Source organism: Uloborus diversus, unplaced genomic scaffold (assembly GCF_026930045.1).
Source record: "Uloborus diversus isolate 005 unplaced genomic scaffold, Udiv.v.3.1 scaffold_35, whole genome shotgun sequence".
Classification (NCBI taxonomy): Eukaryota; Metazoa; Arthropoda; class Arachnida; order Araneae; family Uloboridae; genus Uloborus; species Uloborus diversus.
In genome coordinates this window covers 55,313-199,491 of record NW_026558516.1, presented here as the reverse complement: position 1 = coordinate 199,491, position 144,179 = coordinate 55,313, and the positions used below count along the sequence as shown (strand labels likewise).

The 144,179-nt window shown below is 33.9% G+C and overlaps 2 protein-coding genes across 2 annotated transcripts; both read right to left on the bottom strand.

The window, feature by feature from the left end:
• Positions 1-23,936: 23,936 nt before the first annotated feature.
• LOC129233344 (zinc finger protein 177-like) lies at positions 23,937-84,162 on the bottom strand. Its single transcript, XM_054867384.1, has 6 exons — positions 84,091-84,162; positions 83,866-84,039; positions 81,518-81,595; positions 80,925-81,009; positions 24,505-24,877; positions 23,937-23,946 (listed from the first exon to the last, which is right to left on the bottom strand). Exons 1-6 carry the CDS (start codon positions 84,160-84,162, stop codon positions 23,937-23,939), a joined length of 792 nt encoding a protein of 263 aa, XP_054723359.1.
• Positions 84,163-137,249: 53,087 nt separating this feature from the next.
• Positions 137,250-140,880, bottom strand: LOC129233343 (zinc finger protein 271-like). The gene is made up of 2 exons (XM_054867383.1): positions 140,874-140,880; positions 137,250-138,502 (listed from the first exon to the last, which is right to left on the bottom strand). The coding sequence occupies exons 1-2, from the start codon at positions 140,878-140,880 to the stop codon at positions 137,586-137,588; spliced, it is 924 nt and encodes a 307-aa protein (XP_054723358.1). The 3' UTR covers positions 137,250-137,585.
• Positions 140,881-144,179: the final 3,299 nt, after the last annotated feature.

Below are 144,179 nucleotides of genomic sequence, written 5' to 3'. Positions count from 1 at the left end.
TTTTGCTGTAAGCTTCCCCCTTTTTTTGGGGGGGGGGTGAAGGGGAGGAAATTTCAACTTTGCTATCTAGGAAAGTGAGGTATCATTTGTAGCGTATTTTTTTACGCTGAATCGAATAAAACCATAACCGAAACGATATTACTGATATTTAAAGAGTTTTTTTTTTTTTTTTTGAAAAAAAAAAGCATTTTTTTTAAAAACAGATTAGGAAAAACTTATTTAATTGTAACTGTCGAATTTTTCTTTAAAAAAATTAATAGCTTAGATTTTTCTTCACTTAAAAGTTTGTTCTGTCTTCTTAAATGATAGCTTAAAAAAGACAAGTGTTTTGTTGGACGCATCCCTCTTTTCTTGGGGGGGGAGGGGGGAAGAATTTGAAGTAAAGTATATAAGAAAGTGGCACATCGTTTAAAATGGATTTTCGTATGCTACATCGAATGAAACTACAACCTAGTACATAGTTCAAACATTATATTGCTTAAAACGATCAAATTTTGAAATGCATTATGAGCAAAATGTTTCATTGCAAATGTACACTATTATTGAAATAAAAAGTATTAAAATTGTACATTACGAAGGAATCATTGACTTTATAAAACATCACGTTAAATTCAAAATTAATTTTGCAGCCTAATGATTTTTAATTAGAAAATGTAGCTATGTACCTTTACGTTTGTTGCTAATCATAGAAAGAAAGTTCAATATCTTGCAAACCCGTGTCTTCGTTTAGTTCTGTCTCAGGTACATGATCTTTTTCAGAGATTCTTTCCATTGGAACGGCATTAAGGCACGATTGTCCATGACAGTGTCCACAGGCTTGAGAGCAACGAAGTCGCAACTTTCGACATCCACACGCATTACCACAAGTTTTGTTGCATGTGCCGAAAATAATTTTTAAAATTGAATCTGGAGCGGGGCATTGGGTTGTTCGAACTGGAGTTAGCATATTATCATAATCTAGTTTATCATAATCCAACCCCATTCCTCAGGGTTCATGTCGTTTCCAAGCCATGCCTGTACATGATAATAAACATGAAATGAATGTTATTGAGCTGCATGCACTCGAAGTAGGGGGTAGTGAATTTAAATTTACAGCTTTAATTTTTGTAACTGATTTAGTAAAACCGAAATACCAACAGTTATCTACCGTTCAGCTAGTTTAGACTTGATTGTTTTTGGATGAGGCTTAGTTTGTTTAATTCATCGATTACCTCACTCAGCTCAGAAATGGTGAATTGACAGTCATCATTATTTTCAATGTATCTATAAATTTTTTCCATTGCATCATTTATACCTTAGATAAGGAGACTTAACGCTGATAATTTGCTTGCAAATTTAGTGAAACAAGCACTATCATATCTGGAGTCAATTGCAATCAAATCAATTGCATTAATAATGCGTTTCTTAACAGATTGGGCCCATTTACCAATCCTTGCTTGGATAATGTTCATAACTGCATCTTTAAATTCAAGAGAAGCAACAAATTTTATTTGCTTTCTAAATTTTTAGCTCTTCTTTTCTTTTTCTAGTACAACTTCGTCACCACACAAGAAACAACGGTTTTTAAAATCAAACTGTTCTGATAGTTTTCTTGTTTTTATAGGAGAAACTGACGAAGAAGTCTCGGACACATCACGTTTTTTTTTTTTTTTTAGATGCAGCAATACTTGTGCTACGAATGTAGTCCTTCCAACAGTTCTTGTGAAGTTTAATCGCAGCTCTGTGCTCAAATAATGAAACTTTTCCATCATTTCTCGCTTTACTTGTTGCTATAATACTATCTTATCCTCGTTTAACAATCACTGCTTTTGAATTTACCAAAAGGTTTTTCGCAAATTTCACATGAAACATCCATTTCCGACGAAAAAGAAACGTTTAAATGCGAGAAAAGAAAGCAACTGACTGAAGAAAAAAAAGGAACCTAGAATAGAGTTGATGATAGCGACTGGGGTGCAGACTGGTAACACCCCCTATTCCTCAAGGTCAAGCAATCGAGATCCCTTTCTTTTACACTTTCACTGAAACATTACACATGCACATAAGCACCCTTTTGTTAGCATGTTTCATTCTATCTACATAGAAAAAAACTATTTATTTAGTGAAACCATGCATTATTTTGTCACTGTGCTTTTTTTTTTTTTTTTGAACAAAAAAACAAAAACTGAAACAAAACTAACGAAATGAAATGTAATTTTCCAAATAGTTAAGCCAAGCCATTTAAAGTAAAAAGTCCGCCAAATGAAAATCCCCAGTAATTCGCCAAATAGACTTTAAATGATCCATTAACATATAAAATTATTTGCTAAATGAATAAATCGAGTCATAAATAAATGCAAACGTTCCATTAAAATAGGAATTAGAAAAGACGGAGCAGCCATGACGACGATGTAAGCATATTTTTCAAATTTTCTTACATTTTACGGGGTACGGGATAGAAGATTTCCTTTTCGTAGTAGATGTTCGTTTGAACGTTTTTGTTAAAAAACATTGGATCGCTAATTGGTCGGAGTTCGCTTCGCTCGCTAATTGGGTGGGTTACTGTAGCGCGGTCGCTTGGCGAGTTTGGCGATAAGCAATAGAATTGCAGGATTCTTTTATAATTTAAAAACTACTGTTAATGTAATTTTCATATATATTTTGTTTATTTGGCGAAATATTAAAATTGAAAATAATTGTTTTCAGCTATTTAAAGGCTGTTTACGCATTTTAGTAAAATAAATTGATTATTTTACATCAGAGGAGGGAGGAGGGATCCCTTTTAATCAAGGAACTTTCTTTCTTTGATCATGTTGCTAATCGATCGGAGTTTAATAGGAGTAAAATATGATTAATGAACTTTAAGTTACATTTACAGACTGCCCGGTTACCACATGCAGAGATTGCAGTTTCGTACTTTTTATGGACCTATCAGTCTAGAATAGTCATAATTTTTCAGGAGGCAGATTTCCTCTGATTGAAACTGATATCATCTTCAAGCTGGTAGCTAAAACTTATTCCACCCATCTGTATGTATCTGATTGCAATCGTTTGGTTTAACACGTAAAATGAAGGTAAAAGCTTTGAGAACACTATGTGAGTGACCGCCCTTACGCCCGGACCAATGACCAAAATAATATTAAAAAAAAAAACAGCCTGCTTACAAATCTCAAATTTTATTTTCATCACTATTGCAGCCAGAAATACCTTCTGGAGGGGGTTTTTTGATCAAAAAAACCTTCTGGGGAGGGATTTTTGATCAAAAATACCTTTTGGAGAGCGATTTTTGATCAAAAATACCTTCTGAAGAGGATTTTTTGATCGAAAATACCTTCTGAAGAGGATTTTTTGATCAAAAATGCCTTCTGAAGGGGTTCTTTTTGATCAAAACAACCCTTTTATATGCATAAACTACTGTATTATAATTTGCATTTCTGTCAAAACCAATGGCTCTGGAGGGTGTTTTCAGCCCCCCCCCCCCCCCTTTGCTGCGCCACTGATCTTCACTCTACAAGTTGACTCACATCGTTGCTTACGGACTCGCTGATGTCCTAAATTGATATTAGCAACCAATTTGAAAATAATCGAAGTTTCAGTGAGAGAACATCAACCTGAAGAACGTTTTCGACTATTTCAGGTTGATGAATCCTGTTGTAGTCTCAGGATACCATAATCAGGTTATTGGTACGTGCTGGAAGGAATTTCTTAGCCCCGGCGTGAGAGCAGTATTTTACTGCTTATTACCTAAAAGTTTTACTTTTACTTTACGAGTAGTGTCGTACAATTGCTTGCGGATCTTCAATTACATAATCGAGAGTGTAGTACCTTCGGACACTTTTCATATTTTATTTTTTAACGTCAAATACTTGAATTATATTTAAAATCTAAAAGTCACATTAAAATACCCCAACATATTTCTAAATGCAATATATTTTTTTAAACTCAGACAGTTTGAAAATAAAATATCGCCAGCCATTTGAAGTAAGAGTTCCAAGCTGTCCCAAAGTACAACATCCTATGGGACAAAGTCTTTTGTACCATGGGAAAATCTTCATGATTCAGGAAACAGACATATACTTAAACCAATTTTGACCAAAAAAAAAAAATCGTACAATTGATTGTAGATCTTCAATTGCATATCCCTCTTATGATCCGTCTTCGCTACTTGTGAGATGAACAAATAATTATTTTTTATTTATTCTTAGTTCTATTCTTAGTTATTATTCTTAGTTCTTTTTTTTTTTTTTTGATTGGAAAATAAATATATTAAGATTGCCGGAGGATTCATTTTAATGTTTAGTTATAATTTATGCTCATTAAAAGAGTAAGAAATTAAAAAAAAAATACTGCTTATAACCAAAATGTTTTATCTTTATTTTACGAGAAGAGTCATACAATTGCTTGCGGTTCTTCAATTGCATATCTGACTTATGATCTGTCTTCGCTACTTGTGAGAAGAACAAATAATTGTCTTCGATTTATTATTGATATTTTTTATTGAAAAAGAAAACCTATTGAAGATTGACGGGAGGATTCATTTTAATGTTAGGTTATAATTTACGCTTATTAAAGAGTAAGAAATTTAAAAAAAAAAACTGCTCATAACCTAAATGTTTTACTCTTATTTTACGAGTAGAGTAGTTCAATTGCTTGCAAATCTTCAATTGCATATCGGTTTTATGATTGGTTGTCTTCGCTACTTGAGAGAGGAACAAATAATTGTTTTTGATTTATTAAGTTTTTTTTTTTTAATTTGTTGAAGTTTGACGGAATGATTTATTTTAATGTTCAGTTATACTTAATGTTTTCCCGAGTAAAGATAATAAGAATGATGTTCTTTATTGAAATTTTGTTCCTGTTAATAGACAAAAACTGTTTTAACAGGAAAAAAACCTGAAGCTTTGAAATGAACTGCCTGCCTCTTCTGTGCGATACCATTCCAGAAGACCTCCGATTGAAGCTCAGAAGAGAACTGAACGAAACAGAAGAAAATGTTTCGAAGGGTCTACACAGCCTCAGAGAATTCTTAAAAAGTGAGATCCATCATTTTAACACTAAATCTGATTTTATTCATTATGTCATTGCGAGTATCGTTAACGTGGTAAATATTCTTCATGTTACGTGGTAAATCTTATATCAGTAAAATCTGAGCGTACCTATGTATGTAACAATGTACCTATGACCGAGTTACTTCTCTCAAACGCCAGTGAACTGACCATCGAACCAGGTATCGATAGATTCGTCATTTTCCCGCCATTATGTTTGGCTGTTTAGTATAATCCTCCAAAAATAATTAGCGGAGATATCAATCAAAAACTATTCATTATGACACTTATATTTCTACATAAAACCCCTATTTTTTGAAGGATTTCCTCCATTCAAATTATTATTCAGTGCTTCATCTCAACTTCCCACAACAATGCTTTTATTAAAACTTATTCGCAACTCCAGAGCTCGAATACGCTACCTTGCGGTGATTAATAATACTAAAGAAAAAGGTAAAACATTCCATTCCACGTGTTTTCTTTGGGGTTTCAGACAGGTTGTGGTGTAATGTAATTTCAGAAGAACATAAAAGAAAGATTCCCACAAACACGATGAAAAATTATTGTAATTCACTAAGCGTCAAAGTAAGTTATAAGTTACGGCATTTGTTTGTTTTACCTTTTTCATCCGCCATTAGACCGAGGATGCAGCGCCACCTATAGTATATAGGAGTTGAGAATAGCGTGAAGAATTATTGAGACGAAAGATCTGTTGCCATTTTCGTTTCTCGGATATGAACAAGGAAAATGTTTTAAAGGCTTTTCCTGCAATCGAGGGACGTAAAATATTTACTTTTTGTTTATTTTTCCGCAATCTGCCGCAAAATTTAACTTTTTTTTTTTGTTCAAGCCTGAATGTTGAACACGCGTCACTTGACATAACTTTTATTTTCGAGGTAGACCGTGCAAAGCCGGGCGACGCAGCTAGTGTGATAATAAATGCTGAAATTGGTCTCTCAATGATTACTTCTTGGAACGATTTCTTTAAAAAAAGTGGTATAAAATAGTCTGCTCTTTCAAGGTGAGGAGGAAGTAATTTTCCAGGTTGAACAAGAAAATCTGGAAAATGTATCAAATAAATCACCCACGGCTAGAGCGTTTTCTTTTTTTTTTTTTTTCTGTTTCTTCTCAAAACAATCTTTTTATACTGTCACAGTAATGAAAAATAAAAAACAAAAGCAACTATTCTAAATTGCTTATCCAAGCAATTAACACTCCCTGAAGTGTTTAATAACTCATCGTAACCATCAAAAAAGTGTTTAAAGAAAGCTCCATATACCCAATAGGATATCTACTGAAAGCCCAAGATCTTGCGAGGGGGGGGAGGCATACTTTTGCAGCCTTATTGAATTTCATTTTCCTTTATGATTTTGCATTTAATTACTGTTGTAGTAACTGCTAAAATTACGTGTGCCTATATTTCCATTCTTCGTTTTAACGCAAAAATATTTACCACGTTAACAGGAGAAAATATTCCGTCGAGGACAGACGATGACTTCCTGCTGTGCTTCCTGCGCGCGCAGAAATTCAACACGAAGCGAAGTGAAGAGAAGCTCAAGCGATATTGCCGCATGAGACAGACTCTGCACGACTTCTTCGAGGACATCGACGTTGCCAAGATGGAGGCAGTCTTGGACAGTCAAATAGTCGGGTTCTTGCCCTACAGGGACAAGAAGGGAAGGGCGGTACTCTTCTCGAGGGGATGTAAGTTATGGATTTTGTTAACTGACTTAGAGGAGGTTGTCCGTTCGTAGCTTTTTTACTTCCTTCTACAAAAAAGGAAGTACTGTATTCGCGAAAAAATTTTCACTCAAAAATCGGCCTTCATTTCCATACCCACGAGTTAATTACAACTAATTTTCTTGTGACGTCCGTATGTACGTATGTATGTGCGTATGTGTGTATGTGTGCATGTATCTCGCATAGCTCAAAACGGTATGTCCTAGAAAGTTGAAATTTGGTACGTAGACTCCTAGTGGGGTCTAGTTGTGCACCTTCCTTTTCAGTTGCATTCGGATGTTTCTACCCTTTATACGTCTTCAAAAATGAAACGACTTGAAAATTTTGTGTTCAATCACTGGCTCGATGTGTTCATTCTTTGAGAAGCTATTTTTCATCTAAAGTCCTCAAAAAAAAAAAAAAAGCTAATCAGAATCATAAAATATCAGGGTTGTTTTTTTTTCACTAATTAGGGTGGACTGGATATAGTTATGTTTATACAAGCGCGTTAATTTTCGAGTTTGTATTTTCCCAGAACTGAGAATCTTATGAGGAAGCATCTGACTCATACTGATTTGACCTATGCAGTAAGATCAAATCAGTATGAGTTTGAAACCAGTCTTGTTTCTTTTGAGAATTATTCGTAACCAATCTACATTTGTCCACAAAGGCAAATTTTTACAATAAATTACTCTCAACTGGTGCATATGGGAATCAAATTTTGGATAACTTATACTTTCTTTCAAAACTAAATTTACGCATGTTCTCACTGAAACATAAATTTCAGTTCTAAAAAACTATATGCCCAAATTTATAGTTGTCGCATGCATGAACAGATATTCATTTCTTTTCTGTTAAAAGGTGACTTAAACGAAATTGTTCTTAGCTATGATTTATTTGAGTCAGGGTTTATTATTATTATTATTATTATTTTGCTTAATGTAAGTTTTTGTTATTTAGTACAATCAGCCACGCAAATATATTGCTTAAAAAAAGTTGATATGCTTTAAATAGTTGCAATAACATACTAATAAAACTGAGATGCTATTCAAAAATGATTCATTTTCAAATCCTTTATTTAGACGCTTGGAATAAAGAAGCGTACGACCTCGTGGACTCCACGAAGTGCGCAGTACTCCTGATTCTGTACTCTCTGACCTTCCCCCTGACTACCATGACAGGGATATGCGTCATAACGGACGCCAAAGTGGAAGCGGTCCAAGACTATTACCACAACTTCAGGGCCTTCGGCACTCACACCTCCACTATTGTAAGATTTTTGTTTTTCTCCTCAGATAGATTAATATTGATACATATACAGAGAGGTAAAGGAATATGAGGCGAAGTGAAATGTTGAAATAATTACTCTGCTTTTGGCAATTTTAGCTTTTTCATTTCCTCTTTAATAAACTAATTACTTATTTACACTAATTACTTATTTTATCACGTTATAAAATAAATAATTAGTGTAACTTAATAACGTAGAGTAACTTAATGACGTAGTTAAGATTATTTTGATCTGATTTTTAACACTGATTAAGGAAATTCATTTTGACTTTTTGTTTTTTTCAAGCACACTTTCTAGAAGCTGTCACCCATAAAACTAGGTGTTTATCCAATAAGATTCAATTTCAGTTTTGTTAAACATAGTTTTTCAATTTAACTGAAATTTGAGCTTGTTCACGTTACTTGTTGCCTGGTTACTTTATTAATTACAAGGACCGGTAATCCAGTTTAAGAACATGGCATTCAAACAAACTTTTAATTTTTTCATAGAAAATAATTTAGTGGTGAGATTTAAATGCGCATTTAGGATTAATTAAAATATAAATTATAAGGCTTATTAAAGCATTCACACTGGTTTTTATTAAGTAAGTTGCTTAGAAGCTTCAACCTCGAAAAATATTTTTTTTCTTCTTAACCAGAAGCTTCAATTTCAGTTTTGTTAGATAAAATTCCTTATTTTTTTTAAAAAAAAATTCAATTGAAAATTGTGCTCGTTAACCTTTTCTTAAGCTTATTTCTTTATTAATTACAAGCTACGTTAATTTCTATCATTCTTGGTTTTAGAAAATGTCTTAAAGGGGAAATGTTGTTTATAAGCGGGGAAAATAATGGAAGCAGCCTTAGCTGTTTGTAGGAATGATGATATGTGGCTACGCTTATCGTTAACTTGGCTAACGATAACGGTGTAATAATGCTTCCTCTTCCAGCACACACTGATCATCGTTTACAGCCCTTTGACAAGGCTTTTTCAAACCTCTGTCCACATATTTCAATCGATCCTCTGATACGTGGATGTGAGAACATCCAATGAATATAAAATAAGAGAACTGTTAGGTGACTCTTATGAACAAACTGCAAGCGTGGCCAATATTTTGTGAATGAATTTTCTAGAATAGGAGTTTGACCTGCTAGTATAATTGTGTTTAATGACAGCTACTTTGCAGCAACCGAGTCAGAAGTTCGTAGTTCAGATGAGACTACCAAAGTACACACACTGCATTTTCGCAGTCAGCTGTTCAAGATGAACAAGAACAATGTACGGATAAAATTAACACAAGTTCCGAGGAATCAGTGGTCAGTTCTCAAGTTCTCATCAAGTTATGATTGTCAGTTCTATTGATGATTTTGTTAAGGTGCACACCTTTTGCATAAAAAATGGAAGACAGAAGAAGGAAACCTCTTCGGCAAACGTTTTAACGTTGTGGAAAAAACTTATGTTTTTTAAAATGGCAACAGTATTAGCCAAGCAGTTTGGTGTATATATACTCAGTGAATTCATCTTCAAGTGCTTATGTTGCTTATGTTAGTTCTGTTATGATTTTAATTTATGTTCGTTCATTTAGTTCATAATTTTTCTTCAATAAAATGTTTTAAGTTAATTGGTTTCATGTATCTGTTATAACCGCGTGGCAGAAGAGAGTTAGAAGTTGTTTCGCGATAAACGTCATCGCCACAGAAAAAGGACACAGAACAAAAAAGGCCGCAAAAGAAGGCGCAAAAAACCGCCCAAAACAACTGGACTTGCAATACTTGCCATAGAGATGAAGTGCAAAGCATGATTTAGTGTATGAAATGTCATCAGTGGGTTCATCAACACTGCGCCAAGTTAGCCCAAAGGCAAAGGAAATTCTATTGCAAATCCTGTAAAAACCTATACAGTTCAAATGCAAGTTATTATATTATTTACTGTTATGATCCAATTTAGGAAGCACATGGTTCAATGGGGGGTTGGTTATGGGTCGTTCTCCAGAAAACGTAACTTTTGAACGCAAATATTTTTCAATATCGAAACCTGTTGTTTTCGTTTTTTTTTTTTATTCTTACATGAAAGTGTTTCCTACTAGAAGTAACCATAAACAATAGCCCAGCTAAGTTCTAATTATTTTACTCATAAATAAAAAAATTAAAACTGTCTTATTCACGGAAAAAAAAACTTTTACATTTAAAAATCGAGGCCAATTTAATATCAAAGTAGTAATTTCGTTAATTGCGCAAACAATCAGCTATTTTAACGATTGTTGGAAATATAATATTAAGCTATGTTAATTACAGTACGGCTTAGTTAGTAGTTTTTAATGTATGTTAAAAAACATTGTTTAGCAAATTTGAGGGCATAGAATTATAACTTTGGTAGAAAGCCTATTATTGATGTATTACCCCTCCATCATTTATTTTCACCTCAAAAATAATGACATTGACGAGGTCTGTCACGGAGGTGAGGAAATTTCCATTAATAGATATATTAATGGAATATAGAATATAGCCTAATAGATATATTTTTCAGGAATTTTTCTTCGTTGCTACAATCTGAACATGTTAAGCGTATGAAAATATGTTCACTTCTTTTTTACATTAATTTACATCCCTGAAATTCAAGCTCACGGAGGGGAGAAGTGCAAAAGAACCACACTAAGTTTTTAAAGCAAAATCTATCTTCTTGTTTTTGACAATAATCACACAACTTCAACTATGGCTAAAAATAAACAAGGGAGCTCAATTGTATCATGGGAAATGAAATTTGATGTCATTACTGCCACGTGTTAATGAGGACATTACTGCCACGTGTTAATGAGGAATGGCCTTTTGTGTTTAGGTAACGGAGGTGAGAATTTATTGTGTGACATCACTCCTTGTCCTACTAAAACGAACTACAACACAATATTAAAAATTATATACACTTGAAGAATTAGTATTTGAGACGCTTGTGAAAGGAATAATAAATAAATAAGTATACACTTTTAATTAAACAACTTATTAAGCAACATATACAGTCAAACAAGGTGTGTGACATGCCACAGAGGTGAGAATTCACATGTCGTGAACCGAAAATATACTAAAATAAAAATTATTATTAAAAAATTGTTGGCAGACTTAAATAGATATATTTTTGATGAAATTAAAAATCATTGTTAAATGAATTGTTCCTTAATTTTTTTACTGTAAAAGCCGTGTGACAGTTACACTTTTTGAAGAATGACCCATATATTCCTAAATTGGACTTTTGCAACTTTGTCAAAAATAATTTAAAAAAATATATATATCGTCGTATTTACAGCAAATGTAAGCACTTATATCCGTTCCTAATTCAATTTGGCTTCAGATAGCCTATTTTTATTTTGCTTCACATTTAGCGACACGGGTCTCTTGTTCTTAAGGGGTTCAATATAGGCGGTGTTCCCCTACATAATATGCCCTAATATGAACATTTTTCAAGCTAGAGGATATACGCTATAAGTCTAAAAAATGTTTGAGAGTATACGGCGGAGTATACCCTATGCGCCTATGGGAACACCACTGAAGTGATATAGTAAATGATTGAGAATTGAATGAGAAATAAATTCACTTTGCCTTATCCATGCCCCGCATATACTTGACTAATTGTACAAAGAATTTAAAATACAAATAATCTTAATATTAACTAAATAAATACTGCACCGAATATTAGAAGGTCTCAATTAATATTTTAAATGTTAAAAACAAGAACTTTATCATTTTAAAATTTCAAAAATAATTGTTGACTTACAACAAAATATTACAATACGAGTAACAATTTTTAAAAATCGCCAGTATTATCATATGCTTTAATCTTCGGAAGTATTTTTTTCCTGAATGGAATAGACTACATATGGTACAATATAGTTAAAACAACACCAGATAGGTGGCACTACAATTGGAGTAAATATTTCCCCATTTCAATTTGCCCCACGTTCCCCTACTACTTTGTAATTTTCTCAAATCAATGGTCCCTGAAATTTTCAATTAAGATATGTCATCACTTTTGCAGATGTCACTTCCTTGTCGCTTCCAGAGGATGGACCTGTTCAATGAAAACTTCATGTGTCACTATTTCTACGCAGCTATTCGGCCTCTTTTACCCACCAAGTTCTCAAAAAGGGTGAGAAACTGTTATTAGTGACGAAATTTTACATATATTAATACATTTGACACTCGATTTTACGAACTTTTTGACTACGAACGGTCTCGATTTTACGAGCTAAACTATATCACCAAAAGTATTAGGACACTTTCAGAAATTCACATTTTTACGAATTTCTCGAACAATAAGAGGATGGGTGGCCGGAAAGCCGTTGTATGTAGGTTTTCAACAAAAAAAAATTTATGTGGAAGAACTTGAATATAGTCCAGAGAATGAATCACCTGTGTTTTTAGTTCATTTTCACGTTCAGACAAAGCACTACTGTTTGACCACGGATTGTATGTAATTTGGCAATCGGCCAAGTTAAGACGATTCCATCTGAATGAATCCAGCAGGGAGGAGGAAAAATATTGATGGGGTTTTGATGTACGCGTTTTATAATGTCACTAGTGCCTAATTAATTTATTTTATTCTCTAAGTTGAAAATGAGTGGAAACAAACAGAGTTTCTATGGAAACAACAAACGGAAAATAAAACGTTTTCATTTTTACAGGAAATGTAAAACCAAAATGGTAAGCTCAAAACTATGTTGTAAAAAATATATCAATATGTTTTTAAAAGTAAGAATATAGATCGAATATAGTTTAGATTTAAAAAATAAATGCCGTGTATGAATCGTCATTTGTAAAAAAAAGTGCGTCTAAATAATTAAGAGGTAAAAGCGCACATCTGTGCCGAACAAACTGTCACCCCTGCAATCTAATAGATACGTCGATTTCCGCCTATAAACCGGATATAAGCCTTTCTATACAATTACTGGTCAGACAGTAATTGGCATTGACATTGTAAATTAAGTGTTCATAATTCATGGAAGAACGTTGTATGTCGCCAACCTGCTTCGGGGTTTTCTTGCCAATAGCCTGCTTAATTTATTGCACTGAGGGGCCAATCATTAATTACGTAACGATGATTTTGGCAATTTTTGACCCCCCCTCCCCCATGTAAGGTTACATAAGGTTTTTCACCCTCCCCCCTCCTATTCTTAGGAAAGATTCCATTCCGTTTTTTTACAATAATAAAATAACGTATCTTACGTCACTGGAATCGTTGTTACATTAAACCTCTTTGTGTAAAGAAATATCTACTAAAAAGTTGGAAATTAGATAGAATGCTTTTTCCACTTTTTTTGTATACGAGGGGGGACCCAAAAGGAACCGGACTAATGGTGCGTTGCCAATCCTAGATGTAGTAGAGTGTTCTCCAGCTAGATGGCTCAAGTAGAGACCTTCACAAACCAGCTGTGCAAGTGGCATCAGTGTAGTTGATAACTTCTGATTGTAGTGTTGGTTTTCTCAAGTGTTGTTGCTTTCCGCCTGCGAATTTATTATGGCAAATTTGAAAGAACAAACTGTGAGCTTAAAACTTTGCTTCCAGCTTGAATAGTCGGCAACGGAATAACTTACCAAATGCTTCAACAAGTTTTCAAGGACAATGCTATGAGCCGTACACAAGTTTTCGAGTGGTTGGGCGCTTTAAACGTGGTAGCATGAGTGTTGAAGATCATGCTCGTTCTGAGCGCACTTCAACGTCTCGAAATAATGAAAACGTTGAAAAAATTCGCCAAAAAATCAACGAGAGTCGTAGTTTTACTATTGACCAAACTTTAGAAGAAACAAGAGAGAGTTGGTGCTCGAGCGGACGATCAGAAGAATGGTTCCTTCACCATGACAACGCTCCCGTACACTTAGCGTTCACTATTAACCGCTACTTAGCCACTCAGGAGTGGTCAGTCGTTCCTCGACCCCCGTATTCGCCAGACATAGCCCCCTGTGATCTTTTTCTGTTCCCGAGGATGAAAAAAAAATTCTGAAATCGAAGCGTTTTGATGATGTAGAGACTGTAAAAACTGCTTCGCAACGGGCACTGAACATGGTCAAAGCTAAAGAGTTCCAGGGGAGCTTCTAACAGTGGAAAAAAAGAATTAACAAGTGTATTTCATCTAAGGGTGAACATTTTGAAAGAGACAAAAGAAATTGTGAATAAACTATTATATAAATATTTTAGAGCAACAATCCGGTTACTTTTGGGTCCCCCCTCGTATGATGCGATACTAATTAAAAGTAAAACATATGACATACATAGTGAGATTCTTTTATTATATTTTACACTATTCATTCCGGGCAAACTCGAAGTGCGCACCGAGCAATCATAAAACAGGGTTGGCAAAAGAGAAAAGTCATCGCCAAACATGAACTGCGCTCTTTCCTCCCCCCGAATGTCGAGCGATCTCGATTTCACCGGGGTTGACATATCTCTCGCTTTATCAGTAAAAGTTTTGTTGGCGAAAAGAAATGAAACATAAGTGGAATTTATTTTTAGCTCGTTATCTTGCAATACATGCACATAGGATGTCGTCTTAATTTTGAAAAAAATAAACAAATAAATAAAATACATGCATGTATATTGTTTCTGTAAAAAATAATTAATTGACTTTTATTGCTCTTTTTCCCCATTTTCTTGATTTTGTTCATTTATTTTGACATTTTTGGAAAAATTTAGGAATTTGCAACACTGATGCGTTTTCTTTAACAATTAACAAATTGTATCTCAAGATCAAATTATGTATGGGGGGGGGGTCTGTTCCCTGGACCCTCGAATACCCAGGGCACAAAAGTGACACATTTTGAAAATTAAAAAAAAAAGTATTCTAATCATTCATTAAAATCTAAATTTAATGCTATTTTTTGCCACAAAATTCGCAAAGTGTCTGGTGACGTATAAACGGTATCAGCAGTGACACACTTAAAATTTCGTAGTCTAGGAAAAGACTGTTTGTACTTTAACTATACACCATTAATTTAGACTTAAAAAAAAAAAAAACAGTAATTCGCATATTTCAGTATTTGCGAATAAATCAGTTAAAAGTAGCAATACGTACAACCTTGGTTTTCTCCTAAGCTGATCCCCCCCCTCCCGTCAATTTTGTTTTCGGAAAGCGATATAAGTAAAAGTATGAATGCTTGTGTGCATAACATATAACATTTTTTTCCCCTTGATCTTCACAATATTGAAGGAACATGGGGTTACTAATGCAGTTCTGAATAATAGAGCAAGGGACAAGCAAGTTGAAGTAGAAACAATTATGATGGACCAGGTGGTGCATCCAATTCCCCCAATTCTTGTATGTACATTCATTCTTTAAAAGATTTTTCGAGTAGGAAAAAGATTTGTGCTCGAAAACTATACGTTGCTTCCTGGAAATATTTTTACAAAGAGCTTCATGCATTTTCATCTGTCTTTTAGAAGCATTCCAGCTTAATCTCTAAGTAATACTATTGAATAAAGCTATCTCCCCCTTGGTGGTATTGATAATGCCCCCATGCCCCCACTTACAAAAGAAACACTCTTTCACAAGTCTTAATATTTTTGAATGACATTTAAGAAGATAAGGTTAGTCTGTTAACAACTGAAAATGTGAAAGTATAGGTGACTTTTCTGACCTTTAAATATTTAGAGGTCACAGGTACGTACACTAAAACCACGGCAAATATCATTATCAGTGTCAAGAAAAACAGATGCATTTTTTTATTGTTTTATTTATTTTTTTGTTTAATTTGAGCTTAAAACCTTTCTATCCCCCCCTCAGCTTCAGCCGTCCTGAAGACACAACAGCGCCCGAGCGAAAATTACATGCCGTCCGCTACCAAAAAAAAATGCTTTATGCAAAATATTTAGACAATATATAATTAACCATTGAGTGCTGTTCAACTTAGTTTTTAGCCTACTTTCCCAGTAAAAGTTGAAAAGAAGAAAAAAGGCATGAAAGAAGGCTGGCTTATTTGCATCTGAAAAATATCGCGAAAAACAAAAAAAAAAAAATTCAAAAATAAATAAGATAATTAAATAAATATTAAAAAATTAAAAATTGAAAAGTAGGGTACTGAGATGGGGGGAAATATCTGTCGGTCTGTCCGCCCCCCCCTAATAACTTTTGAAGGAATCTGTCTCCCCTAATAACTTTTGAGGGAGTAGTCCGATTCAAACAAACAGATCTCGGCGAGGACACCTCTTTCCTATGTTTCATTTTGTGATTTGAAGTTTTTCGTTCAATTTTAAACAGTTCAAAAAAAATTAACATTAGCGCCTACGGGGAATTTCAAAGCAAATATAATAAATTCCGAACTTAGAGGCAAATTTGCTTCAAACTTTCAATTTTGAACAGTTCAAATCCTTTTCCATTAGCGCCTACGGCGAAACTAAAAGTTAATATAAATTCCAAACTTAATTGCGGATTTGCTTCAAACAAATTTTGTTGGAAATAGATCTTGATGAACTACTCCCGACTCCGACTCCTAGACTTTTAGGGCTGTCGACTCTGAATCCGACTCCTACACTCGAAAATTAGTCGAGCTCTGACTCCACGACTCCAACTCCGTGACTTTGGCAAAAATTTCTATACGGAGGGAAAATGACTGACTCCTAATTTCGGAAATTTCAAGTCTTCCTCATCGCCTCTTACTCCTTTATAAAAAAAAAAGTCAGACTCCACAAACAATGGCAGAGTTGCGGACTTTAAGGGAGAATGACCGATTCCGAGTCTTTGAATTGAAAACCTTCGACTGCCGAATCTGACTCTTTTACCCCAAAATGAGATTGACTCCGACTCCGCAGCCATGGTTTTTACTTTGAAATAATTATTATCGGTATGATTTGTTTTCATTTTCACGCGAAAGTTAAAAAGTGCTTGGTGGAGAAATTCGGAGTCCTTTATGTTTCTACATAAAAATAGGCACAGACGATTTATTTATTTATTGATTGATTTATTTTTTTGATAATGAAAATTATTTCTTTAAGCTGTCATTTTGTTGTTTTTATTTATTTATTTATTTTAAAAGTACATTTACTCATTTGTTTAAAAAAATTTTTGGTAACAGGGGAAAAACAAACTATTTTTCTTTTTTTTTTTGTTTGACATAATATATTTATTTTAATGTCGGCGTAATAATGCCGTTTTTATGTATTTATATGCATTAACGACAAAAAGAGTAAAAATGTGCGATTGCATATGCATATGCATTAACATATTATCCGTATTTCTAGTTTCGAATTATGACGAAGTAAAAAAAAAAAAAAAAAACGAATATTACAGATGTAGGTTTATGTGTCTAATCTTTTATTGTAGGTAACAATAATGTGTGATTAATTAAAATTTACTCATACAAATAGGGAAAATTTCCAAGTACACCATTGTGTTACTTAATTGCCGTTGCTCACGGAAATGGCAATTTTGCATATAATACGTGCATTTTTCTTCGGAGCATTGTCGTATATTGTAATAATTAGTACCAGATTTTGCTTACTATCAGTACATAATTGGTATCTTAAGTTTAGTTTACAATAATTTGTAAGAGAATGACGAGTACCAGTTATTGTAGTCATTGTCAGGTAAATAATGTTTTGAATATTTGTTTTTCAATCTTTAACGATGTATGTTTATAGAAGAAGACTTTCTCTGTTTTAGAAAATGTCGTACGCAATAGTTATTAATAATAATCCTGACACATATATTCTTTTAGCTTCTATTATCATAAAATTGTTGAAACGAACATTTGTTACATTTTCTTATTCAAAAATGATATGTATGCTTTGTAGTGTCATATCAGTTTTATCTTCCTTTATTTTTTATCTTAATTTACAATTTTATTGATCGTTCTCCGGAAAACAAGAACACCATTAGAATCATTCGTTTTTTCAGCAATTCTAGAATATAAGTGTAGGCATCAATTTAATTTTAAATTTATGACTTTTATCCTTGGAAGTAAAACAAATAAGAAAAACGTAATACACTCCTACGAGATTTTGTCTTTAAAATAGCTCTTTTTTCGAACTGTCTCGCCAAAGTATTTAAATTTAAAAGTAATTTATAAATAAACATAAACAAACATTCTTTTATACTTTAAAGTAGCAAAATTAATTAAACGAGTTTTAAAAATATTGTATTTTGGCTGAACTAATTCTCAATCATATATTGGCAATTTTTTCTTTGTCCAAGTCATTCTGTTAAGAAATCCTCGCCAAAAAGGGAAAGGGTTACAAAAACGTTCCATGCAGATTTAAGCTCCGACGGGGGGAAACCAATTTTCTGCTTCGCTGATCTTGGTTAGGGAAGAGCTTCCTCCCCACTTTCTCCCCCACTGGTGCGCATCTCAGGTGAGCCCTTCATTCCTTGTAAAACAAATCAAAAACACCATATCCTAATACGTTTTTTATCTTCCAGACGCAAATGAAATAGGATCCCTGTCAAACCACGTGACCGCCCGATTTCTGATGTAAAATAGCGACTTGGAAAATATTACGTAAGAATGGGTTTGACCTCCTCCCCCCAAAAGTATGGTTATGTAGAGATTTTTCCAACCCCCCTCCTCCTCGGGACCCTTACGTAATTAATGAATGGTCCCTAAGCAGACTCATTTTTTGGCTGTAGTGAAAAGTTGTTGTTTTCAACACACAACGTTATTCCCGTCACCCAATCAATTGTTTTGTAACTTTTGTCACGTAAAAAATATGCACCAGCTGCCATTTTCCGATAAGAAAAATATCACCCATGCATTTAGTGGATCAGCAACAAATTGAGGAAACAAAAGAAGGTTTTTTGATCGTCCTTCGTCACAAAAAGCTGGGAATAAGCTATACAATTCAGAAATAGGTTTACTTACTATGTAAAGTTTGTTTTTCAATTTTTGGTGAAATTATCACTTATATTCAAAGGGAATTGTTGTCTAAAAATTTGGGAATGTCGTCTAAAATATTTTGTCTAAAAATTAAAATAGTATTTGAAGATTCTTGGCACATAACATGCAAAGTTTTTCGTCACCCCTTACCAAACTTTCAGAATATTTGACAGCATACGAGATAAACATAATATCAAGACGTGAAATTCAGTTATTGAAAATTTGATGGTATCTAAATGTTTAAGCAATTGAATTTTCTCTGCATATGCGCGATAAAGAGCAATTTAAACCTTCATAATTTAAAACCCAAGTAAATCTCCCAACTTGTAATTAAAATTCCAGTTCAATTTCTAAAATATTTAGAAAGATATCGGCGATCTAATGAGTCGAATTTCAGTAATTCTTGGATCGCCTATCCAAGAAGTGTTGAAATTCTGCTCATAAGATAGTCGATATTTTTCTAAATTTAAAGATATTCAGCTGGGGTTTTATTATGAGTTGGAGGATCTACTTGGGTTTTAAATTATGAAACAAAATTGATAGACAAAATTCAAAAGTATCTGACATTTGCAGCTTTTTCATTGTAATGATTCATTCTTCTTAAGATATCTACAGTAGGGTGGTTCAAAAACATCGATTTCTTTATTTCTGAATCGCGTTACCTCTCAAAAGTTGTTGTTTAGTATCCTCAATTGGGGGGAAAAATCTAAGTTGACATTTTTAGCTCGTGCACTAGACTGAAGTTTCACAAAATATGATAAAAATATAATTTTTCGAAAAATAATAAAATTAGTTTTTTTAGATTTTTATCACACAACGGCCATAAATTTTCAGTATATAACAGAGTTTGAACCTAAAAAGATATTTTATAGCTTTTACATGAGATCTTTCTTTTGCGTATGCGCCTTAAATTGGGTTAAAATCTCCTGCCATCATGAAAAAGTACAAAAAAATAATTTTATTATTTTTGAAAATTTCAGTTTTTAACATATTTTTTCTAAATTTCAAGCCTCATGCGCGAGCTGAAGATGGCCCCAAGTTTGAATTTGTTCATTATTTTTCCCAATTGAGGATACCAAATTACAACTTTTGAGAGCTCACGCGATTACGAAATAAAGAATTTTTTTTTTTTGAACCACTATATGATTGATGTTGCTAATGCGTTACAGAAAGGCAAACAATTTATCAAGTAAAAGCATGAACAATAGATATCTAACCCACCCTAATCTACAGTCAATCTTTCCTGAAGAGTTGTTTGAAGAACTAAATGCTGTTGATATTCTTTTTTCCCATTCTAAACTAAAAATACATTTTAATTACCAATTTTTTTTTTTTTTTTCAGATTTTCATGCACGGAGAGAAGATTGAACAGTTGAAAGACTGGTACGACCCTTCCATATTACCCACGGAGTTCGGTGGAACAATGGGACCGCTGAGCAACGAGAGCTACAGGCACACCTTTTTGGACTTCGTGCGCCAAGTGAAATCAGAATGTGCCTATTTCAGCATTTCATGAATCTTCTAGCACGGGAGTGCTGTTAGCCAACTTCAACAGATTCGCCAAATCGTGACCCACCGGTGGGTCACATCGGACTTTCTTGATAGACGACCGTTGGGTCATCTACTATGAAGCACTCCATTGCTGCTGAAAGTCTGTATGTGCACCGGAGGCACTCAATACAGTGACAGCACCTACATGGTAAAGTAACGGCACCAGTAACAGACATGCTTAAGACATCGCTCTCAAGTCAACTCCATTTTCTGAGCTTTTAAATGTATTTAGACTTTTTAAACTATTTTCTCTCATGCAACTACATCTCGTCTAACGTTTGACTGCTTCCGGATCCTCTGAATGGGTTCATTCTATTTTTATTTGCTCCATTTTGAAAAAAGGTCTGACCCCCCAGTAACAGATACTGACCATTCTGATGATACCCAGTAACAGATAAGATGTGGAAAGGATGAGTCATGGACACAATTCCCCTTTTCTCTTCAAAATGTGCACAAAAGATCTTTATTTTTTTTAGATCTAAAACCCTTTCAAATTCAAATGAACATGAAACACCGGCAGACTTCGTGGTAGCTGTTCATAACATTCCACCGCTGCCTACTGCTGCCTCCTCAATACCAAGTGGCTCATGAAATTCACTCTGATAACACTAGATGGTTGCACCGTATTCATAGGCCACAACAACATCCGTTTTACCCGCCTGAAGTTCTTATTTAAATCTAAACTTACGACTGTCTGTAACTGGACCCTTGTCTGTTACTAATGTCGTTACCCTGTTGGTTAAATGGTTTGTTGATCGGTATGAATTTGCTGGGAGGAATATAGATAAAGGTCAATAGCAAACTAATACTACTATAATAATGTAAACACTAAAAATACATAATGTATATAAATACTAAAAATACGTAATGTAACTACTATAATAATGTAAACACTAAAAATACATCGGAGAAAAAAAATCTGTGTTAAACTTTAAAAAACAGAAAGAAAGAGTATTAAAAATAAATTTACATGTTTCGAAATGAAGCAATGGATTTCACGCAGTCCCGAACTTGTTAACCCTTTATGACACAACGGGACTCAAAGTCCCATAAAAAATGAACTCATTTTCAGTAATTAGGACTTTTTAATGTCCTAATAATCTCACCTTAAGTTTATTTCCCACCTCCCATTTTTAATTAAAAAGACTAATGGAAGCGTTCCTAAAACATAAAGATAGGTGAAAAATAAGTTTCAATCTTTTTTTTTTATAATATGAAGGAATTTGGCCCATAAAGTGTTGAAATGCGCTCAAACTGAAGACTGGATCTTCATCTGCATCACAACTCTGGCAAAAATCCCAATGTCGATCAACGCGTTGTCTTTCTTTGAAAATTTTCTCCATGGTGACTTTTTTACGGACATTTCATTTCCTGTTCAGGTTACGGGATTTCCACAAATGATATCGCACTTTTGTTTCAAAATATTTGACCCGTCTTTGTCACAATATGTCACATTACCTCCTTCACTTGTCACATGTCACGCTGCTTTTCGCATATTGTTATAAACGAGCTGATGTGTGCATCACATGACTTCCTTTTACCCCACTTTAATGTCATTTCTCCATTACTGGCAATTTCAATGTGATTCAACAATTTACTCTCTAAGTATCACCAACAGTGGATAAATTAAAATCAGATTTTTAAAAAAAAATCGTCAGTTTACATCAAAATTAACGATGATTTCCCCCCAAAAGGGGCAAAAGACCCCTTTAGAAACACTCGAATGCAACCAAAAGGGGAAGTGCACAACTAGACCCCTCCAGGAGTCTACGTGCGAAATTTCAACTTTCTAGGACATACCGTTCTTGAGTGATGCCACATACATACATATACACGTATATTCAGGCATCACGAGAAAACTCGTTGTCATTAACTCGGGAATCGTCGAAATGGATATTTCGCGTGTCTATACGTTCTTAGGCACTTATCCACGTGTGGTCGAGTCGGAAAAAAAACTCATCAATTCATTCGGGGGTGAGTAAAATGGAAATTAAGGTCGATTTTTGAGTGAAAATTTTTTTGTGAATACAATACTTCCTTTTTTGTAAAACGTAGTAAAAATACGTCATGTCACATTTCTTATGACACCTCCCCTTCCCCGTTGTCACAAACTGTTAAAATTTCAAACCCGACTCAAAACGTGACATTATTTGTGGGCCACCCCTAAGGTCATTTCAAACCCGACATCATTTGTGGGCAACCCCTAAGATCATTGCCTAACTACAGTCCACAACCGACCCCTTGCACAGTTTTTACTTTGTGCGTCAGAAAGGATGTAAGGTAATTCCGGTACAGATGCCCCCCTTAAGGAAAAAGGAGCTCTAATATAAATTGGGTATTAAAAATGACAACGAAAGTTTATGGTAAATACAAAATAGTTATTGTTTATTAATACTAAGTAGTTTTTTTGTACAATATTGTACATTTTTTAAGTGAAAAAATAAAATTGTGACAGTACTACATTTGGCCATCTCTCCCGAAGTTCCGGGTGAGATGCCTCACTCACATGGGAGAGATGCCCTACCCGTAAAAATCAGTTATTTTTTAAACATAAAAAGTTTAAACAATGGTCAATAGTTTATAAAAAAAATCAATCGTTTATAACACATAAAATGAAAGCTATTTCGAAAAAAAAAGAAAAATACAACCTTAGCATTAATTTATAAAATATGAAACTCTCATACACAACATATAAAATTTATAATCAAACTCAAACTATTGCAAAATATTTCATTTTTTTCCCTATATATGAAAATTTCAAATTTACATTTTAGAAAGTATAATGTAAAAATATTACGAAATAAGTGGAATTTTATTCAGACAATATTTTTCTTTTTATTTTCTCTAATTTTTGTTTTTCCGCAAACATTGCAAAGATTACCATACATTGTGCATGATTCATGTAACCATTTTTGGCACTTTACGCACTTTATCCAGTCTACTGTTTCTTTTGTCAAATAATAGTTCTCCTCACATTCGAGGCAGTTGTTTGTATGATCACTTCCGCCGGTTTCAATGGGTGTGTCCATCACCAGCTGTTTTGACGCTTTGCTTAATTTGGCAGCGGATTTTAGCTTTTTTTCTTTGATGTGTTCTTGGGATGTAATAACCATAGCCGACTGTTTCTTTCTTTTTCGGCATCTTTCCTCTAACTTAGGTACAGGTGAAATCTGGTGCAATAACTTTGTCGGGGTGGATGTCAGGCCAGATGATTTAGAACTTTCGGACTGTTCACAGGTCGGTTTCATTTCTTCACTGATGGAAAAGAAGTGGTTTGGAATCTCTGCTTGGTTCAGAGGGAAAATTCCCGTCTTTCGAAAACCATTAATAGCAGTGTGAACAGAAGCTGCCCTTTTCCAGGCTCTACCAATCAGTTCTGCAGCTTGTATTCTCCCAATGGTCCTTCCTGGATGATTAACAATCCAATTCCTTGCTTCCTTTTTAAAGTAGTGTTTTAGTGGCTTAAAAAAAGACCGGTCAAGAGGCTGAAGAGCTTGTGTGGTATGGCTGGGCAGGCAGACAACTATAATATCATTGTTGTCTGCAAATTCCAGCAAGTCATAACAGTTTAAGTGCGATGCGTGACCGTCCAGAATTAGTAAAGTCTTTCCTTGGGGTTTTCTCGGAACAAAGACATCTTTAAGCCATCTGAAAAAAATATCTATGCTGATGTATGAGGATTTTTCGTTCATGAACACCATAGATCCAGGTGGAAGACCATCAGAAAACTCTTTTTTTTTCCCGAACGCCTTTAAAAATAACTGAAGGGGGGAGATATTGTCCTTCTGCATTGCAACAAGCAATAACTGTAATATTTTCTCCTCTTTCTGTAGACGTCAAAACATGAACATCTTTTGCCCCCTTAGTAGCTACGACCTTTCCTGGAACGTTATTTAACTGACAGCCGGTTTCATCCATATTATAAATACTTCCCGGTCTTGTAAAGAATTCATGTTCCTCAAACACTTCCGAGAGAATTTTAAAAAAATGATCAACACTTTCTTTGTTAATACCTTCCCCCCTTGCTAAAGAGAGGCCCTGGGCTTGTCTAATACTTAGTTCTGGGTTTCTTCTAAGAAATGATGAAAGCCAGTCATACCCAGCCATTCTTGATTCTAAATTAAATCGATGATTGAGACCTAGCTTTTCAGCAAACTGAAAAGCAAGTGTTCTAATTGTATCTTTGTCAGGTGCAAATCCACATTTTTCTAAACGTTGGATGTGCTTGACGAGACGTTTTTCGTTTTCAACTCCAAACACTCCTTGTGGTCCTAAAGAGCTTGTTTTGATATTGTTGCCTGTTTTTCTTCGACGACGAAGTGTCCGAGAAGGAATTCCATAGTATCTAGCAGCTTCATTGACACCAATTTCTCCTGCTTCTAGCCTCCTTAGAGCCTCTTTTAAATTGTCTTCTGTCCAGGTCTCACGAGCTGCTCCAGTTTTTTTCCTTTTGTACACTGTAGGCATCTTGCCTAAAACAAATAAGAAGCATTGTACCAATAAATTTCAAATTTAATTAATTTCAAATCAAAAGTTAAATTTTCCTAGTAGTTAACTTGCGATAAATACTTTGTAAGACATATGTCCATTTGTTTAGTTAAATTTAATTTCACCTATTTAACTATTAACCACAGAAAAAATAAATTTGAAAAAGTTCAACAATACATTAGCAAAAAAAAAAAAAAGACATACAAAAACTATTATAATTAATTACCCGTTTCACGCCCAGCAAGCCGTCTGAATAATTATCTGTCTTAGTTTCCAAACGGAAACTTGTGTGCATTTCAAAGTTTAATTTAATTTTTAGAATAAACACTATCAGTTTGAATAATTTAAAAAATAAAACAACTTAGTTTCATTAAAAAGAGTAATATATTTTATTTTAATTTTCTTCATAAACTTAACACTTCGGTTACTTATCTTGCCCCTTAGATAAAGGAAAGTGAATAGTATAAAAAGTGTGAATATTAAATAAATGTATTACTTCGTTAATCAAGCTTAAAACTATATTTTGAATTTTATTGATAAATGTTAATCTAAATTTATAGTTCCAAAAAATATTTTTTCAGTTAAAAAATATACCGATTTACGCACATTACACAATTTGTAAAAACTATATGATTTTAAAAATACTATTTAAAAATTTAAACACTTAAAAGAGTTTTATCGCTGAAACTGTATGTGGGGCATCTCACCCAAATAGAAGCTGGGGCGTCTGTCCTTTTTGTACGGGAGAGATGCCCTGTCAGCAGTCCAAAGTACAAGACGGCAAAAATGGCGTTACATTGCCTGAAGTCGACTAATCAACTTCGCACTACAGATTTTTAGCTTAGATGAATAAAAATTCATTCTTATTAACAAGTGCCAGCCTTAAAATGCAACATCACTCTTATAACACAGTAGAAAAAACATGGTACTTACTTAAAATGTTACTGTAACAGCAGAAAACGAAGAAATAAGTTCACGTAATTTTCACAGCACAGCTTTCAACATCCAACTGAAATAGTGATCGGACTTGGAGATCTATCTAGTGTTGGGTTTCGAAATTACAGCAACTGGGGCATCTCTACCGGTGGGGCAACTCACCCGGAATTACCTTATATGCTGTTTATAAAGTCTTGTACTGATAAGGAAAATTAATAAAATAAAATCTATTCACTACCTTTTAGCACATGCCAAGAGCTATATTACATAAACATATAACTATAAAAAAATTCCATTTCACGCAAAATGCTTGATGCCACTATTCTTTTTACCCTCCCCGCCCCCTTGTTACTAACTGCCTCAAATTTACCATCCCCGCTCCCTCCGCCCCTCAAAGCTTGACATCCTTTGTGGATGACGTCTCAACTGATGAAAAATCCAATTGCAACGAACCGGCTATTATTACGACCAGGGCCCGACTAACTCAAAGTGAGGCCCAAGGCCCACAATAATTTGGAGGCCCCCTTATGACACTGGCTGAATGCAATGGGAGGGGGCATCGAAAGGCATTTTTCGAAGCCCCTTTGTCTGTCATAGAATTACGTTAAATATTTATCATGTATCACGTGCATTTATGAATTCCTTTCGGTGACCCTAGCTGTTGCGATATGGTAAATTTTTAGCTTGCAGAATTTATAAAAATTCCCCTTTAAGATAGTTTTTTTCCCCAATTAATAACACCTTATTTTATGAAAAATTACATGAATGGTAATTTTTTCATGTTAGTTTTAATGCTACGCGTAATTCTTTAAAAACAAAATTGGGGCCCCTTAGGAAGATGGGGGCCCAGGCCTAGTAGGTCTGTGCTATAATCAGGGCCTGATCACACCTCATGGTCTATCACGATACATTTAAATTTTCGTACTTTATAAATACTTTCTCTTACGTTAAACAAATGAGCCAATCAATTCGCTTAGTAAAAGTTTCATGTAAATTATAGTTATGATATCGGTTTGTTTATATATCGCTTGTATAATATAAAACTGTATATCATGTTAATAAATTATTTGTGAATATTTCGTTATGTTTTTCTTTTAAAATCCCGAACGGTATTTTCTTGAGAGACGCTGGAGACTGCTACCACACTATTTAAATACCTTTCCTTTCTAATTTCTTTCCGCTGAATTGTACACATAGTTTTTATGTTTCTTCTTTGTTACGGAAGTTAGTTACGGAAGGTCCTTCTTTGTTACTTTGTTCGGAAGTATGCATCTAGGACTAACGGTTGCAAAAATAAAGGTCTTGCAGGTTAAAACGGAACACCCTGTATATTTCGATTATGAAAACATTCAACAGAAACGCTTTAAACTGATACGTGATAATCACGTTCTAGAAAGACCCAATTTGCCGGATCAATATCACGTGATTATGATTCAGCTATATGATAATGGCGTCAAAACTAAAGACTGCAGTAGAGTCCAAAATATCAATAGCGCTGAGAACATTAATTTCACAAATTGATAATTTAATTTTCATGAACATAAGTTTTCAATGCAGTAAAACCGAAAAAGTTTACCTCCTTTAAAAGCTGACCACCTGACTAAGTTGACCGACTGTGGCTAGCACGGAATTACTATCAATCTATATGATGAAGGGAAACCATTCTCTGATCATGGCCACATGTCTAAATTGACAACCAACATGTACATCAAATTTGGCTATGAGTATTGTAAAAACCACTTGTAAAGGCATTTGGTCAAACGTATCTAAAAATAATAATAATCTTTACTAATAATAAAGCTCAAAGTCTCTCTGTCTGGATGTCTATAGGATGTTTGGATCTCTGTGACGCGCATAGTGGCGGGAAAATTCACCATACATTATTTGTAAATATACAGACGAACCAAAAGACCTTTTAATTTTTCTATTACGGGCAAAGTCGTGCGGGTACCACTAGCTAATAATAAAGCTGAAAGTCTCTCTGTCTGGATGTCTGTGACGCGCATAGCGCCTAGACCGTTCGGCCGATTTTCATGACCTTTGGCACAAAGTTAGTTTGTAACATGGGGGTGTGCACCTCGAAGTGATTTTTCGAAAATTCGATTTTGTTTTTCTTCCATTTCAATTTTAAGAACATTTTCCGGAGCAAACATATCATAAGACGGACGAGTAAATTACGAAATTATCATGACGTGGAATGGGAGAGCGAATGAACAATGCCAATTGGCGAGAAATTCGTCATCCATTATTTGTAAATATACAGGCGAACCGAATGCCCTTTTAATTTTTCAACTACGGGCAAAGCCGTGCGGGTACCACTTGTAATGTAATAAATTTTCAATGATATTTTCTATGCTATCATATAAGATACGTTGAACAAAATGCAATAAACTGCAAAAAAGAATAAGTTGAATATTATTGCCCAATAGCTTATGACAGTAATAATAAACGAGAAAAATAAAAGAAAAATAACATTTTGAATTGATTATGGTTTGTTTACGAATTATTTATATCAAAAAAGATTTTTTTTGAACTAATAAGATATGTATATTTGTTTTCGGCTAGTTACTCCATTTTTAAATGAAATATTTAATTACAATGTTTAAGGAATGTTTAAAGTAAAAACAAATTTAAAATTATTTTAATTGGTAAAAAAAAATGAATGTATGGTGTAAAAAAGATCAATGCATTTTATTTTTAATCATAGCTCGTTATAAGTTGATCACCTTTATAAATTGATCTCTAAAGTGCTGCACTACAAATTGCCAACTTACACAAATACACCGCACTTTTTTAGAACATAGGCAGCTGCACGTTGAGATTTGTTCCGAAAAAATACTTCTTCCATAACTAGCAGAAATAAAATGTCGAGTTTTTCGAAAAACCTTATTTTTATAGCAAAAGTTATTTTATTTCAGAAACAAAACGACGTTTCGGCGGCACTAAAAATTTATTACATCAAGCATGTGCCATTTATACGACACATTTGCATACATTAGCCGGAGGTTTTGATTTTCCAAAAAAAGCTTTTATGCATTATTCTGTTTCAATAGATTTCATTTTATCGCAACGACAAACACGTGTGCTCGTATTAGGATCATGACATTGTATTTGAGAGATCTGAAACATTAAAAATGGTTCAAAGATTTAAAAAAAAAAAGGTCTTATGGTCTTATTTCAGATTTAATTATACGTTTTTCATTGATGAAACAAAAATCCTTTATATAGGGGAATCCCTTCATACCTGGCGTCCAGTACACCGAACATAAACAATAAACAGCTGCAAATAACTGAATAATTGATTAAATTTCTTGATTTTTTTTGTAGTAGACTCTTTACACTCTGCTTATTACTATCTGTAAAATAATTTTTTGTTTGGGGATTAGCAACACTAACATAGGGATTGGGCTATGTTAGTGTGGCTCATTTTTCCAACCATGGATTGTCGTCGCAAATAAAAAGAGGGTTTTTTTTCTGAATTTTTAGAAAAATACATTTTCTATTAATAATTTCAAACGCTTATATTATGTTTTATTATTGTTTGGAGAACATTTTGCAATTAAATTTATTGATTTTTTTTACCGTTTTTTGATCCTAATTTCCTAATTCAGTAATTACTTCCTAATTCAGACTGAAGGGGTTAGGGCTCTCTATTAAGGTGGTTCGAAAAAATCGATTTTTCTTATTTTGGAATCGCATTACTTTTTAAAAGTTTTAGTTTCATACCTTCAATTGGGAGGGGGGGGTCTGAGTTGACTTATTCCATTCGCGCATGTGGCTGAAAGGTTTTAAAAAATGTTAAAAATTTAATTTTACAAAAATTTTAAAATTATTGTTTTTTTAATTTTTATAGTGCAGCATCCATAAATTATCCGTATATAGCATAGTTTTTACCCATAAATTTTTTTTAATATTTTTCACATGTGATCTTTCCCTGAATTGGACTAAAATCACCTAAAATTTGAAGGTTACGTATGCGCGACTATCTTATGTAAAAGCGATAAAATATTTTTTTAGGATCAAACTACGCTATATACTGATAATTTATGGTTGTTGCACTATAAAAATTAGAAAAACAATAATTTTTAATTTTTGCAAAAATTCAATTTTTATCATATTTTTTCAAATTTTCAACCTCATGCGCGAACTAAAGATTTTAACTCAGATTTTTCCTCCTAATTGAGGATATCAAACTACAACTTTTAAGAGTTACTGCGATTCCGAAATAAAAAAATCGATTTTTTTGGAACCACACTACTGTCTATATATGATGGCAGACTTTTCCCAACATTTTTTGCCCCTCCTTCCTTTGACACAAATTGTCACATTTCACCTTACCCCGTTCCTCCCTAAACATGTCATACTATTTTCCATAAACATATGGTCTGCAATTTTTGCCAAGCGGATTGAATCATGCTGAAAATAAAGCAAAGCACGGGAAAGCAACACACAAGTAAAAAATTTTCAAACTAGGGGGCTCTGCTCTGTACGTAAACTATGGCAACGCCAAATTAAGCATCAATAATTTGAATGGAAATGAGATTTTTCGAGCTTGATTAAAACTGCTTGTAACTTTTTTTTCTTTGGAGATAGAAGCTAAGTTTTTCGACCATAGGTCGAGTTACATCTGGAGTAAAAAAAAAAAACCCTCTTTCCACTCTTGCCAAAAAGAAAACTGTGGGTCTATTCCTTCACTTTTTACTGCTAGATTTAATGAAGAAAGTATTGCTTTAATTTTAGCTAAGCCTAAAAAAGTTCGAGCTAAAAACACATATACCTCCCGCCGTATTTGAAACAAATTGCGTAGAGCGCGCAAAATTCTACCCTTTCCAACGATATATAATATTAATATGTGAAAGTAATTTTTCACCCCTTTAATATGCAATAATATGCAATTTACGCGAAATTTGAGCCAAAAAAATATTTACAATAAAACTAAATCGAAATTAAAAAAAAAAAACCCCAGATGCAAACCACCTGGACTCGAAGTAATTTTGTACAAAATTTCAAGGCTGTAGGTGCTAAGGGGATTCCTAGACACAGGCCCGCCACAGACTTCCTTTCAAAATTTTATTTGACCTTTTTTTAAATATAAAGAGTAAAGATAGTTTTGAGTAAAAATTTACAAAATGAAACCCAAATTTCGCTAGATTGCTACACATTACACTTCGAAAAAGCGATCTGAACAAACTCTGTAGCAACATTGAAGTGAATTGCAAGATTATTTTATGCACGTGTCTCAAGGTCTCCAGGAGGCAATGCTTTTCTTTAAAAAAAGTATGAATCCCAATCACTAAGCACAACAAGTGTCACTTTATTGTGACTGTTGCTTTGCACTTTAAGATCAAAACAGTTTTGCAATTAGAAATAGGTTCTTTGTAACACTGAATCGTGTGTGGAAAGCTGTTGCAACTTTAATGAAATTGATTTCATCATTTATTTTTTCTGGAGCACAGTTTAAATATGTTCTACAGAAAAAAAGACATTTTGTTTAGTCCCGGTTCATATTTGAACTGAAAACTGAGTACAATACACAATAGCAATTTTTAAAACAAACAAATTTCCATTCGATACTTTAATTTTTTACTCGTGTTTAGAAATTTGAAAAAGGAAAAGAAAAGTACACTATGCTATAAGTAAAATATTAATTGCTAAAATCTTTTTCATGAAACTCGATTAAGAAATGCGTTACGTACTTTTTCAATTCAACTTCTGTGGTTTTTGAAAAAAAAAAAATTCTTTTTAGTCAATATTGTTTGCTTAAATTATGGTTGAAATATTATCATTAATTTCAGTCTATTTACAAATTATAAAAATTATTGCAAAAGCTAGGATCAATAAAGAGCTTGCATTTTCTGGATTTCTAAAAATGATCTTTTAAAAATCACTTGAATGCGTTTCCGCAAAAAAATAATTAGCGGTTAAAAATTAATCCTAAATAACCGGTAATATTTAATCTTAAATAATCTTATGGTTTTTTTTTTATACAGGAGTCTCTCGTATAACACAGTATTTGTACAACATTGTTTCGATGGGGTACATGATTGTACATGGTACAAAATTTGTGATTATTATAACACGAATTTGATAGTATACGATAGAAACGTTGAATTTAATACTACATTATTTTATATGCATAATTTTTCGTTGTCGCTCAAACGAACTTATGCTGTATTCAAGTATTTTCACGCCCCCCCCCCCTTTATTGTGTTTTTTAAATTTCATGAAAGTAAATGGCTTGTTTTGTACGCTTTATTAAATATTGGAGTGAAGTTTCAGGTATAATAAAATTTTGCACCGCAAGACTTTACTTCAATATAACATGGCACACATTACCCTGTTTTACATTATTTTGAAGTTTAGTATAACACGATTTTTATATAGCAGGAAACACGGTTTCGGTACAGCACGGTACATAATGCACTGATTTATGTTATATGCTTATACTTAATCTAAAAAATAATAAAATAATTGTTGTTAGAAAGTTTCGTATTATTCTGTTTTGATACAGCACGGTACGAATTAACCGTTATTCAAGGCACGCTTGTACTCAAATACACCCAAAACCTTTTTTTTTTTTTTTTTGCGGAGGATAGGGACCGTAATAAAATATTGTATAAAAGAAATTGTTCGAAACTTCACGAGTAGCTTTAAAAAGTTGTAATCGCAACACAGTTTAAAAAATATTTTTTTCATGCGGAAAAAAAGTTTCACATAGAAAATAACCCAAAAACTTACAAAATTGTAATATTTAAACGAAGCCAAAATAAACCAAGTGATGATCATTTTTGCCGAGTAGTCGGACAAAATTTCCCGAATAAGGAAATTTTTGGGAGGTCACCCCATCGGGGTGCCTATGTCTTCACTTGGAAGATATTACCTCGTACTCGTTTTAAAAATAATTTCCTCAATTGAATCGTATCGAAATCTGATCGAAATTTTAACAAACCGCACAAAAAATCGCATAAAAAAAGACCGCACAAGAACAGGTTTGGGTGTAATATGAAAATCAACACTTGGAAAGGCGGTGGTCGCGCCGCAAAACCACCTAATTATTAATTTTCCTTTCCTTTTTTGTTTTCGAGCTTTTTTAATCAAAATAACTTGAGTCCTTTTCTTTTAAGTTTAATGAATGACACTAGATGGCATTTCAACAAAAGTATCTTTTTCTGTAGGCTATTTTTTTTTCTTTTCAAATCATCCCAAGTTATGAGCTCAAAAGTGGAAAAAAAAATCAAATTTTAAAATTTTTAATTAGCGCTAAAATAGTTAACCATTTTTCTTCATTTTCCTTGAGGTACTCAATCATATAGTTCTAAAAGATTCAAAATCAATTTTGCATGTATAAGCACAAACACACTTTTTCCGACGTCAGGCAGGGTGTGTGAACAAATGGGGACACCACCCCTTGCGAAAGAAGGTCATAAAAAATTTTTTTGACTGACAATTCTATGTCTAGATGATCAAATATACCCACTCAGTGTTTTTCATAAGATTTCTTCTAAAAATTTAATAACGCGCCTCAAATAGTTAAAAGCCAAAATTTAAAGTTCCGGGCAATACAACTAAGTATCCGTTTGTACGAAACATATTTTCTTTTCTGATTAAATTTCCAATACATAGCTTAAATTAAATTACAACAAACAAAATTAACAATCTTATGCAGTTCGTTTTAACGGGATTTCCCTGTAAATGCGTAAAAATATCACACCTGAGCAAATGGATTGAGAGAAAAAAAAAATACTACTTTTATACAACAAATCGTAAACAGCCTAAATCTCCTTTGAGAAGTAGCACGTATAGAAATATACAGGGTGCATCGTTTTAACCTGCAAGACTTTTTTTTTTTTTTTGCAACTGTTAGTTCTAGATGCATACTTCCAATTGCAAAATGTTCAAAATCAGATGCAGGGTTAAGATAATGATCATTTGCAGCAAAAATAAAAATGAGTCAAAAAATACGAAGTTTAACTTTTTGACTCATCCCCAAGTCCCCTTATATTTAGGAAAAAATCTCCATTGAAAGATATTACAAACACAAAAACTTTGACACTTGTGCGATCAAAACTCAAGGATATATTGTTAATTTTTTTAAGGGATCATATGGAAGATGATAATGGATCTTATCGCCCTTTTAGAAGAATGACAGGTTGTGGAAGTAAAAAAGCAAAATATTTATATTTTTCATTGCTATTCAAAAATAAATGCAGTCACGCCATGATACGCAAAAACACACTAAAAGACCACGATCACTTTGAAAAACCTTACTCTTTGCACTCATATAATTTTAAATATTTGTTAACTGCCCAAAAGGAGTGAGTGAAAAGTAACAAAACGCTGCGTTTCATTCTCGGTAAACTACTTAATTTCAAACTTTGTTTGAATTATTTTTCAATGGAGATTATTTCCCTAAATATAAGTTTGGTGACCTGGGGCCCGTATAAAAGTCAAATTTTGTATTTTTATTTTCACTTGAAACTGTCAATATCTTAATTCTCCATCTGATTTTGAACATTTTTGAAATTGGAAGTATATATCTAGGACTAACAGTTACGAAGATAAAGGTCTTGCAGGTTAAAACGGAACACACTGTATAACGTAATTTAGCTAACTATAAAATAAGTAATAACGAGTTTTAAACTGCCAGCAAACTCGGAAAAAGAGGAAGGATTTCATTGGTTGCGTTCGATGAACTCAACAGGTCGACCGGTGACTAATCGGTCACTAACCGCAGCGTTCTATGATCAACCGGTTACCGTTTTAAACTGTTGATTGGAGCACATGATTATTAGCTGTCACGTAATCAAACAATCGGTAGCTAACCGGTCGAGGTCGAACGTAAGCATTGTTATTTCGTGATTTTTTAAAAAACTTTCTTCACTTTTTTCTTCTTTTTAATCCAACAGAACGGAAAAGTTGCTGTTGGAGAAATCTTAAATGACGAAAAAAAAAGAAAGAAAACATATCTTTCGGTACGACAATGACCCTGAAAATTCGAAAAAACGAATATTTTATAGTTTTTTTGAGCAATCACGATTGCTTATTTTCATTTGACTGTTTTTGGCGTCCTTTGATTTTATTTTCCCACCGCCACCCTCCGCACCATCACCGTCGACCAGATCCTCACGATGCTGCTCCAATAGCGACAGGCGTCTTCAGGTTGCATACATGTCCTACACACATGCGCACACATACACAACTACACACACACAAACACATACACACACCTACACAAAGACAAACACATATGCCTACACCACACATACACATACCCCCCGCCACCCACATGCATTCATACACACTACTACCCACACAATTATGCCAGCACACAGACACAAACACACATGCCTACACACACATACACATACCCCCTACACACACATACACATACCCCCTACACACAAACACACATACCCCCCCCCACACACACAAACACACACGCCTACATACACACACTCGTGATTGCGAAAAACATAATTTGAATTCAAGATGTCAAAATTCAAATTTTTTTTTTTTTTTGCGATTAACTTTCAAGAGCACGGACGGCGTACTGAGTACGGCACTCAGCGAGCTGTGAATTTCAGAATAGTCACTTGACCAGCACATAGCCACTAACACATTCCCCCCCGCCACCCACATACATTCATACACACTACTACCCACACAATTATGCCAGCACACAGACACAAACACACATGCCTACACGCACATACACATACCCCCTACACACAAACACACACGCCTACACACACACTCGTGATTGCGAAAAACATAATTTGAATTCAAGATGTCAAAATTCAATTTTTTTTTTTTTTTTTGCGATTAACTTTCAAGAGCACGGACGGCGTACTGAGTACGGCACTCAGCGAGCTGTGAATTTCAGAACAGTCACTTGACCAGCACATGGCTACTATTTTTACTTTTTTCCTAAGGTCCTTTGGGTGCAGTATTTGTGTATAAAGTCGAAAGTTGCCTTTTTCACTTCTTTTTGATTATTTTTTATAGAAACCACACGTGAATGTTCAAATTTCGTATGTAAAAAGCATATACAAATAACAAAATACAATGTTCAGTCGGATTGCCTGATATACAGCACTTTCACATAAAGTAATATAAGAAAAAAAACTAGTTTTTGGTGAGGTTAAAATAAAAACAACAAAATGGACTTAAATCACTTTTGCTCTCAACTGCTCAGTTATTAATGCAACATTTTTGTGATAGTTGCTGCGAAAGACTGAGCAAAATAATTAACCGTAGCGAATGGTTTGCTGCTGTGTAAGAGAATCCCATTTTCCCTAGATTTAAATTTGAAGTCACAGTCTCTATATTTACGACTTTTCAAAATTTTGAAGATTTTAGTAATTTTTTTTATAAAACAGTATTTTCGTGATCAGAACATACTTTTTTCCCTAAAACGCACGTATGGAATAGATTCTTCAATTCGGTACGCAAAAAATAATCGCACAAAAAAATTTGCATAAAGAAAAGACCGCACAAAAACAGGTTTGGGTGCAATATGAAAATTAAAAGCCAAAGTTTAAAGTTCCGGGCAATGCAACGAAGTATCCGTTTCAACGAAACAAATTTTCTTCCCGATGTAGTTTCCAATACACATAGCTTGTGTGAATTCCATTACAACAAACAAAATTAACATTCGGCACGCGACCTCAGACCCGATGACAATGCAATATTCTAGAATCAAATTAATTAATTAACTCTTTTAATTATTAGTTTCCTCCAATTTTAATCAATATTTTGGCATAAATCCAACAATGTGAAAAGGAAAAATTAAAAAAAAAATACATTAAAAAATGCTCGCAAAAATTAAAAAATATCTACAAACACCTTTAGTTTTTCTGCATCAGACAAAATTTGTTCCATTGTTCCAAGGTAATTAGAACAAGAAATATAATTGTTTTTAACTAATTTCATGCCAAAATTTAGGTGAGCCTTCAATTGGAAATTCACTGTTGATCAGACCATTGTTGAACAAAACTTTTATTCAAATGCATCTCAAATTTTCAAAGTAATGTAGATATAATTTCCGCACACATACATCGATGACTGAGATAGATTAGTGATTTTTTGGACGAATTTCATGAACATAAAAGATTTTGAACAATGTTGAAATGAATATTTTTTCGTAAAACAAGTTAAACTAAAAAGAAGAAAATAAAATAATAGTTTAAAAAACTAAGAAAACGCGCTTTCGTAGCAAAATGAACTAAAAAGTGAAAAATAATCTTTGGATGATAGTAGTTGACCTATCACTTAATTTTAATGTAATACAAAAAAGCGTGGGGGGCTTCTTATCAGTTGTCTTGAATTTCTTCCATTTGTTGTCCATGCAAAAATGTAAATAGACAGCACCCCACGGTTTTTCGTATTGCATTAAAATTAAGTGATTGGTCAACTATCATTTAAGGATTATTTTTCACTTTTTAGTTCATTTTGCTACGAAAGCGTGTTTTTTTTTAGTTTTTATTCAACTAATTTTCTAAGTTTTTTATGACTTTTAAACGATAATTTATGTGCACACACAATAAAAAGAAATAATTTAATTCATATATAAAATGTACTACTAATGATACGTAAGGATTGTATTTTTCAATCTGCTATTTTCTGTCTGCGTTTCGATATAATACTCGAATTTTTTTAAATGTCACGCAGAAAATACCGGAAAATCGGATTGCCTGATGTACCGCACTTTCACATGAAGTAAAATAAGGGAAAAAAAAGGATTTTGGCGCGGTTAAAATATAAACTATAAAATCGACTTAAATCACTTTTGCTCTCAACTGCTCAGTTATTAATGCATCATATTCGTGATAGTTACTGCTAAAGACTGAGCAAAATAACTAACACTAGCGAATGGTTTGCTGTTGTTGTTGTTGCAAATCTCCGGTGCTTAGCAGCGCTAAACCAGGTCTATGAAATTCGTCACTCTCAAAAATCCAACACCAACATTGGATCAGCCAAAAGATCCAATCTTGAAAGTCCCAGACAATTCAGTATATGTTCGGGGGTGGCCTGATGGTCGGTACACTTCACACAGGTTGGAAAAGTCTTTTTTCCATTGCAATAAGTCAATGTTTTTAGGTGCCCACTAATGAGCCTAGTGATGGTCGTCTGATCTCGCCTACCACACTTGAGAGATAATGCACCTCCCGGGCACTTCGCCTGGTACCAATTATGGGTAGGAGGGACAGTCCAGGAGGACTTTGCATCTCTTTTAGCCTTCGAAAATAGCTCCAAGTAAGTCAAAGAATCAGGTGTATATAATGGTTCACCAGTCCCTTTTTTAGCCAAGATATCGGCCATGTCGTTACCGTGTACATCAACATGAGATAGAATCCACTGAAAATGCACCTCTCGAAAAGAAGAAATATGCTCCAGTTTGTTAATAATAGAAACACCAGTACCATCACCCACTTTATGCCAATTAGAGAGGTACTGGAGGGAACTTCGGCTATCTGACAGAATTCAAACGGCTGAAGAGCCAGGAGCCTGCTGTGTAAGAGAATCCCATTTTCCCTAAATTTAAATTTGAAGACACGATCTCTATATTTACGACTTTTCAAATTTTTTGAAGATTTTATTATTGCTTTTTATACAACAATATTTTCGTGAACAGAAGATACTTTTTTGCGATAAACCGCACGTATAGAATAGATGCTTTAATTTGGTACGCAAAAAAAAAAGTTAGTTCTGGAGAGAATCCTGTTCTAAAACTACTTCATCGTGTTTAGAAGACAGGATTAAAGACTGATCACAAATTCTGTCATGCTTTGAAAGGGGGGGGGATGTACAGGCAACTTTGACAGTTTGAAAAATGCAGGGGTGCCCACTTAGGGAAGGTCATGGTGCAGACTGCACTATTGAAACTTTTAGGGGGTGTTTTGAGGGGTATTTTCACTTTTTGGGGGGCTCTTGCTCTTGGGGGATCTTTTCAATATTCAGGGGGGTGCGCCTTTGCACTTAGGGGGGGCACCTCTGAAAACTGGGAGAAAAGGAGTTACAAAAAGGGAAATATCATTGATTTTTTTTTGAATAAAAATATGTGTGATATAGCGTGACAGGTGACAAGAAGGGAGAGCGGTTAAGGGAAGATGACACTTCGTAATAATGGTGGGGGGGGGAGAGAATAGGATGAAAAAAAGCGTGACTTTTATGAACAGCTCCTTATGCTATTATGTACAATTATACTATTATATACAAAACAGTTAGCCGCATTTTATGAGGATAACAGTTAGTTCAGTTTAAATCAAATAATACTTTGAGGTCATTGCAATTAAATCTAATTTTCTAATTTAAGCACTCATACAGTAGTCAATTCAATATATATATGCAAAGCAAAAATTTATTGGTGGTTTCAGATGCGTTACAAAAAGGCAACCAATTTATCAAATGAGCATAGATCTCTAGCGCACAAAATACAGGAATGCCCATCCCGTCCAAGAGTGATGGTGCACCTCCTGAATGCTGCAGAACCCCCCACCCCGCCGCATTAAAAGATCCCCCCCCCCCCCAAAATAAAACCTTAAAATATCTTTTTAAAATTGAAATAACACAGTATGCGGCAGGACACCACTTGGTGGGCACGGCACACCTCCAAATTAAAAACAGACAAAACTATTCGATGTTATTACAAAGCAAAATTCAGAAAGAGGCAAAAAAATCGCTTACCTCAAACATAACTTCTACTGGCTCCAACAGGTACTAAATCCGTGTTTCAATCCATGGAAGAACGCATAAAATCCGGAATAGTACACTCTAACAAATAAACGTTGTAACACCTACACGTTGCTCCTCAATGATCGCAATGACTTAAACTTTTTAACTGTTGCCATCCTGTGTTCGTTAACAAATAAATGTTTGCAATTATTTTAAGCAATGCTTTAAAAATAATTTTCAATTTTCATTCTTTGCTTTGCTTTTGAGATAAATCGGGAATTGGGATGGTCCTCAAGTTTTAGCGTGTGTAACTTTGTTTTTTGTGAATATTGCTTTCTCGTCAAGCATAGGGAGGGATCAGAATTATAAGAAAGATGTAGAAGAAAGTTTAGTGATGACCACAACACACTAGTCACTTTTCCCCATGAAATAAAAGGGGGCCGTGGTAGCCCGATCTGTAGAGTGTCGGATTTGGGGCCGGAGGGTCCTGAGTTCGAACCTCGATGGTCGAAGACCCACCGTCGTCATTAAAGGGGACTGGGCGACGTTAAATAGGCTCGTGGTCTCAATGTCCTCCAAGTGAAACGATACCTCTAGGGGTGCTAGCACCAGGTAGCTATTAACTCCTGGTCTAGTTCTAAATTCTCATTAACTGTTCGATCCGGTGATGGTGCTGCCATCTATCGGTATAAAAAAATAATGGAGGCAAGGCACTTAGTATGCAGTCCTCGACATAAATACAGTTGTAGTCAGTTGTGACTCGAAATCGTAAATCGGAAAAAAAAGGGAAAATTTTCCACTTTTTTCTAAAGCTAAAAATTGCTGCTAAAAATTAAAAATAAGTTTTCAAGGCAAGTTTTATTTTAAATACAATGTTCATTCATTTGACACTGTAATTTTTAAAGCAAATTTTCAATTTGTTCATTTTAAAAAAACTCATTCATCATAGCCATTTCACTTTGCCCCACATTCCCCTACTGCAGTTTTTGAGCAATCACGATTGCTTATTGTTCTCACTTGACCGTCCTTGATGTTACGGTTCCTTTTTCAGCTTGAACCAGGGGCCTCTGCAGCACCACCGCCCGCCGTCCTCCAGGCGCGGCTGTCCCCCGGTTCTGAGCTATCCGTTTCTCCTGGTCGGAAGCGTCCATGTCCTACACATACGCACGCTCACACACATACAAACACACGACTTCACACACTCCTACACACACTCCTACACACACACATACATACACACACTCAGGCCTGCACGCAGACACAAACACACATACCTACATACACACAAACGCCTACACACACACACACAAACGCCTACACACACACACAAACGCCTACACGCACACGCGCGTACACAACACTCAATAACACACATGCATACATACACTTACACACACACGCACCCACACACATGCGCCTACACAAACACAGACGCGCATACACACGCTCGTGATTGCGAAAAACATAATTTGAATTCAAGATGCCAAAAATTCAAATTAATATCATTTTTTTTTAAAATATATATAGTCTAGAACAAAATGTATTTGTTGATCTTTTGAATTTTCAGGTAGCGCATGTCCAAAGCATTGAATTTCCCTTTTACTAGCAAATTTTATATGCGGTTATGTGTATAATCTTATCGTGTTTTAATCAGTACCAAAGATCATGTTATATAATTAAAAACTGAGCGATGTACCTATCTATATTCCAGTTACTTCTCCCGAACTCCGATGAACGGACCATCGAACCAGGCAATCTATGGATTCGTCATTTTCCCGTCTTCATGTTTGGCTGTTTAACATAATCCTCCGATAATAATTAGCGGAGATACCAATTAAAAACTATTAATAACAGTACTTATATTTCTACATAAAATCCCTATTTTTCGAAGGCTTTCCTCCATTCAAATTATTATTCAGGGCTTCAACTCCACTTTCCATAACAATGCTTTTATTAAAATTTGTAGCGTGAAGAAAATCATTGAAAAGATATCTGTTGCCATTTTTTTCTCGAACATGAAGAAATAAAGTTTGACTTTTGTTTTGAGGCTTTTCCTGTATTCGGGGGATTTAAAATGTTTCCTTTCTGGTTATTTTTCCGCATTCTGCCTCAAAATGTTACGGATTTTTTAAACATTTTTTTTTTGTACATGCCTGATTGTTGAACATGCGTCACTTAACATAAATTTTATTTTCGAGGTAGACCGTGCAAAGCCGGGCGACGCAGCTAGTGTAGATATGAATCCTTGTTCCCGTTTTTGAATTTTTACTATTGAAATTGATCAATTATTAATCTTAAAAATGTCCCTCTAAACAGTTATTAAGTGCTTTTAATCTTGTATTTTAATGCTTTTTTTAATCATGCTTTATGCGTGATTAAAAAAAGCATGTTTATAGTTTTTGTTGTTAACTTATAGTTTGATGTATAGTTTTTATCGTGCTTTCAAGTTTTGTGCACTTCCCTGTCGACGACTGATTCCAAAAATCTCATTTAAGTTACTTTAGCAAGATTTTTGTTTTCCGTTCAGAAACAGGAAAAATAATAACAATAATAATAATAATAATAATAATAATATATATATATATATATATATATATATATATATATATATATATATATATATATATATATATATATATATATATATATATATATATATATATATATATATATATATACACATTAGTTTGAATTTTTGGCATCTTGAATTCAAGTTATGTTTTTCGCAATCACGAGTGTGTTTATGTAGGCGTGTGTGTGGGAAGGGGGTATGTGTGTTTGTGTGTAGGGGTTATGTGTATGTGCGTGTAGGCATGTGTGTTTGTGTCTGTGTGCAGGCTTAAGTGTGTGGGTAGTTGTGTGTATGAATGTGTGTGGGGGGGGTATATGTATGTGTGTGTAGGAATATGTGTTTGTGTCTGTGTGAAGGCATGAATGTGTGGGTAGTTGTGTGTATGTGTGTGTGCATGTATGTGTAGGTGTCTGTATGTATGCGTGTGTGTATGTGTTTGTGTATGCGCGTGTGCGTAGGACATGGATGCAACCTGGAGACGGCTTTCGCTATAGGAGCAGCATCGTGAGAACCCGGTCGACGGTGATGGTGCAGAGGTTGGCGGTGGGAAAATAAAATCAAAGGACGCCAAAAACAGTCAAATGAAAGCAATAAGAAATCGTGATTGCTCAAAAATTAATTTGAATTTTGACATCTTAATTCAAATTATGTTTTTCGCAATCACGAGTGTGTGTAAGTAGGTGTGTTTGTGTGGGGGGGTATGTGTTTGTGTGTAGGGGTTATGTGTATGTAGGCATGTGTGTTTGTGTCTGTGTGCTGGCATAAGTGGGTGAGTAGTTGTGTGTATGAATGTGTGTGCATGTGGGGGGGGGGTATGTGTATGAGTGTGTAGGCATATGTCTTTGTGTCTGTGTGCAGGCATGAATGTGTGGGTAGTTGTGTGTATGTGTGTGTGTATGTTTTTGTGTGTATGTGGGGGTGTCTGCATGTATGCGTGTATGTGTTTGTGTATGTGTGTGCAGGTGTATGTGTGTGTAAATGTATGTGTGTGTATGTGTTTGTGTGTGTGTGCGAGCGTGTGTGTAGCTGTGTATGTATGCGCGTGCGTGTAGGACATGGATGCAACCTGGAGACGCCTTTCGGTATAGTAGCAGCATCGTGAGGAGCCCGGCGACGGTGATGGTGCGGAGGGTGGCGGTGGGAAAAATCAAAGGAACGTCAAAAACAGTCAAGTGAGAACAATAAGCAATCGTGATTGCTCAAAAAAAAAAGACTTTCGAGAGCGAGAAACAATAAAGATTTGGAAATACTATCGGCATTGATTTTTGGTCAAGTAACAAAGTAGAGCTTTGCTTTCCTTTATTGCCCCACGTTCACCTGATATTCAGATAGCTCTGGATGGACTTCATCAGCGTAAAAACACGCCCTCTTAAAACGACAATCATTTAAAGTTTCAGTTTTAAATTTAATTTGTATTGCACTTGGTTTTTATTGCTTTAGTTTGTATTGCCTGCTTTTGCGGATTTCTGGAACTGTTATTAATAGAAATATTAATTGATTTAGTTTCAGTAATGATTCTTTATGCGATTTTATTGTTGAGTCCAATAATTCACAGTAGGTTCTCGCAGTTCGTGAAAAGCTGGTTAAAATATTTATTAATTAACTAGTAACACCCGCACGGCTTTGCCCGTAATAGAAAAATTAAAAGGTCTTTTGGTTCGCCTGTATATTTATAAATAATGTATGATGAATTTCTTGTTACGATTCCACGTTATGATAACTTAGTAATTTACTCGTCCATCTTATGATAATTCTGTTTGGGAAAATTTTCTTAAAACTGGAATAGAAATAGAACAAAATCGAATTTTCGAAAAATCGATTCGAGGTGCACATCCCCATGCTACAAACTAATTTTGTGCCTAATTTCATGAAAATCAGCCGAACAGTCTAGGCGCTATGCGCGTCACAGAGCTCCTTATTGATCCTATCCAGACATCCTGACAGAGAGAGATCCAGACAGAGACAGAGATCCAGACATCCAGACGGAGAGACTTTCAGCTTTATTATTAGTAAAGATAAAATGTCGTCGCATTTGAACATACGTTTTTTGTTTTAAATCATCTACCACATTTTCACAAAGTTTTAAAAAGGTTTACCTTTTCTGGGGTGTGGTTTAACTTGAAAGTTTTGGATCAATGTTTACATGTTTGGATCATGGTTACCTCTTGTGAAATTGAAGTGTTATCCTCCACTTACGAAGAAATAAAACTCAAGAAAACATATTTTCCTGAAACGTTTTTTGGGTAAGCGTTTCAGGTAATTTATGTTTTACTGTAGTGGTGACTTGTACCTTCTAAATCTTTTTGGTTTTCAAAAAAAAAAAAAAGAATGTGCGATTTTTATGGTTTTTATTATTAAAACTTAACGAATGCCGGGTGATTCCTTTATTTTTTTACCTGGCATGCTCCCTTGTGAATTGGCCGAATACCAAATATTCGGCCACAATCTGACCGAATATTCGGTATTCGGCCAAATCACTATGCAGCATACCAAATAAAAATCATGACAAGAAGTTTGCGTGTGAATTTTTAAATTGCCAACTAAATGGAAAGACTTTTTTTTGCCGGTACTGTACACCCTTAAAATCTCTGCATCCTTTAAATAAACTTCATTTACGTGAAATACACCGCCAGCTCAGTCATTTCCAGCCGAGGACTGCAGTTTCGTGCTTATTAGCACTCATCAGCCCGGCATAGGAAAGTGACTGAACTGGAGATGAAAAACCTCTTAAGGAAGCCAAGAGTGCGAAACAAACTGGTAGTTAATATAGAATTAGCAGACCAGACGAGTAACCGAAACAATGGTTCGGTTCAACTCGAAGATTGAACGCGAGGCATGGTATATTCAGTAAATTACCGCCCATTAGCCAGGGCTAAAGCAGAAATTTAGTCTACATATCTACTTCATTTAGTCTACATATCGTCACCTCAGAGCAACATTAGGACATCTAGCCCCAGAAATAACGCCTAAGATATCCTACTGTTGCTCTGAGACTACGATATGTTTTTTTTTTAAACTAATTTTTTAGAAATGTACAACATTCTGTAAGGAACTATGCACATTTCTCAGGGGTCGAGGTGACCCCCGCCGTATTTCTAGGCATACGAAGCCCGCCGTAATTCTGGTGATTAATTGGCAGGAAGTTTGACTACTTCGAAAAACTGCATCTTAATTAGATTTTTCGAAGCGTTCGTTGCGAGAAAAATCTTTAGTAGAAAGTCACATAGAAAAAGCTTCAAATGAGAGTTTTTTTTTTTAAATTTTTCTCCATTCCTACTTGAAGTCTTTTTCATTTCTCTCGGAAAGAAATTTCATAGTTGAGCCAATTTGAAAGGAGCGTTTAAAAATAATTGCCGAGTTGGAACACAGTTCAGAACGTTCCCAGTAAAAATGTCTTTTGCTTACAAATCAAGCGCATCACAAATTAAACATTCTTATTTTTAACCCCCGACACACAAAGGAAGGGGGTTATAAGTTTGACGTGTCTGTGTATCTGTGTGTCTCTCTGTGGCAGTCTAGTGCCTAAACGGATAAACCGATTTTGAAAAGAAAAAAAAAATGTTCGAAATGAGGGTTGATCGAGAATGTTCTTAGCTAGGTTGCATCTTTGGATGACATATTCATTAACGAAGATATTAATTAAAAACCTCTAAAAGGTTTTTTTCGCGATTTTTGCAGTGAAAACATAGTTTAAAATTTCAATATTTAATACCAAAATAAAGAGAATTTTTTTTTCGCGTCTGACGGAATGTGTTTGAAACATCCATGTTTCAGAGAATTCGAATTATAACGTTTTTTTAAAACAGATTTTAATAACGGCTAAGCCTTTATTCACGCGATTGATCACCGCATTCATTGTCGGCCGACAAGGAAATAAAACGCAATGATTTAAAAACTTTATCTGTTGCCAGTTTCTATTTAATAGCGAATAAAATACTGTTTTTTATTTAATACAATTTAAAAAACTCCTCGTGTTCCACACAGTATGCCACGAGGCTTACAAGAGTAAGTATTAAAAAAAACATAAAAAGTTGAAACTTAAAATGTTTAGACTGTTAACAAAATCAGACAAGATGACAAAAGTCTCAGATCTTTTAACAAGATTCGAGAAAACAGGCGGCCAGCATAAGGAAAAATTTGCAAAACCTTTTCTGAAGACAGTCCTAGGTTGGTCTGCCCTTTCTTTGCCGAAATTTCCACTATGAATAAAATACTTGACATTGATTTTGAATAACATAAGGATTTTAAAATTATTTTCAATTTTCCCTCTTGATTCTATAGTTGCGACTCAGTCGGGAATTTTAAAATTTTTAATTTTATCGTAGTTTTTTTAAGTATATGGAACATAATCTTATATGCAATCTTTTAACGAGCTGTTAAGCTTAAATCACGTTCATTGAAAAAACGCAAAATATCGAAAAAAAAAAATAAAAAATTCCCTTCAATATAAATATAAGAAGCTCCAAGTTTGGGTGGGTCAAGTCTATAAAAGTTACAGATCTTCTTTACTGATAATAAAGCTCAATGTTTGTCTGGATCTCTGTCGGTATATGTGTCCGGATCTTTGTTTGGATCTCTGTGACGCGCATAGCGCCTAAACCGTTCGGCCGACATTCATGAAATTTGGTACAAAATTAATTTGTAGCATGAGAGTGTGCACCTCGAAGCGATTTTTCAAAAATTCGATTTTATTCTTTTTCTTTTCCAATTTTAAGAACATTTTACCCATAAAATTATCATAACATGAACGAGTAAATTACCATAATGTGGACGAGCAAACTACCATATGCAACCATGGGCGAGCAAATTAACAGTGCAAATTGGCGAGAAACTTTATCCTCTATTATTTGTAAATGCACAGGCGAACCAAATGACCTTTTAATTTTCTACTACGGGTAAAGCCGCGCGGGTTCCGCTAGTTTAAAATAACAAGGTTCCAGAGAACGCCACTTGAATTTTAAGGAAATTTACAAGATAATTTCTTTTCTGTTAATAATTTTAGTATAGGTCACAATTTGAACGGACAATAAGATTAACCAGCAGTTGTTGACGCAGCAACTAATAGTTGAAATGGCAGTAGTAGTTCACACTTTTAAGAGAACAAGCTAAAATATTGCCAATGGGGTTGTTTCCTTCAGTCAACAGTACTACTTTTAGTCACTGAAATTGATAAAATAAGCCAAAAAAAAATAAATAAATAAATAAATAACATGGACCCGGAAAATACTTTTATTTTCCCAACAGTTATTTCTTAATTAATTTTTTCAAATATCTGATCTTTCAAGAAGGCTTGGTCATGATGACGTCACAAATGATGTACTTTTGCGCATATGTCTACGGCATTTCCACGTTATGATAATCAAGAAGCGAATCAAATAGTGCGCTCTACCCTTGCAATCAACCCTATCGTTGCCAATACACGTGAGTAAAGATGCGAATTAAATATTTTGCTGTGTGAATGGCAACACTGAATGGATTTCATCATCTGTGATGTCATCGGCTGAAGCGTAAACAATGAAAGCGCACCGATTTAAATTTTTTTTTAAGTATTAAACTTAAACAAATTATTTAAAAAATGATCAGATCCTATGTTTTTAAGCATGCTTTTTCAGAAAAAAAATATTTTTAAAGTTTTTTGGAAATGACCCCATTGGCAACACAATTTTATGTTTTCGATTTAAAAGCCATTTATTTCCATTTTATGTCTTTTTAATCAAATCAAGAATCCCAATGTTTACCTTTATGTGTGTTCTATAAAAGCATCAATTACTAGGGCAGTGTCAACTTCTAATTGAAATGTCAATTAATGGTGGTTTTGCTTAAGGTGTCAATTCAATTTTTAAATCGCGTTTTACTGGACTTGATTTACTTTGACCCTGTAGCTAAAACAGTAAATAGCTGTAGTAGCCTTTACTAATAATAAAGCTGAAAATCTCTCTGTCTGTCCGGATCTCTGTCTGTCAGCATTTCTGTGACGCGCCTAGCCCGTTCGGTCGATTTTCATGAAATTTGGCACAGAATTAGTTTGTAGCATGGGAGTGTGCACCTTGAAGCGATTTTTCGAAAATTCAATTTTGTTCTTTTCTATTCCAATTTTAAGAACATTTTTCCCAGCAAATTATCACAACGTGGAAGAGTAAATTACAAATTATCATAACGTGGAACCTCATCATGGGCAAGCATAGCAAATTGGCGAGAAATTTATCATCCATTATTTAAATATATAGGCGAACCAAATGATCTTTTAATTTTCTACTACGGGCAAAGCCGTGCGGGTACCACACTAGTTCTTAACACAGATCCAAACAACAAAAACTATTAACTCGCAGTGTATAAGTTTATTATAACTTTGGACTTGTTTAACGTATGAAAAAAAGTATGAAAAGACATTAAAGTGTAAATTAGATACTAGGTATATAATCATACGTTTCATAGTTATAATTCTTAGTTTCTAAGAGGTTTCATAATACAATTATTAAAAACTATTGATGTAAACTGCCACAACAATGTTCTTGAAAAATGCTTTGTTAATACGTTCGCAGCATAAGAATATGTATTTGTTCCGTGTGAAAAATATGTAGTTAGAATTTTAATGAAAAATTATGGAACGATGGGGGAGTTACAATCACAACTCCCATGGGAATAGTATAATTGATGCTGAATAATTACTTTGCGGGAAAAATTGAAAACAAATTACGCAAGTGGCTAAGAACATATTTGAATTTTCTGTTTAGCGCCCTTGGCTAGTTTTCAAATTAACAAAATGAAATATAGATTCATTAATTTTGCAAAGACAAACTTGTGGCACTTCGACAAGCGAGGGGCAGACGAAATTAAAGCGCGGGAGGATGAATTTCCTGAAAAATGATGCATTTGCGGTAAATTATCTCCAAGAACTTGTGCCCAGCATAATTTGATAAATGTGTTGGATTCATCAAAAATGTAATATTTCCTTTTCGTGTTAAAATGCTGGAAGCGTCATAAATTGCCTGTTAACTCTGCAAAAGTTATAACGTAGTATTAAGGAAGGTGGCCCCTTGATTTTTCGATCTTTTGACGCATGTCTAGCGAAAGTGATAGTAGGGTGGTGATTAATCATCATTTGTTAATGAATTGATTATTTAGCAATTTAATGCAAAAAACTTCGATTCACGAGTTTTCTCGTGATGTCTGTATGTACGTGTGCATGTATGCCGCATAACTCAAGAACGGTATGTCCTAGAAAGTTGAAATTTGGTCCGTAGATTGCTAGTGGGGTTCAGTTGTGCACCTCCCTTTTTGGTTGCATTCGGGTGTTTCTAAAGGGGTCTTTTGCCCCTTTTTTGGGGGCAATCATTGTTAATTTCAATGTAAACTGAAGTGGTGTTATAATTTGGTAGACACTTGGCGATATATGGCCAGTTTTTTGGTCGCTAAGTTTTTTTCGCCAATTTTTTTTTTTTTTTTTTCAAATCCGATTTCCATTTGACCACTGTTGGTGATATTTAGAGAGTAAACTATTGAATATGCCAGCAATGGGGAAAATTAAATTGGGGTAAAAGGAAATCATGTGATGCACACATCATCTTGTTTTCGTATGTGACTTTACTATTATTGCTGCAGAAGTAAATCCTTTTCAACTGTATGCATTTTGTTATTTGTTAGTTCTTTGTTTGAAGTTAATATAGTTTTTTTTTCTTTTTTCCCCTTTTTCCTTTTTTCTTTTTCAATTTTTACTTTTTTTTCATGAAAGGGGATAGCCTGCTTAGTATGTTTTTTGGAACGAATTGTCTGCCATCATCCAAACTTTAAACCTTAAGACTTGACCGCGATATAACACGCAACATATTATCTCGATATTCATTCCTTTGAAATTTTGTATAACACGGTTTCTATACAACATATTGACTTGATTTACTTCTGTATATGATTAATTTAATAAATAAACATAACAATAATTTGAATAAATAAAATCTCGTATAACACGGTTTTTTAATTTAAGATAACGTTTAAAACACCGGAAATAAAGTGGAAGAAAAACCGTTTCATTTGTGTAAATGAACTGAGTAAAAGCATAATGTATAAAATAGCGCATTTTCTGATCGTGCAATTTCTTACAAAACGCCCTTAACTAACGCTTGAGATACAAATATTTGTTGTTTGAAATAAATAAATAAATAAAAAGAAACAATTACAAGTATGTGAAAAGGTTTATAGGGTGCAAAAAAAAATTAAGGCATAATTTAAAAAAGCTTCTTTTTGATCGCAATCATCTAAATTTCTTCCAAGCAACTGTAACTCACGTTAGCGAAAAAAAAAATAAATCCATGAGATAGCTAGCTCCCCCTTAAGAATGCAGAGTTCTCTCATCTTTTGACAGCATCGTAATAGAACGAGCTTTGGGAAAAGTTCTCGTTCCGTCTCGGACAAAGGAATTTTCTCTACTAGGTCACGGTGGCTTTCTTCTGAAAGTGATTCGAACAAATCGAAAAAGTTGCCGAAAAAGGGTCCTTGGAGACTTTTCGAAGAACTTTTGAAGCAAAAAGGAATTTTCAGTTGGGATTTGGAATAGTTCAATTCTCAGTTTGAGAACTTTGTGCGGGAATTTGTCGCGTAGACAAAACAGTAACAGGAACTTGAGGTTGTATCAATAAATGATATCACACTTTTTCCAAAAAAAATGACCCCCTTCCGCCTGTGTCACAAAGTGTCACCTTTCAGCTTGTCATCAAGTGTCCTGTCTCTTTCGCCTTACACCTTCCCTCGTTTGTGATAAAGTCTCTCACTTCACTTTATCTCTTCTCTCCTTTGATATAAAGTGTCACATTTCTCTGTGACAAAGAGTCACACTCATCTCCTCTCTCTTGTGCCACAAAGTGTCACCTTTCAACTTGTCATCAAGTGTCCTGTGTCTTTCGCCTCACACCCTCCCTCGTTTGTGATAAAGTCTCCCACTTCACTTAATCTCTTCTCTCCTTTGACATAAAGTGTCACATTTCTCTGTGACAAAGAGTCACACTCATTTCCTCCCTCTTGTGCCATATAGTGTTACCCTTCTTTATGATAAGTGTCACACTTCTTATATCCTCTCCTAAGTGTCATCAAGTGTCACAACTCTCTGTGAGAAAATGTCACACTTCTTATCTTCTCCGTCCTTTGTCATAAAGTGTCACCCTTCTCTATGACAAGTGTCACGCTTATCTCCTCCCTCAAGTACCATAAAGTGTCACAATACTCTGTGATAAAGTGCCACACTTCCCTCATCTCATCCTCTTGTGTCATAAAGTGTCACACTTCGCCTTTTCCCCTCCCTCCTTTAACACAGTTTATGCTGTTTTTCTTCAGCATTTTTTTTAAATACGTGTCACACTTTTGTTGCCCTCTCCCTCTTGTCACAAAGAGTTGCAATTTCACGAACGAGTAACTTACGAAATTATCATAACGTGGAACCGTAACATGGGCACAAGCCAATTGGCGAGATACGAAATTATCATAACGTGAAATTGTAACATGGGTGCAAGCCAATTGGCGAGAAAATTCACCATGCATTATTTGTAAATGTACAGGCGAACCAAAATACCTTTTAATTTTTTTATTACGGGCAAAGCCTTGCGGGCACCACTAGTAGTTAATAATGTATTGAATGAGATATTTAAGCATGAAAAATGATCCTATTGGGCAGTCAAATATGTAGTCCCAAAAGTACTTCTAGGAAGGGGCACACTGCTATTATTAACGTGTTTTGGTCAATGACGATTTGCTGTTAATCCTCACTTGACCGTTTTTCGTTTTTGATGTTCCTTTGATTTTTACAAAATACGATGACTAAAATAAGTCTAGCTCGATGTTTTTAATATTCCTTTTGAGGTTCATTTTCGTCTTAATGCTTAGAAATTCTCTGCGTTGCGTTCATTCAAGCAGATTGTACTTTGAAAAGCGGTGAGAAGGGGGGGGGGTCATTATCAGTTCTAGAAGTGTAGCGATCCGAAATTACCCCGGATCACCCCACTGAATAATCTTTCCATTGCTTCCTTTACTGAAGCTGTTTACTGAAAATAAAGAAATTCATATTCAAAAGCATTATTCTTGAAAAATAAACAAGAATAATCTAAGTTGAAATCCCATAATTAATTTGCACCTCAATGGATCATTATTTTTGTTCCTGGTTTCATTATACTGCCACCTTTCAAAAATTTAACACACAAAGTTGCAAAACATTTTTCGCTTTGTATCTATTTCCAGCATTTGCGGTGAATTATTTGTAAAACCTAATTTGGTTTTCTAATGTCTGTTTCTGAGAGTCAGGACATGTTGTGTGCCGTGGAATCTTTTGTGTCGGCGTTGAAGCAAAAACCGCCGAATTCACAAAACTTATTTGACGGAATTTGAATTGGAAATTTGTTATTTCACAAAAACTTTCAGTAGGTGTCATTGTTAAGAACTTTTGAGTTGCTGAAAAACAAGTCCAAAATCTAACCATGAGGAATTTTTTTAATGCTTTTATTATAATTGCTGCGTCTGGGGTCGAACACGTTTTTCGCTGTGGTCGAAAATGAAAATGGTAATATCTTTGGGACTAAGGAGCCCCCCCCCCCACCTCCCCTTTCGCTACGTGAATTCCTAAGCTTCAAAGGACCTGTTTGTCGAATTTAGCAAATATCCGACGTAAACTGGATTTGCATATGGTACACACACAATCATTTATTATAGTAGATAGATTATGCCTGCAGAACTTTTTTTCAATGTCAAAACTTGCTAAATCGAATTTTGCTGCAAACACACTGTTAAAACTACTACTCAGCCATCGGCATACTTAATAAGAGAAAAAAGCTATCTGATTAATACGCGATTCTTGTGATATTTTATGGTATCCGACTACATTCGGTGCATTTTTTTTTGAGCAATCACGATTGCTTATTGTTCTCACTTGACTGTTTTTGGCGTTCCTTTGATTTTTCCCACCGCCACCCTCCGCACCATCACCGTCGACGGGCTCCTCACGATGCTGCACCTCCAGCGAAAGCCGTCTCCAGGTTGCATCCATGTCCTACACATATGCGCATACATACACAACTACTCCTACATACACACGCACACACACACAAACACATACACACATACAAACACTTACACACACGCATACATACAGACACCCACACATACACATACCCCCCCCCACACACACATACACAACTACCCACACATTCATGCATGCACACAGACACAAACACATATGCCTACACACACATACACATACCCCCCCCCACACACACATTCATACACACAAATACACATAACCCGTACACACAAACACATAATCCCCCACACAAACACACACGCCTACATACACACACTCGTGATTGCGAAAAACATAATTTGAATCCAAAATGTCAAAATTCAAATTTTTTTTGAGCAATCACGATTGCTTATTGTTCTCACTTAACAGTTCTTGAAGTTGTGGTTCCTTTTTCAGCTTGGAAAAGGGACACCAGCACCACCGCCCACCGTCCTCTGCAGGCGCGGCTCCGAGTAGTGCCTCCTGGAATCCGTTTCTCCTGGTCGGGGGCGTCCATATGTCCTACACACGCGCGCGCTCATACACATACATACACACACACATGCATACACACGCTTATATACATAAGCCTTTACACACATACACACACGCGTATGCACACATACATGCACGCACTCGCGCCTACCCATACACACACGTCTGCACACACACACACAACTATGCACACGTAACCGCCCAAGAGGAGGGGTAGGCTTGGGGGGACAGGAGCTGTTTCTAGAAACAATAGCCCCCAATGAGTAGGGCCTTGTCGCAACTCGTGATTGCAAAAAACATAGTTTGAATTTAAAATTTCAGAGTTCAAATTAATTTTATTTACTTACACTACAGTACAATTTGACAAATGATATTAGGTAAGAAAATCAATTTTGAAATGTGTTTATACAAGTTTTGATAGCAGTTTCCAAGAATTTTCAAAATGAACTGCTCCTTACATTAGTAATGTTCAAATATTAATAATTCTCAGCGGCTTTCGTGAAAGCACCTGATGCATTGGAAACACTTAATCCTGAATTATTTCCCGCTGCTCGAGGTTAAAGTAGATTTGCGGCTCCGTGATTTTATATCTTTTACATAAGATCTTTAGTTCGCGCATACGCCTTAAGTTGGGCTGGAGATTCTAGCCAAATTTAAGGCGTTTTCGCAAGCGAAAGAATAAAGAGTTTTTAAAAACTTTTAGGTTTTAACTATGCTATATACGAACAATTTATGGCTGCTGCCTTATAAAAACATTTAAAAATAAAAATTAATTTGAATTTTGGCATCTTGAATTCAAATTATGTTTTTCGCAATCATGAGTGTGTGTGTGTGTATGGGGGAGGATGTGTGTTTGTGTGTAGGGGGTATGTGTATGTGTGTAGGCATATGTGTTTGCGTCTGTGCGCAGGCATTAGTGTGTGGGTAGTTGTGTGTATGAGTGTTTGTGGGTGGGGGGGATGTGTATGTAGGCATATGTGTTTGCGTCTGTGTGCAGGCATGAGTGTGTGGCTAGTTGTGTGTGTGTGTGTGTGTGTGTAGTGTGTGTGTGTAGTGTGTGTATGTACGCGTGTGTGTGTAGGATATTTACGCAACCTCGATACGGCTTTTGCTAGAGGAGCAGCATCGTGAGGAGCCGGTCGACGGTGATGCTGCATAGGGTGGGGGGAGGAAAATAAAATCATAGGAACATCAAAACAGTCATATGAAAGCAATAAGCAATCATGATTGCTCAAAAAAAATAGTTTTATTATTTTTTGAAAAGTTCAATGTTTAGCTTATTTTTTCAAACATTCAGTCTCATGCGCGAACTAAAGATGTCATTTTAGAATTTTTTCAGTATTTTTCCCCAACTGAGGATATCAAACTACAAGTTTTGGGAGGTAACGCGATTCCAAAATAAAGAAATCGATTTTATTCAAACCACCCTACTCAAGCGCCTCATGTAAATCTTCTAAACATTGTAAAATCTTTTTTATATAAATGACAAATAAATTCCCGTATTAAGAATAAATACCATTTATATAAAATATACTAACACAAAGAAAAAAAGTTTAACTTTTAGAGCAAAACATTTCCACAAAAACATTCTCATATTTTGTCTGAAATGTTACTTTTTACTCAGCAGACGAGTCAACAAATAGTAACGCTATTTGTTTTCATAATGAGAAAATTTTCATGGCCGTCCTCAAAGCAATTTGTTTTGTGTAAACACGGGATGATGAAACATTGTTATTAAAATGGGAGCAAATAAATGTTGGTATCATAGCCCAATTTGAAATGCGAAAAATATTTTCTTTCTTATTAAAAAATGGAAAGAGTCATTTCCTATTTCTGTTTTTAAACTAACATCGTAAATGAAATATTTTTTCACGAAAACCATATTTTATTTGCCTTTTTGAACAAGTATATTGACAGATATCTACCACAGGGCTTTAGGAAACGAATTGCTTTTTATGATTAGAATGTTTTCAGTTAATTAAAATAACAATTATCTAGCTTATACTTTGTCGAAACTTCTAATTTCCTCTTTTAAATATTTATCTTTATCTTTACTAATAATAAAGCTGAAAGTCTCTCTGTCCGGAGGATGTCTGGATGTATGTAGGATGTCTGTGACGCGCATAGCGCCTAGACCGTTCGGCCGATTTTCATGAAATATGGCACAAAGTTAGTTTGTAGCATGGGAGTGTGCACCTCGAAGCGATTTTTCGAAAATTCGATTTGTTCTTTTTCTATTCCAATTAAAAAAAAAATATATCATAAGATGGACGAGTCAATTACGAAATTATCATAACGTGGAACCGTAACATGGACACAAGCTAATTGGCGAGACACGAAATCATCATAACGTGGAACCGTAACATGAGTACAAACCAATCGGCGAGAAAATTCACCATACATTATTTGTAAATATAGAGGAGAACCAAAATACCTTTTAATTTTTCTATTACGGGCAAAGCCGTGCGGGTACCACTAGTTGAAAATAAAACTTGAAAAGAATATCAACTTTTTCGAAACGTTTTGTTTTGGACATTGTTTGCAATATTCTCGCAGATATTTCCCCGCAGCGAAATTACTTTTACAGTTATTTGTCCTCCTTCGATGGCAACACTGTTCTGCCTATCGAATTCCGAACTGTGACAACGGGAATTAAATAATCCCGTTTTTAACAATATTTCGCAGAAACACAAATTGAGAAATGCTTGTTTATTTTTAGCCGATAACTGTGAAAAAAATCCTTTAAAATGAAGACTTACTTCAGAAATTGGAAGCAATAAATAATTCATGTCGCACCGCTACAAAATACCCTCGAGAAACAATGTATTATTTATGACATTTTGCAGAATTTTCAACTCGTTTCAAATATTGCTATTGCTGATCATGATGATGTCGTATCTTATGATAATGTGCATTTATATGGCTTCAAACCTGTCGTAGACAACCTTTGCAACTTCGACAGCCTTCTTTACTAATAATAAAGCTGAAAGTCTCTCTGTCCGGAGGATGTCTGGATGTCTGTGACGCGCATAGCGCCTAGACCGTTCGGCCGATTTTCATGAAATTTGGCTCAAAGTTAGTTTGTAGCATGGGGGTGTGCACCTCGAAGCGATTTTTCGAAAATTCGATGTAGTTCTTTTTTTTATTCCAATTTTAAGAACAAAACTATCATAAATTACGAAATTATCATAATGTGGAACCGTAACATGGGCACAAGCCAACTGGCGAGATACGAAATTATCATAACGTGGAACTGTAACGTCGGTACAAGCCAATTGGCGAGAAAATTCACCATACATTATTTGTAAATATACAGGCGAACCAAAATACCTTTAATTTTTCTATTACAGGCGAAGCCGTGCGGGTGCCACTCGTATCTGTATAAAGTAGGTCTACTGCGTCTTCCAAGCAGATGTTAAAAAGTTTGGCCTGGATTGCTGGATAGCTGAAGATGTGTTGACGAGATAGTGGGATGTCATCTGGGCAATGAGAACAAAAGTTGGTGTAACTAAGCTGTCCCCCCGTCCGCAGAAATCCTCACCCCCCTTTAAGTAATTTGTCCTAAGTGGTTATATTAGTCGACATGGCTCTGTTACAGTTCAAATCCGGAATGGAGTTTCTTTTCGCTTGTTGACCAATTAGATTGTTATTGTTGATCGATCCATTTGCACGAGTTTCCACTTCTTTCGCATATATTTGTACTTCTTCCCAGAACTTTGGCATCTATTTTTACTTCCTTTTTACAAAAAAGGAAGTATTGTATTCGCGAAAAAAAATTTCACTCGAAAATCGGCCTTCATTTTCATTTTGCTCACCCCCGAATGAATGTTGAGTTTTTTTTTCAACCCGACCACACGTGGATATATGTCTAGGAACGTTCAGACACCCCAAATATCCATTTTGACGATCCCCGAGTTAATTACAAAGAGTTTTCTCGTGATGTCTGTAAGTACGTATGTATGTGCGTATGTGTGTATGTATGTCGCATAACTCAAGAACGGAATGTCCTAGAAAGTAGATTTGGTACGTAGACTCCTAGTGGAGTCTAGTTGTGCACCTCCCTTTTTGGTTGCATTCGTATGCTCCAAAGGGGGTCTTTTGCTTCTTTTTGGGGGGAAATCATTGTTCATTTCGATGTAAACTCAAGTGGTGTTATAATTTGTCGGACACTTGGCGATACATCGCCCGTCTTTTGGTCGCCAAGTTCTGTTGCCAACTTGGCGACAAATTTGGCAATTTTTTTTAAAATTTGGTTTCATTTTGGCTACTGCTGGTGATATTTAGAGAGTAAACTATTGAATCACATTAAAACTGCCAATAATGGGGAAATGACATTAAATTGGAGTAAAAGGAAGTCATGTGATGCACACATCAGCTCGTTATATATCCGAACATAAGAAACTATTACTTAACATAATACAAAGTATGAATTTTCTAAAATGTTTTCTTGTATATGAAAAATATGATTTGAGAATGTTGCATGCGTGATGATTTGAGAATGCTGATTGTACGGTAGCGCCCCCTACACGTACAAATCATCATTTTTCAAGTACAGAAGAATGTATTAGAAAGTTGATACTTCATTTTATGTTGCACTAGTGGTACCAGCACGGCTTTGCCCGTAATAAAAAAATTAAAAGATCTTTTGGTTCGCCTGTATATTTACAAATAATGTATGGTGAATTTTGTCGCTAATTGGCTTGTGCCCATGTTACGGTTCCACGTTATGATAATTTCGTAATTTACTCATCCGTCTTATGATAATTTTGTTCTTCAAATTGGAATAGAAAAAGAACCACACCGAGTTTTCGAAAAATTCCTTCGAGGTGCATACCCCGATGCTACAAACTAACTTTGTGCTAAATTTCATGAAAATCGGCCGAACGGTCTAGGCGCTGTGCGCGTCACAGACATCCTGACAGACAGACAGACAGACAGAGGTCCTGACAGACAGACAGAGAGACTTTCAGCTTTATTACTAGTAAAGATAAAGCTCTCTTATAATCGAAAATGTAAAAATTGAAAGCTAAAGATCTCAATTCCGGGAGCAACAAAATGCAGTATTATAGATGCGAAAAAAATTCAGTTGCTGTTGTCGTGGCCGTAGGTAAAAACGCAACGGAAGGATAGGGTGACATAACCTCGGAACTGTGGCGCAGCGAAAGGGGGGAGGGGGGCAAATGTGATTGGGAGGATTCAAATGTATACCTTGAAATGGCTACTACTGGTGTGTTTATCTTATTGTGAATTTTTCTTCAATGTGTAGAAAAGTCATTTTATGACTGAAAAATTCAACTTATTCCTCTTTGAATTGTTCTCGAAATTCCAAAAATTCAGTAATTGTTGTTGATAAACGTAAACATTCAGTTTCGCGGATTTTCTGGCAAAAACCCCCTTATGTGAATTCCAGAGCATTAATCTGTGAAAAAAAATTGTCAAAACTCCGACATACAGTGGCTCCCAAAAGTGTTCGTACACCTTAAAATTTTGTAGTAAAACCAAAATAACGCAAAACTGAATTCGAATATGAAGTCCAATTTTTTTCACACCATTCCTATGCCATTCCGAATAAAAATCCAGTAGTTTTTTTTCAAAATATTGCCAGTTTTTTTTTTTTAAATTTGTCAAAAAACGAAGAGATAGAGAAAAAGATACGCCACAAAAGTCACCGTACACTGAAATATTTTCGAATAAATTCATAATTAAAATTATCATATGTGGTTTTTTTATTATTTTTGCATTGTAATGATACTATAAAGTCATTTGCCTTTAATTTTTTGCGTATTTATTTCCTAATATTCTGCTTATTATTTTAAAATGGCAGGTATGCGTAGAAAACAACAAACACGATTCAAATTTGATTTTTTTCCCTCACAGTAGCCGTAAATTTGTTTGAAATGTCTCTAAATTGGTTATGTTATACCGTTCTATAGTGAAGTGCCTGATAAAATGCTTTAAAGACAAGAATCGGATCGAAAACAAGGTATAAGAAAAGGTCAACTGGCAAAGTTAACAAAGCGTGATCGGAAGTTTACAGTTAAAAAAGACATGAAAAATACACATTTCAGAACTGAAAAAGTTTCTGCAGAATTTAATGAAACATTTTACGTTTAATTTTTACCTAAAATTGTTCGCCAAGGTTTCTGATTAGCTGGATTAAATGGGACCTCTCCCCGCAGAAATTTTCTTGTTCGTGCGAAAAACAGTAAGCTTACGCTTTCCTTCGTAAAATAAATGATAAATAAGCTCAAAACGTTTTGGAACAACGTCTTACTTATAGATGAAAATAAATTCAACATTTTGGGTTAAATTGTTGCATAATTGTAAATGGAAGAAAAAAATGAGGAATTTAATCTTAAGAACTAAGTTGGATCGGTTAATCAGAACGGTGAAGGTGTTCTTGTGTGAGGGTGCATTATAGCATCAGGACTTGGAAATTTGGAATTTTTCGATGAAATAATGAATCATGCTGTTTATTTAAATATTTCAAAAAACAATTTTAAACTATTAGCCCAAAATTTGACAATCAGAAACAACTTTGTTTTTTATCAAAATAACGATAAGAAGTACACGTTTGCGTTGGGTGCCTCAAAAATTGTCCTTAAACTTAGAAATATCTCCTCAATCGCTAGATTTAAACTTAATGGAACATATTTGAAGATATCTGGTGGCTAGATTACGAAAATACACCACTGAAACGAAAAGCGAACTATAAATTGTAAGACTCGAAGTGCGGCTGAACACTTACTCAGAAATTGTATAAAAAAGGAAAGAAAAAACAATGAAATCTATTCCGAGAAGTTTAAAAGCTGTTGTTGATACTGCACGATATTCTACTAAATAATAACTTTGTAAGAAGTTAGATTATTTACTAATTTTTTGACATTTTTTCAAAGTGTATGAAAACTTTTGTGAGATAAAATTTCCGGCACTTTTTGATTTTTTAAAAATTCTGTTTTAATGTTTTATTAAAAATTTTCATGCAGTTTTGTTAAAAACATATCATAGATTCTATAATAAAATACCTATTTCGAACTATTAATTCTAACCAATGGATAATGGCCTATTTCATTGAAAGTCGTAGGTGTACGAACACTTTTGGGAGACACTGTACATACAGGTGAAGCTAATAAGAGCGTGTTAATAAATAAAACAAAAAGCAGCTATTTTGTAGAGCTGCCATCTATGTTCAAAATAAAGAGCTAGAGATCGACCCTAAAGCCATTTTCCGTTCCTGGTGCAAAAGCGGCTTCAGATACGTATTGAAGTTTTTGCCCATTTCTACACAGTTGTTACAAAATAAAAATATAAAAGTAGCCACAAAAATGTTTACAGGAAATGGAAATTCAAAAGTAGAATATGATTTGGAATATCGCACCTCCGACAGAGAAACCATATTCGATAGTGCTGCCATCTTCATTCATGGCATCGAACTAGAAAATAACCCATTAGTATTCTTCAAAGTGGAATGAAAGCAAACTTTTTTTTTTTTAATTTAAACTGCTTTAACTTTCTAAAAAGCTGTAGTGGACATGAAATAAAAAAAATTATTTCCAAACAAATCTGAATGCCTCAGAAAAAAAATAAATAAAAGCATAGAAAAGGAGAATTGGAATTTAAACGATGGGGGAACGATTTTTTTCTGACAATAGGTTATTTTAATGAGCTTATTATTATTTTTTCTTTTTAAAAGCGATTAAAAGATTTTTTTAATGGAAAAAATATATTAGCTGCTTTGTTTAAAGGTTTGTTCGTTTATTTATTTTTACATAACGATAGAGGAGAGTGTTGTACCATGGGACAGTGTGAATTTCTAAGAATCTATTTTTAGCTGCCACGTTTTTGTAATCTCTAATAGTAACCTTCACCACTCAATGGTACCACAGAAAAAATCAGCATTAAATGAGTAAAATTGACGATTTTGTGAGAGAAAAAAAAATTTCACGTCTCAAAAGTTAATATTTTCTTCGTTTTTATTTCATTTTCTGTGTTTGTATTTGTAAAATTAATCAACTGAATTTTATTTTCCTATGAAAGAGAAGAACTTTAAATAGTTTGGTTATGAGAAAGTAATGATAGTGCATCTAGATTGACTACCATTTTGGTTTTTCTTAAACCACGTGGTGATTGTCCCTTGGGACAGACAAACATATTGTACCTTAGGACATGTTTCAAGGAACAACATATGCATGGTTCTTAGTAATTAAGCTATGTTTAGGAACATGCAACAATGGTCTAATCCTTTGTAGTCTTTTAAACACAATTAATGTTTTATAATAATTCATTGTTTATTATTCATGATTATATATTATTCATTACAATGAAAAAAAAATTTTTTTTGTCACTTAGTGCAAAATTGGTTCAAGTAAATGGCTGTTTCCTGAATCATGAAGACTTTCCCATAGTACAACAGGATGTGAACCAAGGTAGAATAGGATGTTGTTCCTCGGGACAGCTTGGAACTCCTACTTTAAATGGCTCTCAATATTTTATTTTCACTGTTTGAATTTTTAAAAATGTATTGCTTAGAAATATGTTGGGGAATTAAAATGTGACTTTCAGATTTTAAATTTGGTTCAAATAATTGACGTTAAAAACTAAAATATAAAGTGTCCCAAGATACAACACTCTCCCCTAGTACCTCTTTTAAGTAGGCTTGCCAGTTCTCTATGGCCAAGCGGGACACCAGGACCCCCCCCCCACGTCGCTAGCATTCAAAAGGAAACCAGGGGGTGATAGTGGACTCAAGTAAAATTTTCTACAGAATTGAATGAAATGAAATTTTCAGAAACTATGAGGAACTCGACCCCCTCCTCCCCCCCATAACAAATTTTGCAACATGCAAACTGAAATTATTGAAAAGAAACATTTTAAAAGTTTTCTTTTTTCTTAAACAATTTTTCAGCTTTATAATGTGTTGTCAGCCCAAAATATTTGGACATTTCGGATCACAAACACCCTTTAAGGGGGGGAACACACCCCTGGCTAGTTCTTAACGTATTTTAGAGGGTAGTTCATTCTCAATGCTATGAATAAATACTAACTATGAGTCTAAACCAGGGGTAATAATAAATGACACAAGCAGATTAATTTAAACATTTTATTTTTTACATGTTAATATTTATTAGTTACTTTAGTAAGAATACTTAGAAAAAAAAAGTTCTTACTAAAGTTACTTTAGTAAGATTACTTTAGTACTTTAAATGAGGAATAAAAACTTGAACAATATTTACATGTATTTTTCATTCGCTAGGACTTTTTTTTTAAGTATTTTTTTGGTTTTAATGTTGTGGTAAAAATCCTCACAAGCTGAATCGAATTAATTTTATAAATCTATGTTTCAAATGACAAAGTAATTACCCAAAATAATCCTTCACAGTTAATATTTTTTAGACTTTTTTGGTCATCTAATCAAATTTATCTTTCTCCGGGACCTGAAGTAAACTGGCCGGGACACCGGGATTTTCCCTGAAAACCGGGACGTCTGGCAAGCCTACTTTTAAGGGACACCTCTGAATAAGAGACACCTCTATTTGAGGGACACTGTCTAAGGGACAGTGACAGAGAAAAATTGCAGTAATTCATGAAAATAAATTCATAAAAAATAAATGCATACAAATTGAATTTATTGAAATAAAGGTTCTTTTTTTTGCCTAAAAAATAACTGGAAAACATGCTAAGAAAAAAATAAGTATTTTCATATTTTTCATCCATGCTTTTTCCTCTCAGCAGATTAATTCATTTGGGTTCAGCACTGCCCCCATGACTAACTTTATATAGAAGACTTGAATGTGGTGTCACTGTTATTTACGTTACATTGAATTGTAAATTACATGACATGAAGCAAATTACTTCAAAATTATTACTATAAATTACATAACTTTGATTCCACTAAATGTTTGAACAAACTTTAATTTTCAAAATAATATATTTTTTTTCAATTGACCAGCTCTAAATTTTCTTTAGCACCATATAAAACATTTTCAATATTTAATCTTAAATGTAAACAGTCTATGCCCAGTGTAATATTATACTACAAGCACACAACATGCATCATTTCAAATATCTCCGAATAAGGGACACCTCTATTTAAGGGACAAAAAGTTCAGTCTTCTTAGTATTTCCTTACTGAGAGGTTCTACAGTATTTTCATAATGGAAGAGACTGGAACTTCAGTACTTAAATACCAGAATTCGGGAGTATAACCAAAACAGAGCCCATTAGCTACTTTTACATGCGAATAAACTTTTTACTTAACACCCGGCATTTCTAATTTCCCCTTAACCCTACATTATTTCTGTTAGTATTTTAGTAATGAATTACATACAATTAAGGAAAAATTAGAAGCTTGAAATATTTCATAGTAATTTTATTTTAATTGTTACCTAATTACTCTTGCAGGAGAAAAATAGAGTAAGTACCAATATGAATATTTGTTTAACTAGGTTTTTACAACTTGCTGTCCAGAACATGATGAAGCATTAATTCTTGCATTTATGAAAAAATTAAAAATAAAAAACAAATGTTTTTAAAAAAATAAAATTGGATACCTGTGCAGGGATATTTTCACAATCAAAAAAAGAAACACATTATTATTCCATGTATTTAGTAACACACTATTCTTCATACCTATTGCTAATGGACAAAGAATTTTTGTGTGATAATATTTAAATAGGGTGGTATAAAGCAGTGATTAGATACATGGAATACACAGTCAAAAAAAAAAGCTCAGTCATTCCAGTCGAGGACTGCAGTTTCGTGCTTATTAGCAGAGTCGTGCGTACGGGTGTCACCAGGGGTACCGCAGTATCCCCATTAGCTCAAAGAAAACAAAAATGACAGAATTAAAAGTACAGAGCACCTTAATGTTTCGCTGAAAAATGTGTCCGTGGAGAACTTTAAGGATGGCGCTTCCCCCCCCCCCCACCCCACCCCTCAAAACCGTTCATTATGAAACATCAGAATCTAATCGAAGAAAAATATTTTCGTAGAAGTCGAGGCATCCGGGGATTTATCTCCTACTAAAAACACGAAGCTGTATTGCTTGTAGTTGTAAATTTATCGATAAGCGTTTGTAGTTTGAAGCTTGTACATTAAGGTGTTTAAAGAATCACTGAAATACAAATGCAAATTCGGTTTTCTTTTGACAAAAATCTTTTCAGTCATTCAACACTTTCTCATAAAAGTATAAAAAAAACAAAAGCTTTTTGTTGCGTGAAAGTTAATTGTATTTTTGATATCATCTTTTTTCTACTAAAATACGATTTTGAGGCGGCAATGTGCTTCGCCTGTTTGCCTAACATTGACAGATGAAAAAAATTGATGAATGACCAATTGTAAGGATTTAGGAAGACGTTCCCAAGAGGCCCTGAGACGCTCCTGCCAAAGGCACCCACAGGGTACTAACTGTACTGCTAAGCATTTAAGATAGGTATCGAGATATGACTCTCATTTGCAGATAGGTATGAGTAGGGACTACCGAAAATCTTAGACCTCCCCCCCCCCTTTCTCTTTAAGATTCGCGGCGGTCCCGGATTACTCATGGAAAGACTGATTATGATTTCGATTACGATTATGGGAATATCACAGACAGACTATGATGATTACACAAAAATGTAATCGATTACTCAGATTACGATTAGTTAATCGGCAATTACTCCAACACTGATTATTTCAAAATAGAAGATAGAGACAAAGCAAAGAAAGAGAATGGAGGGAAGTCTCCGAAACGTATCCTTTTATTTAACGTTACCTAAGTTAACCTAATAAACCGTTTTTGAAACTTTGATTTCAAAAAAATTCCAAGGGAGAGTTCCAAAAGCCCCATCCTTTCACTATCTTCATAGAGATGGCTTACGATTACATATTTAGGACGTCTACTCCTTAAGACCTCTATTTGTAAAATTTTCTGAGAATCCTCGAACCACCCCAACTTAATATCAAAGATCGTCTAAAACTTCTATTTTAAAGCTTTAATTTCGAAAAATTTTCCGGAGATCAACTACAATTGCATATCTGAAATTTAGTTTCGGAAAACACCAAGTAAGGGTCCGTGAACTTTTTTGCCCATTACCAAGAATCCTCTAAAAACTGCGTTTTAGAAGCTGAGCCCTATTGCCAACATTGTTAAAGTTCGTCTTAGACTTCGTTTTAAGTTCATCGACCATTCGGAAGAAGTGGTCCATCCTCAAAGATCGTCTGTAATTGTTAGAGCTGAAGTTTTGAGCAATTTCTGGAAAAGAGCCCCTTAACCCCCTACTTCTCAACCCCCTTTCTTCCCTCCCCTATACCGGATAACTCTGTTTTTAAAAGTATCAATTTCGAAAAATGGAGGAGAGAGAAGTCCCCGAACCATTTGCTTCTAAAATTACCAAAGATAGTCCAAAATGCATGAATAAGACTACAATTTTTAAAAATTCTCGGGGAGAAACCCCGCCCCCTCATTTCTGAATGAATATTATGCTAACAATTAAGGTCATGTTTCTAATTTAAATCTAGTTTCGACAGCCTGACTCACTTTTAAACCAGAAGCTAAGTCCCCTCTCTATATTTAAGTTGTTTTTGGAAAAAAAAATCAGATGTCACTAGTCTCATACTCGCCAAATGTTTTGACTTCGCCAAAGCCCTACCCCCCTTTTCCGGGCGTTATTTAAATCCCCAGGCCTGGTATAATGGTACCCCCTATTACTGAAGCCCTGCGCACGCCCCTGCTTATTAGTACTCATCAGCCCGGCATAGGAAGTGACTAAGCTGGAGGTAAAAAACTTCTTAAGGAAGCCAAGAGTGAAAAACGAACTGGTAGCTAATATAGAATTAGCACTGACCACACGAGTGACCGAAGCAATGGTTCGGTTCAACTCAAAGATTGAAGACGAGGAAAGGTATTTTCAATAAGTTACCGCCCTAAAGCAAGCGCTAAGGCAGAAATACACCGCCAGCTCAGTCATTCCAGCCGAGGACTGCATTTTCGTGCTTGTTAGCACTCATCAGCCTGGCATAGGAAATGCGACAGCTTTGTTGGCTCATTCAGTAATCAGACCTTGATCCTTGCAAAAAGCATAAGGAAGTTACAAGGAAATCAAAACAGTTTTATCATTTTTCGCTAGAAAAAAAAATCCGTTTTGTTTGGGGACCCTTCCCAGCTCGGGAGCCCTCGGCGATCGCCGACTTGTCCAGTCCGGGCCTGGGTTAGGTAAATTCTGAAAACTTGTGACCAGAAGAATGGTTAATGGTAACAAATAGACTGACATTGTGGGGTTTTTTTAATATATAAAAATATGCATTTGAAAAGTAATGTAATGTGTGACAAATTGGAGAGGAGGTAAGGTGAAGTGTGACCCTCTTTGACAAAGAGGTGAGTGAGGTCCAAAGCATTGAGGTAAATGGTGACATTATTTATAAATGGCTCATAAGAAGTTGTTTGCAAATGATGACAAGCTTTGTGTGGGAAGGGTGGGATAGGGGAATTCTGACAGCTTGTGACCATGCAAAGACAGGGGTTATTAAATACAGTTACATTACATTATTTTTATAATATAATGCACAGAAAAAATTAGAGTGGTAAGGTGAAGTATGACCCTCTGGGACAAAACTGGGTTGGAGCAAAAATGGGGAAAAATAGTACATTACTGAAAAAAGACCCTCATAAGCAGTTTGCATATAATGTCGAGCTTTTAGTAGACCTTTTGGTGGGAAGGCTGGGTTAGTAAAATTGTGACATCTTGTGACCAGGAGAAGGAAGGGAATAACAAGAAGACTGAAGTTACATTTATTTAAAACAAAAATATGAATGTAAAAAGTATAAAGTATTGTGGCAAGTGACAATGCATGTGGAGGCTAATGTGAAGTGTGACACTTTGTGTCAAAGGATAGAGTGGGGTCAAAAATATAGATATAAACCACCTTTAAGAAGATGTTTACAAAATGGTGTGAAGAAATGAGTGGGATTGGTGGGTTAAAGAACTTCTGAAGGTTTGTGAACAGACGAAGGAAGGTGGTCGCAAGCAGACTAACTTCAGTTTTATATAAATATGCATGCGAAAAATAGTGTGGTAAGTAACAAAGTATAGAGAGAGTAAGGTTAAGTGAGTACATGTGTGATAGAGGTTAGTAGGGTGTAAAATATGGAGAAAAATGGTGAAATTACTGAAAAACAGATCCTCAGAAGTAGTTCGCAAATAATATCAAGCTGAAGTGTGACCCTTGGGGGGGGGGGGATGGCTGTTAATGGTTGGAAATGTCAAGTGCTACATTTAGGGCATGGAAATAAGTGCACAAGTTATTATTTGCAAGTTTCAATCATTAGTCAGGCAGGTGCTCAGGTTCAGTCATTAGTCAGGCAGGTTCTCAGGTTCAGTCATTAGTCAGACAGAAAAAGTACTCATTTGGGCGCCTTAATAAGTCAGGATTTGAAGTTTAGTCAACAGTGCAGCATAGCTAGTAACAAAGCCAATAACATGCTTTGGTTTATCAATAGATCTATTTCAAACAAATCTAAAGAGGTTGTTCTGCCTTTATATAGAAGTTTGGTAAGACCTCACCTGGAGTATGCTGTTCAGTTTTGGTTTCCTTATCTTAAGAAAAATATCAATGTACTGGAAAGGGTTCAAAGGCGGGCTACAAGGCTAATAAATGGACTTTCTCATTTAGACTATGATTCCAAGCTTAGAAGGCTAAAAGTGTACAGTCTTGAGCAAAGAAGAGACCGAGGGGACATGATTCAGTTGTTTAAATTTATTAGAATGAAAGATGTTACGGGGCTGGAGTTTAGCACTGAAAACAGGACAAGGGGTCATTGTTTTAAGCTATTTGAATCTCAGGCTAACATGGATATTAGGAAAAATTATTTTTTTAGCAGGGTAGTGGAATCTTGGAACAACTTACCGGAAGAGGTGATCATGAGCAAAAGAGTAGATAGTTTTAAGAGGGCCATTGATCTTCACTGGGGATTTTAAATTGACTAGGACCAGTCTAGCTGGGCCCAGAGCCTGTTGCTGGTCATCACTTTTGTATTTGTATAAGTGTGTTGGCACACCTTTTAAAATTAGGGACCCCCTCCCTCTCAAGAAGGATACTTCCTAAAAAAGATTAACGTCCATTAAGAATTTCAAAGGCACGGTCTGCACTATTACCCACCTCCACTGTGAGCACCTCAGCGCAGCCTGTCACCAAATTTTTCTGGGGGAAGGGTTAAGGAGTCTCAATGCATCTTCTTTTCGGAAGACAACAAAAACCATGCACATTCATAAGTAAAATCATTAAGTTTTCAAAGCCCTCTGACCCCTAAATGACGGATCCGCCCCTGCAACTGAATCACTTCAGAAGCAGGGGTGCCCCCTGAGGTCAAGGGCGCACCCCCCTCAATATCACAGAGCCCCTCAAAAAATAAGAAAAATACCCCTTAAACCCCCTTAAAAATGTCAATGGCGCAGTCTGCACCATGATCCCCCCTTTCCTAGGTGGGCACCCCTGTCAGAAGTCAATTATGTTGAGAGGTTCATTCGATTCTCAAATCGATCGAAAAATACACTGCTCAAGTGATTGAGTTTTGAGAACTCAACATCTCGAGAAGTTCAAAGCCAGAACTCGAGCAGTTGATTGCTCGAGCACTTGGAAAGTGACAATGGAGAACTCGAGCAGTTGATCGCTCGAGAACTCGAGAAGTTCATCGCTAGAGAACTCGACAAGTTCATCGCTCGAGAACTCGAGATACGATAATCGAGAACTCATGGTAATCGAGTTCTTGAATGATCTTGAATAATCGAGTGATTCGATTATGAGAACTCTATTATGCCCATCACTAATACATGTTGTATGATTTTAGATTTCTGGCAGAATGTTGCGATCAGTAGGGGATTTGGCTATCAAGAGGACACCCAGGAGGCCATTTGATCCGTCTTTGCAATATCAACGTCAACATCACCTAAAGCTTGGAGCGTAATTTGTCTTGTTTTTCAACAGCTTCATCATTAACGGATTATTCAGCTGACTGTATAATGAAAGTTGGACAGAAACCTTTTTTGGCCGTCGTTTCAATTTTCTAACTGACGTTGATGTCCATATGGTTTATACAGTCGTCTCTTTTTGTAGACTAAGTATCCTCAGTAACAACAGATTTAAATTTAATTAAATCAATGTCGTTATCGATTTCCTTAAACAGTACGTATAGTGCTGACTTTCTGCACGTACTCAGTTCACCAATTCATACTGCGTATACGTAATTTTGCAAGTCTTCGTCCGATTCCTTGGTAAAGGGCTGTCTATAAATAATGTTACCCCCTCCCCCCACCACACCTTAAACATCATTTGTGTTGTAGTAACACACAAATACTTCTTTATTGTCCATCAGGATTGTCGAACTAATTGAAGAAAGAGGAACTGCGCGATCCTTTCGAGTCAGTTTGAAATTTGTGAAATTTGTGCAAGTGTTCCATTTTTTGCCATGAAAAAGGGTGTTTGAAATTTTGTAACTTTTGATTTGTAGAATAAAATATAGCAAAATAGCATATCCAGTTGAAGGAAATTTAAAGCTCTACAACTTTATCATTGACAATTTTCATGAGTACTAATTCTGGGAGGCACTAGGAGCAAATGTTCACAAAAAGAAAGAATTTTTCCGAAAATCATCGATTTTCTATAACATATATCAAGAAAACTATTGGAAATTTGACAAATATGTGCAGAAACAGTTTCATTGTAAGTTTACTTAGCTTGAATTTTTATTTAAAACGCATTTTTCCACTGTTCCCGACATTTTCTCGAAAAACCCAAAATTTTCTTCCCCCCCCCCCTCCATCCCATTTTTAGCTCACCCCCAGGGTCGGGGACTTTTAGTTTATTTACTTACTAACTACCCCTAACAATATTCTGAAGTCAAAAATTATCGCATATTACACGCACGTTACAATGTGTTCATTGATTGGATTACAAGTCTAAATAGATGTTGGGATTCTTTTTTTTTCCGCCAGTGCAAAATAAATGCATCAGAAGTAATTTTTTTTTCAAGTGATTTATTTGTTTTATTTGAAATTACAAATCCTGAAATAAAAGTACGGCATGTTCACTTGCAGAAAAGGAAGAGTAGAGACAAAGACAATAAATTAAATCTGTGATTACATAAAAGAAAAAGCTGAACCAAGTGCAGAAGTTTCCCGTTCTCAGAAATCGAATTTGTGATTTATTTAAGAGCCAGATTGTCCCTTTGTGGCTAATTATGGGAAGGAAACATTCGACGGATCTCAAGAAGAAATTCCTTTTAAACACTATAGAAGCCATCTGTAAATAGAGCCTATACTCATTTCTTAAAATCAAAATTAGATCTTTTAAGAAGTTTTTAAAGAGTCTAAATTTTTTTGAATTGTTCAATAAATGAGAGAGATTTAGTAAATTCTTCAGATTGCAAACTTACTTACAACAATAAACTGTGTATTACAATTATGAATAACGACTGTGTTATAAAAGAAGACTTCCATTTCTGATTTCATCCTGACGGCGCAGCATGCCATTTACGATTTTAATAATTTCTTTTATGAAAGAGGTCGGGATTTGCCGGTTTATCTATGCTCTAAAATGGAATAGATGTTGCCGGGGTAGCAATGCAGAAACGTACTTGTTGCCACCGGCGCATTGGTGTGACAACACAGAATATCCAGAAAACACTTCTGGTGCTTGAGTCTTTAATAAAGTTACAAACCATTCAACATGAAATACCCTACCATCTCAGTCATTTCCAGCCGGGGACTGCAATTTCGTGCTCATTAGCACTCATCAGCCCGGCATAGGAAAGTGACTGAGCTGGAGATGAAAAAACCTCTTAAGGAAGCCATGAGTGCCAAACAAACTGGTAGCTAGTATAGAATTAGCTCAGACCAAACGAGTGACTGAAACAATGGTTTGGTTCGACTCGAACATTGAAGGCAAGGCATGGTGTATTCAGTAAGTTAATGGGCGGTAACTTACTGAATATACCATACAACATATTTTAAAAAACACAAAAAACACTAAACAGTTCAAATAAATTTGAAAAAATAAACAAATAGCTTTTTTAATATTTTTTTTTTAAAAGTGTCTTGTAGTAGTACTAAGAACAAAATTAAACATTCGTTACATCAATGATGTAAATTTAAAAACGTGTTCACTAAATAAAAAAATCACCAATGCAGAGAATAACTACATTAAATATTTTTACAACAATCAAATACAAGGGTAAAAGCATACATAAGCATAACATGCAAAATGTGTTAAAAAGCCAAAGTTTTAGCTCTCTAGCTATTTGAGTTGAGCAGCGATGAAGTCGGAAACCTCCGTTTGCGTCTTGAAAATTCGTCACTTTCCACTTCTGCTTGGTATTTCATTTTTTTTAAAACATGTGATAAAAATATTGGAGCACCAGAGAGGTCGCACTACTGAAAATGCATAGTGCAAAAAACAGTCGATCTACAGTTAGGGCAAATAACAGCCTAAATACCTGACCTTTCAAAAGTCACTAGTTATACCTACCTCTCAACAGGGCCTGATTATCGCACAAGCCAACTAGGCCTTGGGCCCCAAATTGCTTAAAGTTTTTTGCATAGCATTATTACTACAAAATAAAATTACACGTATTTTTAAAATAATGATAAAAAATAATAACTTATTAGTAGGAAAAAAAAGCTACCTTAAAGGAGAACTTCCATTCATTCAGCAAGTAGCGAATTTACCATGTTACAATTATGAGAAGTCCCAAAGGGACATCATATTTATCATAAATGCATATGATAATTCATTTATGTAATTCTGTGATAGATAAAAGGTTCTAAAAATACATTCCGACGGCCCGCAAACCTGTAAATCAACCACTGCAATCCATTACAATGTCTTCAGGGGGCCTAGAAATTATTGTCTACCTCGCTTTTAGTTAGTCGGGCCTCGCCTCTCAACAAATTGCACCACATACAATTTTCAAATCAGATGCAATTTTCACACACACACAAGCCTGAATCTAGTAAAAATTACTTAAAAGCAAACTTCAGGATTATGTGATCGGGCTGCTGAGAGAAACTAAATTAAATTTAACGAAAGAGAAAATATTTGGTGCTTTTACTTTCAAGTGATTGCTGCTGTGATTGAGCAATAACACCTGTGAGGCTAAGAACTTTTGCATTGTGATTTATTATTTTTTAAAAATCAACCTTAATCAACCTTAATTTATAGCTTTTTTATTCTTCACTCTTATGCTTAATTTTTTTCTTTATTGTAGCAATTATGTTCTAAAATTAAGGTGTTAGTATGACCTAGCTGATGTACGTGGACTGAAAATTAAAGAGTGGCAGCATAAACTACAGTTATGGCAAACCTAACCTGGCAGCGAAAATGCCTTACGCTGTGATTAGAATCAGTATAACCTCCCCAATTGTTCCAGCACGTAAGGGGTAAGGTGTACCTCCGAGCCGACTATAGATGCTCGCAGAAGAACGGGATTATGTAAAATAGATATCCAAGTGGTGATGTATCACTATTATCGATGTATAAGAGCCAAAAATAGTCACAATGTACAATCGTGTAAATTAGCGGTCTAAATGAGAAAACTATAACAACGTGTATGCATGTAGAAATAAAAGCATTTAAAAAGAGTTTAAAACAAGTCTGCAAACAGCTGTTTCGGGGTTATACAAACAAACCCCTTCTTCAGTGCATATAAGAACAAAGGAACTCTAAGTCTGACAACGGACAAATGAACCAGAAAAAGTAAGACATGGAAGAGTAAATAGACAGAAAATGGTCAGAACCAGAAACATTACGTCAGCAGAAAACAGCAAGGATAACACCTTGGAAAAACGTCACACACTGAAAAAAATTAATGAAAAGAAACAGTAGGGAAAGGGGGCATGCTCGACAAATCAAATAATAAAATGGAATTTTTCCAGATCCAGTAAGATTGCCAAAAATCTACATCGTAAGTGAAAGTGGATAATTTTAGCAGAAGAAGTCAAAGTTATTGTCGCAGGACCAACAATGTTGGGCGATGGAGGAACGTTTAAAATCCTGTTTTTTGACATAACTTTCATGTTCTTTTGTGTGGAATTAGAGAGCACGTCTAGTTTGTCCTATGTATGCCAATCCACACTGATAAGAAATACTACAGAGCTCAATTCTAACACATTAATGAATAGGGCGTTTAAGTTGCTAATATTTAAGTTTATTAATTAGGGAAAATGACAGAAAATTTTAACTTTTTCAGGATTTTAGCGATTTGATGAATGATTCTTGGGAAAAAGGGTTGAAAGACAGAGTTAAAATAATTGTCAGGAGTATGTGTCAAAAAATTCAATTCTGACGAAAGTAAAACGGAATTAAAACAAATAGGTAAAGCCCGGAAAATAAAAGTCTTAAACGAGGCTAATTTTTGTTGGTTGTCATACACAACTTCATATTTTTCAATAAAACTGTAAAAAATACAAGGTTTCTTCTTTCTGTACAGTAATTTTTAAAATAAATTTCCAATTTATTCATTTTCAAAAACTTCAGGTTGCTTTTTGTGTATAACCAAATAGCGTTTTAAATTTCTACTAGGAGAAAATGACTTTTCACAAGAATGTGGTTTTTCTTTAGTATGTGTCGCTAAAAGGCTTTTTAAACCTCCACATAGAAAAAATGACTTTTTACAAATTTTACAAAAGTATGGTTTTTCTTCAGTATGTATCATCAAATCGATTTTCAAATAACTACTAAGAGAAAACAACTTTTTACAAAACTCACAAGATTATGGTTTTTCTTCAGTATGTCTCGTCGGATGGATCTTTAAATGTCCACTCTGAGAAAACGATGTTTTACCAGTTTCACAAGAATATGGTTTCTTTTTAGAATGTGTCCTCAAATGCTTATTTAAATTTCACAAGAATATGGTTTTTCTTTTGTATGTGTCTTTAAATGATGTTTCAAACTTCCCCTGTGAGAAAATGACTTCTTACAAATTTCACAAGAGTGTGGTTTTTCTTTTGTATGTGTCCTCCAATGGACTTTCAAATCTCCTCTCCGAGAAAATGTCTTTTTACAAATTTCACAAGAATATGGTTTTTCTTTAGTATGTGTCCTCAAATGCCTCTTTAACTTTCCATTCTGAACAAATGACTTCTTACAAATTTCACAAGAGTATGGTTTTTCTTTAGTATGTGTAACCAAATGATATTTTAAACTTTCCCTGTGAGAAAATGACTTCTTACAAACTTCACAAGAGTATGGTTTTTCTTTTGTATGTGTCCTCAAATGGATTTTGAAATGTCCACTCTGAGAAAATGATTGTTTACAAATTTCACAAGAATACGGTTTTTCTTTAGTATGTGTCCTCAAATGCGTTTTTAGATTCCCCCTTTGAGAAAATGACTTTTTACAAATTTCACAAGAATACGGTTTTTCTTTAGTATGTATTCGCAAATGCGTTCTTAGATTCTCCCTTCGAGAACATGACATTTTGCAAATTTCACAAGAGTATTTTTTTTCTTTAGTATGTGCCCTCAAATGGGCTTTTAAGTTTTCCCTCACAGAAAATGTCTTTTCACAAAGATCACACAAATAAGGTTTATCTCCAGTATGTACTTTCAAATGCTCTTTCAATTGTGAAGTCCAACTAAATGTCTATTTACAATATTTGCATGAACATGATTTATCTTTGATGTTCATATGCATTTTTAGCTTTAAATTTGGATTCACAAGATTAGACTATTTAACTGCGGTCTCATACGGGTCCCCTTGATTGAACTCCAATCTAAAAATAAAAATAGAAACTATTTTATTCTAATGGGAAAAAAAACAAAATGCATACAGTTATCAAAACAAAACAGTCTTATAGTGTCTGAAATTTAATTTTTAAAGTCCCGTGAGTAAACAATATTTTAGATATTTAAATTCACTGAGGAGTAAAAAATCCCAACACCAAGAAAAAGTTATTACAATGAAATTTTGACCACACATTTGTCTAGTTAACATGTTTAATTGATTACATTTTCAAGATCACAGGTCAATTTAAGCTCAAGAAACTACAGTTCAAATGTGAAATCTGCCGTCGGCAGGTCAACGGCAGTAACTGCAGAAATAAGTTTTTGAGATATTTGAAGAAATATGTGTTGGATATAATGCTAACAATAAGGAGATGTTGGAACTACTTTTTTTTTTTTTTGCACCCCTTTTTCAGCGGAAACCAAAAGAGCAAGCTTGTGCAATAAAGCTAACGTAAAATAGATGACACATATGCAAAAGAAATGAAAAATTTGCAGTTACTGCCATTAGCTCCCCTGACATGCTGTTTCAATGTCAGTGAAACCTCTACAATTTTGAATGCAAACCTGCATGCATTGCGTAACAAAGGTTCTGAATGTCATTTTGTGATATGGAGCTCCATACTTGTTGAACTTATTATGTCAATTCTGGGATAGTCGGTGCCGGCTATAAATAATGCTGGAGTTCTCGTTCAATGATATCCCACATGTGTTCAATAGGAGACAGATCTGGTGATCTCGCAGAGCAAGGTAACATTTCAACACACTATAGAGCATGTAATTTTGCAACAGTGGTGTGCGAGCGAGCATTATCCTGTTGGAAAACTCTCCCTTGAGTGCAATTCATGAATGGTAATACTAAAAGTTGAGGAACCAGAATGACGTACAACTATGAAGCCAGCGTGTTAGGAATAACCACGAGAGTGATGTCCCAGTCCTAGAAAATTGCTCTTCAGGCCATGACTGCATGCATTGCGTAACAAAGGTTCTGAATGTCATTTTGTGATATGGAGCTCCATACTTGTTGAACTTATTATGTCAATTCTGGTGTAGGTCCAGTTAGTCTAGGCCGCAGACAGTCAGTCTAGTTGCAGGCGTTCCCCTGGCCTCCTTCTGACCAACACAGGTCTTTCACTGGCACCAAAGCAGAATCTGACTTCATCAGAAAACCCAAAAGGGATCTCCACTCTGTCTTCCAATGAGCTCTGGCTTGACACTACTCGCTTCCTAAACAGCAATGTTTTGCAGTCAGTGGCATACATGTTACAGCATGCTTGGCTCAGAACTGTCCATGAAGCTGAAGTATTCGATTTTTCACAGTTTGTTGTGTCACTGTGGTGCAAACTGCAGCCCGAATTTCTCCTGTAGTACCAGTGGGATGCAACACATTCGTGAACCAGGGCACTACTGGGGGAGTCTTTCCCCCTCACAAATGCCACATTGCCGCCCGGAACCTGATTTTCTTGAGGTAGTACAACTTGGTATTAACTTGCATCACAAAGCAATTTTAAAGCGTAAAACTTGATTTGCTTATTATTTCCAATTAACCCTTATAAGACTTCAAAATGCAGAATTTTATATCCATTTTATATAATTTCCTCCGGGGCCACCTAAAATTGCAGATATTCTATATACCACTTAAAAGGGAGCCCGGCGTCACTCTCTTAATACCAGCCCCCTCTTTTTTAAGGTCAATTCAAAAAGGACAGCATGATTACACACAGTAATGAAAACGACACATAAAAAAGTAAATAATGTCCTTATGCATCACAGAAAACAGATAAAAACATAAGAGGGGGGGAGGGCAATTAAAAATGTTGCTTCAAAAAAAAAAAAAAAAATCCTGCCCCCTCAGGAACTCAGTCCTAAATCCGCCTATGCCTGTAGACCCAGTGGGATGCAACACGTTCATGCACCAGGGCACTATTGAAGGGAGGGGGTCTTTCCCCCTCACAAATGCCACATGGTCGCCCGGAACCTGATCTTCTTGAGGTAGTACAACCCTGGACCACTGCTCTTAACAAGCATGCGTAGTGGATACATTACGGCGAAGTCTTTATGCAACATCGCGGAAAGAAAATCCACCATCTTGAAGCCCCAATACACGACCTGAATCAAACTCTGTGAGCTGCTGATAATAGTTTCTTCGTCTTCTTTAAGGCATTCTTAGCTAACATCAACTCAATAAGTTGAATTCCACAGAAAAAGAACGCCCACGAACTATATAGCTCGCAATTAAAGCAACTCGTTTGCAAGTGCTATGTGTGGCATTAGAGCCACAATTATGTGCGAAGCGCGAAATTTGAATCAATATAATTTTTCAGATGAATAAATAGCCCTATGTTATTTTGATTATCTATTACAAGTCTTTCTTGCTGTTGGGATCATTGTTTTTCCACCAGTGCAGAATAAGTGCATCGGAAGGATTTTTTTTTCTGCAAACGATTTATTTACTTTGTTTGAAATTATAAATCCTGAAATCAAAGTATGACATGTATACTTGCAGAAAAAGAAGAGTAAAGATAAAGACAATCTGTGATTGCATAAAAGAAAAAACTGAACCAAGTACAGGAGTTTTCAAAGGGCTAATTTGGGATTTAGTTCAGAGCCAGAGTGTCACTTTTTGGCTAATTATGGGAAGGAAACAATTGTAGAACCTGAAGCAGAAATTCCTTTTAAAAAATATGGAAGCCATCTGTAAACCGAGTCTCAATTCATTTTTTAAAATCAAAATTAGATTTTTAAAGACGTTTTTAAAGAGTTCAAAAAATGTTTAACTTTTCAACAACTGATTTAGTAAATTTTTCAGATTGCAAACTTCCATACAACAGTAAATCGTGTTAACTGAATTTCTTACAGATATGAATAATGACTGTGTTATAAAAGACTTCCATTTCTGATTTCACCCTAATATGGTGGCAGCATGTCATTTCCAATTTTAATAATTACTTCTATGAAAGAGGTCAAATTTGCTGATTTCTCTATGACCTCAAATGGAATAGATGTTGCCGGGGTAGTTATCGCAGCAATTTATTGCTGCAGAAACGTATTTGTTGCCGTCGGTGTATTGGTGTGAAGCCAACGCAAGAATATCCAGAAAACACTTTTGGTGCTTGAGTCTTTAATTAAATTACAAACCGTACAACATATTTTATGAAACATAGATAAATCTGAAAAGTTCAAATAAATTAGAAAAATAAACAAATGGCTTTTTTGATTACGTTTTTAAAAAATGTCTTGTAGTAGTACTTAAAACAAAACTGATCATCGTTACATCAATGATGTAACGGTTCAATTCATAAACATGTTCACTAAATTAAAAAAAAACACCAATACTGGGAATAACTACATTAAACTTTTCCACAAAAATCAAACACAAGGGTAAAAGCAAAACGAATTAAAAAGCCAAAGTTTTAGCTCTCTAGCTAATTTGAGTTCAGCAGCGATGAAGTCGGAAACATCTGTTTGCTTCTTGAAAAGTCGTTACTTTCCACTTCTGCTTGGTATTTCACTTTTTTTTTAAATGAGTGATGAATATTTTGAAGGCACTTTTTTACAACGGTAAAAATATTCGCTTGAGTTGGGTGTTAGTATGACTTAATTACGTACGAGGATTGTCAATAAAATAGTGGTAACTCAACCTATAGTTGGAGCAAAGAAAACCTGGTAAGGCCGTAAGATATGCCAAGTTTTTGCAACCCTGTCTTTTCATTAGGTTTACCGTACCACAACTAAATAGACCTTCATAGAAGAGTGGGATATACTTAGGGGACCTAGGGCCCGTATAAAAAGTTAAATTTTGTATTTTTTGGCTCAATTTTATTTTTGCTTCTAACTTTTAATATCTTAACCCTACATCTGATTTTGAACATTTTTTAATTGGAAGAATACAACTAGAAAATAGAGGTCTTGCAGGTTAAAAATGGAACACCATGTAGACAACTTTGAATTAAAAACGCGAAATTAGTTTTGAACAGACTGAAAAGTTCGAGATAGAGGTATGTTTGGGTAATAAGACTTTGAGTTATTGAGAGTAGACTGTATTCACCTTATACAAGGCACTCGCCAAGAGAATGGAGAAATCTGAAACAAACTCCCCTTATTTTCCAGAAAAGGAGCCGACAATCTCATTTTAATGATGAAGAAAAACTTTGGCAGTGTTTAGAGCAAAAAAAGACTCAATGGATAAAGCAAAAGAAAGTAATTTTTTGTGTAAAATTTAAAGAGAAAGTTGAATCTTTGTCCAACAGTTTGGTTTGTTTTTATTTACATTTTTTTCTTTAAAAAAAAAAAAAATCAGTACACCAGGCACGTCATTTCAAAGTTTCCCAGGGGGGACGGAAGGGAGTAAAGCGCTGCATAGGAGGAAAAAACCAGCATGAACACATGCTAAAATCCATGCCCAATCATCCAAATGAAGGGCCTGATTACTGAATTCATTAAAGTCTCAGTTTAAAAAAATGAAAACATAAACAAATATTATAGCTTCACATAGGCCACCGATATATGTTTCTGTTCTTCTCTATCAGAATATCGTCACGAAAATCGTAGCTAAGCTCAGAAAAAAAGAATGGACTGCCAAAATGTGTTTCAATTAGAAGACAAATTATTATAGAGATATAAAAAAAATTTCAAAGATTGAGATAAAAAGTCACACCAGTAGTTATAATTGTTTGATGGTGAAAAGCAATACTGTATATTTAAAGGACATTTATTAAAAATGAGAAAAGCATCGCTGGGAAGTACCACCTCAGTCTCAAATGTTTCAGTTTTTCTCGGTAATTACACGTTTGTATTTAAACTAATAAATATATTAGGATGAAAGTTGAACTTAGCTTACATAGTTACAGGTTTGGAATGAAAATTCATTTCACCTTCATCATATAAAAATGGTTTTTTTCAAGTGTGTATCCACAAATGGATTTTCAAATGGCTCTCACGTGTGTCCTCAGGACACTGTCCTGGAATGTCTTTTTAAGTCTGAACTATAGAAAACGTCTTTTCAGAATACTCAGAAGTATACACTTTTTTTTTCCCAGAATGTACCTTTTTTGTTTAAATCATAAACTTGAGAAACTGTTTTTCTTCAAAAATCACAAGAATATGCTTTCTCTTTAGCAAGTGTCCTCAAATAAACTTTCAGATCTATACACTGTGAATATGACTGTTTACAAATTGTCCAAGGATATACTTTTTCTTTACTATGCACCCTGAAATGCTTTTTAAACCTCCACTCTGAGGAAATTTTTACGAAATTTAAAAAGAATATGGTTTTTCTTTTGTAGTGTCCTCAAATGGACTTTCAAACCTCTATGCCTAGAAAATAATTTTCTTACAAATCTCACAAGATTATAGTTTTCCTGTGGTATGTGTCTTCAAATGCCTCATTAGATTTCCACTCTCAGAAAATGACTTTTGACAAATTTCACAAGAATACGGTTTTTCTTTAGTATGTGTCCTTAAATGCTTCTTTAAAGATCCACTCACAGAAAATGACTTTTTACAAATTTCACAAGAATAAGGTTTTTCTTTAGTGTGTGTCCTCAAATGTCTCCTTAAAGTTTCACTCTCAGAAAATGACTTGTTACAAATTTCACAAGAATAAGGTTTTTCTTTAGTGTGTGTCCTCAAATGCTTCCTTAGACTTGTATTCTGAGAAAATGACTTTTTACAAATTTCACAAAAATATGGCTTTTCTTTAGTATGTGTCCCCAAATGCCTTTTTAGTTTTCCACTCTCAGAAAATGACATTTTACAAATTTCACAACTATATGGTTTTTCTTTCGTATGTATCCTTAAATGACTATTTAATTTTCCACTATCAGAGAATGACTTTTTACAAATATCACAAGAATGTGGCTTTTCTGTAGTATGTGTCTCCAAATGCTTCCTCAAACTTCCGCTGAGTAAATGACTTGTTACAAATTTCACAAGAATACGGTTTTTCTTTTGTATGTGTCCTTAAATGGCTCTTTAAATGTCCAATCTGAACAAATGACTTTTTACAAATTTCACAAGAATATGGTTTTTCTTTAGTATGTGTCCTCAAATGCCTATTTAAATTTCCATTCTGAACAAATGACTTGTTACAAATTTCACAAGAATATGGTTTTTCTTTTGTATGTGTCCTCAAATGGCTCTCTAAATTTCCATTCTGAACAAATGACTTGTTACAAATTTCACAAGAATACGGATTTTCTTTAGTATGTGTCCTGAAATGCCTCTTTAAATTTCCATTCTGAACAAATGACTTTTTACAAATTTCACACGAATATGGTTTTTCTTTAGTATGTATTCTTAAATGGCTCATCAAATTTCCACTAAGAAAAAACGACGTTTTACAAATTTCACAAGAATACTGTTTTTTTTCAGTGTGTATTTTTAAATGAACTTTTAAGTGCGAAATGTCACTAAATGTCGTTCCACAATATTCGCATGAATATGATTTGTCTTTAAACTTCATATGCATTTTAAGCTTCAAATTTGAAGGATTGATAGTCACAAGATCAGACTACTAAATTGTGGTCTCATACTCGTCCCCTTGAATTAACTCCAATCTAAAAACAGAAAAGTATTTCATTCTACTGGGGGGAAAAGCATTATGTATACAGTTTTCAAAATAAAAGAAAGTCTTTTATTTTTGCACAGCTAATTTTTAAAATGCCAAAAGAAAACTATTTTAGATATTTAAACATTTGTTATCTGCAGTAGAATTTACTTGAGAAATTTTTTTAAATTTTATTAAGGGTAGACCGAGGCACGTTTACGCAGTGCCCTTTTTTCAAAACGAATTATAACTGGAGAGTCAACAGTCATAACATATTGATGCAGCTCCCAAGCAAATATCCTCACCAGTTTTTGAGCATCAGTCGAGCGTTAGTCTAGCATGCAGAAGTATGAAGTATGAAGTGAAAAGGGGGCGCTTGAAACCAGCGCAAGCACTGAGACCACAGGTCTATTGTACTATCATTGCTTAGATTACTAAAGGAGCCCAGTAACAGAAATAAATCTCAGCAGTTGCCTAACCAGGGTTGGCAAGTTTCTGCCGAGGTGGTTAAAACCACTGGTAGAAACCGGTCAAAACCGGCATGGCAAAAACCCCTTTCTGCCACATTTGTGGCAGAAACTGGCAAAAACTCAAAAAATGACATAAAAGAAATCTTTGATACCCAATAGGAATTTAGCACAGGAAAATAATAAAATATTAGCCAAAGCACAATTTATTTACAATATCATTAAAAATCAAAAATTATGTTTTTTGCCCTCTGCAGCTGTCTTTAAGAAAATTTGAATTGAAAATATAAATGATTTCTTAATTTAATATGAATAGAGGAGAAATAACAGAATACTCTCGCAACAGAAGAACTAGATGGCAATGCCATCAAGGATACAGCAAAGATTCATGAAACTTTCATCAATTGGATATATTTTTTAAATAAAATGATCTACTATGTAGTAACTGGGGTGGTGTTAAAATTTGACTGGAAAAATAAGTTTTGGGAAATGGGATCAATTTGTTTTGTAAAACTGTGATATTAGGTATAAAATTGAGGTTCTATCGGCAAGTAAAATTCTGGCATTTTCTTCTTGAGCAAATGATAATTTTAATCCCAAGCATTTTAGATGACACGTATAAGCTAGCAAATAACAACCAGTAACTGCCTGTTTAAATCTGTATGTCACTTCTTTTTCTTAAGTGCCCTTACGATTTTCGTACTTTAGATTAATACAAATGTTACGAGAATCTGCAGTTAAACAGTTCTCTTTCTGATCAAACTAAATCAAGGGCAATGAGTTTTACTTTTTATAATGATGAAATAGAATTACATTTTTTAGTTTACTTAAACAAACATCATTTTGTAATTACTTGAATTAATAGAGATGCTTTTTAGTTTTTGCCAGTTTCTGCCGGTTTTTACCGGTTATAACCAGTTTCTGCCACCGGCAGGGCAGAAACCAATTTCTGCCGGCAGAAAGTCAACCCTGTGCCTAACCGAAATTTTAGGCAGTTCCCGTGATCTACATAGTGGTATCCCAAGTGCTCAAATCTTTGTGCAGAGTAGAAGTCACATTGACATAGCACATGAATTGAGCTTTCATCAGCCATATGACATCCTCTACACGAAGAGTTGTCGGTAACACCCATCAGATTAAGGTGCCTATTAAGAGAGCAGTGTCCAGTTAGTAGCCCAACAGACTTCTTGATCTCATCTCTACTCAAGGTAAGCAGTTCCTTGGACCTGAGCCAGGGTGGCTGCTGGTTCCGAGTCTTGATCTGGCTTTGAGACTCGGACTGAAGCCACTGGCCATACGATTCATCCATAAGAAGGTTCTTTGCAGTAGTTCTTACTGCATTGTAGGGCAGGCAGAGGACAGGCTCGGGTCCCATAAATGGTGCATTGAAGCCCTGCTTAGCTAACTGATCTGCCAATTTGTTACCCTACCCACAATGTTACGGTGACCAGGAACCCAGTAAAGGGAAACCCTATTACTGCCAGCTAGTCTTACCAGTGCATTATGGCACTCCCAAACAGTTTTGGTAGAGAAGCAGTCTCGATGGAGAGCTTTCAACACAGCTTGGCTATCAGAGATGATTCTGATAACCTTCCCGCTTATGCTTCGATCTAGGCAGTTATTTACACAAGCCAATATGGCTAAAGTTTCAGACAGTAGCAAGCTTTTCTAATGAGAAGCACAGATTTGTGTTATTGCTGCTGCAGTATGCACCAGAACCAGTTCCGTATGCAGTCTTGGAACCATCTGTAAACCAGTTTTCGTGTGCATTGCCAATGATATCCTGTACATCCTTCCATTGCTCTCTGGACAGAAACACAATGTTATAATTGGCATTAAAGCTGAATTGTTTTAACATCCAGTCAGAAGGCATCATAAAGTAAGGATGCTTACTAGTCTTTGCACACAGTTTATCATACAGAGACAGGTAACGAGGGGACTTCCAGAGACCCATGAGCTTGAGGCGGTATGCACACAGAATCGCCTCCATTTCCACTTGCTTATGCAACGGAAGAAGGCTAAGAAGAAGCTCAAGGCTATGGGAAGGAGTAGCTCTCATGGCCCTAGTGATTGCAATAGTAGCATGCAGAAAGAATAATCTGTTTTCTAACTAGTCGGGTAAATTTTGAGTTGAACGTTTTGAAGCTTGTTGTGAATAAACATAATACTTAGTTATTAAGAAAGAACAAATATATAAAAATTGCCAGAATTTTATCCTTTTTTGAGAATTGTATTTGTATATATTGAAATGTTAATAAATATTGTTGCAGGCTAAAAATAAATCCAAACATGGCAACGGGGCTAGCTTGCGCATTGACGTTTGAGCACCTTTACGCACATTCTTACTGTAGCTTACTTCTAAACATGCCCTAACACTTTTTTCGCTCCGAACTGTCTCAAAACTTTCTAGCATTTTCAGGCTATTTAGTTTTCAAAATCACCTTAAATTTCTAATAAAGTTACAAATTTGTATCTTATAGTTTACAATCATGTAGTGCTGTCTTCATGCCTGTTCAGCTCTTATTTTATACACAATTCAGTCTGTAATAAGTTTGCTTTATTTTAACGACTGGTAAGACATTACATTCAAAACACAAACAGAACCACATTAGGTGTCAAAATAAATATGCGTAAACATGCCCCGAGTCCTGGGCAAGTTTATGCAACCGACTTGGACTCAAAAATAATTTTTTTATTGGTTGAAAACACAAACTGAGCAACAACTGAATGTACCAATTTTGACTTCAGTAACTACTTCATAAAACCAAAATGTCTAAAACGTCCTACGTTAAAACATAACTAAACTACGTTAAAACATGACATAAAATTTAGAAAATTCATTGAAAAAATTCCGCAAAAACGTACTCTGGAATACCTTATTTATTATTCTCAAATGATTTATTTATTTTCCTTGAAATTACTTATCCTGAAATTAAAATACTGAATATTATACTTGCAAAATAAGAAGAGTAAAGACACAGACAGTCAATTAAATCTGATTGCATTAAAAGAAAAAACTGGACCAAGTGCGAGTACTGGAATTTCTTGTTTTACAAAGCAGAAATTTCATTAAAAAATGTATAAATTATCTTTAGACAAGCTGTCTAATCATTTCTTAACACCAGAATTAAGAAGTTTTTAAAAAGTCTAAAAAAAAAAAGATAAAACCTTAAATTTTTCAGTAGTTAGTTTAGTGAATTTTCTAGATTGTTAACTTACATTCAACACTAAATCATGAAAACTGAATAATAAACCAACATTTTAAAATTGTGTATCATATTAATGGGAGAAAAAAAAACAATAAGAATTCAATGCATAAAAATTCAGTTATAACATTACTTAATTGCTACTATGGGATAAGAAGATATTTTTTTTATTTATTCATTAATAAAGTGAAACCTGTGTAAATTGACCACTTGTGGTGCAGTACTGTGGTGGTCAACTTATAAAGGGTGGAAGTGATTTTTTTTTTGGCATTTCTTGCATCATGTTTTCATTTTTTGACTAATTGACACTTACTCTTTCCGTTTAACTCACTCTTATTGTTTAACATTACTTTGAAACAATAATTAAAAATGTTGTTCAAATATTTTTTTCCCCTTGTATTTACTATATTACACTAATTTAAGAAATTCCATATGTGTCATCTAATTTTCTCTGGCTTTCTCCCTTTTCAATTAGTTTTAATATTTCATACTTTTTATCAATCTCAATTTCAACTAACTTTCTTTTTGAAGCCATTTTATGCAAAACTTATAACACAAATAGTAACAAGCTGGACTCTCCTAGTTCATAAAGGCAGCTGAAAATGACGTACCTCTTAATGCCTTGCACCCGAAATAAGTAACTTTACTCTTTAGCACAATTCCAGTGCTGTCACATAACTTTCCAACTGGAAGAAAAGACTTTGCACTTTTTCACTGACACTTGTTTTCATTGAACAGTAAAGGCTATCTCAAATAAAACAACAAAAGAAAACCAAGTCTGGAGAATAGAGCAGCAAATGCTGCTCTTTTATTTAGTAGGTAAAATGCTGGTCTGGCATCAAAGCATTAAAATTATTCTTGGATAGCTATAAATAATAATAATAATTTGCTTAATTAAGTTTAAAAAAATTAACCAATTGGTCAACTTACAAAGTTTTTTTTACAATACTTCAAACCAAATTTAGTGTACATTAGTAGTCAAGTTACAGAGGTTTTCCGTTATTATATAAGATAGGACTAATTCCATTCCCAACAAAAGTGGTCAACATAGGCAGGTGGTCAACTTACAATGGTGGTCAACTTTACAGGTTTTACTGTATATTCATTTCTGTATGAAGTAAATTTACTGCATTTCTGTGATAAGGTTTTTAGATAACAAAAAGTGTGTGGATGTTGTTTATATTGATTTTTAAAAAGCTTTTGATCAAAGAGTCTCTGAGCTCGTAGCCCTTCATAAAATTCCCAAACCCTTTCCTTCTCTGAACATCAAAAGAGATCGTCAAAATTGCATCTTTAGGGGAACTACAATTTTGAAAACTTCCAGGCTTCAAAATCTTCCATATTGTTGATTATCTTTTTCCGACTATACAACGTAATTCTCTGGATCAGGTGCAGGGCCCAATACAGGCTGATTTTACTACCATATTTCTGCACCTTCACAAAAATCTTGTTTCAAAATCAGTACTTTCACAAAAATTAAGTAATAAAGACAACAGCTCCACAAAACTAATTTTGAAAATCGGCAGTCACAAAAACAATAAATTAAATATTCAGAAGTTTTACAAAAATCAGCATTGTTGTGAAATTTGTAAAATAGTTTAATTTGTTTCTCTGTTTAAAACAAAATTTAAGCATAAAATAAAATGCTAAGCTAATCTATCTGGACAATCGCTTGAGTAATAATCATTTCATAGTGTTTCTACTCATTTTAAGCCATTTCTCGCCAAAGCACATTCAGGCAATTTTATCACAATTTTTTAGCACCTGTTTTCGGGGGCCGTTTTTCTGACAGTTTCCAGAGTCGTACAAAGTACAAAGCCTATTGGGCAGAAATACAATGGTATTTTTCGTACCTCTGAGGTTTTTAGTGTCCCCCCACAGCACCCCCTCCATAAAAAAAACCTGTTAGAAATAATAGTAGATGATTTTTACACTTTTTGAACTATAATTTTAGTTGTTCTAATTTTCTTTTTCAAAAATTAGAATGTTCCTTTGAATGTTGAAAAGAAAAAAGAAATACCTTCACAAAAATATAATGTCGATGCCGTACTTTCAAAAAAGTAGGTAGAGGGGGAAATAATCCTGGATTGGCCCCTGAGATGTTAGTAATGCAGGGCTTAATTTGCATGGGAGTTAAGCTTTTTTTTTCAGTTTAATGTGGATTTCTACGTTTTAGGCTTTTTACGCATTTCAATAAGCTCTGAAAACTATATACAGCTAACCGCTTCTCAAGTTGCAAACTAAACCTAAGCCCAAATGATCCATCCTCCAAATTGAAAGGTGCACTCTCTTTATCTCGATATATGTTTTTCAAAAAGTCTAATAGCACTCTTTCCCACCACCACTCAGTTTTTTGACCCTGAGGCGATCTTGTAAAAATAAATAAATTAATTAATTAAAACTTGATTCACTTGAATGCTTCACTAAGACAATACTGCCGTGTGCAGGTAAAGGGCAGTAACTGCAAATTTTTCATTTTTTTTCTTTTTGTCATCTATTGTATGGTATCTTTATTGTACAAGCTCGCTTATTTGGTTTCCGCTGAAAAAAGGCGCGAAAAAGACGTCTTATTCCAGCGTTTCCCTATCATTAGTATTAAATCCTATACACGTTTCTTCAAATATCTCGAAAACTCATTTCTGCAGATACTGCCGTTTACCTGCACACGGCAGAATACAAAATATTTATGGCCACAGTCCCTCTTCAAGCAAAATCCTGGATTCGCCACTGTTATAGAATAATTGTATACTCTGTAACAGGGTATTTATTGAAAAATCATTACATGAGTTCCTTGACTATGAAAAATCATGACCAGGGTTCGAAAATATCCGATATTTTTGATATATATCGGATATTTTGATATCGGATTTTGTCAATCAGCTTAAACTAAACTATTCCAAATAGTAAATGCATCCTTAAATCACTCTTTATTTCTTATGTTATTATTACAATATGTAGACTTAAAATTAAGGCTCATTTCATTTTTTACATTTAATCATTTTTATTAATATAAATTTATATTAATGATAATGGAGATAATTTAGCATCAGCTGTTTCATTCATTTTCCTTCTGTTCGCTACTTTTCTACAGTTATATGATTCAGAAATAAAAAATATGCATTAGTCCGTGCACAGTCATTAACACATTTTCTTTTTTCCAGAGGATCATCATTTAATATTTAATTAGGGACTTTTAATATGAATTGAAATTGTCACAATGCTAAAGACAAAAATGAATATAATATAAAAAGGAATATTATTTTACTTTGCTGTATTTATAATGTTAATGTATTAATACATCATTCATAACTTTTTGGTTATTTTTAATAAGAAATGAACACTGTTACTATGATAGTATTTTCAAAATAAAAATTTGATATATGTCGTGATATACATCATTTGATATATATCGGCGAACCCAGACCTAATAAAAGTTTTTGAGAAATTTCACTGTACTTTATGAATAAAATATTCTCTGGAATCAACTAAAAAAGCTGCCTTTTAGGTTAAATTTTCCAAAAAAAGGACCCCCTCTGGATACCAGGCACTGTTGCACCCCCAGAATTCAGTCTAAATCCACCTATGCTGTCCACTGACCCATCGAGCAGGACAACTCCTGGGTGGCAGCAGCTATGCCCCTATACCAGTGGCGGTGCTTCGGGGGGTGGGGGGGACAAGGCCCCCCCCCTCCCCACACTTTTTCTATTTCATTTATCTATTTTATTTTCCAGTTTAGGAACCAAACAAAAAATTATTTAAAAAAAGCAGAAGTGTATGGTGTTTCCATGAACTTAACTATTCATTTAGAATAATAACTATGGTAGGATGATAGTTAACTTTATTTACACATAAAGGAAGAGATATTTTAAAAGAGAATAATCTAGCAATGATTTACATGGTTGTTCTATCTACATTCTGAATTACAATTAAAGTTACAGTTACATTATACAATACGGCGGTTACAGTTCCCCTGTCCTAAGAAGGTTAATATACCACAAAATGTCAACTTTTTCAGATCATAATTATTTGTTTTACTTTATTAATCTGTTTACGAAACCTTATTTAGCACAAGCAGTAACGTTTAGTTTATATATTCATTGTTTAGATATTATGGAAACAAATTTTTTGCTTCAACAAGCCATACTTGTTTAATGAAATTATTGCCAAAAGGTTTTTTTTTTGACATCTCAAAATACTTAGGGATAAACAATGTAGGTCTAATTCATGTCTAAGTTTCTCTTCGGGGAAAGTTATTGTGTACATAACTCATCAAAATCTTAAGAAAATTGTGAGTTAAGCTGTTATATTTGCATCAATTACCACTCATTTGCTCTCAAACCTAGCTTTAGGAAAAATTTTTGTTCTTTTATTGTTCTTTATTTTGTTTTTATTTATTTATTTATTTTTTTTTTTGCTGCCACTAAAAATCCTATATATATATATATTTTTGCACTACGCACACCTTACCTTTCTATATGTATATACAGATGAATGAAATGAACTTGCACATTCGCCAAGAAATTACGTGAAATAGCTCCAGCTATAAGGTGGTAATTTGTAGCTTTGTAATCAACTCTTGTTCAAAAAGTCTGCAAAAAGAAAAGAGAAGTACCATTAATTTCATGTGCAATAAACTTTGAATAAAATCAAACGTTAAGTGAATTTAACGGATGAAATATTTCACTACGCAGTCTGAATTCGTCATTGCACTATATTTATCATTATATGAGCTTATAGGATCGTTACCCACATACAACTACAAAATTTAGGTTACTTAAAATTGAAATTTTCTAACATCTTTTGAGTTTTTCACTGACTTATCTTCTTTATTGATAAAATATTGAACAAACAAAAGTTATTTTGCATCAAATACAAACAGGGCCGTCCGAAGAGCTAATGGTTTGATTCTAAACAGTTATATTCTCAAAAATTGTATCTGTTTCAATAATACAGAGGAAACGAATGTTTTGAAGACTGAGAGACAGTAATATTTTTGTGCCATAGGACAAAATAGAGAATCATTGCAATGATGCTCTATTTTGTGTGTCTATGATACCTGAAATGAGGGGGCGCCGCAAAGCGCCCCTAATTTTATACAATCATTTCGTGTGAATGTCGTCGTGTTCTGTCCAAACGAGGGGCACCTTGCGGCACCCGGGGCAATCGCCCCAGGTGCTGCAAGGTACCCCTTTAAGAGTTCACAAAAATCAAATATGAATCAGTAAATTGGAGAAAGTAGTTTTGCCTGTAAGTAGATTATGCCTGAGCAGAGTTCAAAAACTAATCTAACAATAAGTGCAACAAAAATGATTTTTTGATTTGATTTGAAGAAATTCAAAATCCATTTTTAATGGATTCAGTTCCTTGTTGTTTGATTTTGAATGAGGAAACACTTGTAATCCGCTATTTAGGCAATTTAAGTGCATGATGCAACAGAGTCCATAAATATGCCCAAAGGATTGTGAGTATATTTTGTTCAAACAATATTTGAACATGGGGAGCCTTTCTCAAATTCGAATCTTTTGTATCTAAAAATCTAAGGACAACTAAAAAATGGAGAAAATTAGTCTGAACATAATTTTTCGTTTTTGTCTGAAGAAATAGTACCTACATTATTTAGTAAATGTTTAGGGGTTTTATCCTCCTTTCTCTCTCCATTAGAAAGAATGAACTTGAAATGATTAAAAAGTAAAAACCTTTTTTTTTCGTTACTAAAATGTCTAATTTTAATATAAATTTAGGTAAATATTGGCTTAAAATTATGTAACTAGATAAGTTGCTTTTTGAAACATCAAGCAAAAGTCATTAACATATTTTTTTTAAAACAAGATACTTGAAACTAAACAAAAATTTAAACGAGCCATTATTTTCAATTTTAAATAGGTCTTTTAACTGAATGAAATTTTCATTAAATCTTGAATAAAAAGCAACACTTCTTTTAAAATATCTTACTAAATTGACATAATGCCAAACATAATTTTAAAAAAAGGAAATTTTTTAAAACTTTTTAAATTCTCTGAAATGGGGGAAAAATCTGATGAAAAAAAAATTAGAGACGTACCGAGTACTCGGCCAATTTTTGATCAGATATTCAGCCAATGCCGAGCAGTTGTAAAAAATTTAATGTTGTTCAAAAGACAGATCTTACAAATAATAAAAAAGTGCAAACATATAATATATTGCACTTATTTTCAATTCAAATTCACAAGTCAAATTTAAATTTGGAGAATAATGAAGTTTGTTATGCTTCAAAGGAATATTTAATATCCCGAAATTTAATAAAACTTATTTTTGAAAAACGAGACGAAAAAGGTAAGTATAGAAAATATGAAACTTTTAAATTATTAAAGGAATTTTTGTTACAAACAAAACTTAATTTACAGTAAATTTTATAAATACCTTTGTTTAAAAAATAAAAGCAAATAAAACAACGTTAAAAGCACAAATGCACAGGAACACTGCAGACATGTGTTTTGGCGTTACAAGGAATGCCTTTTTCAATGCACAAAATGTGAGCTCTAGGATTTAAAGACATCCGACAAAAGTCGGATTTTTTTATCACATATTCTCTCATTTCATGCACTGAAAAAGACGTTCCATGTAACGAAAAAACACGTAGGGGGAGATGGGGTACGCTGGACTGGTCTCAATTATTTTAATAACATTAATATTTTTTATTTTATTTTATGAAAAAATGATTACCAAAAATCATTTTTCTTTAAAGCATAAAGGGAATTTAAAAATATGCTTTTTAATCTATTTATACAACCTTCACATAATTTTCTAGGGCATCTTTTTTTAATTAATAAAGTCAAATCTACAGTTTAAGGTTACCATTTAGATCACGAAATGTGTATAAAAACATTGATTAATTGAAATACAAAAACCCCCTCCCCCTCCCTTATCATCCTCTTTTTTTTTTATTTTCTATAATCTTATATGTCTGCACCTCGGAGGATTAATACAACACTATGTCCATTTTCATAAATTTACACGAGAGTAGTTTTAACCACAAAGTATTCTGTCCCTCTAAGTGAAAGTGGGCTTGGTGTTCTTTAAAAATACGCCCCCGAAGCAGAATACTACTAAATTTGCGACGTACGTCGCAGAACAGATGCCTGAGCTGCAGAATAATTCTGTTCAAATGTGAGAGGAAAACTGACAAATTTTCTGCAGAAACCGTGGTGCAGAAAATCTGCTGAAACTGCAGTGCAGAAAATCTGCATATTTTCTACAAATATCTTCCAATAGACAGAACTTTACAGAAATTCTGCAGATTTCTTAAAACTAGAAGAAAATCTAAAATTCTCATAAATTACGATAATTTGGCAGAAAGCTGGATGTTGAATTCGATATGTCCTTTGCAGGACTTTCCCAATCAATCTTCATCCACTGCAATTTCCGCCATACAGGTACGTTTTGGAAACATGCCAACATTGAAACACGTCCATCATTGGAAATTGCGTGTCTTGTTTGAGATTTCAATTTCCGCGCATGCAGAAAATATTTAAATTATTTAGAAAGTTTTGAAGTGTTTTAATATATGCAACCCAAACTTGACTCATTTTATTTATTATTTCAGTAATTTTTTTATTAAGTAACGTTATTTTAATTGCTCCTTCATGTCACGTAAAATTAACCAAGAAAACGTAATTTGACACCTAGGTTTGGATTTTTATAAAATTTTGTATCTTCGCTTTTTATGCATTTTAGAAAGCATATAAATTTTTTTTTGGAGAATCTCAATCGGCTTAGGTTTGACACCTTGTTGAAATTTTTTTGATTTTATAGTTTTCATGACCAACTAATTTTCCAAATTCAGTGCTCTTTAATTAGTCATTTGGTTGAAAGTTGTAATGTTTACGGAAATATCTCATTTCCACAGAAATAAATAGCAACAGTTCAATTAAAAACAAACAAAAAAATCTTATATGAAACGAATTTGATTTTTGGCCCCCAATTTGTGGCAAATGTCACGTTTCTTTTCGCAGAACAATTATGGTCAAATGATTTCACGTTGCTGAACATCCTAATGTATTCTGCTTTGGGGAAATACGCTATATCCACTAATTAGTAACTGGTTTTGCACATAGTGCTCTATGCCTCTAGAAAATGTCAAAAGCTGATTTTAACTCTGTAATGTCATTTTGGAAAAAAATGGATATTGTGCTGTTCCTTTCTGAGGTAGATATATAGTAGTCCTCTCACAACGTGCACTGGTCAGTACAGCTGACAACAAATTCGCAAATTGATTCATTACTACTATTGCACTGCTCTATATGACTGTTTATTGGTGGATTGTTTTGAAAAGAATGAGGCACCAAAATCGTAAAAGTCTCAAGTCACGTTGTTTTTTGTGAAAACCTTACATGATGATAAAAAAACAAAAGATTCTTGAAACACATAAAATACTACCGAATAGAAAGAATACCAAATATTCGGTGCATCCTTAACATTATAGAATAAACTAAAGTTTAAAACAGTTCTAATGTTGAGTACAATGAAGAACCAATGAGTCTTAACTACAAAGAATAATCCGCAGACTAACCATAGAAGTTTTTTTTTAAATCTATTTTTCATTCTAAAAATAAGGTTGCATACCTGTTGAGTTAAAGAAACCAAGACCGCTTCTCTATTCCGATCAAACTACTCAGTTGGATGATCAGTGTGGTGATCGATGCTGCACTCGTAAAGCATGTGGGACACTTCAAAGAGCCGGCGAGCAGTTGCTTAAAAAATTGTAAAACAGAGCGACCTCTCAAATGTATTAAAGATGATACGAAAAAAGAAAGAGAAATATGTAAAAAAAACACATGTGATAAGCACGAAAAACCTCAGCTCCCAAAGGCAAAGGCGACCGCGTAAACAATGGCACGTAGTTACAGTTAAGATCTCTCTAACTTCTTCTGGGATACGTTCGCCAATCTTGACCGGTATCTACCAGACGGTTGATCACAAGACAGCTAAAGACGTCAAACGAATAACATAAATGTCACGTGCTTCAATCAACCAATCAGAAGCTGAAATTGTGGTTGACTGGTTGATCATAGAACGTTGCGGTTAGTCATCGGTTGACCAGTCGGGATCATAGACTAGAGTCCCTATATGAAAACGTAGTTTTCAGAGTTGCGACAACGCGGTATCATTTTCCTATTGGTCAAAGACCGCCTGAGGCAGTGTTTCTTCTTCTCCCGTAGGATTAACATGGAGCGTATGACAGTGCTGTGGAAAAACCCAGAATCTGGAAAATTAAAGGTGAGTCCAAGATTTTAATGCTCATATTACTGTTCTACAATGTTCAAATTATACGTGTGTAGCTTTACTTGAGTGAGTCCATTCCTATTTCTTTAACTATCGCGTAATTATATCAAGAACATGTGTTCCGGTGTGCTAAAATTCCCTTCTGACACTTTATTTGGGTCTTTTATAGTTAGTTTTCCTGTTAAATCATTTAATCGAATCACAACATTATTGAAAAACAACACTTTAAGACAAGGCAAAAGTTTAAATTGTGTAAATTAAATTTTTTTAACGATAGATCTCTCTATTCGGTTTGGCGCGATCAATTTCGTGCTTGGCGACGAGTGGAAGTAAACAAAACATACACTTGTGATGTACGTGAGGATGTCTTAACTTGTGATTTGTATTATAAATGCTGTATGTTGCAGAAATTTTTTTTTTATAAATAAATGTGACTTGATATTAAACCCATTTTAACTAATTTTTTAATTTTAGGGTTTTTATTTTTCCTGATCATTGACAAAAATTTTGTATCGTTTTTAATATTCCTTCAAGCTGTAAAACTCCAAGTTAAATCTTCTCTTTACGCAACGTAAGTATTTACAGTGTCAAATTTTTGTTTTTTGAAAGGAGATGCAGAGGAAATAAAATGCTTATAAATTATAGAACTTTCAATGCTTGCTGGCAGTATCTTTTAATAACGTTTAGATTTAAGGAAAAACAATTTGTTATTTTCTGCCAAATATTTATTAGTTAAAAATTGTAAAAAAAATGTCGATTCGATTATGAAATTAATGTCACTACATGAATTTGCCAAAGCGTTTGAAGTGGATAAGAAGTAGAATACTTGCTTGGCACACGGCAGTTTTTATCGATTTTTTGATTTTTTAGGTTGAGCGAGCCAATTTAAAATGTACTATTTTATTAAAAATTTAATGAATTGTCGGCAGTTTTGGTTATTTTGGTAATTTACTCTTTTTTATTCAACAAGCATGTCACTCGCTGTGTGTTCCATCATAAACAGAAAACTGAGATGTTCTAAGTTCGTTTCAAGTAGTGTGTTGGTACTTTTTATTATGCTCTAATTAGGGTTTACTAATTTTTAGGTTGCCTAGTTATTTCCTTTACATGCTACTCTTTCTTTGTCACCTGAAGAATAAAGTACATGCTATCACCCCGCTTCAGGTTAGTAAAAATTTCTATTTTTATTGAGAAAATGATTTTTAAATAATTATCGCCATGATTGATACATAATTAAGTTTTAACAAATGTTGAATTGCCTTTGAGATCAGGACCGTTATCATGGGTTTTTGAGATTGTAAAAGTCCTCCCAGCAACAGCTCTTGTTTGTCAGAAATTGGGTACATTTAAAATTTTGCGGGTTGAAATATCAATACTTTTATGATAAAATGCTGAATCAAAGATTTTTTAAGTGAATCTTTTTGTGCGAGGGCTTTGAAGTTATGATCCTTCCTTTTTGTGTGACGAAATGTGGTGGGGATAAGCAATGTCGGTTAGAAGGAAAGAAGTGGCTTGCTTGCCTTCAGGTCTTGGAGAAAAGTGAGACATTACACTCTTCTCGCTTCCTTTCTCATTTTGTATGGTTGCATGTACTGCGTTCAGGCAGCGCAGAGATCAATATGTACATTTGTTATTACTTACTTTAGTTATCGTAAACAGATCATTTCTCTTCTTAAGAAGGAAGAAGATGATCATTATCAGTGGACACATTTATATAATTTTATGTAAAAATATGAATAAGAAACACAATCTGTTCAAAAGTGTTTGATGAATAGTTAAAATGTTTCACGTCTATCGTGTGTCATTATGACACAACGTGTTTCTTGGTATCAAACTTTTGAAGAATTCTACTCTTCTAGATCAGCAGAAAAATAAAGTACATGAAGCTCTCACCCCACATCAAGTTCGTAAAAATTTCGATATTTGGTGGGAAAATGATTTTTAAATAATCCTATCTCAATTAATGTGGAGTTAAATTTTAACTATTGTGGAATTGCATTTTAAAATAAAGGCTGTCATCGTGGGGTTTTGAGATTATCTGTAAAGATCAGGGTTCAAAAATATCCGATATTTTGATATACAGTTGAGTCCAGACTTATGCGAGGGATGCGTTCCAAGACCCCTCGCGTAAGTCGAAATTTCACATTGTGGAAAAAGGTATGTGTAAAAACTTTTATAAACATAACCAATCATTTTAGACACGTGTAAATACAACCTTAAACAGTTAAAAACCTTTTCTTAACCATACCTTACTGTTTCATACATAAAGAACTGAATTTTTATTTGTATTTTAAAAAAAAGCCGTTTTATTCAACATAAAATACTGCTATGATGCACAGAAACAATGATCAATGGGAAAGAAAGACATAAAATAAACCAGTACTGTATGTACGGCATGTAGTAAGGAGAGCAAATGCCCTATAGTTGTACTGTACAGTTGATTCAATAATGATATTTGTAACTTAAAAAAAGTGAAAATGATCATTTATGCTGTTGTTATTCTAATATATTTTTGAATACAGTTGCTTCATTGGTTCTTTTATAAGTTTCCATCTATGGCATTACCCCTCTTCCTGGTTTCTTTAATTTACAATAAAAAACAGCTTCCATTTTCATAATTTTTGCATTTTGCTTGGGTACTATTACTCGGTGAACTTTTATGGATTTCCTTTTCTTGACTTTAAATTGTACGTATGGAAGATTCACTCATACCATCATACCTAATTGTTGTGCTACCCTTCGAAGCATTTTTTAGTTCAGCTTCAGCTTTTCAAGAAGCTTTACCTTTTCTTTAAATGTCGGAAACGTTCTCTTTTTCTTTCTATCTTCACCAACTTTAGATAAAGCAGCGCTCCTAGGTGTCATTATATTTCGTTAACTTTCGCATTTAGAATGAAAAAAAATAATGGAAAATGAGAAGTAATTATTTATATAAGCGACAAAAGACTAGTACAGTGTGGGTTCTTCTGCTCTCAGTGATTCTAAAGGGATGAAGGTCCATTCACGAAAAACAACTTACTCACTGCGGTTCCTTTCCGAAAATTTTCATTTTGCGGGCAAGGAGTTCGCGCTAGCTCAAAAATTCTTTACTGTTGAAAAAATCGCGTTATTGCCATTTCGCTTAAGTCGGATCACTTTGTAGCGGGAGTCGACTGTATATTGGATATTTTGATATTTATCCGATGTTTTCAACCAATTACAAAATAAAGTGTTTAGTAACTGCTTCCTTAAATCAGAGTTATTTATTTTCTTATATTATTATTATAATGCATCAACTTTGAAAGTAATTTTTCTTTCATTATTTATATTCATTTATTACATGTTCATGATTTTGCCTCACCCACTCAAAAAGTAATTCAATTGCATCCGAGTTCATTTCAGCCACTCATAAAAATAAATATATCTATAAATGAATATTCAATTTATCAGAGCTTATCTTAATTTGTTGAGGTCTTTAGAAAATCAATACTTTTGTCAGGAAATAGAACATTGAAATTAAGGAGAATTCAAATGCTCTAAAACAGTGGTGCCCAACATATGCCTTTCAAAACTGATTCATGTGGCCAGCTAAAATATCAGGTACAGATAAATGAATTTGCTAAAAAATGTGGCTTTATTTTAAAGAATTTAAATTCAAGCATCAGTATATTGCATTCCCTATATTTTTACTTCACTTAAATTTATATATTAAAAACAAACAAAAACAGTTTATGGTTAATTTCTTTAGTATGCACTCACATTTTTTCTAATCACAGTCACAAGTAAGCGCTTTGATGAGGTAGTGGCATTCATGTAAAAGTTGAATTCATTGAAGTTGAAAAATTGAAAAAATTGAACTCATGTAAAGACAGGAGTTCAATTTTTTTTTTTTTTTGCAATCTTGACTAAAACCATTAAAAAAATTAATTCATAGTTTTCTGAAAAGTACTGAGGACTGCTGAAATACCGCTTTCTGGAATAAAATTTGTTCAATATAACTACCATGTGATTTCATTATAGGATTTGTAGGACCATAGGAGCTATTTGTTGGTCAAAAAATAAATTAAAAAATATTAATATTCAAATATTTGGAACCCGTACAACATGCCCCACTGTCCAATGTGCCCCACCTTCCCCTACAATTTTGTTGTGGATATTCCTAAGTAAGGTGCAGAAAAAACAAGCAAGTTTTCTCACGGTACCTAAAAAATTTAGAATCACGAACGTTCATTACTTATTTTAGTCATCATAAACTGATGATTTCTCTTCTTAAGAGCAAAGATGATGCACAGTACAGTAACAAATATGTACATAACTAAATGAAAAACAATCTATGCTAATCAAAAGAGATTGATGAATTAGGTAAAATATTCCCCTGTAATATGTGTTTTACTTTTTCAAGTGTTTTTAAAACACATCCTGTTATTTGAAATTAAATTTTACAACACACTTAATGCAAAGTAGTTGAAATACAGTTCTATTTCTATTAAAGTGTGTTTATTTATTTTCCATTTATAATTTTATGAACTAGTTTAAAAAAACATTCCTACCAATTGTGTTCAGCCGTATTGATGATTTAGCACATTTGAAGAGTTTTACTTCTGCTTTTAAATTTATTTGCCCTTAATGTTTAAGTTTCTTCCAGATATTCTGCAACTTGAAGAAAGCTCAACTACTAGCTGAATGGCCCTGATGCAGATGTTCTAGAAAACTCATGATAGTATTGTACTGTTCACTTAAAGAATTGTATAATAGAATGATCTCCAATATTTAGTTTACAAGGATGTCCAGAAATCATTTTCCAAGTTTTCTTAGCTTGACAGCTTTATCAAAACTAATGAAGTTGTTTAAAAAAATAATAAACTTCCATACATAATATGCCATTCATGTTTGTTATGCTTCTTATTATGCTGATGACTTCAGAAAATTTGTTGCCAAAATGGTCTTTGGACTTTCAACAATGACACACAAACCAACAAAAATTCTGTGTTTAAATGCTAAATAGTGTAATTAAATAAAATTTTGATCTTCTTCATACAAACAGTGCTGTATTTCTGATTTCTCACGCTTATTATCATATTTATTATCATTCGTTTGTATAATAATATTGAAATGTAAAGAGGTAAAACAAACAATTTTGCAACAGAAATTGAGAAATAGCTGGAATTCTGTTTTGATTCTCTAAATTTAGAGTTTTGAATTTATTTTGTAAAACAAATGCTTTAAGGTTTATGCTTGTTTGTCATGTAAAAATATTGTTTTCAATTTAGATTTTTAATTAATTTTTCGGTATTCAATTGAAGTAGTTTAAGGTATACACAAAATTATGAAAAATATATTTAGGTTTGTTTATTTCAGCATTAAATGAACAGTTCATTGATGCTTATTCTCTTTGGGTAGTTATCCAGAAATCCCCCCCCCCTCTCAAGAAGAGATTTTTCTCCCCACTTAAACTACAGGACAGGATTTGAATAACTGCAAATAACTCCAATTTTGAAAGGGATAGGTAGCAACTGTTATCTTAGTCTCTTCCGACTGTCAATGCACCTTCTCTGTTTCTGACTAAATTCTGGAAGCATTTTTCAAGATGTTGGAATATAGGTCATGTTCATCCATCCATGATACAGGGTAATGAATGGAATTGCAATCTATATGAAAAAATCTGAACAAAAAATTCAATTTATTTCAATCAAGGGTTTTTTTTTTTCACAAACATTCACTTCACAAATAGTATGAAAGAAAATAAATTACAAGCATCAGTATATTTTGCCCTGTCTAATCGAAACTCCCTAATTGAGTAGATGGGAGTAAAGCCTATAACAAAATGTATTTTCTTTATGCTTATAAATGACTGAAATTTTTGATTAAACTTGTGTTTTGTCCATAGTTATTAGTTTTAGGAAATGATACTTTGGAGTAAAGAATTGATAAAAATTTGATAATAATAACCACATTTTGAACATGTGAATATTTTAAGTTGCATTCCAGAAAACACAAAGATTAATCTTTGCTTATTTTGTTACTTAAGCAGTTATTGACAATAATAGTTTGCCCAAAATCTATAAAAACTACAAATTCTGTTTTGGTACCCTGAATTTGATTTTAATTGCCTCATTGAGAAAAATGTCTTTGTTTTCCTTTTTTTTTTTTGTGTGTGTGTAAAAATGTTAGAAATTCTATGTTTGAAATAAAGTTTACAGATGTAACAACACCAAAAAAATTAATTGAACACTAGAGACTTTTGTAATCTTTATGTGGTAATGACCTGAACTGTTAGTATGGAACGAATGAGTTTTCTTCATGCTAAGTTGTATTTAAAATTTCTGTCAAAATCAAATGTAAACATTGCTTTTCCACGAACATTGAAAATAAGTACAAGTCCTCTACTGGTGCTGGGAATGATTTTTTTCTTTGCTTCATTAAGAAAGTGTCTACTTTCTTTTCTTTATAATATTGTTTTGATTTGAAAATATTGTTCAAAATGTAAGTAATAGATGCATGATGTGATGCAGAGAAATAAATAACAATAGAAACATTTGTTTCTTATTCATATGAGTTGAAAATAAGTAATGTTTCAAGTTACACCCCTCAACTCCTTAATTTATTTCAGAATATTCCTATCTTCATCAAATTAAAGTAATAATTTTCAACTTTATTCCAATTAATATTTTAACCAAGAGTGCCTACTGAACCACTAAAATATTTAGAGGTTCTTGGTATTCTTTCTTTCTTTTTTTTTGGGGGGGGGGGGAGGGAGGGATTACCTCGTTTTGACCATCTACCTATTTCTAGTATTGAACTTTCAAATTTTCCTTTGCATATTTATCTTTCAAATTTTATATTTTAATGTTTAACTTAATCACATTTAAATCAGAAAATTGTACAGGGTAAACTAAAACATGCAATTTTAATTAGCCTTTTTTTTATAGCAAACCATTTTAATTAGTGATATTGCGTTTCAGATGGTTACAGGAAATATTTTTAGATTTAAAACTCTTTACAACGTTTGCCTTTCCGAAACAAAAACAAGCAATTTCTAATGTGCATTATCTGTCGTTCATTTATTTATTTTCATTTTCTTTCCTTTTTTTTATCTCTTTATTTATTTTGAATCAATTAAATTCTAACCCATGGAGGTGAGAATTCACATGCTGCAAACCAAAAAAAAGAAAAATTATTACAAAAAAAAAAAAAAAAAAACTGTCGGCAGATTTAAATGGATATATTTTTGTTGAAATTAAAAAATAATAAATTATTCCTTAGTTTTAACTGTAAAAGGCATGTGATAGCAAAGTTGCACTTTTTAAAGATTAGCCCATTAGTGACTGAAGTTTTTAATTAAACTAATGTTTTCTTTTTTGGATGAAAATGCTGAAATTTTGTGTTTTAAATAAAGTTTATAGATACAATAACACCAAAAAGTAAATTGAACAACAGAGATCTATGTTGTTTACAACAACAACAAGATTACAACAATAAGATCATGCTATTGATCTGAAAACTTAGCATGAAAGAAATGAGTTTTCCTCATGCTAAATTGTTTTCAATTTTTAGTTTTTGCTTTGTAATAAAAATTCAAAATAAGTACAAGTCCTTTTTTGGTGCTCTGAATTGTTTTAATTTTGTTTCATTAAAAAAATGTCTTACTATCTTACTACCTTTCATTCTAGTTTTGTTTTGGTATAAAAATGTTGTTGAAAATTTTAAATAATAAATAGTGTACTTTCAAGAAATAAATATAAAATAATGGAGACATCTGTTTCTTATGCATATAAGAATGTTGAAAAAAATATAATGTGTCGAAATACACCCCCCCCCTCCTTAACTTCCCAATTTATTTCTGAATATTTCTATCTGCATCTAGTTTCAAATAAAAATGACCTCTGATTAATATAATTTCAGTTTTCAACTTTATACAAATTAATCTATTAACTAGGTATGCCCACTAAACCATTAAAATATTCAGAGGTTCTTAATCTCTTTTTTTTTTTGGGAGTGGGTTGGGGCGAGATGGGATCCCCGCAGTGTGGGGTGCCCCACCTCTTAAGGGGTTCAACGGCCTCTGAAATTAAAGACAAAAATTGACAAACCTAGCACTAAGACTTATTTAACGTTACAAATATACACTGATGGCCTCTGGGGAGGGGCTATACAGATTTTGTTGCAGGGAGGCCTAAAATGTATAGATCCTGGCCTGGATAGGATACCTTGTTTTAAGCTTCTACATATTTCTAGTATTCCTCTTTCAAACTTTCCTTTGCATATACATGGGTGCCACACCCCTAACAGCCCCCCCCCCCCGTAAGTGGGCATCCCAGGCATATATTTCCTTTCAGAATTTTTAAGCTAATGCTAAGCTTTGTTCCATTTAAATCAGAAAATTCTATATTTTTCTTTTTATAGAAAAAAAAATAAATAAGTAATGCTTTTGATATCAATATAAGAAATATTTCTATGTTCAAAAATCTTTATAAAGCTTAATTTAATGTAGCAAAAACAAGCAATTTTTTATGTTCGTTATTTGTTGCTTATTTATTTATTTTCATTTTCTTAATCAGTCTTTATTCTTTCATTCATTTTGAATCAATTAAAATTATAATATAATTTTCGTTGTCTCGGAATCTTTTGATTAATTTAAAATTGATCGCATTAAAGAAAATAAGGTTTAAGAAAAAAATATCTGCTCTTAATTCTGCTAACACAGGGCCATTTTGTCTTTTTTTAATGTTTGAATAAAAATTGAGCGTTTCACTTATTGAACAGCATTCATTTTCGAATCCGCGTGCTTACATCTTTTCAGAACCAGAACCCGTTTCAGCCAGTCTTTCCGCTCCCGTTTGCGACTATTTTTTTTAAATGAAACTCGAAAGCGAGCAAGGAGCCAATCTTGCAACTCGGCGGCAACCCTATCTTCCCCCTGTAACCGGTTGCGCTTTCCGAGCATAGCTGTTGTCGCAACTCTGAAAACTACGTTTTCATATAGGGACTCTATCATAGACTAATAATAAGAGTAGACCGAGCTATGGCAACCCTTTTGCTGCTCATAAACCAAACCATGTGACTGGTGGATATCCTAGCAACAGCGGGCGTTGATCGTAGCTAGAGTCCCTATATGAAAACGTAGTTTTCAGAGTTGCGACAACGCGGCATCATTTTCCTATTGGTCGAAGACCGCCTGAGGCAGTGTTTCTTCTTCTCCCGTAGGATTAACATGGAGCGTATGACAATGCTGTGGAAAAACCCAGAATGTGGAAAATTAAAGGTGAGTCCAAGATTTTAATGCTCATATTACTGTTCTACAATGTTCAAATTATACGTGTGTAGCTTTACTTGAGTGAGTCCATTCCTATTTCTTTAACTATCGCGTAATTATATCAAGAACATGTGTTCCGGTGTGCTAAAATTCCCTTCTGACACTTTATTTGGGTCTTTTATAGTTAGTTTTCCTGTTAAATCAATTATTCCAATCACAACTTTATTGAAAAACAACACTTTAAGACAAGGCAAAAGTTTAAATTGTGTAAATTAAATTTTTTTAACGATAGATCTCTGAATTCGGTTTGGCGCGATCAATTTCGTGCTTGGCGACGAGTGAAAGTAAACAAAACATACACTTGTGATGCGAGGAGATCTTAACTTGTGATTTGTATTATAAATGCTGTATGTTGCCGAAATTTTTATTTTAAATGAATGTGACTTGATATTAAAACCCATTTTAACTTATGTTTTAATGTTAAGGTTTTTATTTTTCCTGATCATTTCTTCGACAATAATTGACTTATGTATCGTTTTTAATGTTCCTTCAAGCTATTAAACTCCAAGTTAAATCTTCTCTTTATGCAACGTAAGTATTTACAGTGTCAAATTTTTGTTTTTTGAAAGGAGATGCTGAGGAAATAAAATGCTTATAAATTATAGAACTATCAATGCCTCTGGCAGTATTTTTTAATACCATTTAAATTTAAGGAAAAACGATTTGTTATGATTTTCTGCCAAATATTTATTACACCGACCTATATAACGCAATTCTCTATAAACCACCGCACAACTTTTCAGAAGTAAACAATAGGTTTTAAAGTTAAAAAAATCCCTCTGTTTTGCTTTGCACACATAAAAATTGTTAGATTTTGAAACAGTTTTTCATCTTCCCATCATAATTCAAAGCATTTAAATGTAAACTATTATTCACAGTAAAAAGAAAATACCAGATGGCTCTTGAAAATGCAGCTGTTATGCAAACCATGAAGCTACAAGAAATGCAAGATAATTCACTTTCTTTTGATTGTGAAACATATTTATTTGTGAATAACTAATTCTATAATTAGTGCCAATATAGATATATTCTGAATATTAGTTCCAAAATTTGTGAAACGACCTATATAACGCCAAAACCTGTATAATCCAAAAGCTTTGGTCCCAAGGTGTGCGTTATAATGGTCTTCTACTGTAGTTGAAATTTGTAAAAGAAATGTCAATTCGATTATGAAATTAATGTAACCACATGAATTTGCCAAAGCGTTTGAGGTGGATATGAAGTGCAACACTTGCTTGACACACGGCACAGTTTTTATAAATTTTTTAGGTTGAGCAAGCCAATTTAAAATGTACTATTTTATTAAAAATTTAATGAACTGTAGGTATTTTTTTTTTTTTTTTGGTAATTTACTCTTTTTTTATTCAACAAGCATGTCATTCGCTGTGTGTTCCATCATAAACAGAAAACTGAGATGTTCTAAGTTCGTTTCAAGTAGCGTGTTGCTACTTTTTATTATGCTCTAATTAGGGTTTACTAATTTTTAGGTTGCCTAGTTATTTCCTTTCTATGCTACTCTTTCTTTATCACCTGAAGAATAAAGTGCATGCTATCACCCCGCTTCAGGTTAGTAAAAATTACTATTTTTATTGAGAAAATGATTTTTAAATAATTATGGCCATGATTGATACATAATTAAGTTTTAACAAGTGTTGAATTACCTTTGAGATCAGGACCGTTATCATGGGTTTTTGAGATTGTAAAAGTCCTCCCAGCCACAGCTCTTGTTTGTCAGAAATTAGGTACATTTAAAGTTTTGCTGGTTGAAATATCAATACTTTTATGATAAAATGCTGAATCAAAGATTTTTTAAGTGAAACTTTTTATGCGAGGGCGTTGAAGTTATGATCCAACCTTTTTGTGTGACGAAAAGTGGTTGGGATAAGCAATGTCGGTTAGAAGGAAAGCAGTGGCTTGGTTGCCTTCAGGTATTGGAGAAAAGTGAGACATTACACTCTTCTCGCTTCCTTTCTCATTTTGTATGGTTGCATGTACTGCATTCAGGCAGCGCGGAGATCAATATGTACATTTGTAGTTACTTACTTTAGTTATCGTAAACAGATCATTTCTCTTCTTAAGAAGGAAGAAGATGATCATTATCAGTGGACACATGTATATAATTTTATGTAAAAATATGAATAAGAAACACAATCTGTTCAAAAGTGTTTGATGAATAGTTAAAATGTTTCACATCTATCGTGTGTCATTATGACACAACCTGTTTCTTGGAATCAAACTTTAGAAGAATTCTACTTTTCTAGATCAGCAGAAGAATAAAGTACATGAAGCTCTCACCCCACGTCAAGTTCGTAAAAATTTCGATATTTGGTGGGAAAATGATTTTTAAATAATCCTATCTCGATTAATGTGGAGTTAAATCTTAACTGGTGTGGAATTGCATTTTAAAATAAAGGCTGTCATCGTGGGGTTTTGAGATTATCTGTAAAGATCAGGGTTCGAAAATATCCGATATTTTGATATACAGTCGAGTCCCGACTTACGCGAGGGATGTGTTCCAAGACCCCCTCGCGTAAGTCGAAATTTCGCCTTGTGGAAAAAGGTATGTGTCAAAACTTTTATAAACATAACCAATCATTTTAGACATGTGTAAACACAACCTTAAACAGTTAAAAATCTTTTCTTAACCATACCTTACTGTTTCTTACATAAAGAACTGAATTTTCATTTGTATTTAAAAAAAGCCGTTTTATTCAACATAAAATACTGCTATGATGCACAAAAACAATGATCAATGGGAAAGAAAGACATAAAATAAACCAGTACTGTACGTATGGCATGTAGTGAGGAGAACAAATGCCCTATAGTTGTACTGTACAGTTGATTCAGTAATGATATTTGTAACTTAAAAAAAGTGAAAATGATGATTTATGCTGCAGTTATTCTGATATATTTTTAAATACAGTTGCTTCATTGGTTCTTTTATCAAGTTTCCATCTATGGCATTATCCCTCTTCCTGGTTTCTTTAATTTACAATAAAAAACAGCTTCCATTTTCATAATTTTTGCATTTTGCGTGGATACTATTACTCGGTGAACTTCTATGGATTTCCTTTTCTTGACTTTTAATTGTACGTATGGAAGATTCACTCATACCGTCATACCTAATTGTTGTGCTACCCTTCGAAGCATTTTTTGGTTCAGTTTCAGCTTTTCAAGAAGCTTTACCTTTTCTTTAATTGTCAGAAACATTCTCTTTTTCTTTCTATCTTCACCAACTTTAGATAAAGCAGCGCTCCTAGGTGTCGTTATATTTTGTTAACGTTCACATTTAGAATGAAAAAAAATAATGGAAAATGATAAGTAGTTATTTATATAAGCGATAAAAGACTAGTAACAGTGTGGATACTTCTGCTCTCAGTGATTCTAAAGGGATGAAGGTCCGTTCGTGAAAACAACTTACTCACTGCGGTTCCTTTCCGAAAATTTTCATGTTGCGGGCGAGGAATTCGCGCTAGCTCAAAAATTCTTTACTGTTGAAAGAATCGAGTTATAGCCATTGCGCATAAGTTGGATCGCTTTGTAACGGGAGTCGACTGTATATTGGATATTTTGATATTTATCCGATGTTTTCAACCAATGCAAAATAAAGTGTTTAGTAACTGCTTCCTTAAATCAGAGTTATTTATTTTCTTTTATTATTATTATAATGCATCAACTTTAAAAGTAATTTTTTTTTTCATTATTTATGTTCATTTATTACATGTTCATGATTTTGCCTCACCCACTCAAAAAGTAATTCAATTGCATCCGAGTTCATTTCAACCACTCATAAAAATAAATATATAAATAAATAAATATTCAATTTATCAGAGCTTATCTTAATTTGTTGAAGTATTTAGAAAATCTATACTTTTGTCAGGAAATAGAACATTGAAATAAAGGGGAATTCAAATGCTCTAAAACAGTGGTGCCCAACATACGGCTTTCAAAACTGATTCAAGTGGCCAGCTGAAATATCAGGTATAGATAAATGAATTTACTAAAAAATGTGGCTTTATTTTAAAGAATTTAAATTCAAGCATCAGTATATTGCATTCTCTATATTTTTACTTCACTTAAATTTATATATTAAAAACAAACAAAAACAGTTTATGATTAATTTCTTTAGTATGCACTCACATTTTTTCAATCACAATCACAAGTAAGCGCTTTGATGAGGTAGTGGCATTCACGTAAAAGTTTAAGATAGGAGCTCAATTTTTTTTCCCGCAATCTTGACTAAAACCATTAAAAAAATTAATTCATAGTTTTTTGAAAAGTACTCAGGACTGCTGAAATAACACTTTCTGGAATAAAATTTGTTCAATATAATACCATGTGATTTCATTCTAGGATTTGTAGGACCATAGGAGCTATTTGTTGGTCAAAAATAAAATAAAAAATATTAATATTATTCAAATAATTGGAACCCGTACAACATGCCCCACTGTCCAATGTGCCCCACCTCCCCCTACAATTTTGTTGTGGATATTCCTAAGTGAGGTGCAGAAAAAACAAGCAAGTTTTCTCACGGTCCCTAAAAAATTTAGAATCACGAACGTTCATTACTTGTTTTAGTCATCATAAACTGATGATTTCTCTTCTTAAGAGAAAAGATGATGCACAGTAACAAACATGTACATAATTTTATGTACATAATTAAATGAAAAACAATCTATGCTAGTCAAAAGAGATTGATGAATTAGGTAAAATTGTGTAAAATGTGTTTTCCTTTTTAAGTGTTTTTAAAACACACCCTGTTATTTGAAATTAAATTTTACAACACACTTAATGCAAAGTAGTTGAAATACAGCTCTATTTCGATTAAAGTGTGTTTATTTATTTTCCATTTATAATTTTATGATCTAGTTTAAAAAAACATTCCTGCCAATTGTGTTCAGCCGTATTGATGATTTAGCACATTTGAAGAGTTTTACTTCTGCTTTTAATTTATTTGCCCTTAATGTTTTTTAAGTTTCTTCCAGATATTCTGCAACTTGAAGAAAGCTCAACTACCAGCTGAATTATAGCCCTGATGCAGATGTTCTAGAAAACTCATGATAGTATTGTACTGTTCGCTTAAAGAATTGTATAATAGAATGATCTCCAATATTTAGTTTACAAGGATGTCCAGAAATCATTTTCCAAGTTTTCTTAGCTTGACAGCTTTATCAAAACTAATGAAGTTGTTTAAAAAAATAATAAGCTTCCATACATAATATGCCATTCATGTTTCTTATGCTTCTTATTATGCTGATGACTTCAGGAAATTTGTTGCTGAAATGGTCTTTGGACTTTCAACAAAGACATACAAACCAACAAAAATTCTGTGTTTAAATGCTAAATAGTGTAATTAAATGAAATTTTGATCTTCTTCATACAAACAGTGCTGTATTTCTGATTTGTCACGCTTAGTATCATATTTATTATCATTCATTTGTATAATAATACTAGCATTCCCGTACCCGGCATTGCTTGGGAATTAGAAAATGTTAACAGTGCTTGGTGCACCTAGTTTCGAAAATCCCCTATAATAATTACTTATTACCTATAACTTTTTCTAATTTGGGGAGGATCCCGGGGCCCCTGGACTCCTTATATATATGCCCTTGTCTTTAACCGATCTTTAACTGTTAATAACGATCCTTTTAAAGTACTGATTATCTTTGCAAACACAGGCCATCCACATTTTATTGTTATACCTATGTTTAAGCAAGAACTTCTTTGTATACAACATTTTTAGTTTTTTTTTCTGGTGCTAAAATTATTAAGCTGCTTGATGAACTGACTTTGGAGCAAGCTACATAACATTGGCCGTGTGAAAAAAAGTCTTCTCTTAAATCGATCCCTGCTACTTTTAATGTCTGTCCTTGTGACTTATTAATGGTTATTGCAAAGCAAACTTTAACAGGAAACTGCACTCTTCTAAATTCAAAAGGATAGTCCGCCTGTGATGATGTTCTTAAAAACTTTGTTTCTAGTTTTGAAAAAACAAAAGCAAAAGACAAACATTATGATTTGACTTGAGAAAAGCCTCGAAGAATCACGTGAGAAACAAAAACAATATCAAATTTATAGTTCGCTACAACCAAAAGCTGAGATGAAGTACTGAATAATGATTTGAATGGAGGAAAGCCTTCGAAAATAAGGGATTTGAATTTCAATGACAGGTTTTAATTTCGCAGAAATTAAGGGGTTTTAATTAATTTCTCCCGAACTAATTGAGATTTCGAAAAATCCTTTCTTAGTGGTTACTTTCGTAATCATGCGGACATGTCTGCCAAATTTCAAGCCTGAAGCTTCAGTGGTTTCGGCTGTGCGTTGATATATATATATATATGTATATATGTTATCTCAGGACATTGATTTTTACTTTCTTCTATATCTAATATATAGAAGAAAGTATTGGATTCGTGCAAATTTTCGAATTTCGAATTTTGACGGATTCGAACGTTTTGAGGTGTGCTGAGTCCATTTCGACCATTTTTGGAAAATGTCTGTCTGTCTGTGTGTGTGTATGTATGTGTGTGTGTGTGTGTGTGTGTGTGTGTATGTATGTGTGTCACGTCTGTGTGTGACCAGTTTTTTGTGGCCGCTCTACAACAAAAACTACCGCATGAAATCGAACGAAATTTAGTACACATATGTGCCCCTATGTGAACTTGTGCCCATTAGTTTTTGGCGCGAATTCCTCCAAGGGGGGTGGAGCAATGGGCGTGCTTGCTATTCCTCAGGAAGTTACTGGCGGAATCAAACAAAATTTGGTCCATATGTTGGTATTAACAGGAACAGGTGCTGATTCAATTTTGGTGTCAATAACTCAAACGGGGGTTGAGCTATAGAACGTTTTTTGTCGTCAATTGTGACTGCTGTATCTCAAGAAATAATGAACGGAATGAAAGAAAAATTTATCGGCAAGTAGCCCTTAGTGGGTATAAGAACTGATTTTATTTTTGTGTCAACAGCTAAAAAGGAGGTAGCGCAATCACCCGTTCTTTTTTTCCATTTTGAGTGCCCTATCTCAAGAAGTAATGCTACGTTCTGGTTGAAATTTGGAATATATGTGAATCCATATGTAAACAGGCTTTGGTTCTATTTTGACGCCGATCGCTCCAAGAGGTGTTGATTTTTTTTTTTTTTTTTTGCGAATAAAAATATTTTTATTAATGCAACAATAAGAAAGATAAATCGTAATAGATTGTCGTCTGCGTATTTCTCGTGATTTTAATTGTATGGAAATGATAGGAAATATTATCTCAATGATTTAAAATTTTTAACTGTTGCCATCTTATGTTTGTTAACAAATAAAATATTTGTAATTCATTCAAGCAAGGCTTTTAAAATAACTTTCAATTTTCGCTCTTTGCTTTGCTTTTGCAATAATTCAGACATTGGGATAGTCGTCAAGTTTTTGCATGTGTCATTTTGTTTTTGTTGGGAATATTGCTTCCTCGTCAAGCATGGGGAGGGATCAGAAAAAAAAAAAAAAAAAAAAGAAAAATATAGAAGAAAGTTTCGTGATGGCCACAACATACTAGTTATATATTAAGATTGAAATGTAAAGAGGTAAAACAAACAATAATTTTGCAACAGAAATTGAGAAATAGCTGGAATTCTGTTTTGATTCTCTAAATTTAGAGTTTTGAATTTGCTTTGTAAAACAAATGCTTGTAAGGTTTATGCTTGTTTGTCATGTAAAAATATTGTTTTCAATTTTGATTCTTAATACATTTTTCGGTATTCAATGCAAGGCTAAAAAATTTAGGTATACATAAAATTATGAAAGATATATTTAGGTTTGTTTATTTCAGCATTAAATGAGCAGTTCATTGACGCTTATTCTCTTTGTGTAGTTATCCAGAAATCCCCCCCCCCTTTCAAGAAGAGATTTTTCTCTCCACTTAAACTACAGGACAGGATTTGAATAACTGCAAATAACTCCAATTTTGGAAGGGATAGGTAGCAACTGTTATCTTAGTCCACTTCCGACTGCAATGCACCTTCTCTGTTTCTGACTAAATTCTGGAAGCATTTTTCAGGATGTTGGATGGTTTCATCCATCCATGATACAGGGTAATGAATGGAATTGCAATCTATATGAAAAAATCTGAACAAAAAATTCAATTTATTTCAATCAAGGGTTTTTTTTTTCACAAACATTCACTTCACAAATAGTATAAAAGAAAATAAATTACAAGCACCAGTATATTTTGCCCTGTCTAATCGAAACTCCCTAATTGAATAGATGGGTGTAAAGCCTATAGCAAAATTTATTTTCTTTATGCTTATAAGTGACTGAAATTTTTGATTAAACTTGTGTTTCGTCCATAGTTATTAGTTTTAGGAAATGATACTTTGGAGTAAAGAATTTTTAAAAATTTGATAATAATAACCACATTTTGAACATGTGAATATTTTAAAGTTATGTTGCATTTCAGAAAACACAAAGATTAATCTTTGCTTATTTTGTTACTTAAGCAGTTATTCACAATAATAGTTTGCCCCAAAATCTATAAAAACTACAAATTCTTTTTTGGTACCCTGAATTTGATTTTAATTGCCTCATTGAGAAAAATGTCTTTGTTTTCTCTCTTTTTTTTTGTGTAAAAATGTTTGAAATTCTATGTTTGAAATAAAGTTTACAGATGTAACAACACCAAAAAATAAATTGAACATTAGAGACTTTTGTTGTAATCTTTATGTGGTAATGACCTGAACTGTTAGTATGGAATGAATGAGTTTTCTTTATGTTAAGTTGTATTTAAATCTCTGTCAAAAATAAATGTAAACATTGCTTTTCCACGAACACTGAAAATAAGTACAAGTCCACTACTGGTGCTAGGAATGAGTTTTTTCTTTGTTTCATTAAGAAAGTGTCTACTTTCTTTTCTTTATAATATTGTTTTGATTTGAAAATATTGTTCAAAATGTAAGTAATAGATGCATGATGTGATGCAAAGAAATAAATAAATAACAATAGATACATTTGCTTCTTATTCATATGAGTTGAAAATAAGTAATGTTTCAAATTACACCCCCTCAACTCCTCAATTTATTTCTGTATATTTCTATCTACATCAAATTAAAGTAATAATATTCAACTTTGTTCAAATTAATATTTTAACCAAGAGTGCCTACTGAACCACTAAAATATTTAGAGGTTCTTGGTATTCTTTCTTTTTTTTTGGGGGGGGGGGGGGGGGTTACCTCGTTTTGACCATCTACCTGTTTCTAGTATTGAACTTTCAAATTTTCCTTTGCATATTTATCTTTCAAATTTTTAATTTAATGTTTAACTTAATCACATTTAAATCAGAAAATTGTACCGGGTAAACTTAAGCATGCAATTTTAATTAGCATTTTTTTTAAATAGAAAACCATTTTAATTAGTGATATTGCTTTTTAGATGGTTACAGGAAATATTTTTAGATTTAAAACTCTTTACAACGTTTGCCTTTCCGTTCATTTATTTATTTTCATTTCCTTACCTTTTTTTATCTCTTTATTTATTTTGAATCAATTAAATTCTAACATATGGAGGTGAGAATTCACATGCTGCTAACCAAAAAAAAAAAGTTATTACAAAAAAAAAAAAATGCCGGCAGATTTATATAGATATATTTTTGCTGAAATTAGAAAATAATAAATTATCACTTAGTTTTAACTGTAAAAGGCATGTGACAGCAAAGTTGCACTTTTTGAAGATTAGCCCATTAGTGACTGAAGTTTTTAATTAAACTAATGTTTTCTTTTTCGGATGAAAATGCTGAAAATTTTGTGTTTTAAATAAAATTTATAGATACAATAACACCAAAAAGTAAATTGAACAACAGAGATATGTGTTGTTTACAACAACAACAACAAGATTACAACAATAAGATCATGCTATTGATCTGAAAACTTAGCATGAAATAAATGAGTTTTCCTCATGCTTAATTGTTTTCAATTTTTAGTTTTTGCTTTTAAGTATAAGTCCTTTTTTGGTGCTCTGAATTGTTTTAATTTTGTTTCATTAAAAAAATGTCTACTATCTAACTACCTTTCATTCTAGTATTGTTTTGGTATAAAAATGTTGTTGAAAATTTTAAATAATAGATAGTGTACTTTCAAGAAATAAATATAAAATAATGGAGACATCTGTTTCTTATTCATATAAGAATGTTGAAAAAATATAATGTGTCAAAATACACCCCCCCCCCTCCTTAACTACTCCTACTCCTACTCCTTAACCCACCCAATTTATTTCTGAATATTTCTATCTGCATCCAGTTTCAAATAAAAATGACCTCTGATTAATATAATTTCAGTTTTCAACTTTATACAAATTAATCTATTAACTAGGTGTACCCACTAAACCATTAAAATATTCAGAGGTTCTTAATCTCTTTTTTTTTTTGGAGTGAGTTGGGGCGAGATTGGATCCCCGCAGTGTGGGGTGCCCCACGTCTTAAGGGGTTCAACGGCCTCTGATATTAAAGAAAAAAATTGAAAAAACCTAGCACTAAGACTTTTTTAACGTTACAAATATACACTGATGGCCTCTGGGGAGGGGCTATACAGATTTTGTTGCAGGAGGCCTAAAATGTATAGATCCTGGCCTGGATAGGATACCTTGTTTTAAGCTTCTACATATTTCTAGTATTACTCTTTCAAACTTTCCTTTGCATATACATGGGTGCCACACCCCTAACAGTACTCCTCCCCCCCCCCCCCCGTATGTGGGCATCCCAAGCATATATTTCCTTTCAGAATTTTTAAGCTAATGCTAAACTTTGTTCCATTTAAATCAGAAAATTGTATATTTTTCGTTGTATAGAAAAAAAAAATAAGTAATGCTTTCTATATCAATATAAGAAATATTTCTATGTTCAAAAATCTTTATAAAGCTTAATTTAATGTTGCAAAAACAAACAATTTTTTTATGTTCGTTATTTGTTGCTTATTTATTTATTTTCATTTTCTTAATCAGTCTTTATTCTTTCATTCCTTTTGAATCAATTAAAGTTATTATATAATTTTCGTCGTCTCGGAATCTTTTGATTAGTTTAAAATTGATCGTATTAAAGAGAATAATATTTTAGAAAAATCTGCTCTTAATTCTGCTAACACAGGGCCATTTTGTCTTTTTTTAATGTTTGAATCGAAATCGAGCGTTTCACTTATTGAACAGCATGCATTTTCGAATCCGCGTGCTTACATCCTTCAGAACCAGAACCCGTTTCAGCCAATCTTGCAGCTCGGCGGCAAACCTATTTTCCCCCTGTAACCGGTAGCGCTTTCCGAGCGTAGCTGTTGTCGAGACTCTGAAAACTACGTTTTCATATAGGGACTCTAGTCGAATTCAAGTGAAACAATTTGGACAATCGCAAGTGAGAAGTCGGAGTAGGAGCTACTGCTCGATGATAATCACTTGTACTTGGAGCGATTAACTGATGTCAACCAATGAGAGAATTAAGTTTGAGCTCCCTGGGTTGGAGATGGTTAAAATCGTGATGCAATATTTGTTTTGATGTTGAATTCATACTCGCTCGCATAATGGATATATTCCGTGCTATTTTTTTTTTTTTTTTCAACTTTCAGCTCTACAGTTGGAAAAGAAAGCAAACTGGATAAAAAATGTTGCCGTTTAAGAAATGCTTTATATGTTCCACATGCATACTGTATTTGTTTTGAATAAAACGCATGATGTTTAAAGAAATATTACGATTTGATAATCATCCGATGAGAATGAATCTAATGAGGGTCAAAGATTTTCAAATAATTTTTTCACAACGACAATTGAATAATACTTAGAGAATTTTGAATTTAAACTGCCTATTGTAATATCTGTTTGATTTGAACATGTTTGTTTCCCTACGTTGAATACATTTGCTCAAGTAGTAAGTAAAAATATGTTTACTTATGAAGCAAAATGAGAGTTTTTGTTAATAGTTTGGGTTATGTGCAAGTTTAAATTCAAAAGTTGGAGCCAATTTCTAGAATAGTTACAAATAATCACATTGATAAGATACATCCAGTTTTGAAATGGTGATACACATTGTGCAGAGATAAGTTCTTTTTACTTCAACTAAACACATTTTTATTTTTTTTTACTTATTTTAGTTCATCTAGATCATAATAGGTCTCTTTGATTTCGTTTAAATAGGTGTGATTGCAGTATGTCTAATTAAGGGAAGTCAGTTGTTTTTTCATCAGTAAAATGCAAACTAATTTCTTGTTACCCTGAAATAAGTGTAGCTTAAAAAAAGAAATTTTATTCAAATACAAAATTATAAAATTAATTACACCTGCATGTACTGTAATACGAATAATGAAAGCACATAGTATGATCAGGGCCAAGCCCGAATCTATCAATTTTGAGGTCCCCTGCCAAAAATCAGCACGACGGCCTACTAAATTTCTATGTCACTGAGGGCCGAGGGGCACTTTCAGTGGCATGCCCCCCCCCCTCCCCACACACACTGCAGGGTCTGCAAGTATTAAGATCCGGGTCTGATCAAGACCGCACAGAGGGTAGGAAAGCAGGGTCAGGGCCGTCCAAAGAGACTGACCATGTTATATTTCCTTTTATTAAAAAAGACAGGAATGTTTTAGTATTTTAAATTAAATCTTTACTAATAATAAAGTTGAAAGTCTCTCTGTCTGGATGTCTGGATCTCTGTGACTCGCATAGCACCTAGATCGTTTGACCGATTTTCATGAAATTTAGCAAAGTTTGTAGCATGAAGGTGGGCACCTCGAAGCGATATTTCAAAAATTCGATTTTGTTCTTTTTCTATTCTAATTTTCAGAAAATTTCTCTGAACAAATTACCACAACGTGGAATAGTAAATTATGAAATCATCATATGCGGAACTGTAACATGGGCAAGCGAATTGGCGAGAAATTCACCATACATTATTTAAATATACAGGCGAACCAAAAGACCTTTTAATTTTCTACTATGGGCAAAGCCGTGTGGGTACCACTAGTACTGAATAAAAGTAAAAAGAATACATTTTAATGCAGATAAAGCTCAGTTTAGGGCTCGCTGTCATGTCTTCACTCCCGCCCGGCGGGGGATGCCCGCCTTCGTCGTCATCAAAAAGCCTGAATGATGAGTAAGCATTTCCAACAAGCTGTTTTGGATTACTAGGCAAAAATGTAGCAAAAGTTATTACAGAAGACAGATGTCAGAACTGTCTGATCTCATTTTACGGTTGGTTTTGTTTCTACGTGATTCACTGTTGTTTATTAGCATAAACAGTTTTTTATTCTTCTTGAAGCCTGATTTGTAGTTGACAAATTCAAAGAGAAAAATGTCCTTGTGCTCCGGCATTTTTTCCTATGATTTAATATCGTAGAAAAGTAGTGACCGAGAAACCTGCTGCAAAATAAAGGAAAAAACCTATCCAGATGAGTGGAGATGAGGAAACCTGAGGCCTGGCATGGCCAAAATGTGATTGTCACAGGCAAATGCACTTCAGTGTTTATCTGAAACACGAGAACCCTCCTCGAAGCAGGGTTGGGTTTTGGACTGTCCAAATCTGGTTTAGGACAGGACAGGTGGTTTTTACCATCCAAACGTGTCCGAAACTGTCTTAAACTGTCCAAAACTATGCTAAAGCTAAAGAGGTGTTATCTAATCAATTCGTATTTACTGCAATATTCGTAATGCATAATTATAAATAATAATGAGGTTTAATTAATGAATATTTGGTAATATTTTTCTCCAAAATGTTAATGAAAAATATTTTACTTAAAAAAATTGCCAATAACTATTACATAAAAACTTTCTTATGTAACAGTTGGTAGAGTTATGAAAGGAAATTCACAACACAACCAAGACAACTAATTTCAGTTCCATTTATAACTCAAAGGAATATTACAAAATGTTCAATATTTAGGAGCCAAAGAAAAAAAAATTTAAATGGTTTTTTCAAATAAGTTTTACATGATGGTTTAACGAAAATTATTTTTTAAATCAAAGATGAAAGAACAAGAAATTGATGATGAAACACTTATTTTATAAAACTAGTGCTATTCTTTTTTTGTTCATATTTTTAATATAATACATTCTATAACTATAAAAAAATTGTAATTTATTGCATTTAAGTCAGTTATAGCACCATATTTTGAACACTTTCTTTTGCATACATGCATAAATGTTGAAAAATTTGGTTTGTGGAAAAAAAAACAAACTCCTGCATGCAAATTGAAATTTTTATTGTAGAATTTAATTTCTATGTAACTAGATTAAAATCAGCTACATAAATAAGTTACACACACACACACACACATATATATATATATATATATATATATATATATATATATATATATATATATATACTTGAATGTTGAATAAATATATTAAATGGTCAAAAATATAATTTTGATACATTTTGTTCTGTTTTTGATATTTTCTCACAAAATCTCAAAAAGTAGTTTTGGACACAATGGTTTTGAACAGGATGATAAAAACCTTGCTTTTATTTGCCCACGTGCATAAACATAGGGAAATTTGGTTACTAATATAAAAAAGCTAAATAAAATCATGCATACAAATTGAAATTTTAATCAAGAATTCAACTTCTATATAACTAGTTTTAAATCAGCTGCATAAATAAGTTGAATGTTCACATTGAATAAATGTTCTATCTAAAACATTCCTTTGATACATTTTATTCTGTTTTTGATGTTTTCTAACAGAATACAATTTTTCTAAAAATATAGTTTTGGACACTTTTGGACAGTTTTGGACACAAGGGTTTTGGACAGGACGGTAAAAACCAGGGTTTTTACCGTAGTGTCCAAAACCTTGCCAACCCAGCCTCGAAGGTGTAAACTTTTGTGATATTGTAGAGTTAAGCTTGCGAGACGTCCTGGTTTGACCGGGACAGTCCCGGTTTTTAGCGAAATCCCAGTGTCCCGACCGGTTTACTTCACGTCCCGGAAAAAGATAAATTTGATTATAAATGACTAAAAAGGTCTTAAAATAATTATTAGTGAAGGATTACTTAAAATAATCACTCTGCCATTTCTGTACCTCAGAGCCAGACTGACGAAAGTTGGAAAATTGCGATTTTCTGTCTATTACTGCATTGTATGTGGAATCTTAGTCCACACCGAGCCATGCAAACGTAGTTCTAAAAACATCCTCTGCAATTATTTAACAGTGTTAAAAGAGCACAAGTCCTATCCTTTGCATGCGCCAGCGTTTTTACTGTCTCCTGTTAAGTAGCGGTTATGTGACTCAGGTCCTAAGTACAGATTTGTAACATTGACCTGTAAAATTAATATCGGATTTGCTTATGAGAATCTTTACAACATGATTAACAATTTAAAAAAGAGTCAATTACACTTTTTAACGAGTAGGAAATAAAATTTTTAAATGTGTCTCTCTGTGTGTGTGTGCGCTTCTGTCATGTATTATTTATTACCCCTGGTTATGGCTTATAATTAGTAACCATTTATTCATAACATTAAGAATGAGCTACCCTCTAAAACACTCAAGAAACCAACCAAGGGTGGGTACCCTTTTGAATACAGTGCCTGCCGCTTATTAAAATCACGTTCGTTCTGATGACATTTGATTTTATAAAGCGGCTGATTTTATAAACCGGCAACCTACACTCACTTAAATATTGAAAGTTTTTGAAGTACAAATATTCTGAAAACGAAATAAATTACTTCAGCTATTTTTGTTTTAGGTGTTTCAAAATATAGTTGACATTTTAAATATACATTAGGTACATTTTTTTTATTCACACAAGGGTCTTAATCAAACAATAATACGCCAATATTTTAACAGAGTTGGAGAGCAATGTTTCAATATAGTTTGTAGTGCTATTTGACATGTTGAAGAGGGCAAATTTGGCTCTGAGATTTCCTCCTCTTCTGAGATCAATTCCTTAACTTCTTGTTGCTTCTTTACCAGTTTTTTACGTATTATGACCAAAAGCTTGATTTTATAAAACGATGACAGTGATTTTATTAAAGGAGAGTTTTAACATGTTTTGATATTGCAACGAGTCTGTTCTTCCAGATTTGATTTTAAAAAGCGGCTGATTTTATAATCCAGTGATTTTATTAGCGGCGGGTACTGTATTCGCTACGCTGGCGCGGGGGGATCAGAAATCTGGGAAGCCTGCAGATAGTGCCCCCTAGGTGTGTACTCTATCTTCAATGTCCCCCTACTATTTGCCCAGTTTGTTAATCGTGTGGAGATGAGCAATATCTTATTGTAACATCGCATATGAATAAATACGTTAGTCTGAAATTCAGGTTTGGCATCTGTTGATGGATTGATTAATTTACCGTCTTAAACCAGTTTTACCAGATGAAAAAACAACCCATTTAAATTGTAATTGATAGAAATAGAACAGTAACTTTTTACTCTGTTTTTGCATGAACAAGGCTTCAAAGTTGCCAAAGTCTAAAAAAGATGCTTCTTGTAGCTTGTTGCAACCCAGCAATTCGTGTGTATCTACATTTTATTTATTTTTTAAATTTTGAACTTGAACTCTGAGAAAGTGCCATTTCACAACAGTCAGAATTAGTGTGTATTCGCACTCCTTTTTTGAGCTTGAAATCTGAGACGGGGTTATCTTACAATAAACACAAGAGTGGTTTTTCATTGCTGTGTTGTCTCCTACGCGCTCTTTTACATGGAGGACCAATGAATGATTTTCCCACTAATCACAAGAGTATGCTTTTTCATTAGTGTGTACTCCCAAATGCCTTTTCAAACTCGAATTATGAGAAAATGATTTGCTACAATAATCACAAGACAATGGTTTTTCTTTGGTGTGATGCCGCAAATGTGCTTGCAAATTTCCACTCTGGGAAAATGTCTTTTCACAATAATCACAAGAGTATGGTTTTTCATCAGTGTGTACCCTCAAATGCGTTTTCAAATGCCAACTGTGAGAAAAAGCCTTTTCCCATTAATCACAAGAGTATGGTTTTTCATCAGTGTGTACCACCAAATGCCTTTTCAAACTCGAATTAAGAGAAAATGACTTGCTACAATAATCACAAGGGAATGGTTTTTCTTTCGTGTGATGCCGCAAATGTGCTTGCAAATTTCCACTCTGGGAAAATGTCTTTTCACAATAATCACAAGAGTATGGTTTTTCATCAGTGTGTACCCTCAAATGCGTTTTCAAATGCCAACTGTGAGAAAAAGCCTTTTCCCATTAATCACAAGAGTATGGTTTTTCATCAGTGTGTACCACCAAATGCCTTTTCAAACTCGAATTAAGAGAAAATGACTTGCTACAATAATCACAAGGGAATGGTTTTTCTTTCGTGTGATGCCGCAAATGTGCTTGCAAATTTCCACTCTGGGAAAATGTCTTTTCACAATAATCACAAGAGTATGGTTTTTCATCAGTGTGTACCCTCAAATGCGTTTTCAAATTCCAACTGTGAGAAAAAGCCTTGTCACAATAATCACAAGAGTACGGTTTTTCATTAGTGTGTATCCTCAAATGTCTTTTCAAAAGGTTACTTTCATGAAATGACTTTTTACAATATTCACAACAGAATGGTTTTTGTTCAGAATGTATTTTCAAATGTTTTTTAAAATAGTATCGACCGGAAAATGATTTTTTACAGAACTCACAACAGAATGGTTTTTCTTCAGTATGTATCCTCAAATGTTTTTTAAAATAGTATCTCTCAGAAAATGCCTCTTCACAATAGTCACAAGAATATGGTTTTTCTTTGGTATGTACCCTCAAATGCGTTTTCAAAACTGAACTATCAGAAAATGCCTTTTTACAATAATCACAAGAATATGGTTTTTCATTTGAGTGAACCCTTAAATGTTTTTTCAGATTTGAAGAATCAGAAAATGCCTTTTTACAGTAATCACAAGAATATGGTTTTTCGTTGGTGTGCATCCTCAAATGCCTTTTCAAACTTGAACTAGCAGAAAATGCCTTTTTACAATAATCACAAGAATATGGTTTTTCATTAGTGTGTATCCTCAAATGTTTTTTCAAATTTGAACTAGTAAAAAAGGTCTTTTCACAATGATCACAAGAATATGGTTTTTCATTTGCGTGAACCCTCAAATGTTCTTTCAGACTTGAAGAATCAGAGAATATCATTTTACAATACTTACAAGAGTATGATTTTTCAATAGGGTGTATCCTCAAATGTCTTGACAAACTTGAACTATGACAAAAGGACTTTTGACAGTACACACAAGAATACGGTTTTTCTTCAGGGTGTACTCTCAAATGTGTTTCCATATCTGAACCCGGTGAAAATCACAACAAGTCAAAAGATTAATTTTTCTAAATGATGCAGTAGCGCAAAAGTAGATTCTAGGAAAATTCAAAATTATTTTCTTTCATTACATAAACATGATTAGTCTCTTTTTCAGTTCGGCGTGTAAACCGACAAATTTTACAACACTTCTGCAATCTGCATTCAGAAAAAGTGCATTAAATTTCTTTTGTGAAGCAGTGAGTGTCTTTAGAGAATAATAAGAATACGGATTTCTCTTCAGAATCTGCTGAAGACGTGTCGTCAAAGACACCTAGATCCCAATGACTCTAAACGAATACCCTTAGTAGCAAGTACAGTAAAACCTGTGAAGTTGACCACCCTTGTAAGTTGACCACCTGTCTAAGTTGACCGCTATTCTCGGGCACAGAATTAGATCTTATATAATTCAACCTCTATAAGTTGACCACCTGTCTAAGTTGACCGCTATTCTCGGGCACAGAATTAGATCTTATCATATAATTCAACCTCTATAAGTTGACCACCCTTGTAAGTTGACCGCTATTCTCAGCACAGAATTAGATCTTATCATATAATTCAACATCTATAAGTTGACCACCCTTGTAAGTTGACCGCTATTCTCAGGCACAGAATTAGATCTTATCATATAATTCAACCTATATAAGTTGACCACCCTTGTAAGTTGACCGCTATTCTCAGGCACAGAATTAGATCTTATCATATAATTCAACATCTATAAGTTGACCGCTATTCTCAGGCACAGAATTAGATCTTATCATATAATTCAACCTATATAAGTTGGCCACCCTTGTAAGTTGACCGCTATTCTCAGGCACAGAATTAGATCTTATCATATAATTCAACATCAATTAGTTGACCACCCTTGTAAGTTGACCGCTATTTTCAGGCACAGAGTTAGATCTTAACATCAACCTCTATAAGTTGACCACCTGTCTAAGTTGACCACTAAAGTAGTGTACCGCAAATGGTCAACTCACACAGGTTTCACTGTATTCATAAAAGCATATGAGTAAAACTTTAGCATCCTGCATTTTAAAGTATTTTGTGCAAGAGGTGTTCACTGTTCATACATATAGGCCGCGTTCTACATGTACTCATAGATTTCGAAGTTTTGAAAAGTGTAGCACGATATTACAAATTATCATTCTACAATATAATGGCGCGCAATGATGAATAGCCTCTTTTAAAAGTATGTCCAGACAGGATACGTATATCAAAAACTGTACGATGTTCGATAACCAGTTGCATCCAAACGGAATCTCCCAAAGATGAGCTGTCCAGTTCCACATAGCTGAACTTGGCATTAACCAGCACCTTCAGACAGAAAAGGCTGAAAATATTTCATATTATTTAATCGTTTTGTTATCAATATAAATACAAATTCTTATAAAATTCTCAAAAAGATTCATGTTCATATCCCACTAATTTTCTCGAACAGAAAAAGGCCTGATTTTATTCAGTAGATTTCTTTTAAACCAGCGATTTATGTAAAACAATTCTTAGGCTGTAAAACTTTCCAGAAGTAAACATTGAAAATAGGTACACTTCTTTGTACTAAATTAAAAACAAATATATTCAGTAAATTACCGCCCATTAGCCAGGGCTAAAGCAGAAATACGTGAAATACACCGCCAGCTCAGTCATTTCCAGCCGAGGACTGCAGTTTCGTGCTTATGAGCACTCATCAGCCCAGCATAGGAAAGTGACCGAGCTGGAGATGGAAAACCTCTTAAGGATGCCAAGAGTGCGAAACAAACTGGTAGCTAATATGGAATTAGCAGAGCTGGCGGTGTATTTCACGTATTTCTGCTTTAGCCCTGGCTAATGGGCGGTAATTTACTGAATATACCTTGCCTCGCGTTCAATCTTCGCGTTGAACCGAACCATTGCTTCGGTCACTCTCTGGTCTGCTAATTTTATATTAGCTACCAGTTTGTTTCGCACGTCTTGGCATCCTTAAAAGGTTTTCCATCTCCAGCTCAGTCACTTTCCTATGCCGGGCTGATGAGTGCTAATAAGCACGAAACTGCAGTTCTCGGCTGGAAATGACTGAGCTGGCGGTGTATTTCACGTAAAAATAAATATGTTCAAAACACTATTTGGGTGTGAAAAGATTAAATAAATAAATATAAAAAAAAACGCCGTAACATACTAACTTCGAATGATTATATTTCCAAAAATAATAGGAGTGACACCGATTATGTTTGTGCAAATGTAAGACAAACATGTTGGTTATCAACCTTATTTAGTATCAGATCTCTGCTATGAGGGCGACTCAGATAAAGCTCAAATTTCGGATTTACATTACATTCATGATAAGGAACAATATATGTGAAAATAAAGAAAATTAAAAATGTTAACAATCACAAATGCCTTAAACTGTCTGATTCTTACAGACAGTGGCTCTTAAGTTGTATCACTATGGAGAACCCTGTTTCTGCATTGGGGAGAAAACAGAACCCTTTGGAAAATTAAATACCAGAGCTATTTCTCATCTTTGCACCTTATTTTAAAGCTGTTAAAAGCAAAACAGTATGGACAGGCTGAATGATGATTTGTTTGGACTCGTTTGGACAGATTTTAGCATTTTAAAGAAAGAAAACTACTGGAAATCATGAAAAACTATTTTTTATAGCAAATATGTTACGTTTATTTTGGTCAAGGGGGATGTGGAGGACTTATTATTTTTGCATATTCAGTTGAATTTGCATGTAAGTTTACTTTATACTGGAAAGCTTAGCCGCCAAGTGCATGGCAACAGCAAAAACATTTATTTATAAAGCGAGTCGCTTATTTGGGCCGTGGTAGCCCGATCGGTAGAGTGTCGGATTCGGGGTCGGAGGGTCCTGGGTTCGAACCTCGATGGTCGAAGACCCACCGTCGTCATTAAAGGGGACTGGGCGACGTTAAATATGCTCGTGGTCTCCATGTCCTCCAAGTGAAACGATACCTCTGGGGGTTAGCTATTAGCTCCGGGACTAGTTCTAAATTCTCATTAACTCTTCGATCCGGTGATGGTGCTGCCATCTATCTGGAGGCAAGGCACTTAGTATGCAGTCCTCGACATAAATACAGTTGTAGTCAGTTGTGACTCTGAATAGGAATAGGAGTCGCTTATTTGCTAGATTTTGTCTCTACTTGCATGCCTGCTGGTGGCAGGATGTACGACGTCTATGTTTTTAAATTGTCAATAAAAGAATTTTATTTTATATTCAAGTATTCTTCATATGTTCTCATGTTCGCGGCCAATTGGACCTCGCGACAGGGAAAATACACATATGGAACAAATTCCACTGACGTCATAATTTTAGTTTGGGGGAGGGGGGGTGAGCAAGAACTGTGACATCACAATTTTGATAAAAATATGTTCACGAAAAAGAGCATGACCTGTGGCAAGGAGGGGATTAAGTGAAGTGTGACACTTTGTGACAGGGGGAATGCTGAAAAACATTGTGACATCACGTATGCACAGCCTGTCACAACAAACTTCAAGAGGCTGCAAGTCTTGTTCGCAGTTATGGAATTCCGGAAACGTAAAGGCTCCACTCATGGGCGCCCATATGCAAAATTGTACGGGAGGGGGCGGGGCCTCAAATATTTTAACCATGGTTTAGCAGGATATTTTCCCTATGGAAACCGATTTCAGGACAGATTGGAGTCATTAAAATTTTACATTTTTAATAACTTATTCATTAACGGCTGGAAAAGAATTTTTTTTTACATCTTTGCAAAGAAAAAAGTACTAAAAGCAAGGAACTTCTAAATTCTAAGGGGGGGGGGGGCTCAAGCCCCCTATATGGGCGCCCTTGGCTCCATTAGCAGTTGAGGCAGTGAGAAGGAAAGGGATGTAAATGGACATTTTCAAGGTTTGAATAAAACGACTTTAAAGATAACATCCTAGGTAGGCTAACACTGATTTTTTCTTCTAAATCCTGCTGTACAGCAGCACCTACCAGTACTATATCTTGCCCCAAGACAGACGAGGGGTTGTCCTACCATGTGTACCGGATATCCATGACCTTACCACTTTAACTTCACAGTGGTTACACCTTACACACAGTGGTGTCACCTTATTTTAAATCAGCAATTTGTTGCATTTAATTTTTAAAGTACAGTCGGACCTCCATATATCGAACTTCCACATATCGAAGTTTTCTATATATCGAAATCCCAGCAAATTTCTATGTTCATTACATAGAAAAATTGTTTCTATATATCGAAAAAGTCTCTATATATCGAAATTTTTTTCGAGACATTCGTAGGTTTTTTTTCCACTTTAGACTTTGTCTTATGAAAAATAAAGGTTAGCGGAGAAAATTACAATCATTAAAGGTTGCTACGAAACTCATAAGGAATATGGGGTTCAGGGTTGTGTAGATAGGGTCGTTGTTCCGTTCTGGAGTTTTTACATTCCCTCAAGTTTATTTCAAATCTTAGTTGCAACCAGTAACACTAAAATCAGTTTCAAGTTATCTCTTTTGTCTGTTAGTTGTCATTCCTAGTCTTTTTAGCTTCAGTAAAAATCAATCAAGTTAAGTAGATTGATTTTTTACTTTTCTCTCGATTACATTGTTAAAACGAAAATCCCCTATTGTGGCGGTTCAAGTTGAATTTCCGAAGAATGAAGGTGTATGAAGGAGCAAAAATGTAATTTCTGTTAAATTTTTAATTATTAACTTTCATTTAAACCGATGCTTGTTTAAATTAGCAGTTGGGTTTCATGCACGAAAATTAGTTTTAATTTTAATGTTTTAGGATATTTTTATGATAAAATAAGATTGTTTCTATATATCGAAATTTCTATATATCGAATTTTTTCCGGCAATTTGCTACTTCGATATATGGAGGTCCGACTGTACTTCCAAATGAAGCCTTTTTAATGGATAAATTAAAATCAACAAAAGCAAATAAATGTAATTGAATATTGTAATACTTTTAGGTATTTGCATGAAAATTCCTTATTGATAATATGTTCCACGACCTGACCTGAAAAATGCCAAGTATCATTCTATAAATTTTGTTTAAAAAATGGATTAGATAACTCATCACGAGAATAAAATTTCCTATAAAATGAGATCAGAACGAAGTTTCTAGGATGAAAAGTTTTTGGTTTTAAAGAAGAAAAACTACGATTTTTTGCTAAAAAATCACTGTTTTTTGTAACTTTAGCCTCTTTGCGGCACCTGTTAATATTATCGGATAGAGCTGAAACTTAGCAAATCATGTTTTCTAGTCCACTAGCACATTTTAGGGGGGTACCGAGGAAGAAATTCGAAAATCGATTTTTTGTGACCACCCTATTCTCACTGCCTCAGTCGCAAGTAACGAAAGGAGGACACATAGTGAGGAGTTTAATGTGCTTTTTCAATTTATGGTAAAGTAGAAAGCAGAGAAGCACCGAATACTCGGTTGGAACTCGGTGCAAGGCCTTTGACAGACAAACGGAATAATTATTTCGGGCGAACACCTTAATACTGTATAGGGCTCCAAATCCGAAACGCCTTTCTAGATTTTTGTATATATATGATTCAAAACATGGTGAAACTCTCCTGTCGTGCGGTTATTGTCATGTTTTTCCTGGTATCACTAATATTTGCACTAAATTTCTTTTCTTCCATTGTTTGATAAATCTGAATGAAATTACACTTCAAACAAAATTGCTAAAACAAAAGCGGAGATAATTTGCAGCGGCATGCAACCCGCGGATGCTGCTTTTTATTATTAAGCAATGTGCCGATCGATGCAATAAATAAATCATATTTTTACTAAAAATAACTTTGTACTTTTGTTCAATGGGCTTTGTATTGCATACTTATGAGAAGAAAAAAAGAATTATTGTAAACCGTTATCGGATGCTAGAAGATTGCTGCTTAGTTACAGCAAAATGCTTATGTATGTGTTATACAGCATCGGAAAAAGGGTTAACAAAAGAAGCTGAGCAGAAAATAGTGTTTTCAACAAGTAATTACCGAAAGTTCACTTTTTTACCTTCAAAACTGAAAAACAAATGATTTTTTATAAAAATTAAAACTTTTTGAAAGTTTTCAATATTGGAGGGGGAAAGTTCCGCATTTCGTGATTCTTAAGGGGACCGTGGACCTTCCAAATAGCTCAAATCGGTCAAAAAAATGATTTTTTTATTCCGTGGAAATAAAAATATATGAAGTGTGCTGAATCGTATAAAAAAACCTCTTGTTGATCTGATGTTTTATCGCGAAGTTATATGCGTTTAAAAAAAAAGTAAACTGAGCGTATTTTCCATTAAAAAGGCTGTAAAACATGTAAACAAAGTCGAAAAACTAAGTAAAACTAAGTATCAAACATGTAAACTAAGTTTCAATAAATTCTTACATTGGTATTAATGTCAAATATTTAGTCATCGTGAAAATATCTTTCGGGAGGTATTAAAATACGAAGAAGATGAAATGTAGGTGAAATTAGACTTTAACGTCATTTATCTCGGACTGGAAAATTCGACGCGACACAGATTGAAAAAAGCTCCATGCGACTTAATTTTTGTTCGATATGCTTCAAATTTCAGAATATGATACTTTGGTAGTAGTTTGATAAAACTGGGTATGCATTAAGGTTTAAGAGAATTTTCTGTTGCTTAAAAAAATTAAAGTTTGGATTTTTATGTAATATTCGCAACAAAAACTATCGCTTTACGCGAAAAAAAAAATACTGTGCAGTTAATAATGGACCAATCCTTAAATGGATACCTAAAGATCTTGGCAATGTTCTGTTCTTTGATAACATGCAAATTGTTTGAGAAAAGAGCAAAAATTGAGTCGCATGGAGCATTTAAAAATTTTTATTTTAAATTCCAAAATTTTTAATTTTAATTAAATTTTTAAATTGTTGCATTTTTTTGGCTTGATATTTTGCATGCTAATAAACTTACTAACTTTTATGCTCAGTTTCATATTTCAAAATTAATAAACAAAAGAAAAAGCTTTCAAGGTCCATGGTCCCCGGGTCCCATACTATATTCGGAGACAGAATATAAAATACTCGACAGTCTCTCAATACACCTATAATTTTTACATAATGACTAAAAGTTCAGGAATTTAAAATTAGTTCAATTTCTAACAAACTAATCTTACGGCATTCATGGAAGTTTTAATGTAAAGAGAATGGAAAAACACTCAGATGTAAAAATGTGAAGCTTTTCAATTTTTCTTAAATCTTATGTCACATTACATTAACTTTACATTACTCTAACTTAGTGTACTCAGCATTAGCCATAGCCACCAAGTAGCCTTGCCCTTTTGCTTATTTAAATACACGGAGTAGGAAGAAAGAGAAAAATGTCCTACGGGTTTGCTAGTGTAAAAGTGGCAACGATTGTTCACTTTTTTAGAGGGCGCTGTCGGCGAACCGCTCCCGTCATCGCAGCAGATCAATGTAAATGATGCTAAGTTTCTCATTTTTTTAGAGGCAGCTATTAAAGCGAAAAAAGAAAAATACTACTGGAAATTGGTTGTAATAAAGGACTAATATAGTGGACGATGTACGGCTTTCGTTCACAGGAAGTTTGCACAGTATTTTGATGAAAAAATTAATTTTATTTTTCATCACCAACTTGCCGAATTCGTCTGCTATTAATATTGCGCTGTGCGATGTTCTTTTTTTACGAGTTGGAATGTTTCTATTCCTGTAAATAATTGACGAAATGAGAATATAGTAGAATTAATTACGTAAATACTTTTTTTTTAAACTAGTTGTAGATTTCGTGACATGTTTCGAGAACTAATTAAAGCGAAATCATTTTTTGCTTTCACGACCTTTAACAGATAAAAATAAATGTTAATGTTCTATTTACTTAACTTCAAGCTGATGTTGATTATTAAAATTTTATTCATGTATTTATTCACTGCTTAGACATAATTATTATCATTGCTTTTTATTATTAATAAAAATTTTTCTGCAACCAAATCGAAAAAAAAAATCAGAAAACCTTTTTCATTTAAAAAATACATGTACAAAAAGAGTAAATTTTAATTTTTGAAAACTTGATTAATTTCAACAGAAAATCCCACAAATATTTCAAAAAAGCGTTAAAAGGTATAATTTTTTTAATGAATAAGGTTTCTCTTTTTTCTTTTTTTCCCATTTGGTTGTCGAAATAAATGCCATAATAATAAAAAATAATGATAACAATTCTGTTTAAGCAGTGAGTAAATACATGAATGAAATTATTATGATCAATATCAGCTTGAAGTTAAGTAAATAGAACATTAACATTTATTTTATCTGTTAAAGATCGTGAAAGTAAAAGTTATTTCGCTTTAATTAGTTCTCGAAACATGTCACGAAATTTACAACTGATTAAAAAAAAAAGTATTTACGTAATTAATTCTACTATGTTCTCATTTCGTCAATTATTTACAGGAATAGAAACATTCCAACTCGTAAAAAAAAAAGAACATCGCACAGCGCAATATTAATAGCAGACGAATTCGGCAAGTTGGCGATGAAAAATAAAATTAATTTTTCCATCAAAATACTGTGCAAAGTTCCTGTGGACGAAAACCGTACATTGTCCACTATATTAGCCCTTTATTACAACCAATTTCCAGTAGTATTTTTCTTTTTTTTGCTTTAATAGCTCCCTCTAAAAAAAATGAGAAACTTAGCATCATTTACATTGATCTGCTGCGATTGACGGGTGCGGTTCGCCGACAGCGCACTCTAAAAAAGTGAACAATCGTTGCCACTTCTAAATAGGAAAGATTTATCTCCTCCCTTCTACCTCCCTGTTTAAATATAAAATTAAAAAGATAGTTTTAAACACTACACGTGTTTGAAGAAAGAATTCACTAATCAGTCTGTTATTTATAACATTCTCCTGTTATTATTTCATAAAAATCAAACTGGAAGTTTCAACTCGCAATTTGAGTTTTTTGACGAAGTCATTTACTCAATTATGACATTAAAATCCAAGAATATTTTGCCAAATTTTCAAAACAAAAAATCACATCCAAATGCGCCGCTCTTCTATGCTACAGTTTCTGCCGCCTGGGGCGGTGCCTCTATTTGCCCCGCCCTTTTATTAAGACATATTTAATACGTTAAACCATCGAAAATTATTGAACTTAAAATTTAAAACTTTATTTAAGGGAGAAACAAAATTGATTTAATCTGTATTCTTCCTACAAAAAAAAGGGGGAGGGGGATGTCCGGCGCCTGTCCCGGAGAAATATTCCAAATTTACATCAACAATCGCAGTTAAAAGTGACGTTTGGGAAAATAGGGTTCTCTCACAAATTTTCATCAAAACTGAAGTCAGTTTTAGCGTTTGGTGAGGTAAGGAAGTGGGGGTCTTTTCCAGAATATTTTCCAAAATTAAGTTTTAAAAATAAAATTTAAGTTCATTTTAAAGGACGTTAAGGGAATGAGGAAGGTTCAGATGCTCACTATGGGAATATTTCAATTTTGAACATTGAGAAGCACAGTTGTATCAATATTAGTGATGTGCAGGATCGTTAAAAAAGTAGATAGCGGATACGGATCCGGATCATTAGTGTCAAGATCCGCGGATACGGACACGGATCTCAAAACTTGTTTTTACCCAATTCAGCTATCCAAGTGTAAAATTTGTTACTGAAGGTATTCCCGTCAGAATAATGGCAGTTTCTTTAAAAAATGTCAACTGCAGCAAAAGTATAATCAAGACTATGGTTTATTCTTTAAAGAAATCTCTGATAAAATCGAGGGAGAGTTGGAAGGAATGGGTCAGCGCTGCATTAATGCTTAGATGGAATGTGAAAAATTATTTCTAGTTTACTCGGTAAATGTAGGATACAGGAGGAAGAAAATAAAGCTGCTACTGGACAGGCTAGAAATAATTTTTCCCATTTTATTTCAGCATAAATGCAACGCTGACCCATTCCACCGAATTTCACCGACCGACGAAATACAGATAGAGGAACACATTTACAAACAGTAAATAGAGAATTTAATCTCACTTTTTTTAAAGGATGCCGAGAAAAACAAAAATGAAGAATAACAGAAACCCCAAAGCAATAACAAAAACTAATATTAATTCAAAATTAAAAATACAAAACATGTCCCAGAGAGCCGACCTCATATTTAGATGAATTTATTACACATTTGTTAACAAATATGAACTGACAGTAGGTAAAAATTTTAAATCATTGAGCTTTTTCTCCTTATTTTCCGACTATGAAATCGCTACCAATCACGCGTATAAAGGCTTAGAATTGCATTTAAAATTTACTTAACAAGATTATAGCTCCTACTGTGTATAAGTTGGAAGTTTCAAATAAATATCAAAAGCAGAAAACTTCGTTCTTTCAAATTAGTGCCAACATTTTTAACGTACGGGTAAATGTTAACTACCATAATTGTGAAAACGTTAAATCGGTTTTTAATTAATATCTCCAGTAATTAAAGTTCTACAAAAACAAGGCCAAGCTAAGAACACTTTCGATCAAGTCACCTTTTGAACGAAAAATGAACTATCAAAATCGGTTCATCTGTTTGGGAGCTACGATGCCACAAAAAGACACACTGATACACACTTTTAAAACTTACTTCCCCTTCCTTTTTGCAATGGGGGGGAGGGGTGAAAATTGGCTTCTGAAATGATACCTTATAATTTAAATAGGGAATAAAACCTAATTTAAACGGAATTTAAGAGTCTTTTATTCAAATATTAAAATTTTTTTAAATAGAAATGATCCGTTTAAGATCCGTCAAAAAAGTAATGGAAACGGATCTTTCTTTTCCCTTGGATATCCGCGGATTTGGATAGGGATATCCGGAACATCACTAATCAATATACTAAAACCTTGCATTTAGAAGGCTTTTTTTTTTTTTTTTGGCCTCCAGAGTACTAGATTTAAAGTATTGTTACAAATTCTGTAAATAGTAATTATTTTTGTGATTAATTTGTCGTAATCTAGCTAAATTAGGCGTTTATTAAATTATCTTTCATCTAAAATAATTGTAGTAACGAAACTTGTAAATAGTTTCTTGTAATGAATATACAGCCCCTATACATTCGGTTTTAGTATACAGTCCCCTATTTTCCATTGATAAGGTTTGTGCGTGAAAAGAAGATACTAGAAGCATTTGGAAAATTGTGGAAACTTTTCGATGTCTATAAAAAGCCGTTACGCATGATAAAAAGTTAAGTTTTGATTGAGAATTTGTACTGAGAGTGTTATTAGCTCTGTTTATTGCGAGGCATTTCGCTGTGTTGTTTTTCGTATTTGGAAGTGAATACGTGTGTAACCGTCGAGTTTACGGTGTTGATAGATATTTGCTTAATTGCTGATGATTCATTTAGCAGTTGTTGACGATCTTGCCTGTACATAGTGTAAAACAATTTCCTGTGTTTCCCTCAAGAACTGTGTCTTCATTTCAAGAAAGTTGAAAGTCTCACCGGATCCGTTACAGTATGATTCCCTTAAGAATTTTTTTCTCATCAAAGGTGCTGAATCTTCGCCCCCTCCACCCCACCCCAGCTGCGCCACTTGATGTACCCAACCCTAGCCCGATCATTCCAAATTTCCCCGGAAGGGGGGGGGTGTCAATTTACCATAGAAAAATCAAATAATCCCCATCGGCAGAGGAGGGCAATGTAACGTGTTACTTAGGTCATTTTTGATTTAAAAGTTTCTCACGATCGTTTTCCTAGGAGGATCAAAATAATGAAATTGTTGAGAAAAGTTCGGTTTGTTACATTCTGCCAACATTGGATGGATAAACTACTTCAATATACTAACTAACGGATGCTTCGTATTTAATAAAAAAGATGGTTTCATAACTTATAACATTTTTTAAAAAAAAGGAGTTTCTCTAATAAACACACAATAGCTCTTAGTAGAAAACATAAGGAGATCAAAAATTCATCGACCAACTAAGAACCACGGTATCAACAATGGCAATCGGTCACAGTTAAGTTTAACTGCTCGAACTGGAGTATGACATGAAGCGGCTCCTCCTCCTCGATCGGCATCATAATGGTCGTGCTCGAATGGACCCACAAGACAAGCTAGGTACTGTAGCAGACGAAAATCCCGTTCTACTACACCAATTCCTATTCAGAGTCACAACTGAATACAACTGTATTTATGTCGAGGACTGCATACTAAGTGCCTTGCCTCCATTATTTTATATACAGATAGATAGCAGCACCATCACCGGATCAAACAGTTAATGAGAATTTAGAACTAGTCCAGAAGCTAATAGCTACCTGGTGCTAGCACCCCCAGAGGTATCGTTTCACTTGGAGGACATTGAGACCACGAGCATATTTAACGTCGCCCAGTCCCCTTTAATGACGACGTTTATAAAAGTTTTTACGTATATCCCTTTCCACAACGCGAAATTTTGACTTACCCGAGGGGTCTTGGAACGCATCCCTCGCGTAAGTCGGGACTCGACTGTACTGATTAAATTTACAAAACTTTTATGGTTTTTATAATGCAAAAAACTTTAAAAATACCTCTTTTTTAAACAGAAGAAAAATTTTATGAGCCGCTCAAAAGCAAGCGTTAATAGGTGTAGTATAGGGCCGTGGTAGCCCGATCGGTAGAGTGTCGGATTCGGGGCCGGAGGGTCCTGAGTTCGAACCTCGATGGTCCAAGACCCACCGTCGTCATTAAAGGGGACTGGGCGATAGCTCTGGGAGTGCTAGCACCAGGTAGCTATCAGCTCCTGGACTAGTGTTAAATTCACATTACGTGTTCGATCCGGTGATGATGCTGCCATCTATCGGTATATAAAATAATGGAGGCAAGGCCCTTAGTATGCTGTCCTCGACATAAATACAGTTGTAGTCAGTTGTGACTCTGAATAGGAATAGGCCGGACATTCAGGGGTAAAAACATTAAAACTATCAATGGTCATCCGCCGCATTCGGCTTGAGCCACAGCAGGTGGCGAGCGAAACGAACAGGGGGTGGTGCCTCCTAGTACAGTCTAAGGAAGTGGGTAAATAACTAAATTTACAGTCACAGATGTTATAAGACAGCGTCGCCTGAATGATTTGAGAAATAATCTAAAAAGCTTTTCAGCTTTGCAGAAACGTCAAAGGAATGCAAACAAATACCTGGGCAGTTCCATTAAAAAGAAAACTTTTACGAAAATATAATTTTTATAATTAGATTGACTATGTATACTTTATATACTAATTATACTTTATCGGAATCAAGTGCTTCAATACATTTCTATTTCATTTAAAATATGGGTGGGGGGGGGGGTCATAGCCCTATATTTTTAATGAAATAATAATTTTAAAATAAGTGAGCCACGATTGTATGGCAGAAAACATTTTTTTAAAAACTTTTGGCTCAATTGTACTTAGGCATCCGACCAAAAAAGGGGGGGAGGGGGTATTTTAGCTCTTAATCTGGGTGTTTTTTTCCCACACTGCTTTCTAAAACCACAAATTTGAAAATTGTACAAATCAGCTTATCCGCCTTAAACATAAAGGAGTAGTAAAAAGTGCACCTGAACCCCGTATGAAAAAGAAAGGTAACTTCACCTTTTATCTAGCTTTATCGAGTTGTATTTGTGAAAAAAAGTTCTTTGATCTGGTATTATCAAATTAACTAACTTAGCCAGACAATCAGTTGACACTATTTATTTCCCCCGTCTTTTTTTTTGGGGGGGGGGGCAATAAGTTTTGCTTTATTGATTTCATTTAGTTAGGAACATAGTTTTACATTGCTTATATCGCTTACAATGTAGAAAAAAAAAAAAACACTTTGTCTATCTTCTTCGCTTAAAAGATAGTTGCTTTGCACATTTTAACCCCCCCCCCCCCCATTAATTTTATTTTTGCGCTTTAGTTTTTATATTCTATACATATGCAACGACTTGCAAGCATTACATAGGTATACACATCATCGAACGACCAACTTTTCAAGAGGCATCTTTTTATTGACCAACAAACATAACTAACAATCACTTAAACAAGTTCAGAATTCACATACATTCATTGATAGTTACAAAATTGTTCTAACAAAACACTGAATATTACAGGCACTTGTGGCAGATAATTTTATCTTTTCAAAATGAAGAAAAAAAAAAACATGACTTCATCAAGCAGTTAGTTACCGTCCTTGTCCGAGACTAAGGCAGCTACATGCAATATATCGACAGCCCGGTTATCCACTTTCCTTATATGTACCAGTTTGTTGGTAATCCCCAGCTTTAAAGAAATGACATCTGCCTCCAGTTAAGTTATTCCCTATTCCAGACTGACGAGTCCAAACAAGGACGAAATTGCAGTCTCTGAATGGGGTAACTGGGCTGTCGGTATATTGCCTGTATCTCTTCATTATTAGTAAAGAGTGAAATGCCGTAATATGAGGCTGATTGCTCCATGTTCATTAAATGGCATTGTCGGAATGATACAGCAGCAGAAAACATCAAGAAGAGAAAAATGGCTGGGTTGCCAGATGTTAAAGACACAGAGTTGACTAAAATACCTAAATGAGAGGAGGCTACTTTAAAAGCATTGATAAGATAAACTCATTTTTTAATTGAAACACATTCCTTAATTGAAGGGGGAAAAAATGTTGTATACATTAAATAACTTCACCCCTGTTAAATATTTCATGTATTTTTAATAACTCAAAAAATAGATGCGCATACTCATGTACGCTCTTTCGATGTAATACTTCTTATATTCATATTTTTTTACAGTAAAACAATAAAATAAATATAGAATTTAATACTTTAATTTGAGAGTTGCGATTTTTTTTTTTTTTTTTTTTGCACCAGGTATTCCAAATGTATGGTAATGCTGTATTGCCTCGTAAGGAATGATTTTCATTATAATTATCACAAAAAAAAAATACTACAGATTAAGCACTGAGTTTGTACAATTTGCCAGTACAAATAATTTCATTTTTTTTTTTTTTTTTGTAAGAAATCGAAAAAAATAAATAAAGAATGAAACAGTAATAATAAGATTAAAAACAGAGTTACTAAGAAAACCATTTTACATTTTAATCGCTTATAGGCAAAATAGTGGCATTTTTTTTTTAACAAAATGGTCGTTTTTGCCTTAATTTAAGCCAAAACAGTCGTCATAGTCTGCAACTTCTCAAAATAGTTGCAATGGTTGCTTTTTTAGTCGCCACTGGCAGCCCTGTAATCAGTCCTCATCAAATGCCTTTTCATACTTGAACTAAGAGAAAAGGTCTTGTCGCACTAATCACAAGAGGATGGTTTTTCGACAATGTGTGCCCTCAAATGCATTTTCAAATGGTGACTCTGAGAAAATGACTTGCTACAATAATCACAAGAGTAGGGTTTTTCATTAGTGTGTATCCTCAAATGCCTTTTCAAGTTGGATCTTTTAGAAAATGCCTTTTCACAATAATCGCAAGGAAGTGGGTTTTCATTAGTGTGTATCCTCAAATGCCTTTTCAAACTTGAACGATCAGAAAATGCCTCTTCACAGTAATCAGAACAATACGGTTTTTCATTAGTGTGTATCCTCACTTGCATTTTCAACTGTGAACTACCAGAAAAAGTCATTTTACAATATTCACAAGAGTACGGTTTTTCGACACTGTGTGCCCTCAAATGCATTTTCAAATGGTGACTCTGAGAAAATGACTTGCTACAATAATCACAAGAGTACGGTTTTTCATTAGTGTGTATCCTCAAATGCCTTTTCAAGTTGGATCTTTTAGAAAATGCCTTTTCACAATAATCACAAGGAAGTGGGTTTTCATTAATGTGTATCCTGAAATGCCTTTTCAAACTTGAACGATCAGAAAATGCCCTTCCACAATAATCACAACAATATGACTTTTCAGTAGTGTGTACCCTCAAATGTCTTTTCAACTGTGAACTACCAGAAAATGTCATTTCACAATATTCACAAGAGTACGGTTTTTCGACACTGTGTGCCCTCAAATGCATTTTCAAATGGTGACTCTGAGAAAATGACTTGCTACAATAATCACAAGAGTACGGTTTTTCATTAGTGTGTATCCTCAAATGCCTTTTCAAGTTGGATCTTTTAGAAAATGCCTTTTCACAATAATCACAAGGAAGTGGGTTTTCATTAGTGTGTATCCTCAAATGCCTTTTCAAACTTGAACGATCAGAAAATGCCTCTTAACAGTAATCACAAGAATATGGTTTTTCATTAGTGTGTATCCTCAAATGCTTTTTCAAATGGGGACTCTGAAAAAATGCCTTTCTACAATAATCACAAGAGTATGATTTTTCCTTGGTATGTATCCTCAAATGCATTTTCCACAATAATCACAAGAATACGGTTTTTCATTAGTGTGTATCCTCAAATGTCTTTCCATATCATAAGTACGTGAAAATGTCTTTGAACTACAATAAAAGTGAAGGGTTTCTCTTCAGTGCACAACGTTTCCAGCATATATTTCAGTTAGCATTTATAGAAACTGACATGTCAAAATAAATTTTTCTAAATGATGTACTAGTGCAAAAATAAATTCTAGGTATGTTCGAAATTATTCCCTTTCATTACATAAACATTAAATGATTCATTCTTACTTTCAGAAGGGCTTGTAAACCATCAAACTTTTCTCTAACCAGAGTAGTTGTAATGCTTCCACAATCTGCTTTTGGAAAAATTGCATTAAATTTCTCTTATTGAGCAATGAATGTCCTTAGAGAATAATCATAAGAATACGGGTTTCTACCAACAATTTGATGAAGACATTTGTTGTCAAAGGCATCTATTTCCCGAGGACTCTTAAATCATTACCCTCGGTGGCAAGTTTTCACAAAAACAGATAAATAAGAACTTTGCAGCCTGTATTTTTAAATATTCTGTGTAGGAGCTGTTTATACATAGGTCATGTTCCACATCTACTCTCAGATGTCAAATTTTCAAAAATTGAAGTACGATATTAAAGTATTATTTCACCATATAATGGAGTGCAATAATGAATGGCTTCCTTCAAAATCATGTCGAGACAGCATACCAACATCATAAAGTGTTCAATGTTCGAAAATCACTTGCATCCAAACAGAATCTCCGATGTTAACGATGTGATGTCCCGTTTTTCAGAGCCAAACTTGGCATTAAAAAGCACTTTCATACATAAAAAGCTGAAAAGATATTATATTATTGTTTTTATGTTAATACAGTCGACGCTCATTATAACGACCACACATTATAAAGACCATTCCATTATAACGACCAGTGGTAAAAGCCCGAACTTTATCCCTATGAACTTAATGTTAATTTGCTTTCGGTATAACGACCGTTCTGTATCTTCTAATCCAATACAACGACCGAATTCAGCGGGCACTATTTCCGATGTTTTTCCAATAAAGCAAATTTGTAGCTTGAAATGATCTTGATAACTGTTTACAGACAGCTGCATGTAGTCTTCAGTGTTCAATCCAACTTTGAGAGGGGGTGGGAGTACTACTCAAAACAGCACAGAAAAAATAAAGGGGGTATAAAGTGAAATTTTCGGATTCCGAAGTAAAAGGGGTTGACACATTTTATGTTTGGTGTTTGATCACGTGGTTTTTAAGATCTTTGCAGTTTTGCATCTCTCTGAAGCAGCATGGAATGAAGTCTCAGAAAAGACCATCAAAAATTGCTTTCATCATGTTGATTTTGAAAAGCAAAAGGAATTGGAATCTACTGCTGAAATGCAAAAGCAACTTGCTGAAGTCAGGCAATCCAAGATGAAAATTTCGATGAAGAAGATGAAATGCTGTAAAATGTTTTTAAGAAAATGAAACTGGATGAAGAGTTAAACTAAAACAATTATGCTAACATCAATTTTGATTTAGCATGTGTCGAGCATCTGTCAGAAGATGAACTATTTCTCGATACTGTGCACAAAAATTAATTGATGTATCATGATCAGATGAAGAAGGAATTGAGACCAAAGTTTCTAGTGTGAAAAGTTGTGAATGTTCAAGGGAATTTTAAATGTTCTTTCAAAGGCACACTACTTATCATCTAAAACTGAAATGGAAAATTGTGTTTTGCATAAATCATGTGCGTTAAAAAGGCAAACAAGTGTTTCTGATTTTATCTTCAGAAAATAAATGATTTTTAAGTCAACGATTTTTAAATATGTAATCAGTTTTTTCCCATATTTTCTACTTTAAAATCGGTCATAATATTTTTCATCCATTATTTGTTAAAAAATGTCTATGATAAAAAATACTTTAGGAATTTAACTGGAGTCTTTGAAAAAATGCAAACTTTATTAGAGCAACATAACATGCGTGATGCATGTATATATGTTTTTTAACTTCCACCTCTTATAACGACCACCCATTATAAAGACCTTTTTCTCTGGGACGGAGATGGTCGTTATATCGAGCGTCGACTGTATAAGAACAAGTTCTTATAAAATTGTTAAAAAGATTCATGTTCATAATCGGGCCTGATTTATATCAATACATGCTCAAGTATTAGGAGACATACAAACATGTTTTTTTTTTTTTTTTAAGTTTAAACTACGAAAAAATTCTTACGAGTCATTCCATGTCAAGTGACCTAGGGGTCCCCACTCGACCATCTCCGATTTGGATGAAATTTTATAGAATAGTAGAGATGCCTTTGAAACTAATCAATGCAAATTTTCAGCTTCCTAGATCCAAATCCTGAAGATCCAGGATCTCCGAAAAATGGGATCCAAGATGGCAAATCAGCTTTTTGTGCCAAATTGCCAAGTTTACACCAATTTTACAGAAATTTCATTTGATTTTGATTTTTTTTAAATTGAAATAAATTATTACTTCCTATACTATTATCATCATTTTTATTTATTTATGTGTGTGATAAATTTAAGTTTTATACACTGATAGTAAAGAATCGAAAAGCTATATATGTCTAACAAGTTTTGTATGCATATATTTTCATCAGTGGCACAAAAAGGTAACTTTTTAATGATATGTATGCAAAATTTAATAATTTTTTTGGTAGCCTATAAATCCTATATTTTTTTTAAAATGTGTCCTATATTTAAAAAAAAAAACCTATATTTTTGTCTGTTTTACTTTAATCCCTGCATTAGTGTGTATCTTCAAATGTCTTTTCAAATGCGTATTAACAGAAAATGACTTTTCAAAATAATCACAACAATATGGCTTTTCATCAGTGTATATCCTGAAATGTGCTTTTAAACTTGAACTATCAGAAAATGTGTTTTTACAGTACTCACAAGAATATGGTTTTTCATTAGTGTGTATCCTCAAATGTTTTTTAAAACTTGAACTATCAGAAAATGTCTTTTTACAGTACTCACAAGAATATGGTTTTTCATTAGTGTGTACCCGAAAATGTCTTTCCAAGTTTGCATTTCGAGAAAATGTTCTTTTACAACACTCACAAGCGTATGGTTTTTCATTAGTGTGTATCCTCAAATGTGTTTTAAAACTTGAACTGTAATAAAATGTCTTTTTACAGTACTCACAAGAATATGGCTTTTCATTAGTGTGTATTTTCAAATGTCTTTTCAAATGCGTATTAACAGAAAATGACTTTTCAAAATAATCACAACAATATGGCTTTTCATCAGTGTATATCCTGAAATGTGCTTTTAAACTTGAACTATCAGAAAATGTGTTTTTACAGTACTCACAAGAATATGATTTTTCATTAGTGTGTACCCTGAAATGTCTTTCCAAGTTTGCACTTTGAGAAAATGTTCTTTTACAACACTCACAAGAATATCACTTCTCATTAGTGTGTATCCTCAAATGTGTTCTTAAATTTGAACTAGCACAAAATGTCTTTTTACAATACTCACAAGCGTATGGTTTTTCATTAGTGTGTATCCTCAAATGTGTTTTAAAACTTGAACTGTAAGAAAATGTCTTTTTACAGTACTCACAAGAATATGGCTTTTCATTAGTGTGTATCCTCAAATGTGTTTTCAAACTCGAACTCAAAGAAAATATCTTTTTACAGTATTCACAAGAATATGGCTTTTCATTAGTGTGTATCTTCAAATGTCTTTTCAAACTTGAACTATCAGAAAGTGCCTTTTTACAGTATTCACAAGAATATGGCTTTTCATTAGTGTGTATCCTCAAATGTCTTTTCAAAGTCGAACTATAAGAAAGTGTCATTTGACAGTATTCACAAGAATATGGCTTTTCATTAGTGTGTATCCTCAAATGTCTTTCCAAGTTTACCTTTTGAGAAAATGTTCTTTTACAACGCTCACAACAATATCGCTTCTCATTAGTGTGTATCCTCATATGTGTTTTTAAATTTGAACTAGTACAAAATGTCTTTTTACAATACTCACAAGCGTATGGTTTTTCATTAGTGTGTATCCTCAAATGTGTTTTAAAACTCGAACTATCAGAAAATGTCTTTTTACAGTACTCACAAGAATATGGCTTTTCATTAGTGTGTATCCTCAAATGTTTTTTCAAACTCGAACTATCAGAAAATGTCTTTTTACAGTACTCACAAGAATATGGCTTTTCATTAGTGTGTATCCTCAAATGTTTTTTCAAACTCGAACTATCAGAAAATGCATTTTTACAGTAGTCACAAGAATATGGTTTTTCATTTGTGTGTACCCTCAAATGTCTTTCCAAGTTTGAATTTTGAGAAAATGTCTTTTTACAATACTCACAAGTGTATGGTTTTTCATTAGTGTGTATCCTCAAATGTGTTTTCAAACTCGAACTCAAAGAAAATGGTCTTTTTACAGTACTCACAAGAATATGGCTTTTCATTAGTGTGTACCCTCAAATGTTTTTTCAAAGTCGAACTATCAGAAAATGCATTTTTACAGTACTCACAAGAATATGGTTTTTCATTACTGTGTATTCTCAAGTGTATTTTTAAGTTTGAACCACTAGAAAATGCCTTTTTACAATAATCACAAGAATATGGCTTTTCATTAGTGTGTATCCTCAAATGTTTTTTCAAACTCGAACTATCAGAAAATGCATTTTTACAGTAGTCACAAGAATATGGTTTTTCATTTGTGTGTACCCTCAAATGTCTTTCCAAGTTTGAATTTTGAGAAAATGTCTTTTTACAATACTCACAAGTGTATGGTTTTTCATTAGTGTGTATCCTCAAATGTGTTTTCAAATTCGAACTATAAGAAAATTTTCTTTTACAACACTCACAAGAATATCGCTTCTCATTAGTGTGTATCCTCAAATGTCTTTTCAAATTCGAACTATAAGAAAATGTACTTTTACAGTACTCACAAGAATATGGTTTTTCAATAGTGTGTAGCGTCAAATGTGTTTCCAAGTTTGAATTTTGAGAAAATGTCTCTTTACAATCATCAAAAGAATATGGCTTTTCATTAGTGTACAATGTTTCAAGCACATTGGAGTTTGTTTCTATAGGAACAGACATGCCAAAATAATTCAATTTTTTTTTTTTCCGAATGAAGCAAAAGCGTAAAAGCATAGATTCTAAAAGAGAAAATCAATAATATGCCAGTTCAACACATAAAACGCTACATGATTCTTTCTTTTCTATTCAGCTTGTCAAGTTTATATTAAGCAAAGCAGAAGTGCCACAATTTGTATCCAGAAAAAGTGTTTCACATTTCTTTTGTTGAGCAATGTCCAGGGAGAATAATCTAATGAAAACATTGGTTGTCAAAGGTATGTATTTTCCAATGAGTCTACATTTATGCTTTCAATATAAAGTTTTTAAAAGCAACATAAATAAGCTCCTTGCAGCTTGAATTTGTAATTCTTGCGGGTGAAAGTTGTTTACATATCGGGCATGTTCAACATGTACTCTTCGATTCCAAAGTTTTAAAAACTCTACTGTGATGTCACAAAATATTATTT

Excerpts from the sequence above, each read along its gene's own strand:
- LOC129233344 (XM_054867384.1), bottom strand. The coding sequence starts at position 84,162 with ATGTACAGGATATCATTGGCAATGCACACGAAAACTGGTTTACAGATG. Across the intron at positions 81,010-81,517 it reads AAATTTGTAACAAGTCATTT|AATACAAGTCTAAGGAAGCA; the intron begins GTTCAGAATGGA and ends TCATTTTCTCAG. Across the intron at positions 24,878-80,924 it reads TAACAAGTCATTTTCTGAGA|GCAAGATGCCTACAGTGTAC; the intron begins GTGAAACTTTAA and ends TATTTGTTTTAG.